The 144,179-nt window shown below is 43.2% G+C and overlaps 1 protein-coding gene across 1 annotated transcript; it reads right to left on the minus strand.

Annotated features, from left to right (window-relative positions):
* Nucleotides 1-13,604: 13,604 nt before the first annotated feature.
* On the minus strand, nt 13,605-81,218 carry LOC118081899 (polypeptide N-acetylgalactosaminyltransferase 2). The gene is made up of 16 exons (XM_035108474.3): nt 80,956-81,218; nt 51,907-52,000; nt 42,680-42,833; nt 40,336-40,434; nt 40,152-40,219; nt 39,260-39,325; nt 36,128-36,249; nt 33,379-33,466; nt 30,830-30,917; nt 28,096-28,199; nt 26,605-26,731; nt 25,319-25,411; nt 23,751-23,834; nt 21,133-21,259; nt 18,067-18,186; nt 13,605-16,529 (listed from the first exon to the last, which is right to left on the minus strand). Exons 1-16 carry the CDS (start codon nt 81,064-81,066, stop codon nt 16,374-16,376), a joined length of 1,701 nt encoding a protein of 566 aa, XP_034964365.1. The 5' UTR covers nt 81,067-81,218; the 3' UTR covers nt 13,605-16,373.
* Between the last annotated feature and the right edge of the window lie 62,961 nt (nt 81,219-144,179).

Consider the following 144,179-nt stretch of genomic DNA (forward strand, 5'->3'; position numbering starts at 1 on the left):
GAGATGAGTGTTGTATCCCATAGTCCAGGCATGTCACACTTGCGAACCTCCATATGTTTTGGACTACAATTCCCATCTTCCCCAACCACTGGTCCTGCTAGCTAGGGATCATGGGAGTTGTAGGCCAAAACATCTGGAGGGCCGCAAGTTTGACATGCCTGCCATAGTCGAATTTGGGTGGACTTAACAATCCAACTCATCTGTCTCCTGAGAAATCTCTATGTGGGACAAGAAGCTACAGTTAGAACTGGATATGGAACAACTGATTGGTTCAAAATTGGGAAAGGAGTACGACAAGGATGTATATTGTCTCCCTGCTTATTTAACTTATATGCAGAATTCATCATGCGAAAGGCTGGACTAGATGAATCCCAAGCCGGAATTAAGATTGCCGGAAGAAATATCAACAACCTCAGATATGCAGATGACACAACCTTGATGGCAGAAAGTGAAGAGGAATTAAAGAACCTTTTAATGAGGGTGAAAGAGAGCGCAAAATATGGTCTGAAGCTCAACATCAAAAAAACCAAGATCATGGCCACTGGTCCCATCACCTCCTGGCAAATAGAAGGGGAAGAAATGGAGGCAGTGAGAGATTTTACTTTCTTGGGCTCCTTGATCACTGCAGATGGTGACAGCAGTCACGAAATTAAAAGACGCCTGCTTCTTGGGAGAAAAGCAATGACAAACCTAGACAGCATCTTAAAAAACAGAGACATCACCTTGCCGACAAAGGTTCGTATAGTTAAAGCCATGGTTTTCCCAGTAGTCATGTATGGAAGTGAGAGCTGGACCATAAAGAAGGCTGATCACCGAAGAATTGATGCTTTTGAATTATGGTGCTGGAGGAGACTCTTGAGAGTCCCATGGACTGCTAGAAGATCAAACCTATCCATTCTTAAGGAAATCAGCCCTGAGTGCTCCCTGGAAGGACAGATCGTGAAGCTGAGGCTCCAATACTTTGGCCACCTCATGAGAAGAGAAGAATCCTTGGAAAAGACCCTGATGTTGGGAAAGATTGAGGGCACTAGGAGAAGGGGACGACAGAGGACAAGATGGTTGGACAGTGTTCTCGAAGCTACGAACATGAGTTTGACCAAACTGCGGGAGGCAGTGCAAGACAGGAGTGCCTGGCGTGCTATGGTCCGTGGGGTCACGAAGAGTCGGACACGACTAAACGACTAAACAACAACAACAAACAATCCAACTAGACTTACCCTACTACTGGGATAGTGGAATGTGCAATCCAGATAAATATAAGGCCTTGCAAGGGAAGAAACAAGGAACACACAAATTTTACATACCCTTCAGACAGGTATGAAGGCTCTCCATGTGTGGAGAAGGAGAAGGTCTGCAGTTCGCTCCTAGTTCCTTAAACCCTTAAGAAAAGCTGTGTCAGCACAGATTCTTTTTTCTAGCACAGGGAGAAGGGAGCCAGCAGTAATGGCAGTCCAGGAGTCCAAATTCCAGAAGTATTTTTTTGCCAGTTTAACTGGAGGATCAATTTTAATCCAGGCTTCCTCAACCTTGGCCCTCCAGATGTTTTAAGACTACAATTCCCATCATCCCTGACCACTGGTCCTGCTAGCTAGGGGTCATGGGAGTTGTAGGCCAAAAACATCCGGAGGGCCAAGGTTGAGGAAGCCTGTTTTAATCTATTGTTAAGAGTTTGCTAATTGTCCTAATTCATCAATTAGAGGCTTGCAAGCTGGTACTTTCAGCGTAATCCTAACAATATCGATGGTAGCCAATTTATGACCTAATTTCCTGAAAGGGAACACACACTTGCATTTGAGGCAATAACACAGAGGTGGGGGCCCTGTGGGCCTCCAGAAGGTATCGGGCTACAACTACCACACCTGACCATTGAGCATGCTGGTTGGGGTTGATGGGAGTACATCACCATGTGAAGGGTCACGGGTTTCCCAACACCTGCAATTATTTTTCAATGCATATAATGCTCCTTTCCCTCCAACACTGCAACTTTTTTTCCCACAACAGCCATTTCACACAAACAACTCCCCATGTGAAAATGAAGTGGCAGAGGATGTGAGTTTATCATGCCAAGAATAAGCATACTGAAGAGCCATAATAAGCCCATTCCATATTTACGAGGAAAGAAAGACCAAGAATAACACTGCGTGTTTTCATGAGCAGGAGTTCGTTCTGCAAGTCCCTGAATTAAAATGGTACAACTCTATATACACCATAGCTGAGAGCAACTACTCAGAACTAGTAATCAGCAAACTCATCTAGCCTAAATTCACAATTGGATCAACTTAACTTCAAAAGCTCCTTGCAAGTAATCAGTTCACATAGATATATGGCAAAAGAGATGTTATTCATCCAGCAGCCCTCTGGATGGAGAGTAAGAGGTGAATAATAGGATACAGCCCCCAACAGCTTATCCCAAATAGAATGTAGCCTTGACAAGAGAAAAAAGAAAAGGGAAAAATATTTTCCATTGCTGTCTTACCATCATATTTTTTTTCATTTTTCATTTAGAACTTAGGCAAATTCTAAACCAAGAAATGGGGAACCACAGCTTCATCACTACTCGGAACAGTTTAAACTGAAACCAAATATGTACACATTGGTTACATATTTAGATACGCTACTAGACAGCTGGGAGAATGCACAGAGCTAAAAGGAATGAAGATTCGGCGCCCAGAAACGCAATAAATTATCATGGCTTCTAAACAGTGTGATATTTGAAGCCAGAGAATATCATCTACTTACCATTCATTCTGGGATCAAACCCTGCTTAATTATAGAAGACCACCATTTTCAACTCTGGAGTGCAAGCTAGGCTTTAGAGATTGAATTGTAAATTCAAACAGCATACATCTGTTGCATAGCACATAATATGTAGACGCATGACCAGATCCCATATTAAGGCAGACATTCAGCAAAACATACCTCTGTTGCCTACCACATCCTTAGGTTCGCATCATTGCACCTTTTAAAAGCATGAACACCGCCCTATAACACAACAACTACCAGAAAACATAGTGTCAAGATAGGGAGAGAGGGAGAAACATCCTGTAGTTTGGGCAGGCTCTCCTGCTGAATACAAAAAAGCAGCCTAGAAGCAAAATATGTAGGGCTTGAATATACATGAACTATATCCATGTCAATAACAAGAAACACACTCCTTTTGACCATATTAGACTATCTCCTACAGTGGTACAGTGGTACCTCTGGATACAAATTTAATTCGTTCTGGGGGTCCGTTCTTACCCCGAAACATTCACATCCAGAAGCGCCCATTCTGCACTTGCAGCGGTAGTCCGCTTCTGCACAGGCGGCAAAAACCTTTCCATTACTTCCAGATTTGCCACGTGCATAGCCCAAAGCATTTGTATTGAGGTGTTTGTAGCTAGAGGTACCACTGTACACCAAAGCCATTTGTTTTAAAGTGGTTTATGAAGGATATATTTTCCTAAAGTAAAGCAGTTAGGTCATGCTTTTAAAAAAGCAGTGGGAAATCATCTCACTCAATTTTTACTAACTTAAGTGGTAACCTATACTGCTATTATTTTTCACTATTAGCACACATTATAGGACTTCAATCCCTGCATGAATCTACCGGTATTACAGCTGATCAGCAGTACATAAGTACAGGCACACTGTCATGCATCTTACGACTGAAGAATAATGGACCTTGTTTCCTGGTGCCAAATTTGGACCAAGAATCTCTGTTTTTTTAAGGAGATACAAGATATGAAGAGAACTTTGCTAGTTCAGCAGCAACAATCAGTGTCAGTGATCTACAGCGACCTTGGCTATGAAGGTACACATTCTTCCAGGTTTAAAAATGTAGGGCATATGTAGCTATCAACTTTTGATATGTGCCAACCTCCTGCTTTTATAATTTGTTTGTGGATCTAATAACTGTTTGTAACACTTTGTTGTTGTTATTCTGTGACTAACTTGGCTTTCACAGACTTCTGGCACGGAGGCTAAAAAGCATTGTGTAAGTCCATTATTTGTCATTGATACAAACCCAAATTTCAGTTAAGCTCCTCATCAATAAAGAAAAGGTAATGAACCCGTCAACTGTGCCAGCTAATTCTCTAGCTGTACTGCTTAGACCTACATTTAGCAACATTCTTTAAAAGGCTCTAGCTTGTCAACCACACAAGCAGCTGGCACCGATGGACAATGCACTTGCCATATCAGGTGCTTAGCAGAATCTCGTCTGACCTGGCAGTTAATGAGACCTCTCCTAGCTTCTTCCTGTGCTTCCTCCAGGTATGGACTGCCAGTTCCGGTGCTCATTTCAGCCGTGATTCATGATGAGGCCGCAGCGTTTCAGCATTTTGTAGTTTGATGACGCCTCCCAGTCACAGAGTTCAAGAAAGTGCTTTTTTAAAATTAAAAAACTGCACTAATGAACTACTTACTGCAACACATGGAAACGCAGGAGCCCTTTCTTGCCCCATAAAATGTGGAATAGAGAAAAGAAGTTAAGATTAAGAACTGAAGGTAAAGGGACCCCCTGCCCATTAGGTCCAGTCACAGATGACTCTGGGGTTGCGGCGCTCATCTCGCTCTATAGGCCGAGGGAGCCGGCATTTGTCCGCAGACAGCTTCCGGGTCATGTGGCCAGCATGACTAAGTCGCTTCTGGCGAAGTAGAGCAGCGCACGGAAACACCGTTTACCTTCCCACCAGAGCGGTACCTATTTATCTACTTGCACTTTGACGTGCTTTCGAACTGCTAGGTTGGCAGGAGCAGGGACCGAGCAACAGGAGATACACCCTTGAATATTGTGTGCATCTGGTCTATATGACCAAGTGTCCACAATCGAGCTTACAGCTTGTTAGTAGTTGTTTTCACCAATTCTCTTATGAGATCTGGTGGCATTGCTGATGTTTATGACCATTCCTTTTTGCATACAAAGTTACATTCCATGCCCAAGATCCTAGTGAATCTTAGGGCACCATATTTGACAATTCTAGCACTATTTCTTCACTGCCTTCTGCTACCAATGGAGGTGTCTCTCAGCATTGCATATCTAACATGAAAGTCTAATAAGATGAAAGGGTTGAGCCTGTTGAGCAGCTGGCTGCCTATTCTCTGCAGTAATTCATATTTACTTCTCACGAGCTTCCAAAGCTGTGTGAGATCTCCATGCACTAGAAAGTTATGGTTCTGAATACTATGCTCAGAATAGACAAAATGCTTCTTGTTCTTTTGCCTGGTAGTGATTTTCAGTGTTGCGCACTGCAATGGGACAAAATGTAGGCTTTCCAAATAGAAAACTAGCAGCAAGGAAAATGGAAGGTGACTGGGCTAAGCAATCATCGCCTGCAGGAGCTACTAAGGGCCACAGGCTAATGAAATGATTGGAAATGAGGACATTAACAAAACTCTACAGAAATGTTCTTATAGGTGAGGTTCAAATAGGAATGGGGTGAAAGTCAGTTCACTTTGCATTTTAATGCATGCCTACCTTAATTCACACTCATTGAAATAATACATGATTAAAATGAAGCTATCCTTTAAAATTCACACTTCTCCAAAATTTGTGATGTTGTGGTCCAACCAGGAAACAAACAAAAAATCCAAAATACACAGAGTATAAAAATGCACATTAGTGAAAATAACATTAAAAATGCCTTACAGATGGGGAAATTGTGTTGCAAAAAATGTGTGTCTTGGGCAAGATTGCATATATGAAGCATACATTAGGAGATATGCACACTACAGGCTCGTTTTGTGACATACAGTATATATATGGAAACTGATGCAGACATGCGCTGAACTGAATTCAAGACTAGAAAAATAAGAAAATGAGATAAAAGCAAAACTGACCAACTTGTCCCTTCCTAGATGCCAACCTCCAGAGGAAGATCTGTAGCCCAACAGCTCTGCAGCTAAACCTGCTCAATAGATACCTTTCAAAGTTAAATGGTGAGCTTTAATATTGATGCTCAGCAGTGCTTTTCTTTTAGAAAAAAAGGTGTCAGTACTCACTATGAAGTTGTTACAGTGCTTTTCTTTTAGGAAAAAAAAGGTGCAGCTATCACATACCCTTGAGTACCCCCAGAAAAAAAGCACTGCTGCTCAGTGAGGTTCATAACAGAGATATTAGAAGTAACACCTTATCATTGCGTCGTAACAAACTATTACCTTGTTTCTCCAAAAATAAGACACTGTCTTATATTTATTTTTCCTCAAAAAAAACGCACTATGGCTTATTTTCAGGGGATGTCTTATTTTTTCCCCTCCTCCTCCTCCTGCTGCGGCTGGCATTGCTGCTGTGCCTATCACTATACCTTCTTTTCGGGGTATGGTTTATATTCCTTGAATGCTTGAAAATCCTGCTACGGCTTATTTTATGGCTACGTCCTATTTTCGGAGAAACAGGGTAGTATGTATAGATTTGAAAGACCTCCTTAGTCTTCCTTCCATTCTGTTGTCTTCTCATACTCTCTGTGAAAGAGCCTTCTCAGATATAAAGCAAAGTAACACCCTGTAATAATTACAGGTAGGTAGCCGTAGTCGAAACAAAATAAAAAAAATTCTTTCCAGGAGCACCTTAGAGACCAACTAAGTTTGTCATTGGTATGAGCTTTCGTGTGCATCTGAGGAAGTTGCATCTGAGGGTGTATCTGAAGAAGTGTGCATGCACACGAAAGATCATACCAATGACAAACTTAGTTGGTCTCTAAGGTGCTACTGGAAGGAATTTTTATAGTTTGTTTCGACCCTGTAATAAGTTTAAGAGACAAGAGCAGAGGGAAAAAGAGGAGTTCCGATCCACTGTTCGAAGAGAGTAGCAAAGCCAGCAATATCCCAGATATTAATGTAGGCTTTACTGTGGATTTTGAAAGATGTGACAGACCTTCCTAAGGCTTACAGTGTAATCCTATTACACATTAACTCAGAAGAAAACCTCACTGATCACAGCCTCACACAGTGTCTTCCTCAACTTTTCCAGATTTGGGTCTTGGGATGAACCTCAAAAGTGTTGATGAGCTGGTACCCCATGATGTTGCAACAGACCTTTTTCTTTTGGCCACAAGGCTAATAATCCATAGCCACACTGCAGTTCACTGCCTTTAGAAAATAAATTCAACCTGACTAGGAGATATGAGCTCGCCAGAGAATTTGCGGTGGGTCTTGAGCATTAAAATCCACCATCGCGGCCCATGTACAAATACCCTGAGGCAACGGCAGCTTTCGCCAAGTAAGGAAGCAACACCCATCCTCTTCAAAAGCACTTACTATATGCATACGTCTGCCTTTGAAGTAAGTTTTCTTAGATTTTTAAACTAAACAGTCAATTCCTATGCACCCTGATTTCAAGCAGTTCAATTTTGTGTTATTAAATGCCATTTCTTTTTAAAACAATTTCCGTACCAAAATTCCTCGTTAACGTGTGTGTCAGGAGCCTTGATTTTTTTTAAAAGCACCATTGGTTCCTTAGAAGCCATTTTCAACTTACTCTCCTGCAAGTGCTTAGGCCAGGAGGTACCAGTTCAACCCAAGTTACACCCGTGCAAGTATGAAAATGCAAATCATTTTCGAGCGTTGAACTTTGGCCATTTAGTTATGTAGGCATGTGTGTAAATCTCATCCAAATCAAGACAGGGTATATTGATGGCAATCACTGTGACAGGGCAACCTATTGTGGCAAAGATATCAGAGGTATCCCATCAGCCACCATGCTTTTTTACTGTATGCTGCATTTTTCTTTTTGGTAAATTCTATTGTGCTTAATGGGATCTTGGTAGGCTTTTTAAACTGCACATGGCATAAACAGCTCTCTGGAGCCCTGTTCAAGTATACCTACATATCACTAAGAAGTAGAACTGTATTAGATGTGGTGTGTATAAAAATGTCACTCCCTTCAACTATTCACCTGTTTCCAGAAATAGATATTTGCCAATCACGTGTAATAATTTAATCAGGAAACCAGCCCTATTTCTTGATAACCTGTTATTATATTGGGGCAGGATGTTTGCTAGATGAAGACAAGAGCTATCTAGGCAAAGATGATGGGAGATGGCAAAAATCCTTCTGAGCAGAAGACAAGATGGGAACAGCACAAATTGGGTAGCAGCACGAGATGTTTGTATCCCAAGCAAGGAAGGGGCAATGCTGCAGATAAGTTTGAGGCAGCACTCAGAGGGGTCTCCAGAGGGCAGAAATGCTAGTGAGCCTGTCTTCCCCACCTCGGATCAGAACTTTTGGTGCCATTTATGGAGAACCCCAAAGGACAGAGCTTTGGGAAGTGTGGCTGGAGCATCTACTTGACATGCAGAGGATTCCAAATTCAGTCCCTGGCATCTCCAGTAAGGGCTGGGCTGGGAGCAACTCCTGCCTGAAACCCAGGGAAGCTGCTGCCAGTCAGTGTAGACAGTACTGAGCAAAATGGACCAAATGAACGGTCCGACTCAGTATAAGGCAGCCTCCCATGTTCCCAGTTTTGTAGCAAAGTTTTACGAATTAATCCGCATCAAGGTGTACAATTAGCAGAGACTCCACACTTCGCCGCAAGCATGGAATGCTGCTGCTCGTGCAATTGGTACAAGGGGAAGATGCAAACAGTTGGACATTCAACTCAGATTGTTCCCACTATACACTTTACAGCTTGTTTTGTTTCCTGGGCTCTGATTCTGTAGCCACTTTGACAATCTGACCTGGAGAGAGGTTTATTTATGAAATCTGTATACTGGAGAGCAAAAGTGAAACTGACCGAAAAATTTATTTGTTTGTTTCTGGCCAAACTAAACCAACTTAGCAGTTATGGTATGATGGCTGATATATGTGGGACGAGGTGGTTTCAAAGGAACCAGAAGTGCTGAGAAATCTGAAAGGAAGAGTGAAGTTTTAGTGGCTTCCTTCACCAATTTCAATTGTTCTGGTTTAGGAATGGCTCAGCTTCTGGTTATTAAGTTCTCTTTTCCCCACAAAAACAAACAAACAAACCCTACAAGTGGTTTTTAATACAACCAGCCTTTGCAATTTCCCCTTTGGTGCACTAGAAAGTTATGGTTGAGATAGCACCAGTCAAGGCACACAAAAAAGATCTTGGGATTTGTTGTCACTTAAACAGGCAAAGGCAACACAGAGGAAATCATGTTCTGGAAGGAAGCCCTATGAGCTAAATTTTTTTTTGAAAAAAACTTTTAGTTCTTTCCACCTTTGCAACTTACATTCCATCAAATGAAATGACTGTACAGAACACTATTGTAGTGCTGTTGTTGTGAAAAGTGCATTCAACTACCCTTGTATTATCAGGCTATGCTCACAACACGACAATGATAGCAGTTCAGTTGCAAGCTTCCATTTTCTTCCCCAAAAAATGTTCTGTTAAACAATGTCAATGATAGATTTAAATGTGCGGTGCTGTTTTGTTTACCATTTGGTTTGAAACTTTTAAGATCAATTTTATACATATCTCTCTCTATCTCTCTATCTGTATTTGTTCAGGAAATGCATGTGTGGGGACCCTAAGCGAACGTTCCCATCAGTATTCCTGGCTCCTTGGTTCATGTGAGGACCTAACTTTTGTGACTATGGTTTTTGTTCTACACAAAGGCACGCTTGCAATAAAATTTTTACAAGTTTTCTACACCATAAGCTAAATTCTGAGTTCCAAAATGTGAAGTGTGGTAACAAAACAACTGAATGGATTTATAGTATCACTCTGATATCTTGTCATGTGATTTCCCCCTTCCCAATGCAAAGTTTGTTTACAATCAACAACTTTGAAATACAGTCAAATATAGATTACATCTTCTCTCGTCTCATTTTTGCTGGAGGGAAGGGTGGAGGACATGATTAAACATCTGAAGCAGGGGAGGGGGAACCTCTGGTCCTTCAGATGTTATGGGACTCCAATTCCCAGCATCCCTGACCATTGGCTATGCTGAATGGGGCTGATAGGAGTTGGTCTATAAACATCTGGAAAGCCACAGGTTCCCCATCCCCAATCTAACGAATCCCATCAGCCACAAAGAACCGACCTGTTCAAAGCTCAAATTTGATACCTGACAGTTTGGATAAACAACTGGTATGTTTCTTGTTACTTGGCCGTATTTGATTTATCCGATGGGGCTCAGTATTTTGACAGTATGTGATATTTTCCAGGCAATGGTATCTGATCTTTGAGAGCTATTATTGGAAAAACTGGTAGGATTTGAAAATTGTCAGCTTATGGCATTTGATACCTATCAACAAACAATTTCCAAGCAGTCAGAAGCACTCAAATATATAACTCAAATTTTGAAGTCAAACATTTTGAAATTATCTTAATTTCATTATCTTAATTTCAAATGCCCAGAATTTGGCTTAAGCAGATGCACTGCTTTTTCATAAATTCCATTCTCACCAGTAGCATGCTGGATTTTTAGTTACTGTTGTACCTCGGAAGTCGAACACCTTGAGACTCAAACATTTTGGCTCCTGAACGCCGCAAACCTGGAAGTGAGTGTTCCGGTTTGCAAATGTTTTTTGGAACCTGAACGTCCAACGCAGCTTCCGATTGGCTGCAGGAGCATCCTGCAGCCAATCAGAAGCTGTGCCTTGATTTTTGAACGTTTTGGAAGTCAAATGGACTTCCGGAACGGATTCCATTTGACTTCCGAGGTACCACTGTATTTCTATTTTTTAAAAGCATACCAAGTGGGGTATGTAGACATGATTTGCTAGCCACAAGATGCAGCAGGCTCAAGTGGAGCCGGAACTAGGAACTGGTTGCTCACGCTGCTGTGCTGGGAAGCCAAATTACAATTCTTGATTCATGCTGTCCAGCTAAAAATATCTGAACACATGGCTGAAGATATCATGTGTCCCTGTCATTGGCAAAGGCACCAGCAATAACCACACATTAGATCTGACAATTCGGCACGGGAGATTTCACTGGAAGAAAGGCATAGGACACACACAACCAATTAGGCAAGCATTATGTGCAATGATTGCAGAAACACTGGAATGCATCCAACTGTGGCTTTACGTTAGTGCCAGGCACTTCCATTTGCACAATGCAGTGGTAATTGGCAAAAACTGTTTATCTCATCTTATGCACAGAAGCCACTCTTGGGCACAATCCAGTCTGTTTCTGTAACTCAATGAATTCTATCTCATCCACAATGGCTATAATTATTAGAGCTCATATCTGTTAAGTCACATGTTGTGACATTGGGAATGTAACAGTTTCAGCAGTGTAATAATAGTTTTTGCATTGATACACCACCTTTCCACCAAGGCCCCCAAGGTTTGCAGTACTTACATGCAGGAACATGGTTGCTTTCCTTCTTAAGAAAGGACAGGGAGCACGTGGACCTCCTGATATTGTTGGACTCCCAATTTCTATCAACCGCAGTCAGCTACAGGATGACGAAGGCTGTGCATCTAGGGTTACAGGTTACCCACTCCTACTCTGAGAGTAGTGCTGCGTGGTCCAATTTCTAAAAAGGTCGGCGTTTTTCTGCCTCGTTAGGAAATCTTTAGAACTGGATGGGTGCAGGATTTTGATTTTACCTTATCACAGCAAGGTGACCGCGGACAAGGTGTGTTATTTCTTTCTGGTAAACATTTCACCAGCCCTGTGCAGCCTCCCTGGCTGTCCACACCATCTGAGGGAAGAGTGGCTTCGTGGTCTCTTCCCCAGGGCTTTAATGGGCACCTGGGCAGGCTGCAGTCCATTTGTAGAATGAAAAGCAAGGGCACTCACAGGTAAGTGCAACAACAACAAAAACCCTCTGCACCCGACCCATTAGAATTGGAGGAAAAATATATCTTGGTAAGTTTTGAATGGAATTTATTTTCTCAATAACTGGCGAAGGGTTTTCATTAAAGCCCCAAACAATTATCCCCCATGCCACCCTACAGGATAATAAAGCTCTCTAGATTGTAATCTACACTGGAGGGTTTCCCAATCCTCTGAAGCAGATTTGGGCGATGCAGGAGAGAAGAGGGGGGAAGTCCACCAATGCAAGGACACCATTGACTACAATTGTGCCTAGCATTTTGATTCCCTGCTTGGGCAAGGGAGAGTAAATTATGGTTCTCAACAGCAAGCATCGATTGTGAAGGGCATACATGTGGCAGAGTTATAGGTAGGGAGGTGAGAACAGGTGAGAACACTGGAAATCTACTACCTGGCAGGCCAACTATTGCTCTGCAATCCCTTCACTTTTCCAGATACTTGGTTCTGGATATTGACCCCACCTCCAGGAAATAGCAACAGGCTATTCTAACATTTGATACAAATAGCGTCTCAGCTGTGGCTTGATGGGAAAGTTAAGGGGAGCCCAAGTTGTCCTGAGCAAAGAAAGGCAAACTTACACAACTTGAAATCTGTTTCAAAGTTGTGATGAACTTCAGCAGGTGTTACAGATAGTAATATAGTATTACATTAGTAGAAATGGCAAGGAATTGGAGGAGGTGGAAATAGAATGTTTCTGGTAAGGAACGTAGCTTCCTCTTCAATCTACATTAGATGCAACCATACTGTCTAGTGGCCACGGTGGAAGCCTTCTACCTTCAGCAACTCATGAAACAAATTCATGAAATCAAATCCAAAGCACCATGAACCAATTCAAAGCATCCTTGGTGTTTTTCAAATCCATGACAAATCTCTTTGGAAACGAAGAGAGATTCAGAAGCGGTTTCAGATACAGCGTGAATGTTTGCTGTTCAAAGTAAAATCAAAAGACCCAATCAAACGGATGCACCTCCCTGATTGGAAATGCCTCAAGCATTCTTTGGATCTGCAAAATTGGTTTACAAAAACACAGGCCTGGTTTGCCTATTAAACTATAGCTTATATGAAAAACTTAGGATTCGTGTGAATGAGCAGCATGCTGGTGCAAAAGTCCCTGCAGTGTGCCTCCCCCACCTTTCTTCACCGCATGGAAGAAACAAACCAGGAGCTGGCTTTTTAAAAATGTGCAGACTAGTGCTTGTAGTTTATTACTTGTGTAACAAAACACAAATGTACCGCCATGGCTTGTTAGGAGAGAAGCCACCCACAAGGTCCACATGTAATGGCAATCCAGCCTCTTTTGGTTCACTCCATTCAGGAAAGGAAGCAGCGCGGAGGAATGCTGCACACGTTCACTTTAAAACCATAGTTGAATTTAATTTATGGTTAAAAGCAATGTCCGAACTAAGTCACCGTTAAGAACGCTGGCTAGCCAAGGAGATCAAGTGGTCTGAAGTTCATGTATTCTGGGGCCAGTTCCTGACTTACCTTCCAAGTTCCGGACTGCAGAATCCGGGACCGGCAGCCATTTGACACCGGAAGTTGCGTCAATGTAACTTCCGGTGTCGCTTTGCCCTTCTATGGGCACCAAAAATGGCCGCCGCCAACACCGGAAGTCACGTCTATGCACTTCCGGACATGCGTAGATGCGACTTTTGAAACTGGCGGCGGCCATTTTTTGTGCCCATAGAAGGGCAAATCGGAAAGAAAAAAAATGGCCGCCGGCAGGAGAAAATAACGGAGAAAAACGGGAGACGAAGTGATACGGGGGAACCACTGGGAAAAGGTAAGTAAAAAAGGGGTTTTCCCGGGGAAAACGGGAGAGTTGGCAGCTATGGTTCCTGAGTGTACACAAAAACAGAATGGCAGCAAACCTTGCTATCTTATCTATAAAGTATTTATTTCCTTAAGTTAAACAAACAGGTTTTTTTTCAAGGATGGTTTCCATCTATAAAATGAACAAAGTACAAGCTCTGTACAGCAGATTTTAAAGAACCAACTGAAACGACAGTTTCCAAATGACATCTGATTTGCAAAAGAAAATTGACATGTACCCCCATCATTTTTGCTTTGAAGACACTCAGATAAGGTTAGCACAGATAGCATTGCAATGTTTCCAGGTCTCCTAGTGATTTATTATAAAAGGAAGCGGGGTAGGGGTGGGGGAGAGATGTTGGCTATTTCTGATACCTAAGGTCAGTATCTGCCACTGGCTGCAACGGCACACCCTCCGTTCATGTCAAAGGTTTTCACACAGTGCCCCTTAGTACACCCCACTGACAGAGGATCTGTGCAGCAGCAGTCGTTGGTGCATAGCACCAGAAATCCATAGACTTTAAAAAAAGCATGAAGTCACAGTAAATAACTTTGGCACACTGTGTCATGTAAACATAGCTAACACCACATTACCCTATTTCCATTCTCATCCATCACCCACAATTTGCGGTCTCAGCATGGAGATACTGTCTGCGTAGGATCTCTAGAATTTTAAGAACATATTCTCATTTTATAATACATAGACGACATTAGAGTTTCTGGAGCGGGGAGATATTATTAATAAAACTTACTAGCAACTGTGGTTAGGTTAACAGTCAAGGCAGAAAACTTCTATTATTTTAGAAAACAGCAGCTGGTTTGCCTGCTAGCTTTTAAATCACAAAAAAGGTTAATATTTTAGCTCCCCTTCATTAAGATGTTTTCCCAAAAGCACTCGATTATAACCAGTTGGCTGTATAGTTGTGAGTTGAATGCATATTCCCTCAAATATTAAAATATCACCATCTTCATCTTCACTAATATTTTTCATGTCAAGTGTTGGGTGGCTGAAAATAAAGCGAATCTTGAAAAACTCAAGTCCAAAGTTTCTCTCTTTTTGTTGCCAAGGTCGTATGTATATAGGATATACATGGGAAGTTGCAGTGTGGCAGAAGGAAATTTGGTCTGGAAGAGGATTATATGCACAAATCCACATTCAAGGAAAAAGCAATGTGGATTCAAACCATGTAGAATTCATATGACACCTCCGAATACTACCTGCAGAGATCACAAGCATGTCATATAACAGTTCATCAGCCTGTTTTAAACCGGTACGGCAAATGTCAAAGCCTTTGTGTCAATGGAAGCATTTTGTGGCAAATACTGCAGCTATAAGGGAAAATACAGTTCATGGAACACTCTTCAGACCTATGTAGCTGGAAGAGAACACTGTCAAAACATGATTGCATAATAATTTGTCTTTGTCCTTTGTAATCACCAGAGGGCACCGTTAAAATCTTACATAAGCTGTGTTTTTAAGAAAGGGGGAGGGGGAATTTACAGGCAAAGATGTCAGCATTACCTTGATATAAAAACAGCAGTTGGATTGAAATGGCTCTTTCCAATGTACTCAGATTATTTTCCTCCAGCCAAGTTTGAAACACCAGGTTTTTTTTTTTAAAAAAAAACAGGACACAGGTGTAAAGAAAAAGCCCAGACCATGACAACCCCTGCCCCCCCAAAAGCAGAGGCGTAACAGCTGAAATGTTGATATTCAGTAGGTAGCTGCCCATGCTTCCACGAGAAGGCTATTGTGATCTTGTGCTGTCAGAGAACTTTTTAAAAGAAGCATGTATTGATAAGAACACAACCTGAAGACTAAACCCTCCCAGCTGCATTATTTAAAGAAGGCCAAACTAATCTTTTTAAGTAGCCCAAAATTGCCCAATACAAATACCAAGTTTATAGGTATCCAGAGCGCATGGCATGAATTCCCCAACCGGAGGTGACAATGCTGGTGAGATGAAGCATGCGAGCTCCTTTCTGCCACTTGATCACCCTCCTCTGCAGAGGTCCGGCATTTCCCAGGAGGAGGAAGCGCAAAAAATAAAATAAAAAAATAGGCACACTCCACAAAGCAGAAACATCCAGTGTTTGCATGAACACAACTCAGCAGCACAAACCTGCATCTTCACAAAGTTTTGTTCTTCTACCAACTGTCCAGTCCACTTCCCAGAAAAGTGTTAAATTGCTTTTCTTTGTTCTGTTTGTTTTTGGGATAAATTACAGGATGGTGAAAAATTGATAGAAAGTTGAAAATTTTGACAATATATATTTTATATATATATATTTATATATAAACATATATAATGTTTATATTTAAGAGTTCTGTCATAGAAAAGTCCATGGTGAAATATACCAAGTACACATGGCAAAAAACCTTCAAAATGCTTTGATTTCTGGAAACCATGAACACTGATTTCTATGTAAAATGGAGACTGCCAATGATCTTCTCCAAACATTTTGCTTCCCTCCCCATCAGTCCCTCCCTCCCTCCCTCTCTCCCACCCTCCCCCTCTTCTGTGTGTTGAAATCAGTTTCCTACTACTGTACATCTGTTTTTTCCTAGGAATCTTATTCATCTGCTGTGGAAGGATTTAGCTTGATGCTGGAAAGGAACTGGTGAGCCTTTGCGGTGGAAGGGAGCGAGTCGTGCAGCAGCTACGTTGGACCAGGCAATGGCACGGTCCCCAGTTCGCTTGCTTCCCTTTTGTTCACTTGTCGCCTACTTTCAGACAAAGATGGAATACTGAGGTATATAAAGTATCAGTAATGCAATCAAAATGTTGCCCAAGGTTTCGGAAACGGGAACAGTCCTCCTGAGCAAGCCCTACTACTGCTGCAGGTTCAGCGTGAACTTCCACTGCTGCGATAGCGAGGGATTGCAGACTTCAACCGTCAGACCACCGTTTTTGGCATTTCGGCTGTCTAAGCAGAGGTTACTGCCCACATGCCTCAGTTTTGCGTTGCTTTCAATCTGTTCCCATTTCTAGAAGAAGAAGAAGAAGAAGAAGAAGAAGAAGAAGAAGAAGAAGAAGAAGAAGAAGAAGAAGAAGAAGAAGAAGAAGAAGAAGAAGAAGAAGAAGATTTAAATGTTATTGCACTTAGATAAATGTTGATTTTAAAGCCCAGTATTTTCTAGGGTTATTTTGTCTACCATCTATTTTCCATACAGCAAATAATTTTAAGTCCTTAAAGTCATTACTGTTAAATTTACTTTGCAAACCCACTGTGGCTGTAAATTTTCCTTTAGTATTGTTCACATAAACTTCCCAAATGGAAGCTGAAAGCCCCTGGAATACTAGAGTGGGAGATTAAATGCTGGGAGGTGAATGAAACCTAAGTGGCGGTGGTGGCGCCCGCGCTGTGGAACGCCCTCCCATCAGATGTCGGAGAGAAAAACAGCTACCAGATTTTTAGAAGACATCTGAAGGCAGCCCTGTTTAGGGAGGCTTTTAATGTTTAATAGATTATTTTATTTCATTTTCTGTTGGAAGCCGCCCAGATGGGCGGGGTATAAATAATAAATTATTATTATTATTATTATTATTATTATTATTATTATTATTATTATTATATAAGGATTTATTTATTTCTACTGCTTGTGGAATGCTCTCCCCAGGGAGGCTTACCTGGCACCTTCATTATATATCATTCCTCTTCAACCAGGCCTTTGGCTGAATAACATCCTATCTCCACCCCCATCATTCAGCCCAGACACCAAGTTCCAGTGCAGAGGGCCTTCGGGCGGTTCCCTCATTGCGAGAAGTGAGGTTACAGGGAACCAGACAGAGGGCCTTCTCGGTAGTGGCACCCACCCTGTGGAACGCCCTCCCATCAGATGTCAAGGAAATAAACAACTATCCGACTTTTAGAAGACATCTGAAGGCAGCCCTGTTTAGGGAAGTTTTTAATATTTAATGCTGTACTGTTTTTAACAATCGATTGGGAGCTGCCCAGAGTGGCTGGGGAAACTCGGCCAGATGGGCAGGGTATAAATAAATTGTTGTTGCTGTTGTTGTTCTTATTATTATTAAATGTGTTTGTGAGAGTGGGTGATGGGGTTATTGTTTTGGTTTTAATATGTTTTTATTGTTTTATGTTGTATTTATATGCTGTGAACTTCCCTGAGATCAAAGTATGAAGGGCAGTATACTACTACTGTTGTTCTTTAGTAGTTTAGTTGTGTCTGACTCTTCGTGACCCCATGGACCAGAGCATGCCAGGCACTCCTGTCTTCCACTGCCTCCTGCAGTTTGGTCAAACTCATGTTAGTATACTACTACTAGTACTACTACTACTAATAATAATACAATGAGTCTCACAGCAGCCAACCCAATGGGCAAAGTGATTCAGTGACACAAACCCTAACACTGCTCTACTGCCAGAAATCCATGTATAATATCCTATGGAAAGGTAGGAGGCAGAACAAGGCACAGGGAAGAGTAATAAATAACTACAAGGGCGCACATGGTATTGGTGTGCTCTCAGCCCTATTTGCACATGGCTGTATTCTGTGTACTGACCTGTCTACCATCATTTTCTCTACAGCCCTGAAGTTTAATGAGTGAGCCAGGAGCTCGGTCTACAACAGTAAGGCACAAATCCATATGTTTCACTGACTTGTCCTTTGTTAAGGCCCATTCCTGCAACAGAAAGGAAATGACATATAGTTATATCCATGCAGAATGCTTGCAAAACATTTCATTTACTTGTTACAAAATTCTTCTAATACAAGAAAAGGCTCTTACAAAGACAGAAGTGTCTGTTCTGAAATGCAAATTGTGGTATTCCCCACCACCACCACCACCACCACCTAGGGAGAAACATTTGAGAACTCTGCCCCAATGATTTTAGATGGTGCTTTGGAATCCAATATTAATCCTGGAATTGTGAATCTGTAAGTTACCAGAAGCGGCTTTGTCATGCTGGCCACATGACCTGGAATCTGTACGCCAGCTCCCTTGGCCAATAATACGTGATGAGCGCCGCAACCCCAGAATCGGTCATGACTGGACCTAATGGTCAGGGGTCCATTTACCTTTACCTTTAAGTGCAATACAGCTTTAAGATGAACTGGAGACAGTTGTCCTATACTGCCCTCTGCTGGCGGCACAGCACACCATCATACAACTGGATCCTACCTTCTGGGAATATCTAAATGTATTGAATGAATTTTAAGGTTTTGCTTCACCCCTAAGAAAGTAAGAAGCAGGAAAGACTCATAGACAACGTTTGAACTGCCAGTGACATTTTACACCCCTCTCTCTTATAAAACATGCATTTCAGCACATAAGGTAAAGGTCCCCTGGACAGTTAAGTCAAGTCAAAGACGACTATAGGGTTGCAGCGCTCATCTTGATTTTCAGGCTGAGAGAGCCGGCGTTTGTCCACAGACAGCTTTCTGGGTCATGTGGCCAGCAGGACTAAACCGCTTCTGGTGCAACGGAACACTGTGACGGAAACCAGAGCGCACGGAAATGGTGTTTACCGTCCCGCCGCAGTGGTACCTATTTATTTACTTGCAGTGGCATGCTTTCAAAGTGCTAGGTTGGCAGGAGCTGGGACAGAGCAACGGGAGCTCACTCCATTGCAGGGATTTGAACCGCCAACCTTCCGATCGGCAAGCCCAAGAGGCTCAGTGGTTTAGACCACAACGCCACCCGCGTCCCTTTCAGCACGTACACCAGGCCATTGCTGATGAGTATCGGCCACATAGGTAATGCCTATTGAGGGTCTTGTTCCATCTTGAACTTGGCTTGAAGTGCAATTTCCCATCATTGGAGATGATCAAGATCTACGCCTCTGCTAACTACACTTTAAGCACCGGGCTCTTCCATAGGAATATTTCAAATGCAGAACTGCAGCAGCACCATGTCATTTTCAATAAAGAAACATGCAGCTTACTTCTGGGAAGTGGCAGCAAATGAAATCTGATTGTACTACGAGTCAGATTAGGACAAAGGCACCACCAAGCAATTGACATGACTAATGGGGTTTTGCAAAGAAGCCATTTGGTAACAGTGTTTTAAAATGATTAATGCGCAAGCCAGCCCCTGAATTAAAAATACTGAAAAACTATGTGAAGCATGAGATACTAAAGGGTATTACAAGCATATCTTTTCCAAGTAGAAGGTTGTACGTTTAACAAACAATTATTCTTGGTTTTCATTCCGCCAGCTTAATTTTATTTCCCACATGATCTGACACGTCTAAGTGGAGACTCGTTCCTCAACTATTAAGGCAGCTTAAAGTATTTCCAAAATGTAGCAACACTCATAGCGAATGGGGAGGGAGACAGTGTGGAAAAAGATTGAGGCAAAACAAATGTAGAAAAAAGACTGTGGAAGAAAACAGCAGGCTAGGGTGGAGGGAAAGGAGGGCTAGAGAGAAGAAGAGAATGAGGGCTTCCAAGTTGCAGACAGCATGGGTAGCCAAGAGGAGAATGGAACAAGGAGGAGACATTTAATGAATGGCTGCAGTTAGAAAAAGATAAAATTTACAAGCTTAAGGAGAAGTAAGGGCCAGGAGCTAAAGGAAAGCGTTCTGCTTTGACAAAAAGGCAGGAGTGATCTGAATTGTGGGAACAAAAAAAGTGGGAGTTGGCTACTTTCCTTAAGTTCCACTACTCCTGCCTTTGACCACAAGATGGAGCTATTCCCAAACAATGACCTTCACAAGCCAAGGGAGAAAAGGCAACTGAAGTTGCAACACTAAGTTGCAAGATGAGAACAATTTCACTGTAACTCTGCTTCAGGAAAAGATGCCCACAGGTACTTAATGCATCCACTGCTTGAGGTCTGTTCTGTACTATTTTGTCTGGATTCAGTTTAGAGCACACTCCACTTCCCATTCAGCCCATGGAATTTGTGCTCCTGTATCCATGCCATATATTTTATTTCTTTTCACTCGGCCAAACAATCCCCCCATGCACTCCATGGGATATGGAAATAAATACGTAAGTTTATTGACATCACCTCTGCACATCATCTCAATGTGAAGCAAAAAGGCATGAATTTTGAAAATGTCAGCTTTGTGTTCTCTCGTTTAAGGCCCCATTTCATCGGTAGCTGTTTAATGATGTTTAACCCTGAGGTTCAAGAGCTGTTAATGGAAATCCGTGTTCTAAAAGTAAGAATGTCTCTCTCATACGCATATACACTCAACCAATTCATTCACCCACCTTATCCTCAACATGAAAAAAAAATGCTTGCAGGCAAAGTCTCAGAGGGATGAAGTAATACTTCAAATGTCTATATGTTAAGTTTCTGTATCTGCACAAACAATGAGAAGTTAAGTCTATTTACAGCCCGCAAAAGTTAAATTATCCAGTATCCTTTCGTTTGTCATGTCATATCCCCTTAACACAAGCGGAAATCCACAAAGCCATATTTGGCAAATGCCAGAAAGAAAAGTGACCAAAACACAATTTAACAAAATAGGCAGGTCTGAAAGACTTAAAAGAGTAATATAGTAATAAACCTACTTTCTTTGGGGTGATAAAGAATATAACATGTGATTTTCCCATCAGTCATGTTTCTGACATGTAGTGAATTTAATTTATTGCCACTTATGAACCTGTGATTACTAACCTGGTTTCCCCCGGCATTATGACATTCATAAACACCAACAACGCCATCTGCAAAATGGCCTAAAGTGTCAAGGCAATTGGTTCCTTGCTGCAAGGCCCCAAAAGCTATATCTTGGTGATCAGGTACCCTGAAAAGAAAAACACCACAAAATAGTTTAGAATTCCAAACATCCTTCAATATTAAAAACCACTCTATGTTTGAGTAAAATTCAGAGGCAACACAATGCAATTCTTTTCTAGAGCTTTCCTGTTGGTAGCTCTCTCAGCCGCCCCCAAAACTGCATTTTAAATTCCCCTGGATTTGAAGATAAATGACTCAACAGCAGCCAACTGCACCACAGGAAGTTTTCCAATAAGCAGTTCTTCTAACAACATTTATGGGGGTACAGCAGAGAGTAGAAAAATACTCAATGTGCTGTGCATCTCTCTGCCTTGTAACCTTGAATATAGGCATTCAAATTATTCTTTCAAATCCCACTTTCTCCCCATAACATACCCGATGAAGCAGCTAAAATAAACTGAACTGCATCCAGAATGACAATTGACAAGAGATGAGAAATTACTTCACACTGATCTGGTTTAAAGTACTGTCACGGCAGAAACTCCCAATGTGCCATAACTAAACATGAATTAGTTATTCCTCAATGTTTTTTCGCCCCGTCCAGTTAAATTCACATTTATATGTACAACAGGAAAAACATGGATTCTATCTACTTTAGTAATTATGAGTATGAAATAAGGAGTTGATCCCTCTCCCAGATTATTCCCCTAGAAGTGACCACACATAGAAGAAGAAAAATTATCCATGTGACTTTTATATAGTATGGGAAATACATGGCTTGAACCAGAAACTTTGTGGTTGGGACCCAGCCTAGTAAGCCATCTGGGTCTGTATATTCCGATCTTCAGCTGCTTTTTAGGTGCAGATGGGAATAGGGACATGAAATGTTAGCTTTTGTGATTGGCAAGCAGCAGCTGGCCTCTGAAGCAGCCTCCTAGTCCAGCCTAGGCTAAATGGCAGAAAGGCAACTTTGCTTCCTGTCCCAGCCAACAGTATAGGACACCACTTTGAACTCCTTAGATCAGGCATAGGCAAACTTGGCCCTCCAGATGTTCTGAGTCTACAATTCCCGTCATCGCTGACCACTGGTCCTGCTAGCTAGGGAGTTGTAGGCCAAAAACATCTGGAGGGCAGAGTTTGCCTATGCCTGCCTTAGATGAAAGGAAGGAAGGAATTAAATAAATAAATAAACATGTATATGCTACCGTGTTTCTCACATTTTAAGTCATGTCTTATATTTATTTTTACTCCAAAAAAACCCGCCATGGCTTATTTTCAGGGGATGTCTTATTTTTTTTTCTTAAGCTTTTTAATTTTTTAAGCTTTCAGAGTTTAGCTGGGTCGGGCTCGGTGCGGCGCGCGCTGCTTCCCTTGCCGGCTCCCGCTGGATCGGGGCTCTCCCTCTCTGAGATAACTACGAGCCCTTCTCCTCCTCACCCCCCAGTCGTGACACGGCCGCCGCGCGGGCTTCCTTACCCGGGTTGCAGTGCAGCGGCGAGGGCGGAGTGGCGACGGGCGACGAGGGGGCCGGGGAAGGCTGAAGCAAAGGCGGCGGCGGAGGCAGCGGCGGGTCTTTGGGGCCGCCAGCGCCCGGCGAAGGTGCAGCGGAAGGCGGCAGCATGAGGTAGCGATGCGGAGGGGGTAGGCAGCGCACGCAGAACGAGTGGAGGCACGGCAGCAGCTTGGGCCGCCGGCTCTGGATGTTCTGGCCGCACACCCCGCAAATGTCCAACAGGTTGAGCCGCGACTCTCCGTCGGCCCGGTCTGCGGGGCCTTGCTGGCTTTCAGCCTCGTTTTCCCCACCCATGGCGACAGGACCGGCCGCGGTGGGCCCTGCTCCTGCCATAGGCTCGTCCATTGTTCGGCGGCGGCGGCCATTTCAGGCGCGAAACGCCTCTCACCCAATGGCCGCTTCTGCTCTCACCCTCCCCCCGGCCTGCTCACAAGCGGAGCCCCGCCCCTTCACAACCGCTGGGAGCAAGCGACGTCGGTTGCTCGTCGGTGTGATTGGCAGGCTGTTCTGGGCTTGGTCGAATTCGGGGTGGAGGATTCATTCAAGAAAGAGCCGGCAAAGACAGCTGCGTGCGCTGTGCCGAGCCCCGACTCAGCGGGAGCCGGCAAGGACAGTAGTACGCACCGCGCAGAGTCCCGACTGAGCGGGACCCGGGAGAAACAGCAGCGCTCGGCGAGGCGCACGCTGCAAAACCGCCATGCAGACCTGCTCCCACCACTGCTCCCACTCAGCATGTCTTATTTTGGGGGGATGCCTTATATTTTATTGCCTCCAGAAAATCGTGCCATGTCTTATTTTATAGGGACATCTTAAAATGTGAGAAACACGGTACGTGTTGTGTTTTTAGTTTATCATGGATTTACAAAAGCAGCAAACCTATTCCTAGCAACACTGTCACACTTGATGTACAAGCTGCATTTTGAAGGTATTAAAACAGATGGACAAAAGTCACAAAATAAAAGTTTAATGAGGAAAGGATAGTCCCCCCCCCCCAATTTGCTGAAAGGCAACAGCAAACATCACTTGTATAAAATAGATCACTCACCTTAGCTCAGGGTACACATTTTCAAGATACCACTTGAATGGTTTGCAGTTAAGTCTCCTTCTCAACTCCATTCGGCTTTGAATACTATTGAGAGAAACAGTGTTTATCAGCTACCGTATATTAAATGAACTGTTGGTTCCTAACTCAAGGGTAGTTCTGTGTCGCTGGAGAAAGAGCATCACTCAGGGTGCCACCTTGTGGTCAAAGGCAGAAAAGAGAACTTGAGGGAAAGCTCCCAGAGTCCTAGCCAAGCTCCAACAGGTTGCTCAGACAAGACACAGAAACAGACACTTCCCTAACCATAACTAAATGGGAAAAGCTTGTTAAGCTGGATAAACTATGGTGATTAATTGGAGCAGCCCAAAACAGGGCTAGACCTGATGCCCCTCATCCAGCAACACAGAACTACCTTTCAGGCATGAACCAATGCTTCTTTCTCTTGCTGCTGGAGAAGAGCTTCAGTGAGGAACATGTTAAATAGAAAGTATGAGGTTTGTTCTTCCACCCGAGATCCCTCAACTCCACTCCCCCGGATCATATTCAGGGTTAACGAAGGGATCCAGTGAGCCCAGTGCTGGTGCTAGAGGAGGGTGTTGCAATAATGGATAAATGTTAGCTGTCCCTTGCGGACTGTCAAAAGGGTTAAGGGAGCCTGGAGCAAGTTCAGTCTGATGTGGGGGGGGGGGCTGAATGTGGATGGGAGACCCTTTTGTTGTGGAGCTGCAACTGTCTGTTCTGTGAAGGTTTTGCTGCAGGCAAGTCAGAAAGGATAGCAGTAAGGTGACCCCTTAGCTCCACATACATATCTGCCAACAAAGCTTCCTTTATTTGTTGTGAGAATGTCAGTGGTCAGCTGAAAGATAGGAGCCTGAGAAACAGTTGGTAGAGTGCTTCCAACAGGGATTTTATTGGGCTCAGAAGGCTGAATAGAGGGATGCAGGGGAGGAGGGAGGAGTTAAAAACCAACAACACAAAACCATAAATTGCCCGTCCTCAGAGGACCAGGGAGAATGCAAAACCTCTAAAAGGGAATGCTGCGAGTTGTCACACGGTATCCTCAAGCCCTCACTCTTGATAAGGAAAGGGGCAGTCACTAGTCTCAGTCATGATCACCGAGTGCTGCTAGGAGGCATTCCTAGATAATGAGAGCAATTGGCTTCACATCCATTTGCTGCTTCCCCTACAGAAGCCTCGATGGCTTTCCGGTTTTGTGTTGCTCTGCAGATTACCAGTTGGTTGGTGCCACCTGAGGCCGCAATTTCTGGCTAGCCAACTACCCCTTGAGCAGCAAGGAGGGGCCTGAGAAGCCAGGAAGCAAAGTTCCCTTAAGGGAGAGAGCTAGGTACAGAAAATTCTGGATTCTGGGAACTTCCCTCAAATCTTTCTTATCTCTGACCATAAGGTGGGACTGAAACCTTCACTGATGCCCTTCTCTGGAGACATGTGAAACTGTATTTCTATAGCCAATGATACTTTAAGCATTAACTTTATAGTATTTTAAATCCAGGCCACCTCCGAAAGGCAATCTCAAAAGGCATTAACAAGAGGAGAGGAGTAATTACACTTACTTGCCATAAGGTACATTTCTGGCTGAAGGCACTGCTGCATAATAGAAGTTTTTGTATTCATCCATCCAGACTTCTGCTGCTCTACGTGTATTTCTGGAAATATACCATAATAATGTTATATTATTTTTGCTCTTATTACTGTGGCAGGGTCCTCATTCCCTTGCTATCTGAGTACTGCAGATCCTTGAACATGAAAGATGCTGCAGGAACCAAATAATAGACAAGTTTCATTCTTTCCCTCCTTTAGGTCATGATCTTGCTCATAAAAATGAGGATCTTCCTTCTCCATTGACCAAGCGTTTGTAGAAAAACTGATTTCCGTGCCATTGTCAGTAAGATACATTTTGAGGTTAACATGTTCACAACTAGCACGGCATGTTCCTTTCCAATTTGTCTTTTTATTGCTCCCAGTAATATTGTTTGAGGATTCATTTTGATTTCATGTCCTACTGTACTTCCGATACACTTAGCATCTGATCAGTGCTGGCTAACCCAAGGACCTTGATACCAAACATGGGCATATGCGTACTCTTCCTCTTTTATACTAACAACTCTAACATATTCGGGTACATTTTGATTCCCAACTTTTTCTCGTTGTCATAGAAACAGGCTGAAATCCAAACATCTTTATTAATTCAATATGCATTGATTGATGCTCAATGGAATTTATTCAAAACCTTCTATTTTATCTTCACCTGCAATACAATAAATATTATTGGTGGAAGTACTTACACAAATATTTGGCAATATACTTTCATTTTTCTGCTGCCTTTCCTAACCATGAACATTGTAGCTAGGCCTAACAAGTCATGTTCAGCTTTGCTTTCTCTACACTGGCCTGAAATTACAGTAAATTTGAAAAGATTTGCTGTATCAGTGAGATCAACCCCTAAACCTTCTAACAACAATTAGGACTTGTCACACTTTCAATGGTTGGTTTGATCATCAATATTGGCAATATCGGAATTCCCTAAATTGATTTTGTTTCCCAGCACTTTTCTATAATATGGTTACTTTCTTCAACAACCTTATCGACCGATGTCATTGGTCTTTGAAGGAGAAAAACTATACCACCAGTGTAGCGCAGAATTGTTGCCCCATACCAGGGAATGTTTGCTAATGGTTAACGCATTTAGTTATTCTGACAGTAGTTTAAGGTGTATTAAGAGACTTTTTTTTAAAGCCTCAATAGCATCTTACTCTTTGATAAAGAGCTCTGCCAGCTAATTATAAGCTAATCATCTTTGGTTTCATTGGTTTACTTAAAGCAATCTCTTGACCGTTACCTTGCAAAAACAGTACCACTTCCTCCTGGGAAGGTATAAGGGTGTTGTTTTCGGAACACGTGGCCAACTCTGCTGCATGGGATTATTTCTAGGCTCCCTCCGCACTGCCAAACACGGAATGAAATCTCTGTCATTGGGAAACAAGCAATAGATAATAAAAAAGAAGAAGACAAGAATGCAGAAATAGTTAGTTCTCTGTTCCTCCAAACATTCCCACTGATACTGCAATGGGAGAGGGGCTGTGCATGCACACAAATGCGCAGGAATATCTGAATCAACATTTCCCATTTATTTTCTTCCTTTTGGTCTTTAATATGGATTTGTAGGCTATGGAAGCAGTGTGATTGCCTAGTCCTCTGAGGTTATTATCCCATGTTGCGTCAGTAATTTGTGCACACTGAAGCAACTTCACACTAGAAGAGCAAGTTTGAATGATAAGAAACACATCAATGTCATGGGGGTGGGACACATTTCTGCAAGAATCAAGCTTGTCTCTCCCACGTGGTTTCTATATTCTTATATACTGCAACAATGTAGATGGCAACCACTTCCCTCAGAATCAGTAAGAACAAAATTGCTACTTTTGTTCCAGTTCTTTCTACCCTCTGCTATTTTTATGTGCCCCTCATGTCAACACTTATGGCACACCTGCTACTTCACCTCTCAAATTCCCATTTTGGATCAGGTTAATGTACTCCCTTTCTTTCCTAAATACAGCAAACAGGACAAGCTTATGTCATCAGTACAAATTATTTAGAATGCTCACCCAGAGAAAGAAGTACTCTTTGTACTTACAATTAGGTAATTAAAAATGTTTAAATTCCAACATTCAATAGGCTACACCATGACTATGTGAACATTCGTATTTCTTGACTCTTACATTAACACCTTGAAATAAGGACCAATAACTAAAGTGCTAGCATGGGAGGGGGGGGGAATCAATATTTGATGGTGTAAGAGAGATATAAAATCACAATCCATCTTCGGCTAAGGTGCCAAGTGTCTACTAGGAATGATAATCAAAATTAATTAGCTCATCCCTCAAGTAACTACTTTACAATAGATTCCTTAAAGTATTCACAAGAAAATGAAACCCATGAACTGTGCTGTGTGTGCCCTACTTTAAGTTTTTAAAAGTGTGGAACGTTTTTAAAACCCTGCTAAATGACACACTTTTGCTACATTTTAATTAACACAGAATGGTGTTTTCAAATTATGCATGACTTGTTTAAAGACTAAAATCTCTTAAGTTTTTTTTCTGCTTCTCCCTTGTACAAAGAAGTCCCCTCAGCTTTTATTTTTCAACATAAAGCTCTAATTTTAGAATGCAGCCCTGTTGTGGCTGAATTTTTGCCAATAATCCACTTAAAGTATTAGCTGTCATTTTAACCCACTCCAGACAGTGAATTCAAGGCCATGAACTCACAAAAATTAGGTTACAGTATAATTTGCTTTTCTTCAAGAGAGAATTCTATGCAGAAAGATTCTTACCTAGATTTTCTCCACCCCATACATCCATCATCATATCATATTTTCCCAGCTCTTCAAAATAAAATTTGTCCATCACAAAGAGTCCGCCAGCTATCATTGGTGTTCTAAAGAAACAGGAGGGATAAAAGAGGGAAACTGAACATTGCATACTGGCACAGGATAATCGGATACGAAGACTCTTCAACAAAGCATTTTCTGTTCATACCTTAAATAGGCCATTTTGCTCAGTTCTAGCTATCTGCACATGCTACTGCTCTAAAACACGTTATCACATAACTAATGTGGTTAAGACTGATTCCTGGTTGACCATTTCTCAGATTTCTTGGAAGTAGATGTGGCTATTCCTAGAAATTGAAAAATGATATCTGCAAGCTTGTTCTGAAACTGACTGTAAATAGTCAGAAACTAGGATTCCTAGTTCAGATTATACAAGAAGCTGAAATTCAAACTGAAAATGAATTCTGCTACAGTCTTCCTTTGGACTGTGCACAGTGGGGGAGAAGCGTGCAAGTCCAAGGCTTGTTAAGGCTCCTTCCTGCTCCTGTATATTATCATAAATTAGTATGATGTGCCCTAGAGCAAGTTATAGCTTGAGATATGTGAAAATATAATTCTTTGCCCTCTGAAGTTCTTTAAGTATTTTACAAACCAACATACAAATCTATCCCATTTATCGATTTAAATTCAGGATAACGCGTATTCTGCTCAAAGCATTCTTTGCCTTAGATATGAGTTATGTACATTTGGTTATTCTGCTTCTTGTGTTCATGGGGAGGGATAAGAACTTCTGTGGCACAGAGATCCCACACCTCTGACCACTGGAATTGTAAGAGATCCCCTGCCAACTTTTAAGCATATCAATCATTCTGAAGGAAAAGAAATTTACATTAATTTAAAGTGACAGCAGATATCCCGTGAAACAGAGTTGTATGCAGAGAACAAATTTAGGACCTGCATGGAACACACACAGTGCAACAGTTCAAAACAGGGGTGGCTAACCGTTTCTTGGCCCAAGGATTCACCCTTGGCCAGCCCTCTGAAGGGTACATTCCATGGTGTGGCCAAAGTGGGTGTGGACAGCCTCTTGCTCTCTCGCACAATCCACACACCAACTCATGCAAACCACACACCCCAGAAGCTGCTCTCATTTCCCATGTAAAGTTCAGACTGCTGCCATTTTATTTCTGGTGGTGGGTGGGTGTGGGGCACTCAACCACACCAAGCTAAAAATGAATCCTGTTTTTGAAACTGAAAACAAAAACAAAACTAGCCAGTATCAGGCACATATTGAGATGGGAGGGGAGTCAAGCTGGGGAAACACCTTGCCTGGGGGTGGGGGTGGGAAAATCAAAGCAGCAATTACATGGACTGCACTTTGCATGCTCAACCTTTCCTTTTTTGGATTATTTTTTCCTTGATCCCAAGGAAATGCAAAGTGCAGCTGGGACCAGTCTCAGCAGCCTGGCTCCACCCTCATTCCAAACTTGCATCTTCTCTCCCTCCCTGCAGGCAGTGGGTGTGGAATGCAAGGGAAGGGGGAAGCTCCTCCTTAGAAGGCCAAGGGATGATGCGTTGAGTGGGTTACGTTTTGTTTGCTTCAGAGTGCTGCTCCCTTCTGGGAAGGGGCTGACAAAGGAAGCGGAAAGGAAGGGAAGGATGCACCACCTGCAATCCATCACAAGATCATAGCAAATCTCTGTTTTTGAGCTATATCAGAACCATATCTGCTCATCCTTCCCAGCAAGGGACTTCAGCTACTCTAGGGAAGAGAGATATGTCTTCATTCATTAGGCATTGGCACAAAGGATGCTAAGCATTGCAGAAGCTCCCTTAAAGAGGAAGGAGCTCTTAATAAAGGAAGTGGCAGCTGCCTCTTGCAGTGACTGTACAAAGGAAATTCAGCCCTGCCAAACAACAAAACACAAACAGCCAAACACCCATGGAACACAGTTTCAGAAGAAGAAGAAGAAGAAGAAGAAGAAGAAGAAGAAGAAGAAGAAGAAGAAGAAGAAGAAGAAGAAGAAGAAGAAGAAGAAGAAGAAGAAGAAGAAGAAGAAGAAGAAGAAGCTGCAAAAATTGAAGGGGTCCCCAAAGACCCACCAGAAACCCTTCTAGGAGGCCAGAGATTGCCCACTGGTTAGCCATCTTTGGTTTAGAAGTTAATAGTTTAAAAGTTCGATAGTAATAAGAATCAAACTGTGTACACAATAATAATTTGTATGCTCACTTTATGCTATTTGGGTAGAGCAGCAACTTATGAATTAAATTAGTAAGCTATCCGTTTTGTGAGACCACTACTGTTTAAGGAGTCTTGTATTAACTCATTTTCTACGTGGCTTTCTTGGTATGTTGTGCACAACAGAAAATCACTAAGGTTCATAAAACAGTTTTCAATTTCTCCTTCCTTGCGGGCAGTTCAACCTCACCTTAAATGTAAGGTTATACCTTTTATGTTTTCCAATGGTAAGTCTCAGATGACTCAATATCACTACCACAGCAAAGTTCTGGTATTTAATACACAGTTAGCAATATTTGACTTCAAGTACCAGCCTGCCATATTTCAAGTCGAGACTTTAATTTGCAAGAGTTTCCTCCTGCGTTTAGAGTTTGTGATGTGCAAAATAATTCAAGAGCAGTCTGCCAAGCATAACCTGGGGAGATGGTAACTCAAAGTTGCACTTACTAAGAACCACAACATTGTTTTGTGAGGGGAAGGGTGGTGGCAGGAACATACTTTATGGGAGCAACTGGGTTTCCTTGCCGTGCTCTTCTTTGCTCAGGTGTCATGTAATCCCACTTGAATACCAAATTCCAATCAAAGCCTAAAAGGCAGTGCGGAGGTGGGGAGGGAAAAGAGAAAGTTACAATAGTGCAGATCGGATATTACAACATTTTCTTTCTTTTAGCTTTTGGACCCATGGTTTGAAGGAGCCGTGTTTAAAACAGACCAAAGTTTTGCTTCAAACTATGGTTTCTCATTTGCATGTAATGACAAGCAAGGGTTCTAAAGTTAAATTAAACAGTGTGGAAGTCTTGCTGTGCACGAGAATGAAAGAACAGGAAGAATGCATGTGATTTCCAGCTCATTCACAAACATGGAACCACGTGTGATTTGTAAACCGCGCTAAGGGCTTACAACGAATGCATCTTTTGGGATTGTTTGTTTCCTCTCTGCTGATGCAGAGAGGAAAGTGTTTTGAATTAATCAGGGACTGTGTTGTTTTGCTGCAACAAAGGACAATGAGCAAGCCAAGAACAAATAATGGCTACAAACTGAGGTAACAATTCCAGGTTAAGATGTAGTGTTATACAGAGGTCCTGGCTTGTCTGTTCCTCCCTGTGTGCACTTAAGAGGGCCAAAGTGACCAAGATCAGAGCCCATTACTCGGATCCACTGGCTGGGCTAGGGGAAATAAGAATGAAATTAAGGCTGCTTTCCCCTGTGCATTTCTTCACTTACTAACGCTAAATTAGGACAATAGTTGTGAGACGTAAATTATTCCGACTGCTCTGCAAAAACAGTCAGAAATAGCTTGCAACCATAACTACTGGAGTTATGGTTAGTAGCTTGCAAATAGCTTGCAACTACTAACCAAAACTCCAGTGCCACATGTGCAGAGACCAGCTGCTAGCTGTTACAGAAATTCTGCTGACATGGAGCTTACAGACAAGCTTCTACTAACGAAGAATCAGTGATTACAGTGTAGGACTAGGATTGTGAAGACCCAAGCTGAAATCCCCAGACTGACCTTGGGCCAGCCACACACTCTCAACCTAGCCTACTGCAAAGGGTTGTTGTGAAGTTAATAGGGAGGGGAAGAACCATGTTCTTCAACTTGTTCTCCTGGGTGGAAAAGCACAATTTAAATGTAATACAGGAGAGACAGATATTCTTGTTACCCCAGATGGTTGCAACAAGGAATATTCTGCATGTGCCACAAGTGCGATTTATAATCCTTTTGTAATTGCTGGATATCTGACCCTTAAAAAGTTAGACAATTATGCATTTCCAAATTTTCCTTTGATGAAGAATTATTTTATTTTCCCCAGAAGGAAAGCGGCATACTTTTGGAATATGTATTTCCCAGGTCATACCTAAACACCGTCCAGAAGCATTTAAATAATTCTTCTGTAATTTGAGGCTTTGTACAAGAAGCCATTTTATTTCCCTAAGGCTAAGGGACTCTGCTTATCTTGCTAGACTATACACAAGGGGACTGGAAATTGGTTAGAAGTGTCAGAATAATTCACTGAATTTCAGTCGAAAATGAAGTCCAATGGTAAAATGTGCATAATAGGCTAATTAGTTTGATAGCAGAAGCAAAATGAGACTCAACTGTTTCTTCTACATATGTATACATGCACCGTTCCTTATTCATATGCCCTCCTCTGCTTAGCAAATCTGTAGGCTATCAGAAGCAATATACCAATTAAGATACAAGCTCAACTTACTTGCATTGTACTGTACTGAGATCCTTCATCTGAAAAGCATTTTGCATACTAATTTTACACAGCACGAATTGTAGTGTTGTGATCACTAGAATGCTTTTTCAAATAGCGATACATTAGGGGGCACAGAATGCTCTTAATCCAAATAGTAGAATAAATCCAACTGCTTCCCAGCTATTACTGAGCCAGAAGTGGTATGCACGAGAACAGGCATTAGGGGGCTCTTCTGGAGCACGAATGAAAAACAGAGCGCAAGATATCTTGAAGGGCTGGTAGGATTAAGGAAAGTAATCTGACATGAACGCATCAGCCCAATTTGATCAGACAAGTTCCACCGTAAGATAACTGTTTCAGGTTTACAGAAGCCCTCTTACAGAAGCATGGGGATATACTGAACAGTCTGCTTGTTCTTCTTGTTTATTCAACTAACAGAGAGAAAGTAATAGCAAAAGAACTACTGTAGGCATCGTATATTCTGTTTCTATGCATGCTATTCTGGCATATATGGACTTAAATTTGAGGTAGAAACATACCACTTTATATCCCCATCTGTTTTCATGGCTTAAGTACAGCCTTACATTTTTGTGAAGTCATTATAAAGATCTGCCGTTTCTATCAGATTTTTCAATTCAGAAAGTAGCATTGCATTTTTTAAAAAAATAAAAAACCTAACTTTAAAGGTATTCATTCAAAACTATGCCATAGAAGACCTGATTCAACAAGAACACCACAACTCTTTTTACGATTTCAGCCATGTGTTATGTGTTGAGATGCTTTGATGTGTTCACATTTAGGGGTACTGGGAAGTTCCTATATTCCAGAGAAGGTACATACCTCCTTTTAAATCAGCCGATGCTCCAACATACTGGAAGTTGTCCATATTAATCACATCAATTATAGGAGACACAACTCGGGTCTTGTCCTAAAATAAATTATTTGGAGGGGGGGTGGAATCAGTATAAAATATTAGAGATTGAAGGTCATTAAAACTTTTTGAAATGGATGGAAATTGTCACAAAATCCATACAAAGGCAATCTACTTTTCTGATTATCCCTCCCTTGAAATGTATTTGCTAGAAAATATTTCGCTATAATTAAGTTTTCCTTATGTCCTCAAGCCCCCATTGTTCATTCTATACTTCATTTATGTGAAAAATAGACCTGGATACTGAAGGCACTATTCACATGGCAAGCAACAGTAATTTGTGCAGGCCTGGCCCTGCAATAGTTTCAAAGCTGAACTCTATAGCACCTGCCATCAAAGTCATAAATTTATTGGTATCCTATCTTTCCTATAAGAATTGTTTAACCTCTAATGCATCTGTTGGAGGGAGATTAGGCAGATGAGTTGATCAAGAACCCTCAAGTGAGCCTTGGATCTGAGCAGGGATTTGAACATGATTTCCCCCCACATGCAAGGCCAATAATCCAGCTGGTAGGAGGATCACGAGGATCTGGGGAAGGGTGAGGGCAACACAGTGGGATGGCACCAAATAAAATGGGTCAGGAGACAAGGAAAGGAACAGTCCAACCTGTTTGGGTGTGTTCAGGAAAGTGGTGGGGGGCTAATTATGGAACCCTACAGCTATTTATCAATAAAATGAGTGCCAGGGAGGTTAGAAGGCAACCAAGAGGAACCCCCAGGTAGCTGTGGGGCATAGGGAGACCTGTGAGAAAGAGTGGGGGCTTATTCCCCTGTGTCTAGGCTGTGCATGATCGCCAAGCAGGCAAGAAAAAGCAAGGAAGTGCTAAAGATCCTGTGTACGACTCACACAACTATTCACTTCTGCCTCTATCTTCTCTGCCCTCCATTACTTGCTTTGATTCCTATGACCTGCCTCTTTCTTCTTTGCTCCATGGCCCCCTTCCCTCTGCTTCCATTGAGTCCTTGTCCCTTTTCCTTACTTGCCTCTCTAACCTATCTCTTTCTGCATTTTTCAGCTTGGTCTTCAGTTCTCCCCCTTCGCTTGCTCCCCCAAGAACCAGTAGAGCCAAGAACTAGCACAGTTATAAGTCTTAATGGTAAAAATGCAGGTCTTGAGGCAAGCGAGCAGCTTCACCCACCAGCTCCCTCACCTTCGTGTTTATCTCTGTTCATCCTCCTCTCCTGCTCTCTTTGTGATAGCACACATGTGCACTTTTTCTTTCCTGTTTTTTATAAAGATGTTTTGTACTTGTGCATACCTCGGGGCTCCACCCTCCCAGAGTCTCCCAATACCCCCCTCTTGAGTATGGTAGTGCTGTTTTGGCTACATAAGCAATGTCCCTTGAAGACTGAAAATAGTTGTAATGAGTATTACAACAAGATTATGCTTACTCTATTGTACTGTCTATCATACACTCTGCTTTTTCCCCCAAGGGGTTTAATTATTATTAAAAAGTGTGGCATGTACTGTAACAACTTCCTGGTGAGTACAGGCACCTATTTCTCTAGAAAAAAAGCACAGCCGATGCTACTATAAAAGTACAGTGGTACCTCGGTTTTCGAACGTCTCCATTGATGAACATTTCGGAACTCGAACACTGTAAAGCTGGAAGTAAATGCTTTGGTTTTTGAACTCACCTCGGAAGTCTAACAGGAAACGCGGCTTCCGTATTGAGTTTTCCATATTGAGATTTCCATTTTGAGGCTTCCATTTTGAGTTTTCGGTTTTCGAATGTTCGGAACTCGAACATTGGAACGGATTACATTGGAACATTGGAACGGATTACGTTCGGAAAACTGAGGTACCACCGTATAATGTTTGCCGGTATCATTGCCAGTTATTAAGTAAACCATTTCCAAACTGTCGGTAACAATAGCTGATTATAATATTAAAATTTCCTGAAGTTCAAAATAACACCAAACAGAAGTGACAAAACTTGCCTGCTGTTAAAATAATCAGCTTTACAATAATGCGTAACACAAAGGAATTTGACTAGATTTTATTGGAAAGAACCTCCAAACCCTTGTTCACTGGTTGCCTATTCTGCAATTTTCCAAGTCTTATGGTATGCTTCTTGATATGGGTTAAGCGTGTATCCCAAGTGTAACTATGCTATAGTAATATGGCACTGTGATACGACCACTGTTTTCAAACACTTTTCTAAAACCTAACAGAATTGAGGTCAAATCAATTGTTGGCTGACATGTCAACTATTGTTAGGGTTAATTGTGTGTCCTACTAAACTAAGAACTAGCCTCAGGAATTCTTTATTTAAAATCAATGATTATTTACAAACAATTCTGCTCTAATCATGTGTGGGGCAAAATGTACAAATCTTCCTGCCTGAAATACTACTTTTTCAAATTTTGTTTCATTCATTTATTTGGTTCATTTACAGACCACCCTTCATTGAGTTAGGATTGCACGGTCGTTCACAACACAGTAAAAAAAAAAACCCGCTATCCATGGATGAAATCAGGAGTTCACAACTCTTTGTATCAAATTGGCATGTTAGTTAGTACACTGGGAATTATTTTGGAAGAGCAGTTTGAAATGAGATGCAGATTGAAAACAGCCACTACAAATGATTTTAAGCACCACAGAATTCAAACAAAACAGTGTTTATGGATCAATAGTCTATGCTCCTCATAACAAACCTCAGCTACTCTCTCTAGAAGAGGCTCCAGCCAGTGCTCGTTGCATTCACAATGACTATCCAAGAACGTCAGTACTTTCGCCTGTGCTGCATCTGCCCCTCGGACTCGAGAGCGCATCAAACCTGAAAATCAAGACCACATATTATCCAATTTCTTTTCTTTCTTTTTTTTGTTGCTCACTATTCCATCAGTTTAACAATTCAGTTAAAAAAAATCAGACTACTAACAAAGGCAAAACAATTGAGTTTACTTATCATCCTGCTACACTTATACCTTCTACAACATCTAGCAGTGGCTGTTGTTGGGTGACAGGACAGTGAACTAGACAGCCCATTAGACCTAATCCTAATAAACTCCTCTCGTGACTAATACAATCACACCCGGCTTCCCTATTATCACGTTACTGAGATTCACAACTGCCTGAAGCAAGAATCTGGTGCGCTTGTGGATGGACTTGCGCTAGTATTCCAAACCGGCCCAACATCCTCCCACAACCTAACCACCGCGCGTATCCAGAAGTTGCAGCGGAATGAGGGAAATCTCCCCTCTTCACATCATGGTGCCTGAAAATCTGGAGTGCCGCTGTAGCAAGTTCCTAAGCACTAAGGACATTATGAAACATAATTTTCCCAGCATCCCTGGTACCTGGGATGTTGCTGCAGCAGCTGCATTCTAAATTCCAAGCACCATGGAGGAAAAAGGGCATCTCCCTTCTTCCACGCCGTTATCATTGCTCCTGAAGTGGAACGCTGCAGTCGCAATAATAAGGGGACCATGGGGGGAAGAATATGAGAATCAGAGTGTGCTGTACTTCCAGGGATGTCAACAGGAGCACAGCATAGCCCCAACTGAGCTCTGAATTAACATAATTATTAGTTTGCTTGGGGGAAACAGCTCTGTCTGCTGAGTCCAGCTCTAAACAAACCTAAAGTGAAATGTTGCCCATCACTACTTTACTTGGAAGCACTAACACAGGCTAATGTTTATGAGGAGGAAGGGGGAAACTTTCAGCAAACACATAAGCCTTGATATCTTACAGTGTTTCCATTTTTACATTCATCCAAAGTGTGTGATAGATAGCCTTGCAAGCATCACACAGAAGTTGTGCATCGCAGTTTGAATTTTTAATTTGCTTATTTCTCTCTACAACATATTGTGCTTTGTTCATCTAATAAGCTACCCTTATAAAGACTGAAAAGACTACAAACATCCATGATGTGTAGTAATTAGGTGTAATCACACATTCTAGTGCAATCCTCATTACTTTCTACCTCTAATTCTTATGTGCTAAGCAGTCCCTCTCTGCTATAAAACTGATAATAGGAAGAACATTTTAGAATAATTTACGCTGAGATATTCACAACCTTAACCCTCTTCACGCCTCTGGGAGCAACACTACTAATGAGCTGTTCAGATCGTATAGACCACACAATTTAAACAAAACCAATGGGATGTTTTGTAAATTAACTCCCGTTTAAATCATTTTTTAATGTCTTTTGGTAGCATAAGGTCATGATAACTAAACAAGGAAGGTATCTGGGATAAATAACAGTCACATTATTAACAGATAACCACCAGTTCTCTAGGTCAAAATGATGCTCCTGTTTTAGAAATAGAGAATAGACTGCAGGAAAAAACACTGCAGTAAGAAATAAAGGAAAACTTAGAAAAGGCAAATTATATAATTTAAAATTACTTGCACATTGCATGTTCAACAAATCTCTTCAAAAACACTCTCCTGGAGGTACTACCTCTTGACCTTTTCAACTCCCTCCCCCCTTTTCGTTTCATTTGCCCAGTGGGAAACTTTTCTTCTGATCATATTCTCCTGATTTTTTTAAAAAATACTGCTCTCTCAGAGATGTTTTTTTATGATCCAATAGCAGTACTGAAAGCTGACTATCTCCTTACATTAGCAGCTATTATAATTTTTATGAGCGAACCCAACAACACAGTGCCTTAACCCACCTTCCACTACCCAGTGGTCTGAATATCTGGCCACTCTTTCTGCCTTTGAACTGTCTTATAATAGTCAATGTTGCATTTGGGCGTATACTGATCTATACATTTGTCACGATCAATATAATAATTTTACTGTTAAGATCAGTTGACTATACGTCTCTCTTTCTCTCCATATTTGCAAATATCTGTTAATAATATAGTAGTAATCAATCATCATATCCAGCTCATAATGACAGGTTATTGATTTTATTACTCTGTTTCTCAATGGCCGCAAACTAAGGTTTTGTATATTTTTGGCTAGCTTATAATAAAATGGTTACAGATCGCTTCTGCGCATCCGCGCGACACGGAACCCGGATGTAAGCACTTCTGGGTCCACGCGGCGTTCGCAAACCAATCGATCGCAAACTGCAGCAATCGTAAACCGAGTTACCACTGTAAAAAATTATTATTATTATTATTATTATTATTATTATTATTATTATTATTATTATTATTATTACAAAGCATGGTCTAGCCATCTACAGAGAACAAAGTAACATTGTCTTTGAAAGTTTCCATTCTACTGGAATGCTGCTGAAGGTTTTATTGCTGCTGGTATTACAAATTACAATTTTTTTATTTTCTGACAATACATGTTACAACACCCACAAGGCAAGATTCAATAATCATCTCCTACCATTATGGAAGAAAATACAAACATCAATTCATATATTTTTGAATGCTTAACTACTTGCACTTTACAATCTTTTGCAGAGATCTAGGAAGCCAGGGATTCTAACTGCTTGTAACTTAGTCAGTAGTTTTTCATAAAGAGCACCGACGATGCGGTTCAACTGAACAGTCAAGTCTTTCTAACTTATGGCAGTAGAGCAAAGCAATTAGACCACCAGCTTTCCACACTTGACTTCTAAAGCCTCTATATAGTCAGGAAGCTGTTGATTTAGGAAGGGCTCCAGGCCTCCAGTACTGTGAAATGAGAGCATTTATAAAGTGAGCCAGAAGACAGAATAATAAAAGACTATCAAATTAAACAGCAGCCTCTTCTGCTCTATTCAGCACATTTCATTTCTTCCACATACCATACCTGCAACATGTTTTTCCTATTAACAAAAGTAATTCTGCTTGGAATTTTTCACATTTTTCCCAGTCTCAAAACAAAATGCTCACCTTCCCGGCGATCATTTCGAAGTATCCGCACTTTCTCAATTTTACCAAGGAGCGCACCATCCTCAGCTGAGGAAAAAGGCATTATTGGTTAATCATTTGTTCATACTGGCTCAAGAAACAGATGGGGAGAGTAACAGTCAAAGACCTACAACTATCCAGGTTTTGGAGCTAAGAAATACCTGATAACTTCTTTTCTGGGGCAAACTTGCTTTACAGGACTATGAGCATGGGTAAAAAATTCAGCTGAATACTACTTGAAAGATGTTTTTAAATGTTCTGCTTTTATATTGTGTTTTTGAAAGTGTTTTTATTGTATGATTATCACCTTTTAAAGATACACTGCTGTGATATGTTGTGCGATTTACAGGTATATAAATATCTCTATAAATAAACAGATACAGTAGATGGAAACTCAGTGCAAGCAACTAGATAGATCAATTGCTTGTGGTCACAAGTCAAACTGCTGTATTAGCAGCACTAAAGTGACCTCCCTGGGGTGCAAGCCTAGGCAGTGTGTATGGAGGTCCTGGGCTGTCCAGACAATAAGACCCGCAGCCCCTCAGCCTTGTTGCTGTGGTCTAAAGGAAAGCAGAGCAACATGCTTGGCACCAGCTTGGCTGCAGGAGTTGCTGGAAGGAGGCATACAAGGTGCCATCCAGCCGCCTTAGGGACACCACTCCGGATTTGTGCCAGGGTGTTAGCCTTTTCTACACCCCCAGAGGTGCACCCCATTGTCTCTCAAGACAGATAGATGCCAACAACAAGCTATTTCATTCATGACATCATAAAGAAAGTGTTAGCTTAGGTTGCTACAGACTAGGCAGGACCCCGACAAATATGTGCCAACCACAACCAAAGAGAAATCCACTAGAGGTTCTGTATGAGTACTCACGATCATTACTGTAGTCATCTACAAGTATGATTTCCTTGATAAGATGTGATGGGCTTTTCTTGAGAACACTAAAAAAAAGAGGAATCAATGAATCTCATTTAATAAAATTTCAGTTCATGTTATCAGCATATATCACCACATTAGAGCAGTTCCTTGAAGATGAAAAAATTATTCTCAGAAATACCTGACAACTGTTCGAAGCAAAGCCGATCGTGCCTCATTGTGAAAGGTGATTACCACACTGGTAGCTGGCAAGTCTATTCGCCACTGCTTCCGTTGACACCTTTACAGAAATACAAAGCATTTCAAGCATTTAGACCTCTTTTCTTTAGCAGCGCCACCTAAGCAGAGATGCTTACTGAAAGATTCACAGCAGGCATCCATATTATATCTTGTAGGAGAGGAGCAATGGCAGAAAAGTCTGATAAGCAATTGCTGCTGTAGAAAATACAGTGGTACCTCGGGTTACAGTCACCTCGGGCTAGACACTTCAGGTTACAGACTCCACTAACCCGGATGTAGTACCTCGGGTTAAGAACTTTACCTCAGGATGAGAACAGAAATCATGCACTGGCGGCGCAGCGGCAGCAGGAGGCCCTATTAGCTAAAGTGGTACCTCAGGTTAAGACAAGTTCCGGGTTAAGAATGGACCTCTGGAACGAATTAAGTTCTTAACCCGAGGTACCCTGTAAACTGCAATTCTGTACGCTAAAATGAGCTCAGAAACAGTGTTAAAGATTGGGATTTGAAAGATTTGGTTTATGCGGGGGGGGGGGAGAGAGAGATCAACTGGTGAGAGTTCTGGGGCTGTTCTGTATGGGCATGACTAGATGACCCTCAGGGTCCCTTCCAACTCTACAATTCTATGTTTCTATGTGTGTGGTATTCTGAGTGCTGCTGACATTTGAGTACATGGCACGGAGTACCAATTGTCATATAGGCCTCTGTAGAAATGTTATCCTTATGTTGCAAGACTTGTGTTTTTGAAGCGTTCCCTTGCATAGTTGCAAGGTCTACTTCTGTTCCTAGGCACAATGTAGAGGATACCAACTTTTGTAACCACTCAAAACTCCCACATCATCTCTGCCCACTTCTTCTTCTTCTTCTTCTTCTTCTTCTTCTTCTTCTTCTTCTTCTTCTTCTTCTTCTTCTTCTTCTTCTTCTTCTTCTTCTTCTTCTTCTTCTTCTTCTTCTTCTTCTTCTTCTTCTTCTTCTTTATATGCTGCCCATCTGACTGGGTTGCCCCAGCCACTCTGAGTGGCTTCTAGCAAACTTCAGTGAAACATCACACAAAAAAAGCATCCCTATACAGGGCTGCCTTCAGCTGTCTTCCAAAAGTCAGATAGTTGTTTATTTTCTTGACATCTGCTGGGAAGGCATTCCACAAGGTGGGTACCATTACCAAGATCCATGCTGCACCAAGATTTATCATTTCTGTGCGAGGTGGCATTTTGGCAAGGCAGACTCTTATTAGATTGAAGACCTTTGAAAGCGGACGCTCATCCTATATGGCTCAGACAGTCCTCAACAGTGGATAAGTCAAGCTGAGAGTCATCTGCACAACGGTATCCCATTAAAACTAGTTGTCAAACTGAAAAAGTATAATAATCACAAAATGCTTGTAGCTTAAGAGCAGTGTGGTGCACAAGTTATGTTTAAATCAATTCTTACCAATGATAGCAGAAAATTGTGTCTAAAGCAATTCATTTGATCAGCTTTAATAGTCCAAGCTGAATATAGGCCTTCTAAAGTGAATCAAATCCTCAAAATATTTAAAGGGTCCATATAAAATTAAGCTGCTTAAAAGTCTCGCTGGCAATATGACTGAAAAGCCTTGTTAATCCTTTGTTTATTCCACTCCAGAATTAATCGGGGCAGGTAGCCTTCATGAATTTCTAGGCCTCTTTTAAACACATGACACAGGAAGGAAAGAATATATAAATGTTTTTTCTCCATGCATAGCAGGGCAGGTACTTTTATCTTCAGTCTATTTTATACATTCCAGTAGACCCTCAAGTATTTTAAAGCTTCTGTCTGAATAGAGGCCAATCCTTACATTATATTATGAAAAGCTTGAACACTGAAATATCACATTTAGAACTAGAGGCGGCCACATTTCCACTGGCTTCATCCTTTGTAAATATCTGAAAGACTACAATTTTAGTGAGGGGGCTATAAGAAACCATTAACTTGGAAATAAGGGGCTGACTTTGTTTTGCCAACTTGTAAGGGAGTTTACCTTGGATATTAAGCCACATGACAAATAGGCAGAGCTTTGGAAGACAAACTGATGCCATGCAAAATAAATAAATAAATAAATAAACAAGGTAGCAACACTGAACCTAGTTAATCAATGATCCCACCAAAAGAGCCAAGCCTTAGTTGGCTTAGTTGAGGTAGAAAACAAGTGTCTATATGATTTCAGATGGCCTCCTATGAATGAATGTGTTCCACTTTAAAAAGGTTAATGGTGGGCGGAGGCAAAGTTACTTAAAGGAAGCCAATATATACAGCAAATTGGTACTTACTGATCATGTCTAGTATCTGGTACACTTCTGTCCATGCGCAGCTTATCACTTTCCACTTGATTAAACTTATTACGGGCATACGGGTCTTGGCCAGCTTTGACCATGGTGACTCCAACATAAGCTTCCTGGTCAAAATCTTGCCACCTAACTTTCCCTAAGAAAAGGAAATCCTGGTGTTAACAGATTCAAACACAAAATGCTGGTTTTGTAAAGACAATACATTTAACAGAGAAGCACAGTAAAAATTTCTAAATACTCAGAAATGCGGGTTACATCTTTCCTTCAAACTCAACAGGTCCCCCCCCCCTCCAGTCACACACTGGCCATATTTGGATTATCAAATTTTGGTTAAACGAGCCAAGATATGCAAACGTTTCAGGCACATATATGCAGCCACTTGCTTGCCCCTTTGTTCACTCACTCTTGCACAAGCCACCCCAAAAGCCCCAGTTAACCACAGCTTCCTATTTTATCCAAAGTAAGAACTTAGTGGCTTCCAAAGAAGTCAGAATATGAAACATAATTTAAGTTGGCTTCCGTACACTGGCATGTTCGGATATAACAGAAAGTTGGGTTAACTGCAGCATTCCGGCTTGTTTCTTTATTCATTCACATGAAAGGAAAAACAAAATGGCTGCATATGGGTGCCTGAAGCTCATGCAGATCCTGGCTTTGAGACTCCAAACATGGCTAAAGAGTCTTCCATGCCAGCCCTATCAATAGCATTTTCTTACAAGGTTCTGCAAGTACCATGCACTTTGTTGTAGAATAACAACTGTGCACCAGCTGCTCAGATTTAAAACCTAATGCAGAACTTGTGAAAAACTTAAAAGCGGGACAAAACTACATGTTGCATTAAATGCATTAAGGAAGTTAAAATGACAAAAAAATTAAACTAACTCAGCTGGGGCTGGCCCTGCCATTAGGCATAGTGAGGGGACTGTCTTAGACAGCAGATGCAGAGTGTTGTAAGACAGGCCTGTATGTACCCACATGTCTAGCTCTATACAGTGGAACCTCTATTTACGGACGTAATCAGTTCCGGAAGTCCGTCCGTAGGTCGATCCGGGTCGCTGGTAGAAGTGCCATTGTGCGGAGGCGCATTTGGCGGTAGCGTGCTCTTGCACACGTGGAGATGGCGGCGGCAGCTGCTTCTGCGCGTGCACAAACAGCAGAAGCCACTTCTGCACGTATCACAGCAAACCCGGTATTCCGGGTTTGCAGCGGTCGCAATTTGGATCAGGCCCAAGTAGAGGCGGTCGTAAGTAGAGGTTCCACTGTACTCCCTTAAGCTAGCCTGCTGCCCTCAGGTGTAGTGGACACTGCTGTGTCCCCAGTTAAGATTCAGTGGTCTGTCTAATCTGCTTCTGTGCATGAAATGCACTTTTATGGAATGTACTTTTATATCAGTAAACCACCTTGTGATCCTCAGACGAAGAGCTGTATTGAAATAAATTTAAATAAAAAGAATGGAAAGCGCCATCTGGTCATTCTCTCAGGCAGCAAGCATTTTGGTCTGGTTCTGAACTGCAACACAGCCTAATCGGGACGGTGACAGACCAAGAGGAAGAGGTTTAAGGGTTTGCTCCTGCTTGATGCAAGTCACATTCCCCAAGCTGCAGTGACAAACAGCAGTTCAAGAGGGAGACTGTGAGCCTGGTGTGTTCATGTATGCATTCGTGGGGGTTATGTTTTCCCTAATACTGTGACAGCTGTAATTCCTCTCCTCCCTCAGCAGTGGCCATTCATGCTTGAAAACCCAGTCGCTTTAAATGCAATTAGGCTTTTAACATAATGTGTATTTTGGACCTTAAAAGGGTTCTTTACCCCGGCGACTCTGCTTACTTTTCTTTCTTGCTTTGGTGATCACTCATAGCCAAGTAAGATTGTTTTCCATGAACACGGTCTTAACAGTGAGTCCGTAAGTGACTGTGGAGGCTATTGACTTGTCCACAAACCACTGGAGATGAAGTAATATGATTTAAATCCAGCTAAGCCAGGTGACCCTGATGGGACTAAATCTGCTTAGATCCAACAACTCTAGCCTTACAAGTTAATGAACTGAATGTGAGTAGGTGCAGCAAAGCATCATAAACCACTGATAAACCTACATATGATCTCTCCCTCCCCACCCGTCTCTCTCTGCAATGCATTATCATAAAAAATGCATACGCATAAATGATATGAAGCACAAGTAAGGGTAAACTGTCTCCATTTCAGTTTGGCTCAGATACACCTGGTCAACAGATACACATGAACTACTGAATTTAACAGGATCTATTGGGGTTCAAGTCACCTAAGTTACACATAGCACTTAAAGATGCTTCAAATGCATACGGTGTTAAAAGAGGCTTGTGTTGCGATCCCTTTGAACTCTGAAAGATTTCTAGATCTTGCGTTAACTCCACTATTCTAACATTCCAGAAGAATAAGAAATGTGCTAAGGCTTAAGCCACTTTGCAGCTATTCCTTATTTCAGCATTTGTACCCTGCTTTTCCTTCCAAAAAGGAAGCTCAAATAAGCAGCGCCTGATTAAGGGCGAGTCCTACACCAGAGAGGCTGGCAGAATGTTCCTGTTCAGCCCAAAGTGAATTGTGGCTATGACTGAATAATACTGAGTCTCCTGATGCCCGGAGGCAAAGCTGGCAAAGCAATGCATCAATCATGGTACAATGCAAAACAGGGTGTGTGTGTGTGTGTGTGTGTGTGTGTGTGTGTGTGGAGTGGGGAATGAAATGGAAGTTCCAGTATTACACCACAGTAGTTCTCTGTTAACAGTTATGCAATCGAATCCAGCACTTGCATTCAGACTTGGCATGCGCCTGATAAGATTACAGGAAGAATCCATCCTAAAATAGGTTGTATCATATGACAAGGCAAAAGAGGCTTAATTTCTCATTAAATACCAGTTTAAATAGAAGTTAGCATGGGACCTCAAACCACCAACAGGTCCAGAATTGGGGGGAGTTGTGGCCTTCACTTTTTTATGGAGACATTAAATATTAGTAACATTTCATTATTATTATATTAATAATATTTCTGAAAGATAAGAGTGCAAGAACATAAGGGGAGCCCTGTTGGATCAGGCTAGTGGCCCATCTGTTCTCACAGGGGCCAGCCAGATGCCTGTGGAAATCACACAAGCGGGACCTGGGGGCAACTGTTACTTGTAAAGCCTGTGTGCGCTCTGAAGTGCATCCACTGATGAATTCCATAATCAAAAAAAATGTATCAGTATTCCACAAAACGTAGCATTAGCTTCATGCATAATTCAGTTTACAAGTTATAGCACGCATCATGATAGACCTGCTTTAAGGAAGCTCTGCTGTCAATGAAACATTTAAGAACTTAACTTTAAATATGCAATCCTTACAATTGTTAATAGCAACGAAGCTATTTATAACATGAACTAGGTAATGTGCCGTTTTATTACACAATCAGTGAGACCAGTATTTGTTTTCTACTCCTCCATTGCACTTTTTTTAAGAGGTTACAGCAATGCAGATAAACACGATAGAATAAATTTGAAATACTCTGCTTAACGGTGACATTTCTTCAATATAAGCACACTGCAAAACACACAAACTCAATCTCAAGAAATATGTTTGACTTCCAGAGCACATCTTCTGAGTGCAAAATGACATTTGCATTTCAAAGTAAAATTTGATTTAGGGAGCATTTATCCTTTTGCCACCTCAGAGCAAATTACTTAGCAGCACCTCTATCAAGCAAGTTTTGTTTTAAATGTCTTTCTTGGACTTTTGGGCCAGGAATCTGGATCCTTCATGGAACCCAATGCCATTGTAACCCTAAAAACACTCCTTTATTTTATTTTGGAGGCCATTAGGGGGTTGTTTTGTTAAGCTGAAAACATTAGCAGGCAAGAAGTGGCCTGAAAAACAGATAGGCCATTTACTTGAAATACTTTTAAAAATATACAATACTGTACATACTTGACATCGACTTGCATACCAATTTGTACATTTAAAGACATTTAGTTTATATGCAACACACTGCAATAAACTCTCTCATCAATGTTAACATAGCAACATGAACTATTGTTTCACCTTGGATTTGGAGTCCTTCCACAACTGCTATGGATGTGAACTCAGCAAGAATGAGAATGTAACTACAGTTCTTATACAAGAGGGAGCTACATTCAGTCACAGTGCTTCAGGCACAAAGCATCTAGTTAACTGTGCCTAAGGAGACTCAAAGCCTTGATTCATCCCTGAATTCAGGTTGACAGATTCAAAAAGAATTTGGGTCAGTTTTTGCTGGTTGCTGTTTATGTCAGCAAGGTGACACTATAAACACTGGAGAGAAAAGGAAGCATATTTGCTTATTTTGGAGAGTATACTGCTGGAGGGACCTGGTAAGAGATAACGAAGTGTTTCAGAAACCTACATTAACTCTGGGTTGCATTCAAATGTGTCCTTCCCCCTGGATGAGAGAGTATTTGATCCAGTGGAGACTTCCATAACTAGATGGGGTACAATCTTTGCTGGTTCTCCAAATCAGCTCTTTGCCCCCAAAATTTGCTTCGGAGTCAGAAGACCAATAGGTAGCAATGTGGGAAGGGGTGCAGGAGAAAGGGGGAATCTGCAGAAGTCACATCTTCCCCCTTTCTACTCAGCTCAAGCCTCTGCTAGGTCAAACTAGTGTTGTATCAGCAGAAGAACATTGCTGGATGCAAGTCTACCTTCACCTCATTGCTAATGTCATACTTTGCTCCCATCTAGTCCTTTCCCAACATTTCAGAACATGGATCAGGCAGCCTGTCTCATATTAGACATCATCAGAAAACAGATTCAGAAGTGACAGGCCACCAATAAGGTACTCAGTGCAAAGCAGTACTGATAACATTCTTCGGTAATAGGATAGGATGTAAATGGAGGAGCCAGTACTGGGAAAGTAGCCAAAGAGGAAATCTTAGTTATAAAGGGTGCTTAGATTTATTCAACCTTTGTTAGTCTCAACTTTAGTTTTATTAATATTTATCATGGCTAAAATTAAAAGATTAAAGCATATTAATTACTACTTTATTAAAAAGGTCAACTGCAAGCCTTTCATTACAAAGTGCATGGTCATAAAATTTTGGTACACTTTTAAAATGATAGTAGCATTTGCAGGCTGGGACACATTAATTCACAAACTGCATATAAATCTTTCTTTAAGTTGAGTGTCAAAAGGGAAGCTCAGGTTTTTACGTCCTGCATAAGCCGGCACTACTAAATTCAGTGAGCTATAATCCTCATACTTTATTAACAGCAGTGAGGTCATCAAGTTTAGCAGGATTCAGAAAATTCTGTTTAGAATTTCAAAACACAGAACATCTGTTTACCTTTTAAAACTTAATGGCTTGCAAAAGCCCATATTCTTTTCCTACTGGTTTGTGATCTTAAAAGATGAACCTAGCACACATAACTATCAATAGACTAAAGCCATTCCGACTGGACATTCCAGTTCAGTCACAGAGGGGACAAAGGGGCACAATAATGCTTATTGCTTCAATGCCCGGGGTCAGATTTATAGGCCAAAGTGAACATAGGAAGAGAGATGAAGGACGCTCCAAGAAACTATCACCAGGTTAGTAGTAGGCATGAGTGTTTTCTATCAAAGGCTCTGCCAGAGAGATTATTTGCAGCTAACAGAAGTGCTGCCCAAGTGTCATTCTAACAACTTGATAGCCTACAGTAGGATCTGGTGGACATGCAGTTATCATTCTTATGCATGCCCATTCAACAGGGTTACTAGTCAGATAACACAGGTGTCACTTTAAACCCTTGGTAGAAGAGTAATGGGTTGGATGAAGTGATAATGAACAAAGCTCTGCTCAGGATATGGGCCTTCCCTGCCTCCATCTCATTGCAGTCCCAGTACTCTCTGACAAAGCCATTGCTAAGAGTCACAAAATGTGGGGCTATGGCAAGAAGGGGTAATTGGGATACAAGATAGAAATGCCTTCCGCTTGCCTAGGGAGCAGTCTGGATCCAAACCTATATGTTAAAGTGGATTAATAAGCTAGAAATAGTGCAGCAATTAATATAAAACTGCCAGGAAATAATGTGCTAAGCAGACAGCACTTTGTACTTTAGTGTGCACTGACTAGGAAAAAACAATATCAAAATATGGCCTGCTTATCTAGAATAAAAATTTCTCGGAAGAGGAACATCCAGATACATTTTCTAAGAAATTCTCTTTGTGAGGTCCCCCTAAACTATAAGTGAAATATCACCCCCCAAACCTTTTTTTGTTTTTGCTGCCCATGAATAACATGGAGAATTTCAGGCACAACTGTGGGTTTAGTTTTAATACTAATTCTAATTTATTTAAAAGGGAGCAATAAGCTGGGCTTCTATTCCTTCTGGTCTTCCTTTTTAAATCCATAGCTCAAACTGCTGGTGAAGGAAACAATACAGTCCCCCACTCATGGCCGTAGGCAGGGGGGCAGGAGGGGGCAATTGCCCCCCCTAGAAGCAGGGCCACTGGCCAGCCTGCCCCGCTGCCCGCCCGGTGCCGTCTCCCTTCTCCCTGGCTGGCTGTGGAGCGGGCGGAGGGAAAGCCAGGCAACCGCTTTGCGCGGCTCTGGGACTTTCCCTCCACCTGCCCCGGCGATTGCAGAAGGGGAGGGGGGATCGGAGCAGCCCGATTTCGGGCTGATCCTGGCTCCCCCTCGCCCCTGCCGATCGCAGAGGGGGAGAAGGGAGTCGGAGCAGCCCGATTTCGGGCTGATCCTGGCTCCCCCTCGCGCCTGCCGATCGCGATAGGGGAGGAGGGAGTCGGAGCAGCCCGAAATCGGGCTGATCCTGGCTCCCCCTCGCGCCTGCCGATCGCGATGGGGGAGGAGGGAGTCGGAGCAGCCCGAAATCGGGCTGATCCTGGCTCCCCCTCGCGCCTGCCGATCGCGATGGGGGGGAGGGAGTCGGAGCAGCCCGAAATCGGGCTGATCCTTGCTCCCCCTCGCGCCTGCCGATCGCGATGGGGGAGGAGGGAAAGCTGGCAAGGGAAAAGGGAGCTTTCCTTGCCCCGCTGTGGCCCCTCCCCTGCCCCGTGGCCCCGCCCCTTTCCCCCTGATTTTCATCCTGGCTACGCCCCTGCCCCCACTCCTCTCACTCACACACAGTCAAAATAAAGAAACGAACCTTGAATCTGATACACCATACTATTGTGCACTATTATTGTTTTAGTGTGTACAGTACATGTTTCACTTTCTGTGCTTTAGTACCCTAAAGCTCTGCACTGACAGTTTCTCGCAGCTATTCCAGAACAGCCCAGAAGCCAAATATGTGACTAGTGACACATTTCATTTGGCAGTGATGAGAATCATAGTCTAGTCAACCACATGTCCAGAAGCTTCCTAGCATTTGCTTATGCTGAAGATTCAGTTACGAGTTGCTCATTCTCTAAAACATGGTATAAAAACACAGTCATCTTGATGTTTTAAGTGTGACCTTTTAGCAAACACTGCCACTTGGGGCCTCTCCCCACAATTGCAATGACCGGGGACTTTACATATTAATGACACTGAGATTTTCAGGGGCAAAGCTTTCACTGGGGGGAAAAACCAGTTATAGTGCTACCTCGACTTCCGAATGCCTCGACTTCTGAAGGTTTCGACTAACGAAGTCGTCAAACCCAGAAGTATTTTCGCCTCACACACGTTCTGCGCATGTGCAAAGCGCAAAATCGTGCATGCGCAAAATGGACGCTTCGACATCTGAAGGTTTCGACTTACGAAGAGCGCCGCGGAACGGATCGCCTTCGTAAGTCGAGGTACCACTGTATAACCATTTTCACATACAGTCGTACCTTGGTTTTTTAACAGCTTAGTTCTTGAACGTTTTGGCTCCTGAATGCCGCAAACCCGGAAGGAATTGTTTTGGTTTGTGAACTATTTTTGGAAGCCGAACGTCCGACGGTGCTTCCGATTGCCTGCAGGAGCTTCCTGAAGCCAATCAGAAGCCACACTTTGGTTTCTGAGTGTTCTGGAACAGATTCCATTTGACTTCCAAGGTACGACTGTGTATAATTTGTATATCTCTGGGTTGGTTGCCTATAAATACAGCTTGTTTGGGAAGGTGACAAGGAAGCACAGGGCAGTAGTTACTCTTTATCAGGACAGGGCCTACAGAGTTATACAATATCCTCTGCACACCATGTAGCAGGGCATCATTGGTGGGCCAACCAGAAAAGGAACAATTTTCCTTTGGGGATGCCACTTCTCTTGAGTTTTAATTTGTTGATCTGCTCCTTTCTTTTTAAAAACCTGTGCTCTTATATATTATTGTTATTGTTATTATATTTATAAAATTTGTATACCGCCCTATACCTGTAGGTCTCAGGGCGGTTCACTGTGGAATGGTAAAGGATACTTATTATCTGCCTTTTGCGATAATAAAGAGGGAGAATGGAAGTTTTTCCGCATTCCAGAGTGAGAACCGACTGTTGCGGATCTGGCTGCCCTGGCTGGGAAACAGGTGAGGAGCGGGATGTTGTATGCCTTATATGATTTTTTTCTCTCTCCAGGATCTAGTTATAACAAGAAGTTGGTGAATATTTTGTCTGAGGTTACCTAAACTTCTCAATCTGGTTTCGGCTCGAGGGTGAAATCCTCTTGGGGATACCTGCTCCCCACATCGAGAAGTGGGAGAGGAGAGCATGCACCCTTGGTGAAAGATGGCAGAGAGATGTTTCATGACTTTTGGGGGGGGTTGATGCAGAGTTGCTTCGTTCATGTTTTTGCAATTTATACTGTTCTGATTAATTTAAAGTATCTTTATTGTTTTGATTCATTATTGTTCTAGAGCTGGGATAGCTCAGTAGAGCATGAGACTCTTAATCTTACTCTGTCTTTACCATATATCTTTTCTGTGTATATATATAATAAGAAGTGAGGTTTTTATTTGTTAATGTTTTATTGTTGCTGTGCTTAGTTGCTGCAAAAGCAGCAAACATTAAATCAAAATGTAAAAAAACAAAATCAAATCCTATACATGCCTGCCGTAGCGTTCATGATGCTGACTCCCAAGTAAATGGATACAGGATTGCAGTCTGACAGGTTCTAACATTATATTGTTCAGTTGTATTTATGACGACTTATCAAAACCTTAAAACACACCTCTCCCCTTCATACATATACTAAGCATATTTGCTATTCCTGCTATTAGAAGCTAATTTTCATAACTGGTCCATACTTTAAAATAAAGAAATACTGTTCAAATACCTGGAGGTAGGGTCTCGATGTTTTGCAATTTTTCGTTCCCATTACTACTGCGTTGTTCTTTGTTGTTTAATGCATTAACGTTATTTGGGTCATCCTGAGAAGACAAAAAACAGATTTGTCATTAAATTCACACTTGACAAAGTTTGTCAAGGAGAGAAATAACTACTTCCTGGAATCAATAAAATTTTAATTCAAACTAAAGTGACAGCCTCAATTAGCAAGAGGAATTATTGAGAAATGGAGCATATATTCAGTCATTTCAGACATCCACTATATGTAGAACAAGCAAACAGTACAAGATCTATTGCCAAGGCTACCACAAAAATCCTGATGACAACAAAAACCATTTACTAGAAAACTATGTAGCTTTACAGCTAACACACTGTGGCTGGCCCAAAATTATTAAATATCCGATATTCAGGAATGTGCATGACATGCAATGTGTTAAAATATATGCTGGGTAATCAGACCACTTTATCAGAACCAAACACCACCACAACTGGGAACTGTCACATATCTACACCAAGTTATTTTCCCCACCTGTCTAGATTTTACTAAGCTCTGTTGTGGTATTCTACTCCACGTGGGAGTTATTCGACAATGCATTAACTTTCCAAACATCTGTTTCTAATTCTGTATACTATGAAAACTAGAAAGTACCCTGTGAGTCACTTCTCCCTCCAAGCAATGATGAAATAAACAGCTTCAAATTCTGATGCAGGGCATGTAACATGAGCTTGTTTTCTGTGACATAGTTGTTTGATTTGCCATAGAAGGAATTAGACTAGCTTACAATTTTATAATGTTAACAGCCAAATTCATTTCTGCGTTCTCACAGAACCAAGCACGAGGTCCTCACCAACAGAAAGTACATGGCAGTCACAGTAATCTATAAATTTCCCCCTTCTAATCACAGGTATATACAGGTCAGGTCAGGGAGCCGGGTACACTTGTCCTAGGCCTTGGAGGGCATTCCCCCCCCATCCCCTTACGTGCACTGCTCTACAATAAAGACAATATATGATGCTAAATTTCGTAAATCTTGTGTTTTGAAAACCAGTTCTACCCCACTGTATTTTCAATGAGTTAACAGCAACTGGAAGAACTACCAACAAAAACCAGAAATAAGTACACATGTTTAATAAGTACCTATTTAATAAATAAATAAATTATTATTATTATTATTATTATTATTATTATTATTATTATTATTTATTATTTATACCCCGCCCATCTGGCTGGGTTTCCCCAGCCACTCTGGGCGGCTTCCAACAGAAAAATAAAACACAGTGATCTATTAAACATTAAAAGCCTCCCTAAACAGGGCTGCCTTCAGGTGTCTTCTAAAAGTCTGGTAGTTGTTTTTCTCTTTGACATCTGATGGGAGGGCGTTCCACAGGGCGGGCACCACTACCGAGAAGGCCCTCTGTCTAGTTCCCTGCAACTTGGCTTCTCGCAATGAGGGAACCGCCAGAAGGCCCTCAGAGCCTGGACCTCAGTGTCCGGGCAGAACGATGGAGGTGGAGACGCTCCTTCAGCTCCTTTATGAACTTCCTGGTCCTTATTCTACATCTTGCATGTGAATTTTTCTTTAGAGTCATGATTTTGTGTTTTGGCCTACTATTTCCCAATAATTGAGTTTAACTGTGGTGGCCGTTGAGACATTAAAGTTTGTGAAATATGAGACTATGTAAACAAAAGCAAAAAGAGAGAGATGAAGAAACAGGAATATACTTTGTCATTCTGATGGCTCTGTATTGGGGTGTTAGTTTATATCATTTTAGGCATTACTGTACTGCATTTGGTATACACCTTTAAATTGTTGCATAAAAAGGCAACCTATCTGAAACAGAGGGACCACAAGTTTACTCTTCCCAAATTAAAAATGTTTGTAGTTTCTTTTAAAGGTTAGATTGTATTACATTCGCAACACAGCAAGCTGTCCAAGTCAGACTTTAAATTCAGCATTCTAGGCTGAATGACAGCAACTCTCCAGGGTTTCAGACAGGTGCAACCTGGCAAAGGCAGGAATTGAACCAGCAATGTTCTGTGTGCAAATCGTGTGTTTCATCACTAAGCTACAGCCCTTCTTCAATTGGGGGTGAAGGTAGCGAGAGAAACAGAACCATGTTTTCACTATAATCCTAGCCCTGAACATCTGCATTCCTGGAAGTAGGGAGAAAATGATGGGACATAATATTGGTGGAGGAGATGGCAGATAACTGCATAACAAAACAGGCTCCGTTTACGGTGCCATAATCCATAATGAAACGTAATTCTTACTAAACTCAATGGGACTTGGCAATACAATTGTGACAGGTTAATGCCAACATAGCTTATTTCCTAAATTTAGTTAATTTACAATCCACTTTTAGGCAGAAACAACCTCTCACAAGGCAACTTACAGCACTATAAATTTCAAGGAATATTGCTTAGGATGGAGTGAATACACAGCCCCTGCTTTGATTTGCTCGTGCTGTATTTTCCTCTATTGTATTTCCCATGAAACATCTGAATGGAGAAAATAGCCAAGCAGAGGACTACACAATCACCTCTACTAGCTGGATATATCTTCACAGAAGTTACAAAGCCAGGGACACCAAGTGGAAAAATCAGAATTTCCAATGGTAATAAAGAACAGGGCACGCACACGCACGCACACACACCACGGGGGCTTTGCCCTTTGAGATATATGACGGTTACTGCCCAAAAATCACGCACAACTGAAATTTTAAAGGAGACCATGGCAGCAGCCATTTCTCACGAACAGGCTTTAGTAAAGTAAGCACAGAAGCCAATTTCTACAGACTCACGCCTGAAGCAAATATATAAAGGAAGTTATAAGTATTTAGATTAACTGACCAAGACAGCATGACGCACAAGCTTCACAGATGAGAATAATCCCCGTCCTGCAATGTTTTAAAGCAATACATTTACGTCAGCCCATGTAAAAAATGGCAGATAAAGCTAGGCAAACACTATTAGAAGACTATTCAAATGTTCAGCATTGGGGACTCAACTAATGATGCAGGAAGGTTTCTTCCGCTATGCATCGACTAAGCACTTTTTGTTTCAAGAAACAATACAGTTTGGTATGTTGTCCGTTGTAACACAGTGGATTTAAAAGCAGCAAATCTATCATTTTCATGGTACCTTAGCTTTTTATTCTGATTTCTGATATTCACTACAGTACAAAAAGATGAAGTTAACACGACATGTAGCATTCTACATAGACAACTTTCTAAAATATGTCTAGATATCCTGACCAGATTGGGCTGAAGCAGACTTCAGGCCAGACTGACGTGTTCTGAATTGATTTGTGCAGATCTGTAGCTCAAAACAGCCTCTCAGAAAGCCTGCAGTGTGTCTGAAATGTTGCAATTATGAATTACAACACCATATAAGGAGAATGCCTGGGTAAGTAGAGGGCAGGGAGGAGTCAGGGGGAGGCTAGAATGATTGCAGCCCCAGCCAGCCCAGAACTCTCCAATCACAGTGCTTGGAAGCTTCTGTTGATGTTGGGGCTAGTTAGGTAATTCCTGCCTGTGGTCCACAAGTGGGCATTTATGCAGCCCCTCGTACTTCCTGAAATTGCCTATCAGAGCTCCTTCCATTTGTTTCCTCCTTGTTTTTCATGGATTTTAAAAGTCTAGATGCTTGCTCACCCGGGTTCCTAAAATCTGATGGTTTTTTAATCTAAATTTAGGATATTCAAACCTAGGAAGAGGAAACAGCTTCTTATAATATATTTTATTATATAAAAATTCAGAGTAGTAATTCAATGCCGTGGAGTGAGGGGACAAAAATCAAAACAGAAAAAAGTATCCTTTGGGACAGTAAATCTTCCCAGCTGATAAGAGCAGTAACCTTATAAAACTAACTCATCAAAATAAAGGGAAAAGATGATTCAGATATATTCCAAACAGCCAACAGCCTGCTTAAGAATCTCAAGCAGGGATATAATTTGGAAAACATGGGAACATTTAAAAACCCTGTCAATGACTGCAAAATACATCTTCACTTAACTATAGTCATTGTTGACCCACCATTATGTTTAGGTAGTTTAATGCAGCAAAGTTTTCAACTGAAGGTTAAAAAATTCACACTCTATAATTGTTTGTATCTAAAATGAGAGTCAGTCTATATCTGTGGAATTATACACAGACAGCTGGATGAATGCTAGGTTTGCCGAGATGAATTTCTCCAGACTGTGTGGAATGTCAATTATACTTTAAGACTGGCTTCTATAAAATAATATATTCCAAGCCATTGCCATTATTCTGAATAATGCCTACTACTTTGGTTTTACAAAAAGATTCCCAAAGGATTATTAAAATGGACACTGCATAAATTTGGAGGCATTGGACAGAATGTCATTTGCACAAGGAAAATAAAGTTTGTGTGTGGATGGTTTAATAAAATCCAAGAACACAATTTAAGATCTAGTGAATGGATTTAATACAATTTAGAATGCTGAATACAGTCACTAGCATGTTCTCCATCCCAAGATGTAGTAAAAGGCAGAGAAAGGCAAGGTTGAGTTGCAGCTTTTGGGAGGAGTGTCCCTCTGTGATACTTTAGGAAACTCGAAAACTAACTCTGCCCAGAAAGCACATATCTAAGAGAGAACTAAGTTAATTTAAGAAAGAAAACACATACCAAAACCTATGAACTGATCCAAGTAAGTTAATAAAAAAACAGGTGTGAAACACAAATAACTTTTCTATTCTAGTAAAGTTCCATAAAAGACGAGAGATACAATGCTCAAAAATGAAGAACAGAATTGCCAGTGGGTCAATTTCACAGTTCCTATGAATGGGGCTCCATTTACAATTTACAATTGCCCCACTTTCATTGTCCCCATCCCCCCAAATCGCCTCTGAAGGGTTGGAGGGTCCACACTGGGAGATGGCACAGATGGGAAGGAGAAATAGTGACAATCACTACTCCTCTCCCTCTGAGATTGGCAGCCCCTGTGAATCACTAGCACTTCTGCAAATAGAAGTGCCACTCTGGATCTAAACCACTGTTTAAACCAGATTAACAGGCCATTTCTGGAAAATTCAAAATGCATTGTGTAACAGTATGACAGATACTGGGAACAGCCTGGGATGTGTTGGAAGAGAAGATGCTTGCAATTTCTTAAGAGAAGCCATATAACAGCCAAATTTTCTACATATCCTGAAATAGCCATCTGTGTGTTTTTATGTCCACTTTACATTTTTAAATATGTGCAATTTCTTTGCATTTCAGTGGTGCAATATTTAACACATTTGCTTCAAGAACAAAGTCATACTAATAGAGTTTTAACTATGGTAGGTTTAGAAGGCTGCAATGTGTATTTGTGTACCACTTTTCCCTTACAAGACCCCCAGACATTTAAATCAGATTCAGATAGCAATTTGCAGTTTAGTAAGCTAGGTGGGCCACCGAATAAAAGAAGGGTTTGCAGTACAACCTGTCAATGTAAGCAAAACTTGACATAGTGCTGTGTTTCACTGAAAGGAAGATACAAGATAGAATTTCTACATCTCGCTTCCTCAACCTGGTGCCCTCCAGAAGTTTTGCTCTGCAACCCTCATCAGCCCCCGCCAGCAGAGGGGGGAATGAAATGGATTATCTTGAAAGACAACACGGTTGGATGGCGCCTAACAGGAGCACTCCTTGCTCATGCTAGATTTTGTTGCAGATCCCACTTGTAATGTTTGTAAAAGCAAAAATCAGGTTAAGCTTCAAGAGTGGCTAGGGGAGTTTATTACATCATATTGCTGATATTTCAAGCTTGCTAGTACTGAACCCAAGTTGCAACCATTATTGCCAAGCCAACCTGTGCAGCACTAATGTGAGCAAAGCACTTCACAATCGATATTAACTGGGGAAAGTTAGCTACTGGCATTTTCTGAATGTCGATACAGAAGTACCAGAACAGTATAGCGACTGCAATCCAAAGGCATCCATAATGTGCATGCATAATGCTATGTGTGCTTACTGGTGCCTTTCCACCTTCCCATCCAGTCCTCCACATGCCCCTGAAATGCAACTCCTCCTGGGAGTTGGGAAACCCTCTTAAGCTACATCTAACAGGAGAGGGATCATTTGGTTCCTTTTGTATGTAGAAAAGCATTTTCAACTGGCACACAGAGCACTTTGGGTCCTGGAAAATACTTTTCTATTATGTCATGAAAATATTATTATAGGACTATAAGAAGCCATGAACAGAATTGCCCTCACAGAAAGGGTAGTCTGAGCACATGCTAATAGAGGCTGGGGCGGGGGTCATTTTTCCTGTAGGCCCCAGAGAGCTGCTAGGTTCTCCAGAAATGGGCAAAACACCTCCTCTCCTTCCATAAATGAGACCCTCTGCCAAATACGGTAACAAAAAAAGCTCTTCTGTTCACATTCAGTGTCTGAAAGGGCACCTATAGGATTGCAGCTGCTTGGCAGTTTCTGATTCTATTGCCTCTGGAGTGCAGGCATGAGCAAAGTGGTTTTTTGAAAATCACTGCCCCGAGAGAAACTGAGACACATTACACATAAAAAGCCGCTGCCATGTTTGCTTCAGCAATAGCAGTGAATACCTTTCAGCTACTTTTCACTAGTTAAACTCTCTCACATTTGAGAGCTGACTCAGTCCTGGCTCAAGCAGTTTCCATCTGCTAAATGTGCTTTGATTCTTAATTAACACCAATATATTCAGAACTAAACACTGCTTAGAAAGCTGAAAATAACAGTCTTCGTACATAAATAAGCAAAATAAACTTCTGAAAACTGAAGCCTGGCAATAGCTATCAAGCAGGAGCCTGTCTTGTGTGGTATTGGCCACCTGAGATGACTTTCTGAAACCACAGATTAACAAGAAAGGGCAAGGATCTCTCATCCATGGAGGTAGGAACCTTGCAGGTAGCCAGTGGCTCACAAAACAAGAACTTGCTTCCTCCTTACAGTGCTCTGGCTAATGAGGTTACTTGAACTACAGTACAAACAATCCTCAACTCTATCTAGTTCCATTAACATCTATTTAATTAAATACTTAAATATATTATACCATGCATATCAGATTATTAGATGTTACCTGCTTCTATAAATTATAATTTTTAACAAATTCAAATGAATAACTATTATTTGTTTTGAATTAATTAAACATTACCCATGCAAACATTTGCCTCTTAGAAGAGACTGTCACTCCTACTTTCCCCATGGGAAAGGGACACACACCAAGGAAGTCTAGTAATCTACCTTGAAAGCCTTGCTGCAAAAGGCAAAAACCTGATCCTATGCATGTTGACTTAAAAGTAAGTCCCACCAAGTTCAAATAAGCCCAAGAATACCGGTTCTATGTATCCAAACAAACTTCTGTTTGCAACACAAACACTTTCATGCAATCTTACTGTAACATGGTGGTTTGATGACACAACCATGCCAAATCAAGAAAATCTTAGGACTAGTTTTGAAAAAAGTAAGTTCAGACAGATAAAAGACAGGCATTAGTTTGCAAAGCCCTAGTATATTGGAATGAATTATCATATACAGGATTATAGAAGGATTATTTATAAAAAATCCTTCCCATTTTCTCTTATAGGAAAAAAAATCATTTCCCCAATATAAAAATACATAATTATAGAGCTGAAAAAACTCAGCTACCATCAGCCCACTGAACTGACAAGCCCATAGGATATTGCAATCTCACCCATATGACATTTGTTTAGCATTGCTCAGATTTCAGTAGTCATTTGAAGCAGTCATACCTGTAAATATGGAACTATGACAGCAGCATGAGCTGAATTCTTGAGCTTCTGAGTATGTATTCCTAGATCAATACACCAAGATGAACCCAAGGATGCATATATGGTATTTAGAAGAATTGACAACATAATGATCAATAATGCAAAAAAGAATAACTGTGTTAAAGACAAAAGGCATGACTGCATTGATGTTATTAGAGAACATAGTAAGCCAGCCTAGACCTTGGAGGAGTATTAATTTTTTCAAGGCATGCCGAAGGTGACACACATTTGTCAAGAGAAATATTTCCTACTACAACTAGGTGTTTCACAGGCAGAGGAAACCTTAGTTAAAAACTGCCAGAATGACAGTAGCAGAAGCAACTCAAGTCTACAAGTGACTGAGCAACTTTAAAGGTCATGTAGCAAAAAGCAAGCTGAAGCAAGTTACAAACTGAAGTCCTAAAGTTAACTGAGAGATATGTTAACAGTACTGTACTGTACAGTATAAATAATATTTGTTTCGGGAAGACGTCAGTGTATCATTCTTAAAGAAAATCACATAGAAGGTACTTTGTTTCCAGCAAACAGACACCAAAGCACAGGTCATTTAATGATTCACACGCTATCAAGAACATTATATAATGATGAATTTCTATTGGGAAACACTAACATCTGCAGCAAAACACTGCATCCTTTCCTGAACAGGCACAAGACCAAGCGCAAATCCCCGTCACCAAATAAATCCAAGTGCAGATCAATTAACCGCTGCAGGAGCATAACAAAAGGTTTATTTCCGACTACATGGATTTTTAACTTTCAACAGTTCCTTCCTCTGCAAAGGGAAACTTTTGACTTATCAAAGCATAACTTAGAGGTAGACTCAACTTTCTTCCCTTTTAGGTTTAAATCAGTAGGGAAGGCTATTTTTTTCTACTGAGCATTAAGAGGAACAGTTCTTTCACTCCCTACTGCTTATTTTTTTTAAGCCTGCAGTTTGTTAGTTCTGCTTGCTGCTGTGTCTTTATGCTGTGTTTTTGTTATGGTTTTGGTGGGTGGAAATTCTTCATCTTTATCTGTGAGGTACCTTGTATATATAAGTTTTGGGTAGAAATGCAAGATATGTTATTAAGCAAATATAAATATAATAAAATACTGTAACACCTTGAACATGCAACAGTAGAGTTGTCAAATACAAGTCCTTGTTATCAAAAACAAGAGAGTACATTTTAGTTTTTATCATAAAAAATAATTGCCTTAGAACAGCACTAAGCATTGTGTTATGACTACAAATGTGTCTGCTTTAAAATGGTTTCTAATTGAGTTTCCTCAGTGGTTTATTCTATTATGCTAAACAACTAAATTCCTGAAAAATCAGTAACTAAATAACTGTTTTTTCACAGGATTTAGGTTTGTTTTGATAGAAACCAAGGCAGGTCCAGGAGTCTGCTGACATACACAACCCACTAAGGGAACAATGAAGTTCATCAGAGATGGCATATAAAAAAAAACCTTAATTTGAAAACCATACCAAAGTATTAACAAGCACCGAACATTCAAGTCAAGGTAACAAAATGAGTTGTGCCACAGACTAGACTATAATACTTTACAGTACAATCCTATGTGCACTTACCTGAGATTAAGTCCCACTGAACTAAACTGGACCTGCTTCGGAGAGAACCATCACAGAATTGTGTTGTATGTCCTTTTTTTCTTTCACTTCTATTCCCCTCAGCTATCCCTGCTCCTCCCAACACACACAACTGGCAAAATCCAACTGTTGGGGCAGGAGTAGTTTCTCCAGTCCTTTCCACTATTGCAACCCACAAAATTCATCTTGTTTATAAGGTGTTCTGCCTTCCTCTGTGGTGTGCAACTTGACTCACTTGCATCAGCCAGTTGCAAATTCATTCTATATACATCGTGTAGAATGGATCCATTTTCTTTGTGACATTTGGTTGCTTAGGCTTGTGTGATCTGATCTTTGAGGGTAAATGTCTGCTACATGAAAATAATGTTGAAAGGGAGAGGGACTGACTAGATCAGGGTGGTCCAGCCTTTCACACCAAGTGGGTCGCAAGAGTACTTCAACATGGAACCTGCACACTGCCTTACTGTGCAGGGTCGGGAAGTGAATCAAAAATTTGACACCCCTGCCAGCCCTCACAATGACTTTCCAAAGCCAGCTAAGCAAGGTGCCCACTGTTATGGTCTTCAGCAATACCCTGTTTCTTAATGCCATCATTATATGAAGTAACCATTGAAGAAGTATCTCAAAACACAAATAGTTTTGAGATTCTGAAGGTTTAAAGGTGATTCCTTTTTGTTTCAGTCACAGACTGATCTGGCTATAGTCCAGAAGCAGAAGCAGATTGCTGACAAGGCAGTTCCGTTGAGAACAATTTTTAATAGCAAAAGTATGGGTTATGCATACTCAATGAAGGCACCTGAACTCACTTACATTCTCAACCTTTTGTAGTTCATTAGCCCTTTTACTTAAAAACATACAAGCAAAGAGGTTTCCTAGACCTAGCAGAGGGTAGGTAGGCAAGTTCCTCAAGCAAAGCCTCTCTAAAAGAGTTTGAAGGCTGGCAATCCTTGCTGAAAGGAAACTAAAGAGCAATGAATCCCTCCTGGGATAAAAGAACACCTTTTTGTCAACTTGGGAAAGCAAGTTGCCTGGATCCAACAACCTCCACTGAAGCATGTACAAACAATGTAAACAACAGCAAACATGTTAAATTACAGGGGAGGAACATGGAATACATTATGTCTCTTGTATATAAACTGATATACAAAGATTTAGGTACCCTGCTTCTCCAAGATGAAAAATCCTTATTATGATCATTAAAAATCCTTATTAATTCTGTGTCTCATCCCACTATGGGCTATAATCAACCAAGTCATACTCAGAGTAGACCGGACAAACGCAGTGGGTGGTATCCAAATAAACAGATCCACTAGCCCAGATATTTCCACTAGTACAACAGAACTTTTCCCTCTCATCTCCCCACATGCCCCATCTACATCTGTTCTGGGGGTTCCTGCAACTCTATGGAATAGATTTGGGGAGGCCACAGGGGTGCACAGGAAGAGGACAGGGAGAAGTTCTCCCTCTAAATGGACATAAGGTAGCAAAGTCTATTTCAATGCAGTAGCTGGCTGCAACTAAGCTCATTGTTCTCCCCCTGCCCTGCTGAGGTTTTGAAACAGATTCTGTATGAAATGAGGAGATAATTTTTTATTCAAAGGGTGGAAACTTATTCTCTGCAAAAACAAGATTATTTCCAGGTTTAATTTTCACCCCCACCCCCACAAGTGGTAGTCCCTTTAATGGCACTACACTAAGTAAAACACATGCATCCTATATTCATAGCTGCCATGTTTTCCCTTTTCTCGCGAGGAAGCCTATTCAGCATAATTGAATTTCCCTTTTAAAAAAAGGATAACTTGGCAGCTATGCCTATATTCCACATTGCTTCAACAGCAAAAAGTTAACAGCTGGGAGGGAATAGGAACCTTCTGTTGCAAATTAATTCCTTTAGCATGCAACTGTGATTCTGCCCCCCCCCTCCCCCAGTTGTTCCTAGTTTGCTTTTACTTTACCTTTTCTCTCCAGAGTCCATAAATATTTGTGTCAAAGTTATTAAGCCATTAAATAAACAATCCAGTCATCATAAAATAAGTTTGACAGCATGGGTGGCATTTGGAAAAGATGTGCTAGATTGTGCTTCAGAGTATTTCATTTCTTCAGCATATGAACAGGTGCTACCCCGAAAACCATTCAAACAGCTGTTAGACAGGCTTTTTTATTATTCAAGACAAAAAGAAACATGCAGTTCTCCAACCATATTCTTAACTACTGGTTTAATTATACCTTTCAATAATAAATTTGAAAAGAGAAAAATGGCAAGTTTTTGATCACATTTGGATTATTGTATTTTGGCTTAATAACCCGAGATACAAATGAGACTTGCACCTACACATGCAGCCAGTGACTTCCCTTCTCCCTTCACAGTATGAATTCAATGCAGAAGTAACCGGTTAACCACAGTTTTCTATTCCATCCAAACTGAGGAATTGTTTAACTAGCTGCTGGGAAAACAAGGCTTTCATTCATTCCATGGCTAATTAAGCCGAGATACAATTCTCCAAACAAGTTATCTGAGTATTCTTTCAAAATAGAAGTATCCTAAACAATGAAGACCTGAAACAGTAAAGTCCTAAGAATTGTTTTTGAGAAATGTTAAAAATTTTACCTGCCTTGAGTCAGTGTTGTCAAACCTTTTAAAAATGCCACACAAAATCCAAAGGCTGGAATAGACTTTGAATTAGCACCTGACACCTGCTCTCTGCCTAGATGTTTGGCAGGTAGGACCAGAAGCAAGTGATATCCTTATGGACTGCTTTTCTGGCCTGAGAATATTCCTTTATGGTAGTTCTGCTGCTTTCTGAAAAATACATTCCAGAAGTGGCAGCGTACGACTATAGTTCCACTCTGGGCTTCCTTTGTGTCTCCCATGCTTTTATCATCAAAATAAAACCACTGGGAAAGGTCATCAAGGGGTAATATATCATCACTATATATTAATGATACCCAGCTGTCTTGCTTTTTCCATTAAAAACTACATTTTTTGACTCCACGGAAGTTGGCAACTATAGTAAGGAGCTTTGCAATGGGGGGGGGGGGATGACATGAAAGGAAAGGTTACATGCTACTCTCCCCCCTGTGGACCTGATCCAGACTGTGGTAATAGACAGCTCCTTTTTGATCAAATCACACTTTTCAATCAAGGAACTCCCATGCCACATCCAGTTTGACTTTCAAACCAAAAAGGGATCGCACATGAAGTCCTCCAACCTAAGGTTATGAACTTGCAACTCTGAAATGATAATTCTCAGCAAAGAATTAATTCGTACAAATGGTGTTATTCTGTATTAGGCTATAAGGTTTAACAGCAGGAGCATTCCATTTACTAGAAACAAATCACAGTATGAAAGAACTGAACCAGAGTGGTTGAAACGTTGAACTTGGATGAGGGAAGCCAAGGTTCAGGCTGCCACTTGCTCGCTGCATGGCCTTGGGCAAGTCAGAATGAGGTTACGGTGTGACCCTGGGCAAGTCACAGGATGGCTAACCTCCCCAGGCAATTTCTTCTGTCTCTGCAAGAACACACCAATTTTAGCGGCTACAACAAAAAGAAAAAGTCACCCAGCTTTAAATACAACCCCGCTCTTAATTATTTATTTAGGTTATAAATTGTAACTAATTAATATTGTATTTTTATACTACTGATGTTCACCCTGTGAACATTTTTATACTACTGATGTTCACCCAAGACTCCTTGGAGGAAAGACAGGATATTCAGGGCAGAGAAGTGGAGGTTGGAAAGATATGAGGCCAACTCTCTATTGCAAAAAATAATAACAACAGGAAGTCCTTCTCATCCCACAACAGCTAGAAGCAAACATTGCACTTGCACTGTTTGATTCTATGGAAGAATAATCCCAACAGCAGTGAGCAGCACATGCACTAGTCTACTAGGGCAAAGGTTGTACCCAATTTTCTACCCACCTTCCATCTCCTGTGATCACTCTGAGGCCACCTAGGCACTGACGTGATCAGCTGGGGGAAGGATTCAGCTTCATCTCAGACTCTCCCCACCTCCTGTCCAATTCTGCCTCCTCCAACTTCTGTAATCTCCTTTCAATGAGATGATTGTGTAAAAGAGGCTTGGGCCTGGAACATGCCTTCTCCATTCAATTTGATAGTCCTTTGCCCTTGCAATTCTTTTTCCCCCAAAAGGGAAAAAAATTACGGATTCCCACATTAGTTTTAGACCAGCCATGTACAACACTTCAATCGCAAGCCCATGAGCAGCTCGAGGGCGTGGGGAGATGGAGGGAGGCGTGAGGGAGCTGAGGAGAGGTCTGTGTGATGCTGCTAGAAGAGGGGAGGCGGGCTTAGCATGACTTTCCCAATGGGAAAGGGGGTGGCCGAGCTGGGGAGAGGTCTGCATGATGCTGCTGGAAGAGGGGAGGCAGGTTTAGCTTGGCTTTCCCGATGGGGATCAGGAACAGCTGTGTGGCCCCCTATGACAGAGGGGAAGGAGGGAGGGCAGGCACTATCGGGATCCACATCAGCTGTGAGGCTCCCTTTGCGGGGGGGGGGAGACTCGGAAGGGAAAGAGTTAACAGAGAGAGGGGGAGAGGGAGAGAAGCTGGCTCCTCAGATCTGTGCAAACTAATATAAAAATATAATTTGACTTCTCTCACTTGTTTAGTTACTTCTCCATCCAGTAACTATTTGGATCTGCCATAATGATATCCAAACATAACTACTGTACCTGTGAAGTAAAGATTTACTTACTTACTTACTAAACTTAAATGACTTCGGAGGGTTGTAGATCACTGCCAGTTTTTGATATTTGTTGGCAGATTGCAGGCAACTCAAGGTTGGACGTGCCTGGTTTTAGACTACCGTATGTACCAAACTCGATAAAGGCTCTGGTGAAACTACTGCTGAGATTTCCAAAAGCAGCTGCAGAGTTCTCTACTAAAATACAAAATCTTCTTGCCAACCTAGAAGTAAAAGGGTTTCTCTAAAAGAAACTGGGGTTGCTTCCCCGCCCCCCCCCCCCGTAAACCTGTCAATGGATTACTGTTGAGCATTAACGGCTCTGCACATGTTTGCTCGTTCTACTAACTAGGAGATGAGGATTGGGAAGACGCAGACTACACATAATTTAATGCTACAGCCTTTGCTCTATCATTCAACCTCCAAACGACTGGAGAACGGCTAGGATTTGATGAAACCCCAGGTGATAATGCAGCTCATTAAAATGAAAGCCTACCATTAATCTTCTCAAGTCCTTTTCATCCCAACTTATCAAAATTGTTCCCAGCGCACAAGGCTACCTCTTTCTTCTTCTTGGATGCCCCATAGAGCACTTGGCCTTTTGCCTTTGCTTTTCTTCAATGCTTTTCGACAGTCAAAGGAAAGTAACACAAATAATGAAATAGGGAATACCAAAAAAAATTTAAAAAGGAAATGACAGGGCACCTCACTAAGTATTATAAAGAAGTTCATTATTTTGACTTGCTCCCTACTTTTGTTACCCTTCACTGAATGTTCTGCACAGGCATCGCTCAGTCTCATGCAAGGCCCAATACTGTGGCTGTCAATTTGTCTCAAGACCCCAGTGACTAAGCAAGCTGAGCCAAGAGATCTGGTCTCCCTGGGCAACTACAACACCCTACCTAACAGCACAAGATTCATGGGTTGCAACAGGGACTGGCTGGCAATTTCCTCTGGTGAAAGATCTGTCATCAGGGCTGAGCACGGCCTGCACTTTCCCAACTTCACCCACCCACAAGAAGTGCCATGCCCAGCTGAAGTGGGATAGGGCTGGGCAAAGTGCCTGCCAGCCCTGTCCCATCTCAGCTGGGCATGGCAATTATTGTGGGCATGCGGAGTTAGGAAAGTAGGCCATGTGTGGCCCTGACAGATCATTCACCTGCTTTGCAGTTCTGACACACTTTTGCTACTCATTGCATCTGCATCTTCAACCCTCAGGTGGGTAACTAAATGCTTGATATCACATGAGCAAACTTGGCTAGCCAGTTCCCTTCTTAGCCTTGCATTTACTGACTTCTACTATTGTCAGCTGATGAATGGTGAGATCCAAAACCCCCAAGGGTTTTGCTTTACATCTCTAACTTCTATCTGTCATATAATGAGCCCCAAAAGCTATTTTTGTTTTGTTTTCTGACTTTTTAAATTGGCTGTTTTTATTTATTTTTAAAGGATTTTATTGGTTTACAAAGGTAGTAAGTACAATGTCTCATATTTTTTCCCATGTATCATTTTTACACATTAATCTTGATTGTTGAAAAGCAACTGTGTGGGGCTGAAATTGAGATCACAAATTGCAGTCTCTTGGGAGTTTCTCATTAAACACACACCCCTTTGGTTGTATATGACTAAAGGTGCTGTTAGCAGCTGGGAAGGGGAAGGAGGACCAAACTGGGACTCCACATGTCTTCTTTTCCTTCAAAATTTCCTAAACTGTTGCTTAGATTGCTGTAACCCTCCCTATGATCTTCTGATGAAAGGCAGGTAATGAATCTTCTACTACTACTATTTATTGTGATATTAAAAGTGAAATTATTTAACACTTCATTGAAAAGTGCTACTGAGTTCATAACAGGGTTTTTTGTTGTTATATATTTTTCAATTAACAGAGCCTAAAATTAGAACACATCATGGGGGGAGACTGTACTTGGAAAAGGTTGGGAACCGCTACTCTTAACTAATAGTAATGGCTAGTTCAAAACCAGCAAACATCAAGCTGATTTCTAATGCTGGTTTAATTAACCATGGTTAAGGTGAGCCACAATACTGGGCATGAACAATATGACATGCTGTGGTTAACTAAAAGCATAAGTGAATATTTCTAATTGGAGCTCTCAAATGAAACCAATTTCAGTCAAAAGCACAGCAACTTGCATTTGGAGCCATATTTAAAAAGCACCTAATGCAAGTTGTGGCTGCAAAAAGCCACGGCAAGTTTGCTATAAGGCTCCCAACTGTTCCTTTGCAGCTGCAGGCTTACCTGTACCATACCCAACATGTATGAGGTCAGGTGGCTGATAAACAGGGATGGCTTGCCCAAAACAGTATAACTGGGCAAACTGAGAAGCCTCTTGTGCTTGCTGATTGTAAGGTCGGGAGTTTGAATCCATGCAATGAAGTGAGCTCCTGTTGCTTTGTCCCAGGTCCTGCCAACCTAGCAGCTCAAAAGCATACCAGTGCAAGTAGATAAATAGGTACTGCTGCAGCAGGAATGTAAACAGGGTATCCATGCGCTCTGGCTTCTGTCACTGTGTCCCATTGTGCCAGAAGCGGTTTAGTCATGCTGGCCATATGACCCGGAAAGCTGTCTGTGGACAAACGCTGGCTCCCTTGGCCTGAAAGCAGAGATGAGTGTTGTATCCCATAGTCCAGGCATGTCAAACTTGCGAACCTCCATATGTTTTGGACTACAATTCCCATCTTCCCCAACCACTGGTCCTGCTAGCTAGGGATCATGGGAGTTGTAGGCCAAAACATCTGGAGGGCCGCAAGTTTGACATGCCTGCCATAGTCGAATTTGGGTGGACTTAACAATCCAACTCATCTGTCTCCTGAGAAATCTCTATGTGGGACAAGAAGCTACAGTTAGAACTGGATATGGAACAACTGATTGGTTCAAAATTGGGAAAGGAGTACGACAAGGATGTATATTGTCTCCCTGCTTATTTAACTTATATGCAGAATTCATCATGCGAAAGGCTGGACTAGATGAATCCCAAGCCGGAATTAAGATTGCCGGAAGAAATATCAACAACCTCAGATATGCAGATGACACAACCTTGATGGCAGAAAGTGAAGAGGAATTAAAGAACCTTTTAATGAGGGTGAAAGAGAGCGCAAAATATGGTCTGAAGCTCAACATCAAAAAAACCAAGATCATGGCCACTGGTCCCATCACCTCCTGGCAAATAGAAGGGGAAGAAATGGAGGCAGTGAGAGATTTTACTTTCTTGGGCTCCTTGATCACTGCAGATGGTGACAGCAGTCACGAAATTAAAAGACGCCTGCTTCTTGGGAGAAAAGCAATGACAAACCTAGACAGCATCTTAAAAAACAGAGACATCACCTTGCCGACAAAGGTTCGTATAGTTAAAGCCATGGTTTTCCCAGTAGTCATGTATGGAAGTGAGAGCTGGACCATAAAGAAGGCTGATCACCGAAGAATTGATGCTTTTGAATTATGGTGCTGGAGGAGACTCTTGAGAGTCCCATGGACTGCTAGAAGATCAAACCTATCCATTCTTAAGGAAATCAGCCCTGAGTGCTCCCTGGAAGGACAGATCGTGAAGCTGAGGCTCCAATACTTTGGCCACCTCATGAGAAGAGAAGAATCCTTGGAAAAGACCCTGATGTTGGGAAAGATTGAGGGCACTAGGAGAAGGGGACGACAGAGGACAAGATGGTTGGACAGTGTTCTCGAAGCTACGAACATGAGTTTGACCAAACTGCGGGAGGCAGTGCAAGACAGGAGTGCCTGGCGTGCTATGGTCCGTGGGGTCACGAAGAGTCGGACACGACTAAACGACTAAACAACAACAACAAACAATCCAACTAGACTTACCCTACTACTGGGATAGTGGAATGTGCAATCCAGATAAATATAAGGCCTTGCAAGGGAAGAAACAAGGAACACACAAATTTTACATACCCTTCAGACAGGTATGAAGGCTCTCCATGTGTGGAGAAGGAGAAGGTCTGCAGTTCGCTCCTAGTTCCTTAAACCCTTAAGAAAAGCTGTGTCAGCACAGATTCTTTTTTCTAGCACAGGGAGAAGGGAGCCAGCAGTAATGGCAGTCCAGGAGTCCAAATTCCAGAAGTATTTTTTTGCCAGTTTAACTGGAGGATCAATTTTAATCCAGGCTTCCTCAACCTTGGCCCTCCAGATGTTTTAAGACTACAATTCCCATCATCCCTGACCACTGGTCCTGCTAGCTAGGGGTCATGGGAGTTGTAGGCCAAAAACATCCGGAGGGCCAAGGTTGAGGAAGCCTGTTTTAATCTATTGTTAAGAGTTTGCTAATTGTCCTAATTCATCAATTAGAGGCTTGCAAGCTGGTACTTTCAGCGTAATCCTAACAATATCGATGGTAGCCAATTTATGACCTAATTTCCTGAAAGGGAACACACACTTGCATTTGAGGCAATAACACAGAGGTGGGGGCCCTGTGGGCCTCCAGAAGGTATCGGGCTACAACTACCACACCTGACCATTGAGCATGCTGGTTGGGGTTGATGGGAGTACATCACCATGTGAAGGGTCACGGGTTTCCCAACACCTGCAATTATTTTTCAATGCATATAATGCTCCTTTCCCTCCAACACTGCAACTTTTTTTCCCACAACAGCCATTTCACACAAACAACTCCCCATGTGAAAATGAAGTGGCAGAGGATGTGAGTTTATCATGCCAAGAATAAGCATACTGAAGAGCCATAATAAGCCCATTCCATATTTACGAGGAAAGAAAGACCAAGAATAACACTGCGTGTTTTCATGAGCAGGAGTTCGTTCTGCAAGTCCCTGAATTAAAATGGTACAACTCTATATACACCATAGCTGAGAGCAACTACTCAGAACTAGTAATCAGCAAACTCATCTAGCCTAAATTCACAATTGGATCAACTTAACTTCAAAAGCTCCTTGCAAGTAATCAGTTCACATAGATATATGGCAAAAGAGATGTTATTCATCCAGCAGCCCTCTGGATGGAGAGTAAGAGGTGAATAATAGGATACAGCCCCCAACAGCTTATCCCAAATAGAATGTAGCCTTGACAAGAGAAAAAAGAAAAGGGAAAAATATTTTCCATTGCTGTCTTACCATCATATTTTTTTTCATTTTTCATTTAGAACTTAGGCAAATTCTAAACCAAGAAATGGGGAACCACAGCTTCATCACTACTCGGAACAGTTTAAACTGAAACCAAATATGTACACATTGGTTACATATTTAGATACGCTACTAGACAGCTGGGAGAATGCACAGAGCTAAAAGGAATGAAGATTCGGCGCCCAGAAACGCAATAAATTATCATGGCTTCTAAACAGTGTGATATTTGAAGCCAGAGAATATCATCTACTTACCATTCATTCTGGGATCAAACCCTGCTTAATTATAGAAGACCACCATTTTCAACTCTGGAGTGCAAGCTAGGCTTTAGAGATTGAATTGTAAATTCAAACAGCATACATCTGTTGCATAGCACATAATATGTAGACGCATGACCAGATCCCATATTAAGGCAGACATTCAGCAAAACATACCTCTGTTGCCTACCACATCCTTAGGTTCGCATCATTGCACCTTTTAAAAGCATGAACACCGCCCTATAACACAACAACTACCAGAAAACATAGTGTCAAGATAGGGAGAGAGGGAGAAACATCCTGTAGTTTGGGCAGGCTCTCCTGCTGAATACAAAAAAGCAGCCTAGAAGCAAAATATGTAGGGCTTGAATATACATGAACTATATCCATGTCAATAACAAGAAACACACTCCTTTTGACCATATTAGACTATCTCCTACAGTGGTACAGTGGTACCTCTGGATACAAATTTAATTCGTTCTGGGGGTCCGTTCTTACCCCGAAACATTCACATCCAGAAGCGCCCATTCTGCACTTGCAGCGGTAGTCCGCTTCTGCACAGGCGGCAAAAACCTTTCCATTACTTCCAGATTTGCCACGTGCATAGCCCAAAGCATTTGTATTGAGGTGTTTGTAGCTAGAGGTACCACTGTACACCAAAGCCATTTGTTTTAAAGTGGTTTATGAAGGATATATTTTCCTAAAGTAAAGCAGTTAGGTCATGCTTTTAAAAAAGCAGTGGGAAATCATCTCACTCAATTTTTACTAACTTAAGTGGTAACCTATACTGCTATTATTTTTCACTATTAGCACACATTATAGGACTTCAATCCCTGCATGAATCTACCGGTATTACAGCTGATCAGCAGTACATAAGTACAGGCACACTGTCATGCATCTTACGACTGAAGAATAATGGACCTTGTTTCCTGGTGCCAAATTTGGACCAAGAATCTCTGTTTTTTTAAGGAGATACAAGATATGAAGAGAACTTTGCTAGTTCAGCAGCAACAATCAGTGTCAGTGATCTACAGCGACCTTGGCTATGAAGGTACACATTCTTCCAGGTTTAAAAATGTAGGGCATATGTAGCTATCAACTTTTGATATGTGCCAACCTCCTGCTTTTATAATTTGTTTGTGGATCTAATAACTGTTTGTAACACTTTGTTGTTGTTATTCTGTGACTAACTTGGCTTTCACAGACTTCTGGCACGGAGGCTAAAAAGCATTGTGTAAGTCCATTATTTGTCATTGATACAAATCCAAATTTCAGTTAAGCTCCTCATCAATAAAGAAAAGGTAATGAACCCGTCAACTGTGCCAGCTAATTCTCTAGCTGTACTGCTTAGACCTACATTTAGCAACATTCTTTAAAAGGCTCTAGCTTGTCAACCACACAAGCAGCTGGCACCGATGGACAATGCACTTGCCATATCAAAGAAGCCTATGCAAGTGAAAACTCTTTATTTTTGCCCATTGTTTTGCTCATTATTTTTGCCTGCAGCCTACACAACCAAAAGTACTTCCAACATAACCAAGCTTACTATGAACAGCCAACAGAATCCTGTTCTTTATATGCACATATTTACTGTACCATAAAGATATCACAACTTCCTGTCCTGCTGCAGTGAGTGTCAAGTATCTATCTGAAGACTGCCAGTATGACCGACAGGAGATTTGAGTTTGACTCTCATGATCTGACCGTATAAATCTCAACTACATTTGCATGATTCTCATGGGGAAGCAGTATGTATTAATTACCTCCACCAGGGGACTTCCATCACTGAATGACAGACTGCACTGTGGAAAGAAGGCATGATTTCCTGTCTCCTGTGGAGTAGAATTCAACATTGTGCCAACATGATCATTCCATCAGCACATGAATTTTGCTTGCTAAATGAAATGATATCCCCTCTACTCCCCCGACACATTCTGGGAGTTTTCCTGACCCTCCAGAGCAGATCTGGGGACATAGGGGAACACATCAGGGAAGGAGAGGAAGGAAAACCTTGTCACACTACCAAGAGTCCTTGCACTGACTTCAGTGCAAGGTTTAGTTGAATCCAGCCCAATGCTTTTAGATGCAGGCAATGAGGCTGTACCCTCTCTGCAGGAACCACAACTGGCTAATGGGATTAGCCAATCATTTTGCCATAGAGGTGGCAAATGCATCTTGACATCTGATAATAAGGTAGGACATAGGCAGACAGATTTGTTTAAATGGCAGATTTGTTTAAATGGCAGGAGTTGGATCATGCTCGGTCTCTGCTCCTGCCAACCTAGCAATTCGGAAGCACGTCAAAATGCAAGTAGATAAATAGGTACCGCTACAGCGGGAAGGTAAACGGCGTCTCCGAGCACTGCTCTGGTTAGCCAGAAGCGGCTTTGTCATGCTGGCCACATGAACCACAAGCTGTACGCCGGCTCCCTTGGCCAATAACACGAGATGAGCACGCAACTCCAGAGTCGGTTACGACTGGACCTAATGGTCAGGGGTCCCTTTACCTTTACCTATTTCTGACAAGAATACAAGCTGTTTTAATATATCATATTGAAGAAAAGCTGCTATTAAGATAACATGCTAAACATTAAACACAGTTCTAATTTCTCACAGCAGGTTATTTATTGTATTTTTTACAATTATTTTGTCATTCAGCTGTCACCCAGAGAGAACATCAAAAGAAAGCCAGATGTTTTACTAATGGAAGTGAAGAAAACATTTAGCAATTAAAGCTATAAAAAGTAGCGTTTAACTACTTCACTATGAACATAGCACTAAACAGCTGGTTAAGCCTAGAAAAAGCAGTTGTCAATTTGTGAAAACCATACTTTAAAAACTGTATCTCAGTAGGATTTTTCATAACAAAGTGAATTACCCAGTGCCTAAATTTTTGTTTGAGGTCATGAAGAATTTTCAGCACAACCAGAACAGTGTTTTAGTAATTAAGCAATCAATGATACAGCATGCTAAAGAACATCTATTGCCAATATTCCCCTGATATTATGAGTACTGATTGATAGTCCTTCTTCAAAAGCCACACAATATATACCGCAGCCACCTCCTTTTCTGGCAGTGCAAATCTTGACACAACTCTGCCATTTGCATGATTCTCAAGCTTTTTACCATATGTGGCAAGTTTAACCCTAATCTGATGAACTCCCTAAAGCAAGTTACGCAGCAGTGGTTTCATGAACAGTCATGCAGATGGAAGCTGCCATTATGTGGTTAAGCACTTTCAGCTAAATCAAACTAACCTGGTTTACCAATAGTAGTATGGTTTTCATCTTCCACAAAAGGACTGTGGCAGACAGACAGCAGGCATGAAATGTAAACTTGCTTATTTTATGCAATCTGCAAGATAGGTTGGAAGAGGAGGAAAGGACAGAGAATGAAGAAAGAACTGAGTGGAGGGGGTCCTCTTCCCATTCCTTTGAACCTCCTGGGAAACTCAACAAACCAGTTGTATCTGAAACTGGGTGTGGTGAAGGCAGCTGAATGGGACACAGCTGTGGGTAGCCTGAGGAAATGCTTATCCACCTTGAGCCTGCCCGTAAAATGCAAATCTAGAGTGAGAGACTAGGGTGAAGACCACTGTTTCCAGGAACTGTTCTCATTGTGAGACCTTCATGGGTGAGGTGAGAATATGTTGGACCAGTGAGTTGGACCCAGAGACTAAGAGGGAGGGTGTGTCAGAAGGAAAATAAATAAACGATATAGAAATCAAATAATCAATCTCAATAGAAAGGACAGATCTTGTAGGATAACCAGTCTCGTATAACAACATGCTTAAGTCTAATTAATGCATGATGGGGTTAATGCCACAAAGTAAGTTGTCCTGCCAGGCTTAACCTACGTCACTTCCCATAACCAGGTGCAGTAGTAAGATGTAGTTAGGACACCAGACAAATACAAAACATGACAGAGCTAGTTTTGATTTGCATATTCAGTGTAAAGAAAAATGTATTACTAAAAAATCACTTATGAATGACTTTCAAGTTGCTAGCACACCTTTTAAAGCAGCTTAAGCTAAAATTTATTTTTAACAATTCAAGTTACATATGGCTTTAAAAAAAGAGGAAGAAGGGAATCCTTCAACAGCTTCTGCAGATGACTGGAAAACTGCTAGGACCGCCTCATTCAATAAGCCACTGTTCACCTGCCTGGCAAACATCCATATACAGTGGTACCTCTACTTACAAATTTAATGCATTCCGAACGCACATTCGTAGGTCAAAAAAAATTGTAAGTCGAATCCCATAGGAATGCATTGGGAGAAAAAATTCGTAAGTCTATCTAAAAACCCTATCTAAGCCCTATCTAAAAATTTGTAAGTAGAAAAAATCCTATCTAAACAGCATCCAAGATGGCGGACAGAGCTCCATTTGTAAGTAAAAACATTCGTAAGTCGAGTCATTCGTAAGTAGAGGTACCACTGTATATGAGAGGGACTTAAGTCACCAGCATGCAGCAGTAATGGCAAGTTATTCATCTTCAGTTAATTAAGTAATATTTTACACTTACACACACACACAGCTACCGTACTATAATTTGCAACTTGTCAATTTCACTATTTTTAGCATCACATTTAGTGAGAGCTGTCTATTCAGTAGGGGGGACTTGACTTCCATTTTTTGGGATTCTCAGTTAGAATTCAGGAGTACATTGTGGTATTTATTATTCCATGTCCTTCAAAAGAAAAATATATCTAGTATACATGGGCGTACCCAGCGTGGGGCAGGGGGCAGCTGCCCCCCTAGAAGCAGGGCTGGCGCAGCCGTGGGCGAGAGTGGCCCTGCCGGCGGGGCTGGTGGGCAGAGGCGGGGAGCACAGCCCGGCAGAGCGTGAGTTCAGCGTTCCCGCCCACCGCGCCATGCCCTCCCTCCAGCTCCCCGTCGCACCCTCCGGCAAGGCCAAGCGTGGCGGGGAACCAGAGAGCACGACGGGAAGCTGGAGAGAGGGCACGGCGCGGTGGGCGGGAACGCCGAACTCATGCTCTGCCGGGCTGTGCTCCGCCTCTGCCCACCAGCCCCGCCAGCAGCGCCACTCTCACCCACAGCTGTGCGCTCCGTCGGGGTCCTGGCCATAGTGCACCGGGGACAGCCCGGCGGGCCAGAGCGAGCACCTTGGCTGCGTGCTGTCGGCGGACCCCTGGCACCGCCGACTGCAAAAAGCTTCGCGGTGCCTAGGTGAGACCGGAGTCAGTTTCACCTGGGCTCCGTAGCCCCGCCCATGTTCCCCCCTAGTTTTGATCCTTTGTACACCCCTGCTAGTATACCATCAATATGCTAAAGTATTTATTTCCAATATATTTATAACCAACCTTTCATCAAAGAAGCTCAAGGGAGCATACCTCATCCCCCCCCGCTCCATTTTATCCTAATAGCCCTGGGTTCTAATCTCACCTCTATCTCATGAACTCACAAGGTGCTTTTAGGCAAGCCACTCTCCCTCAACCTTAGGCTCACACCTGGGTGAAATAGTACCAATTTACATTACAGAGTTGTAGTGTAAGGCACATGTTAAGCACACTGAACATTGTAAGCACTATACAAAAAAGCACTATCGTCGTTAAACTGCTAGTGAGCCAATCTAGAAGAGTTTTCTCAAAGCTCTGCTAATCTTGTCTCCAGAACTCTGCAAGTCCTGTGTTCCACTGGGACCACATAACATTTGGAACAAGGCACTGACAGATTAATGGATATTGAAAGCCATTTGAAACCTGTTTTTTAACTTAAGATTCAAAAGATGAGACTTATAGAAGAGCTGGAAATCTCTTGCCCAAAGCAGGAAAATATTTTAACCTTCCATACAGTAATGTTGTGGAATGACTACAGTACTCTGTCTGCCTACCACAAATCCCTTAAGCAAAAGTTAAGGCACAATTTTTCCTACAGCCACAAAATATTTCATACTGGACAAGATTTCACAGCTATGGAAATGAGTTCGGTAGAGGCACCAACAGATGTTGATAATCAAGGTGTAATGTTTATTTATTTATAGGATACCAGTACCTAACGACTATACCAATCTTTTTTATTTTGTATAAAATGTAAGGTAGTACGGTAGTATAAATAAGTGAAATTTATCACCCAATGCATTTCCATAAGCATAAGCTGATATTAATATATACTCAATATACACAATCACAGTCTGCATCACAGGGTTGAAATTAAAAGAGAATGGAAGCACATTGCCCTCATTGGAAAAATGTTACCGTATATGCCTGGACATCTCAATAAGAATTCAGTTAGCTCTGCATAATACTCAAGGGTGGGAGGAGCACTCTTCAATTTGCAAGTCTATGTGACACTCCTTCATCAAGATTAGCTTGGTGAATAAGTGAGTCAGTGTGAGATTAAAGGTTAGAGTGCTACTACTACCATAGGAACCAGGAAGCCAGTGGTTTGATAGATCTTGTGACCTGGCCTTGAAGGTCACTATGTAACCTAAGGATTATTCCTACCCCATAGCCGCCCTAACCTACCATACAAGGTTGTTGTGAAGATAATAGAAGATGGGGGAGGCCCATACACATCTCCATTAGCACAGAAATAAAGAATAATAAATATAATAAATATATTACCATTTCAATGTTGTACTACAAACTAAAGCCCTATATAGGCTCACCACCACCCCACTTCTTTCTCTCTCCTATAGCTTGTACCTCCTCTACTAGTCCTTCTGGCTACCAATGGACCAGTTTCCATAGAATACTTATATATACAGACAGGCAGACATACGAACGAAAGCAGTGACCAGAAGTGAGATAACACCAAGGATAAGTGACAGAACAGGGGAGCGCGCCCAAAAACTGGCTGAACTTAGTAACTGAATGAAGTATCACTTGAGTACCATGTAAACTAAATAATCAAGATTTCAATATAGTCAATCTGATATATTAAAGTTGTAATTATTTGCTTTGTAAGTAATTAAAGTGAATTTCCCGATTTCCCCAGCAGTAGGATTTCTATTCATAAAGCACGCACACCACTTCAAGTTTTATTTCAAAGTCTGACATCCCCTGTTAATGAGCCTTTTACAACAATTTCAAAAGCTATTACGTTTACACACCTCTTCCTCTGCTTACAATTACTAGGCCATTCTAAAGGTTGGAATTAAATGTTATGCTTCACTGAGAGAAAATAGAATCCTAAATCACCAATCCGTGTATAATTGTTCATTTCCCCCACTTGTGGTCACAGACCTTCAGCTCAACTGGGCCATTACTTCAGACTTTCTCCACTTTAGATCCATGTTAAGTTTGTAGCTCATTTTTGTAATTCTAACCTTTTACATTTCACATTCCTTAGCTCCTAAAATGACAGGTTTTATTCTCAACTTTGAGCACACTAATCATAACACCCAAAATGACAACTATGCTAATGAAAGCTTTCATGGACATAGGGCAACAATTCATTTGTTTACTCCTTTGGACCAGCACTTTGAAGCACTAATGTGGTCACTGGTTCTGAAAGAGTGACAATATCACAATCAATGCCGATTTTTGGCACACATGACTAACTGGCTTGGTTGGAGAATCAAGTTAAAATAGTACTAGCAAGAATTTATTGTGCTTCTATGATCAGTTTATTACTTCCTGAATTCATATTGTGACAATTTACAACATAATATTTCTGGCAACATACTATATTGTGTTTCCAATACTTAATCCTCGTACTTCTATTTGGCAAAGCAAGAAAATAAGAAAACTTTCAAATCATCTTGAAGTCAGTTCTTGGTACTGTATCCCTTTTATATACCAGCAACTCGCAATATATGAAAGGAATCCCTGGATTTCAAAATATTGCATTTTTTATTTATTTAAAGCAAGATAATTCCATTATAAAGACAGACTGTCAAACCACTGAACTTAACTCCAATATAAAAAATTTCCAGGACTGAGAAAAAACCTCTAATTTTCGGGCAGTGGTGGCTACTTGTAGCTCTTTAGATGTCACTAAACTACAAGACCCAACAGCCCCAGCCGGTATGATAAATGGTTTAGCAACACTGAGACTCTGGACAAGAGTTAGTACCACTGCTCTATGGCTCCAATTCACATATTGCCTGAAATATTTCCTGCTCAATGAACTATCATGATAGGCCACCTGAAAGATTAAAACAGCTTAGTGAAGCAACTGTTTCAGCACTGCACATATTCAGCACTACCCAAATATTCACAGAATTATTTCAAGAGGACAAAGCCAAAGAACAGGCACTGTACTGGAAAAGAGACCTGCTCTTTACATTCCAGAAATCTGAAGATCAACCCACTGGACCCAATTATAGCTAAAGAACACATCACTAAACAAATACAGTGGAAAGTGGTCAATTGTTTGGAAAAATCACATTCACTAATTTCACTTCTAGCTTCAGCAGTATTTATACCCTCAATACTGGGCAGGGGGTGGAGGTGAGATACAGTACTTCACATAGACAAGAGGGGCAATGAAAGTATTTCCAAGGTCGGAGCCTATGCAGAAGAGAGAATCGTCACGCCATAAACAAGCAATTCATCCAGAGAAGTGTCAATCCGTAGCAATTCTTACCAGCTTCCCCCCTTTCCCCCTAACAACGCTCCCTCCCATGCCAATTCCCCCACAAACTGCGACGTGGCTCGCTTCAGTTGGCTGCGAAGCGACTCGTGCAATGACGAGTTGGAAACCAGGCTTAAGTCCACAAAGAAACCATCTGCTTAATTTCTTTTATTTTCTTTTTCTATATTTTTTTTTACAGAGAAAAACGGGGAGAGTCAGGCGCGCTTCTGTGTTCCTCTCCGAAGAGAGCCAGCAAGGGGGGGGAGGGGGGAGGCAGGCGATCCCTCGCGCTTGGAGGGCGAACTCCTTCCACTCCTCCCTAGGCAGAGAGCGAGAGAGAGAAGGGGAGGCAGCAGCAGCCTAACCTCGTGTCGATTCCTGGATGGGGTGGAGACGGAAAGCGGAAGAGGGAGACGCTGGAGGGGAAACCCCCCACTCCACCCCCACAGCCAGAGTCTCGCCTCCCTCCCCCTCCCCACGTCGCAGGCGGCTTTCCCTCCCCTGCAAGACAAGGAAGCAGTGCCCTCTCCCTCACCGACCGAAGGAAAAGCCCCATCGACCCCCGAAATAGAGAAGGGGGAAGCGGGCAACTGGGGGGGAGCGCCATATTTTACGGCGCTGCTTTCTGCCGCCCAAACCCCATTTCGAAGGGACTCCTCGTCCCGTGGGGAAAAGGAGGGCGGTAGGAGAAAGGAGCTCGCCTCCTCTTTCGCCCATCGGGGAGGCGAGAAGAGACGCGGGGGCAGCCGAGGGAGGGGACGGGGGGCTCCTTCCCGCTCAGCTTCGGAGCGGGAGACGTGAGGAGGAGGAGAAGGAAGCCGGTCCTCGAAGCTAGGCGCGTGGGGCGGGGAAGAGGCGGCGCCGCGCGGTTCTGCGGGCGACGGGACGGGCAGGGCGGCTGGCTGAGGTGAGCCGCGGGGAGAGAGGAAAGGCAGGGAGCGGGACGCCGCCGTCACGGGGAGGCGGCGGGACCGGCATTGTTCCGCCACCGGAGGAAGCCGGTCAGGGAGCCGCGACGTCGCCTGGCCGGTGTGGGCGCCTGCCTGCCTGGCGCTCTCCTTGCTCACCTTCCTGCCGCCTCCGGCGAGCGCGGCGCTACCGCCCGAGTACATGTAGTAGGCGATGCCCAGCACCCAGAGGAAAGCGAAGCAGAGCATCAGCCGAGACCGGCGCCGCATTCTCCCGCCCGCCCAATGCTGCAGCAGCGGCACCAGCCGCCGCCAGGCCAGCAGGAAACGGGCAGCAGGCGCCGCCGCCGCTACCTCCGCTGCCGCCGCCGCTGCTGCCGCGCAGGGTCAGGGGGCAGAGGGCGACGGCCCACCCCCTGGCCAATCGCGAGCCGGCCTGCCCCGCGAGGGGCGGGGCCAGGCGCGTCGCCATGGTTGCAGCACGCTAAGCCTCCTGGGGTCCCTCCCACCGAGGCGGGGGGGGGGCGCCTCGCGCGGCCTAAGCGCGTAGTGGGAGGGGTCCTCATCCGGCGAGACGGACATGAGATCTGTGCCGGCGGCGAGGAGTCGGAGCGGAGGATCAGCAGCGGATCTCTCCTGCCGCTGCTTCTTTTCGCCCAGCTCCTCCTGCAAACGCGGAGCTCAAGTCAGGCAGGCGGAGGCGCCCGGTGCGGCTCCTCCTCGGAAGGGCTGCGGGATCTCGGGAGACCCCCGACGGCTGTGCGGGTCACCTCGGTGGGCAGATCAGAGCAAAATCACGACCTGCCCTTCCAGCAGAGATTTCCAGAGCAGCAACGGGAAATGGCGCGCAGAGCAACCCAATGCATGGTTTAAGTTCAGTGGGGGCTTACTCCGGAGCCACTCGCTCTTGTGCGCTTACTTGGGTGTAAGCGGCATCGGGCTCACTTGCAAGGAAACGTGCCTAGGATTGCACCGTGGATCGTGTTGGGGGGAGAGGGTGCAAACAGCCTCCTTAAGCCGCTCTCGACCTGCGCAGAGCTGACTTGTGCCTATGTAACTGCACGGGGGTATGGGGCTCTTTGTGCAAGCTGCCTGACATTTGGCATATCCGAATAACGGAATGCCTGAAACTTAAATACTCTTTGCATTAAATATGCCACTCTTACAAGCTGGGGGGGGGAGCAACAGGCTCTCCGATTATAAATAAGAGTTAATGGGGAGAATGAAACAAATACAGTTCAGGTGAATGGAAATTGAAACAAATTCATTGCAATTGAATGGGAAAAAAACAGTTGGAACTTCTTAAATTAAAACAAATGGGAAACTATACTCTGTTAGATGTGTGTATGTGCTGCCCAGAGTGGCTGGGGAGGCCCAGCCAGATGGGTGTGGTATAAGTAATAAATTACTATTATTATTATCATCATCATCATCTTCCCAGGAGATCTTCTTCTATAGATAAAACCCAGGTCTTTATATGCTATGACTGTGCCTTTCCACAAACTTACATATGGCTAACGACAAAGGGGGTTGGCCTGGGCTAAATCTCTGGGCGTCTATAAGGGCCCGTTTACAATCTGTCTGTGGCTATGTGACCAGGGGTTGCTTTCTTGAGCATGAAAGATAGGTTCTTATTTCTTTATTTATCCTGAAAGACCATAAGCTTTTGGTCCTGTCTCTCCTTGAGATTTTCCATTTCAAATGGTTAATAGAACAACTTGGAACTAATAATGTGAATTTGAGTTTGCATACCTCCCTATCAAGGTCTTGTTAGTCCTTGGCCTCAGGCTTACAATCTGTTTCTTTTTTTAGTGATTTGTAAGCAGTCCTGGGAACCTGTTTTGACTGAAGAACAGGATATACTGCAGGCATCCCCAAACTTCGGCCCTCCAGATGTTTTGGACTACAATTCCCATCATCCCTGACCACTGGTCCTGTTAGCTAGGGATCATGGGAGTTGTAGGCCAAAACATCTGGAGGGCCGCAGTTTGGGGATGCCTGATATACTGTATACAGTGCTATTTTTCTAGAAAATGAGGTGCCAGAACTCAAAATAATGAACGCCTCCCTTGTTTTCTTGTAATGGCAATAATGGTGTCCACCAGCCCTGGGGATATATACAGTATATATATCCAGGGCTTTTTTACAGCCAGAACTCAGTTCCGGCACCTCTCAGGTGGACACCATCATATATATATATATATATATATATATATATATATATATATATATATATATATACACACATACACACACACACACACACACACACACACACACACTACCCTCTATGACCATGTATCTATCATTGAAAGATATGACATCTGAAATATATGAGAATTTAGCTCAGTAACACCCAAGTTTCTTAAAATGCTCACTTCCAAGAGACAAAGGGTGGGAAAGCATTAGAAGAAATGCTAGCCCTTCATTGTCTTTACTCAGAAGGGGGTGAGAGAACTTGTCCCTGTTGCTGAGGCAACTGGCCTTTGCTATGCTGAACTTGTTGGCTATTAAATCACCTGGGCAGTGCAACAATTGGGGGAACTCGGCTCAGTTGCTTAGGCAAAACGGGGAAATCCAAACAATTCAATGCACTGCACTGCACTGGCTCATTCTGGTTACATTCCTTTTTAATGCCTGCATGTGTGAATTGGAATAAGACATGAATAGGCAACAGTACTAGGTAACAGGAACAATCCTGAAGGCAACAGGCTAGTTTTGCAGGTATTGAGCAGCCTAGCTTTGGAAGCCCAGGTAGAACAGTGGGGCCAGCTTATGCCTCTTCCCCCTGCCCCCAACACACTGGTTTTGTCCCACAGTTGGAGGCCGCAATGCTTCAGAATACAGCTGCTGGAGACCACAGGAGAGGAGAGGCGTCTTGTGCTCAGATTCTGCTTGTGGGATAAGGGGGAGATGAGGCAGAGAGGGAGGGTCCCATACACCTTGGCTCTGCACCTCCTTGAATCAGAACCTACACCCCCCCTGTTTTTTATATGACGGGGCACTTTTTGGCTTAGATGTAGGGATCTGCCACAGCTGCTTTCATGCCCCCTGTTAGTTTGGCTCTTGCCTAACAGAAAATGGACTTTGGAGAGGAGTGATCCATTTTATCTGGTTAGCGATCCTGGATTTTTATGTTTTCATAACAATAGGCCATGCCTTGGAGTGATGCCTCTGAAAGGCAAAGCATGGCCTGAATAGTAAATCAAGTTGTTGTTCTTTCTTTTTTCAGTCACTTAATGTTTTTTAACACACTGTTCTTCGTGAGAGTGGGAAAGCATCCCTGGGCCAATTGGAGCATTGGAGCTTATCACTCCAATAGGTCTCTTAACACAAGATGTTAATAAAAATAAATAAAACATTTTCCGCCTGACTGGAATTTTGGTGAGATCACAGCACTCATTGCTGGATTGCTGCAGTGTTTCTTTCCTTTTTTTCTCTCCCGCCACCCCCACCCACTTTTTACGGTGTTTTTTTCTTGGCTCAGTAGCCTGCCTGCTTGTCGTGTTCTTTAGCTGACAATAACAAAAAGTGGAGGAGCGGTACGGAAATGAAACAGATCGGGCAGTGGATAAATTGGAATCTAAAAATCCTGGGCAAATAAAGGGGTTTTCCCCAGCATCAAAATGCCAGCTCAAGTTGTGACACAGCATTAAGGGCCACAACAAACTCACTGCAATCACCTGGGGGACCTCATTGACCAGAAGCACAACTCCTCAAGGGAACTGCCTCTCAGCAGAAAACAGGCAGGCAGCGTCCCTGCTGAGTTTCAGTCACCTGCTTAAAACTGTTTTATTTCAGGAAGGCTTTGCACTACAGATAGTGTTCTCAGATCTATGATATTTAATTTATGTTTAAATTTTGCATATTTTTATTTTGTAAGTTTGTATATTTTTATTTTGTAAGTTGCTTTGGGATGCTAAAAGCAGGTTATACATTTTAAAAATAAATATAATAATAATAATGTATTATTTATACCCCGCCCATCTGGCCGGGTTCCCCCAGCCACTCTGGGCGGCTTGCAACAAAACATCAAAATACAGAAATCCATCAAACATTAAAAGCTTCCCTAAACAGGGCTGCCTTAAGATGCCTTCTAAAGGTCTGGTAATTGTTGTTCTCTTTGACCTCTGGTTGGAGGGCATTCCACAGGGTGGGTGCCACTACCGAGAAGGCCCTCTGCCTTGTTCCCTGTAACTTGGCTTCTCGTAGTGAGGGAACCGCCAGAAGGCCCTCGGTACTGGACCTCAGTGTCTGGGCAGAACGATGGGGGAGGAGACGCTCCTCCAGGTATACTGGACCGAGCCCGTTTAGGGCTTTAAAGGTCAGCACCAACACTTTGAATTGTGCTTGGAAACGTACTGGGAGCCAATGTAGGTCTTTCAAATAAGGTCATCAAATAAAGGTTCAACTGATTCTCCACCCTCCCCTGGGCCCCAGCCCTACTCAATTCTGCTTCTTTCTGACACACACATAGAGGCAGCTCAAACCTATGGTTCTTGCATTAGAGTTTGTGCCCACAGTCTTTTATATTGTAAACCGCCCAGTGAACCTTGGATGAAGGGTGGTATAGTAATATAATAATAATAATAATAATAATAATAATAATAATAATAATAATAATAATAATACCAACAACCAGAAGTCTCTGTTTATTACAACACATGCTCCCCAGTTGGGGAGGGGACAGATTGCGGGGTGGAAGTTTATTTTTAACACTAAAGGGAGCAGGTGGGAAATGAGAGTAAAACCCTCCCCTGACAGACCCACCTCACCCCCAAGCTCTGCTGCTTTAAGATTCTTTTCTACAACCAGTTCACCCCTGGTATCTAAGCCATGCTGGTGAAGAAAGACTCAAAGCACTGGATTACTGGTAAGGTGTGAAAGAGAGGGCAGCTTTTGTTTCCATTCCTTAAAAGTGAACCCCTACTTAATAACTGGGGTTATTAATAAAAAAACTTTCACCCGTGTCTGGTTTGCTCTTAATAGTCCTAGTAAAAACAATTGCCCTATTGTGGTTTATCTATATGACCTGTATCACTTTCTCAGCATACCTTCAGTGCCCCAGGGGAATCACACACCGGGCTGAGCAACAACCATCCTTTTCATGCTAGCGAGCTCGAGATAATCAGTTGTTCAGATCCTGTCTTCGTTCCTGAAACCTGAGTAGAGATATGGTTTAAATGCTGGAAACACTTGATAGCAATCTACACTTACCCCTTGAAGCTTGGCATTAGGTTGTTCCAAAGTCATCCATTGACCCTTTAAGAACACATCAACAAAGCAAAACACTCACTTAATGCAATAACAAAAAAAAAAACCTACCCTCATTTTAGGTGCGAACAACTTCCATCCTTTTTCTTAACATTCATCTAGATCAGGCATCCCCAAACTGCGACCCTCCAGATGTTTTGGCCTACAACTCCCATGATCCCTAGCTAACAGTACCAGTGTGTCCAAATGTTATTGAACTCCAAGCCACATCTGCTCCTGCCAGCATTTTCAATGATGAGAGTTGAGAGTTGTAGTTGAACAGCATCAGGAGGGCAACCCCCAGTGTAATCCACCGGGAAAATAATTCCTGTTGTTGCTTTTTGTTCTATTGCTCTGCAGGTGTTCTTTTTTAATGTCTGGACACATTTTTCACTTTGATGTTTGTGGGGAAAATGAGTCCCCTTTCTGTCAGTTTGTCTTCAGTTTGCATTATATCAGGCAGAATTAAGTGCTATCTAAAAATTGTTACCTTGACAGGCCCGTAGGCTCCTCTGCTTTTATAACAGCAGCATGAATTTCCCACCAAGGAGTCTCAACTTGACCTCTGCCAAAAGTCTTAAAGCCCTTGTCGTCTTCGAAGAGTTTGAGATGTAGCCTTGAAAATGGATGGAATGTAATAGCAAGGTCAGCATAAATGGGTCAGGCACAGAAGCCCCATACACTGTCTTGTCGCTGGACCATTGATACAGTCATTTTATCCACACAACCCCGAAAATGCACACACACAGATTCAGCGGATGTGATACCAAGACCTCAGAAATTTCTAAATTACATAGCCTGGGATTCCAGATTACTCAAGCAACATGGAATGCTGAAATGACACATACTACCTCATATCCAAGCTACCCAGCCTCTCTTGTCTGTGTCCAAATAGAAGTGGGTAGAACTGTTCACAGGATCCAGTGAAGATATAACAGTAAGCCCTGTGTGTAAACCAGGGATGGGAAACCAATGACCTTCCACATGTTGTTAGATGCCAGTTCCCACCATGGCCAGGGCTTTTTCCGGCACCTCTCAGGTGGGTGCTGTTGTCATTATTAGAGAACAAGGGAGGTGTTCATTGTGAGTTCAACATCTGTTGCATTGTGCAACAACATCTGGAGGACCTAGATGTAAATTAAAAATTCCAATTGCCGATGCCACCTGGAGTGTTCATGGGAAGGCAAGGCTTACATAAAAAACGAAAACAAGAGAGCAGTTTGGTTCTCATCCATCCCCAGTGCAGGACCCGTATTGCAAAGAAGATGTGTGAAGGTTCTGAATACAATTGAGCGTTGTCTGTATCACTCTGCAGATACTTTTGGTTTGAAATGCACAGGAATGCTTCCATTTTACAAGTCTGGAAATACAGATGTTACATCTCGATGCTTGAGTTATGCAATTCCTTGGGCGGCGGAGACAGCAGAATCACAGATAAACAACTGCTGCTCCCAAGGGGCCCTTGGAAAGTACTGACCCTAATGCTTCACTAAAAGCACTCGAAAATGTGTGTGTTTTGGAGGTAGGGTTGATAGGAAACTACTTAGACTTAATTTGACAAAATCATCCACTGAAAGAGCAGGGGCGGGAGGGCATAAAAAATCCAAATGGAAAATATACCTTATTTCAGTTTGGTAGAACAGCAGCTCCCAGATAATTCCAATGTGTATATGTTTGTTCCAGAGTTGATGGCAATTACATGAAATAAACAACTCCAAAAATGGCAAACACTTTAAAACAGTAATACTTACATAGAATAAGAGGCAATCTGTGGGACGCGGGTGGCGCTGTGGGTTAAACCACAGAGCCTAGGGCTTAACGATCAGAAGGTCGGCAGCTGGAATCCCCGCGGCAGGGTGAGCTCCCGTTGCTCGGTCCCAGCTCCTGCCAACCTAGCAGTTCAAAAGTACGTCAAAGTGCAAGTAGATAAATAGGTACCGCTACAGCGGGAAGGTTCGCCAGAAGCGGCTTTGTCATGCTGGCCACATGACCTGGAAGCTGTACGACGGCTCCCTTGGCCAATATTGCGAGATGAGCGCCGCAACCCCAGAGTCGGTCATGACTGGACCTAATGGTTACATTTACCTTTATCAGAAGAGAAAAGAAAGAGGATTTGGGGTTCTGAAGTTCTACTATGAAGCCAGTCAATTTTGTGAATGGCTGTGCTCTCACTGAAATCTCAGATTACTTTTATTCATTAGAAATGCAGAATAGTTAGCAATAAGGGTGGTAGGTTGTGATTCCATATTTGCCTGGTGCTCTGAGAAAAGTGCTCATCTGGAAGTGCACATCTGTGTTGGTGAAACTCAGCGTCACCTTGTTTTATTGCTTCTTGGGCTTCGCATTTATCCAGAGAATGAGCCCACAAAAGTATTCACATTTGTGGTTAAACATACGTTAAAAAGGATTACGTTATGTTGGCTTGTAGACATGGGGTAGCATTCGTGTGTGGGGCTAGAGGCAAAAGTGGAAAGAGCAACAACTATGAATTTCACCTTTCTATACAGTACTAGCTGGCCCAGCCACGCATTGCTGTGGCTCATCCCTGTGACTGCCCCCACCCTGTTCCGACCCATGACCTATTCTGCCCCCTCCTCTCCCCACCCCCAGCTCATCCCTGTGATTGGCCCCACCCTGTCCCGGTCCCTCGGGCCAGTCTGCAAAGCTGAGATGCTGTGGAGAGGGAAGGTTTCCTAGGTGTAGTACCAGTGTAGCCACCACTAGAGGGCGCTGTTTAGCAAACTCTCCTGTGCCTCCATCATCCCTGGCTGACTGAGTTTTGTGTTCCAGAACAGTGGGTTTTACCTGCTTTACCTGCCATAGGTGTGACATCTATCTACGCAGCCTTTATGGTCACTCGCATATTCGCTTGGGATGTTGTGTCCAAATTTGAATGCAATCAGTCAATCGGTTTCGGAGAAAAGTGGAGACTAACCGACATGCCCAGTTTACATGTATAGATATAGATATAGATTTAGATATTCTTCCACATCCGTCTCTCTTGTCTTTCATCCCAGCAAGGAAGAAGCGTGATCAGAGATCAAGGACACATTCCAGCCCAGCAAAACCACTGAAGAAGAATGCAGAGGTGGCAAGAGGGAGGTACCAGATATCCATATTCACTGGATCCTGCCTTCCATCAAGAGTCTAGCAGTGATAGCTGACATCCAAGCCAGCTGACAATCCAAGACATGCCCATAGCAGCCTAGTTACCATATATCATACAATCACATCTCCCCCCCCCCCAGGGCTCCAATCTACCACCTCCAACATTCATGCCATGTCAGGTTCTCCCAGCCACTAATCAGCCAGCTCCCATTGTCCCAGTTACCTGCCAGCAGTCTGGAGAAGGTGAAGCCAGAGAGACAGGTGAGTAAACAGGAAATCCAGTGACCTGGGAAGCAGATCAACAAGTAAGAGCTGTCTGAAAGCAAGCGGTTCCTGATCCAAGGACTGAGGGCAGATAACTGGTTTTCAGCATTGTGATATTAGCACCAGCTAAACATCACAATATATTGATATATCACAATGTCTGGAATAAGGATGGAACTATGCAGAGGCAAACGGAGAATAAGGGGGTCTGGCTCCAGGTCCATGGTTTGAGACTCTCTGGGCCTTAAGATAGCACAATCTTTCCTCATAGCCTCCTCCTTGTGCCTTCAGAGTAGTAGTAGTAGTAGTAATAATAGTAGTAGTAGTAGTAGTAATAATAATAATAATAATAATATTTTATCATTTATACCCTGCCCATCTGGCCAGGTCCCCACCACCACTCTGGGCGGCTTCCAACACACATTAAAATACATTAAAATATCACAGATTAAAAACTTCCCTAAACAGGGCTGCCTTTAGGTGTTTTCTAAATGTCAGGTAGTTGTTTATCTCTCTGACCTCTGATGGGAGGGCGTACCACAGGGTGCCACTACTGAGAAGGCCCTCTGCCTGGTTCCCTGTAGCTTTGCTTCTCGCAGTGAGGAAACCGCCAGAAGGCCCTCGGCGCTGGATCTCAGTGTTCGGGCTGAACAATGGGGGTGGAGACACTCCTTCAGGTATACAGGACCGAGGCCGTTTAGGGCTTTAAAGGTCAGCACCAACACTTTGAATTGTGCTCGGAAACGTACTGGGAGCCAATGTAGATCTCTCAGGACCGGTGTTATGTGGTCCCAGCAGCTGCTCCCAGTCATCAGTCTGGCTGCTGCATTCTGGATTAATTGCAATTTCCGGGTCACCTTCAAGGGTAGCCCCATGTAGAGTGCATTGCAGTAGTCCAAGTGGGAGATAACCAGAGCATGCACCACTCTGGTGAGACAGTCAGTGGGCAGGTAGGGACTCAGCCTGCGTACCAGATGGAGCTGATAAACAGCTGCCTTGGACACAGAGTTGACCTGTGCCTCCATGGACAGCTGTGAGTCCAAAATGACTCCCAGGCTGTGCACCTGGTCCCTCAAGGGCACATTTATCCCATTCAGGACCAGGGAGTCCCCCACCCACCCGCCCGCCCCCTGTCCCTCAGAAACAGTACTTCAGTCTTGTCAGGATTCAACCTCAACCACCTCCAGACACTCACACAGGACATTCACCGCCCTCACTGGTTCTGATTTCAAAGAGAGGTAGAGCTGGGTGTCTTCCGCATACTGATGGAGGAGGCTTTCCTGTGTATTCCATCATTAAGAACGTAAGAAGAACTCTGTTGCAGGATCAGGCCCACCTAGTCCAGCAATGTGTTCTCACAGCAGCCAGCCAGATGCCTATGGGAAGCACAGAAGCAGGACCTTAGCTAGAGTTGAAATGATGTGGGAGCTCCCTTGATCAGCAGACATGCAGTTATTCTGAAGCCGCTTGGCCTGTAAACTTCCTTTTCGGAGAAAGAAAGCTGAATATGACACAATTTTAATAAACCAATGTTCCGCTTTGGAGAGCCAGATTCCATTTTCCTGAGCATGACTGCTGAGATGCATATTTCTAGTGTTCCCTCTGCAATAAGTGACTCAGTTACTATTGGCTGCTAATCAAGATTAGTTTTGTCATTGCAGAAGTGGACTGTGTCTTAGTCAATGGAGGCAAAAGGGCATGCTTCTCAGATGTGCTCCACTTATGTGTCAATAGTTCAACCCTTGCAAATATGTTTAGCCCAATCTGTGCCTTGAACGCTGCATATTTATCGGCATCTGTTTTGTGCAGCTTCATATGCATGTCATTTCCAACCACAACCCTTTGCACTTATACAAAGGAGGACGACAGTCACATTCACCCACCACATACCATTCAGCTCCGTGGGTGGCCTTGGATCAAAACCACTCTTTCTTAGCTTGAATGTTACATATCCAAGTGTGGTTGTGAGTTATCAGTTGCTAGGCACACTGGGGACAGTTTATTTGTCCATATAACTTATTCTTCCCATATTAAAACCCTCCTCCCATTTTTAAACCAGATTTAGTATTTTTGCTGGGGGTTTCTCTTGTTGCAGTTTCCATGCAAATGGTAAATCCGGATTAACTGGGGAAATGATATGGGATAGCATTTTATTTATTATGTATATATTTCTAAAAATATTTGTATACTGTTGTGTCATTAAAAAAAAATATCAAACAGCCAGCAGCAATAAAAACATAAATGTACAATAAAAACTATAAGCAAGTTAAAAGCAGATATAAATTAACTATTGTGGTATTATTAATTCTCTGCAGAGGCCCGGTAGAATATAAAAGTTTTCAGCAGGCATTTAAAAGTTGACACAGAAGGGGCCCGCTGAATTTCTACTGGCAGGGTATTCCATAGGACTGGGGTGATGACACTAGAGACCCAATTTCTTCCAGACCCTCCAAGTGTCCCTTTGAGAGTGTTGAGCCAAGCATGCAATTCCCATGTCTCTCTAGTTTGGGCAAAGGTAGGGGTGGATGCTGTGGACTCCCATCAGCCCTAACCATCATGGCCAATCATAGAACCATAGAATTGTAGAGCTGGAATTGTAGAGCTGGAAGGACCACAAGGGTCATCTAGTCCAGGCATCCCCAAACTTCGGCCCTCCAGATGTTTTGGACTACAATTCCCATCTTCCCTGACCACTGGTCCTGTTAGCTAGGGATCATGGGAGTTGTAGGCCAAAACATCTGGAGGGCTGCAGTTTGGGGATGCCTGATCTAGTCCAACCTCCTGCAATGCAGGATATATATTTTTGCCCAACGTGGGGCTCAAACCCATGACCCCGAGATTAACAATCTCATGCTCTACCAACTGAGCTATCCATGGTGGTTCATGGTTGGGCATGATGGAAGCTGTAGTCCACAATATCTGCAGGGCACCTTGTTGGCCTCCCCTGGAAAAGGCCATTTCTTCCCAAAACACAGAAATGTCCTTGGCCCTTAACTGCATGAGAAAACAGTGATTATATCATAACACGTGGCATTTAAGGCCTTAGGAAAATAGTCCGAGGCAAGGGTGGATGAAATGAAATCATAAATTATCCCAGGAGGTGGCATTACACAGGCCTATAAAGGAGAGCAGTAATGCTCTAGGAATTGTGACTGTGCCATAAACATTTCTGAATTTGCCATTGTAATTTCCAGCCCTCCATCTCGAGTACCTGCCAAGGTTGTCTACTGTGCATCATTTATTAGCAGGATGGAACTGGAGGAGCACTGGTCATATCAGAACAACAAAGCGCAACTGGAGTGCAGATGAAGCAAAGGCTTCTCTCTGCCTGCCTTTGGCTGTATATATCTCTCCAACCGTATTTTCTTTATTACCGTGAGTCCCAGCCCAGCAGTTACAGTTCATGGGCTGTGCTGCACACCTGGGCTGCCACAGTCACTTCAATGGCCTACTGATGTGCTGCCCTGGGGGGGGGGGGGCTTAAACCAAACTTGATCCTCAATTAAAACCAAGTCGAACTTTAATTCTTACTATTCTTCCGCATCCCCTCCCCAGAGCAAAACCTGAAGTTCTATTGGAAAATCTCGGTAGACCCTGGACCAGAACTGACAATGGGAGGTGGGGGAATGCAGTGGGGAGTCACCCAGAAAGAAGTAGGGTTTTGGTTTAGAACAGCCCTCGAGAAGTTGTTGGACTATTGCTGTGGACGTAAACCTTCCATTTCAAGCATATTTATTTTTTTGACAATATTTATATACCACTTGATTGTATTTTTTTTGGACAATATAAAGCAAAACATTGACAATGGTTGATTAAAAAAACAGTTTTTAAATGTATTAAAAATGTTCAAAAGGTGATCACAATTAACCGTATTTTTAAAAGATGAAAACCCATCAACATCTATGTGTCTGGGTGGGCTTAAAGCCCATACTTCTTCCAATTAATCCTGGGAACTGATGTGTACCCCTCACAGAGCCATAATTCCCAGCACCCTTAGCAAACAATAGTTCCCAGCATTATTTTGGGGAAGTCACGTGCTTTAAATGTTTTACCTGAATGCTGCAGGTTAGCTGCCCCAGGTTTTGAATAAGAGTTTGGCTTTAAACAGTGATGTTTTCAATGGTCCTAACCTGAATGAATCACAGGGATAGTCCTTCTCTTCATATGTACTTCAAGGGTAAAATGACAAAACAGGTGAAGGGAGCAACATTACAGTAACAGGCTCCACCCCTGCCATGTTTGATCATTTCACCCTAGATCACAGACTCTCTAAGTGTCCCTATTTTCCAGGGACGTTCCTGATTTAAAGAAGCCGCCCCGGTTTCTGATTTGATCCCACTTTTCCTTAGGATGTCCCTATTTTCATTGGAGAAATGTTGGAAGGTATGGAGTTATCAAACCTCCAAGCTATCTGAAGGCAATCCTGTATAGGGAAGGGGTTTTTTTAATGCTTAATGTGTTATTATGTTTTTATGTGTGTTGGAAGCTGCCCAGAGTGGCTGGGGCAACCCAGTAAGATGTGTGGGGTATGAATAGCAAAGTTATCATTATGGAATGGGGTGTCCCTATTTTCATCAGAGAAATGTTGGAGGGTATGAGATCAGGGCTTGAGAGTCTGTGGGCTTCTAGATATTTGCAGTTAAACTCCAATTCCCATCAGCCCCTGCCAGCATGGCTGGTGCTCAGGGATGATGGGAAATGACTTCCAGCAACATTTAGGGGGGCACAGGTCCCTCACCCCTACCCTAGCGGAACTTACGAAATCATTAATGTAAGCCTTATGACTGGGTGGTTTTGGTTTCTTTTAAAGACGTTTTGGGTTTGTTGTTGCATCTGTCATCTTAGAACACATGAAGTCAGAGCATTTGCCCATCCAGTACTGTCTACCATTGACTACCAACTTCTCAGGAACAGATCTTTCTCATCCCCTGTTCACCATCATTAAGCAAGAATGCCAGGGAATGAACCAAGGACCTTTAGCAGGCAAATGCATGCACTGGGAACCAGGAAAAAAGGGCAGACAGACCTGTTCCTTCAAACATAAAGATTAGAATCCACTGTAGATTTTAAATACTACTTAAAACACATTTACTGTATTTCATTCTTGCTGCATAGTAGTTACCAGTCATGCCTGAAATTTTAGTAGGTAGACCGCTATAACTTGCTTCACTACATTTTTTTCATTTTTTTCAAAAAAAGAATTGGTAAATCAGCACTCTCGTGTCAATCACATTTTAAAGTTTTCCCATATGAACTAGAATGGAACAGGTTTCAGAGGTGTACTGAACTGCCTGTCGGACTTTTATTAGCTTGAACCCAAACCAGCCTGGAAGGACACAAAATATGATCTGGAACTGGCTGTTTTGTTTTGTTTTTAATGAATAACCTAATTTCCTTGTCAAGTCCTCCATCGTTAGACATTTTGAGTCTCTGAAAGGATCTCTGTAGTTTGATGTTGCTATTATTACCGCTCCCGGATGCAACACTTCCTCTGCTAATTATATCAAATAATGTTTACCTAGAAAGAGCTGGTTATTATCTCAGGAACTCTCCGAGCAATTACTGTAATCATCCACACAGAAGTTCAGTGGAAGGTCAAATTTATCCCGATAATTTAGAGGCAGCTCTAAAAGATCTCTCTCTCTCTCTCTCTCTCTCTTGATTCTTGGGATTTTTTTGGGAGGAGAGGTCACAATCCTGGTATGGTCTGACAGATAGCCAACATGATGCCCTCCAAATATTACTGAACTACAAACAGAAGCAGACTGCCAGATGGAGTGCAGTCACTATGCTACTTTCCTGGCAGGTGGAGTATAGTTGCTTACCAGGAGGGGGACGGCCGAGGCAGCAGGGAGGTCAGCATGGTGCAAATGCATCCAACACTCCTGCTGGTGTGTTTGCACCATGCCAACCTCCCCTTGCTCTCCCTCACAGGAAGGAATAGTGACCCACCTGCCGGAAAGCTAGCAAAGAGGTTCTGCCCTACCTGGCAAGCCACTTTTGACTAGAACTCCCATAATCCCTGGTCATTGGTAATGCTGGCAGGGCTGTTGGAAGTTGGAGGTCCAACGACATCTTCAGGGCACCATGTTGGCTACCCTAGTGGCAAGAAATGAAATGCTGTTGAAACCAATCAGATTGGTGCCATTGGCAGCAGAAGACTAGGAACAAACTAGCCCATTGGCTAAGGGGTATAACTGAGGATGTGCAGGCCCAGCAAAGAGGATCATTGGAGCAAAATATATTACATTCCTCTCCTGCCCATCATTTGTGCAGGGATAGAGGGCATTCTTCCTTTGCTTTCAGCTTCCTGCTTGTTTGTCAACACAAAGACAAACCTCTCCATTTTTCCTGTCACCCCTCCCAAACTTTTTAGACATTCACAGCCATGTTTTACCATAAAACGGCTGGCGGCTTGGTGAAAAAAAAGGCCCTGATTTCTTCAAACCTCAAATTGGCTTTAACTATAGGTTCTGTTTCCCTAAAACACGTTCCTCAGCGGAACTGAATGTTCAGGAGGACGGGTAATGGAATACAGAGGTTCACCAGCTTTCACTCTCTCATTGCTTGGTAATGACCAAAAATTGTTGCTGTCTGACAGGAACCGGTGTTTGGCAGTCTATTCAGGATTGCTCATCCAGAGAAAAATAGTGTTGTGTGTGACACTATTCATCCTATTAGCATGTTGTCATTTCATTGTAGATATGTCAAAGCCTCTTTTGGCTGCTTCACACTTGCAAAAAAAAGATAAGAATTGCACATCTTGAAATATAAGACACACCGTCGTGGTCTGAATATTGGCTGCACTTTTTCTTCAGATCTGGCTTACATAAAAGCTAAATGTGGCCTGTAATCACACTCTTTTAGGTAGAGAAGCTGTGGTTTAATAGGAAATCTCATGAACCATGTGGAAGGTTTGTAGTTTTTGTAAAAGCATCACCTGCCCCGCTCAACAGGTGGCACTGTTTGCCCAGGGAGTCAGTGGCAGAATTGGGTACTATGGCACCCTGTGCAAGGCCAACATTTGGCGCCCCCTACACGGGTGGCGCTGTGGGTTAAACCACAGAGCCTAGGGCTTGCCGATCAGAAGGTTGGCGGTTCGAATCCCTGCGACGGGATGAGCTCCCGTTGCTCGGTCCCTGCTCCTGTTCAAAAGCACGTCAAAGTGCAAGTAGAAAAATAGCTACCACTACAGCGGGAAGGTAAACGGCGTTTCCGTGTGCTGCTCTGGTTCGCCAGAAGCGTCTTTGTCATGCTGGCTACATGACCTGGAAGTTGTACGCCGGCTCCCTCGGTCAACAACGTGAGATGAGCGCTGCAACCCCAGAGTCGGTGACGACTGGACCTAATGGTCAGGGGTCCCTTTACCTTTACCTTTACCTTTACCCCTGTCCTCATGCTGCCTTCCCAAAGGCAGGTAAGGAGGGGGCTGGCTTTGGGAAGGAGGTGAGAGCCTCTAGCAGGGTCCTAGAGCTGGGAAAGTGCTAACTAGGCTTTGGGAAGGAGGTAGGAGGACTTTAGGACCTTGTCAGAGCCCTCACATTTCTTTCCCAAATCCCAGTACCTTGCTTACCGGGCTTTGAGACAGTGCCCCTTGACTCAGCACCCAGTGCATACACACCTCTCGCAGAGCCCTAAATTCGTCCCTGTGGTGAGTTAGCCATTGTGAGATGAGTCTAGAGGAGGCACATGTGTTGTTTAGATTCTACTGGATAGTGAAAATTCTAAGTCTTCTGCACAGAGACCATGCCTCCTGTTTTGTATAGCTCCTAGCACCAAAAAAATGACAAACAGTAGTGGTACCCTAAGGACCTTTTCTAAATCCAAAAGGGGTCAGGTAAATGCTTTTTATAAATATATAGTGGTTGTAGTTCAGTATCTGCAGCGCCCTGGTAAACTTTTTTTTTAGAGGGGGGTATTTTGCAAAGCTATTTCAGAGTTCACCCTAGTTCATAAATTATCAATATTTTTTTTAAAACCCACACATTTTGGCAGAGGAGCCTGCTACTGTGCAGCAAAGGACTGTTAACTTTATGGCACTTGTTTAGTAATGGATTGCTGCTTGCTTTTGAACCAACACGTTTGAGAAAGGCACATTATCCAAAAGCTCATTATCTCTCATGCCACATTTCGAGCTTAGGCACTTTCTTGATACGCCAGGGTTGAGGTCCCATTTTTATAGGAGGTTTTGATGCTCCAGGAAGCAAAACAGCCCAGACAAGGTTTGGGAATTATAGCTAATCAGGATAGCTATTTCATCCAGGCAACTAAGGTGGATGCCAATGATTCCATTACGGAAACCACAATTTACAAGAGTTTATGTGACACAGCTATTCCGGTGGTTTCCAAGTGGAAACCTGCTTTGCAAGATCTGGAGAGAAAAGGCAGCGTAAGGTTACATCTGGATTGCCTTTATTTTTGAGTAACATTTGCCTTGCTCATACTTGCACCCCTGGAGGTGTATATGACACCGATTGCAGTTATTGTACTCCATGGCAATAACTGCGGAAGCAGGCCCTTAGGAGTTCAGCCAATGGGAGGTGACACCTGCCAAGAAGTAGCTGGAGGAGCCCAGTCAGTCTGTTCACACTTCTAATACTCTGGTCAAAATGAAGACATGAATGTGCACCAGCAGTTCCATCATGCTTCTTGCTAGGAATCCCAACAGCTGAACCTCAGGAGAACCTTGGCAGCATTCATGGTTGCAAATAAAAGTTTAAAACAGAGTAGGGAGAAGGCTACTGCACTCGTGTCTTGCTTGTTGGCTTCACATAGGGATATGGTTGGCCATGGAGAGAGAATAGAATGCTGAACTAGGTGGGTCTTTGGCCTGATCCTACAGGGTTCTCCTTTCATGGTCTCAATGTACACAAGGCCAACATTTTACTGAAGCTAAAGAGGCCTGGGATTGGTCAGTGCCTGGGTGGGTAATCTCCTGAGAGACCCCTGTCTGAAACTCCAGACAGCTGCTGTCAGTCACTGTAGAGAATACTGAGCAGGACAGACTAATGGTCCGACTCAATAAAAGGCAGCTTTCTCTGTTCCCAATCACTGCACTAGCTAATTATTACCCTTCGTCGGCAACCAACGTCATAGGCACTGGCCAATAAATTCCCTCTGCAGTAGGCATTTTCTCCCGTTCTATCTTACCCACTTTGAAAACTTGCAGAACTAGTTTTCTATGGCTTGCTGTGGGTTAGAAAAGGGTCTATTACTTGTACTGAAAATGTCAAGGGCACTTTCAAATCAACCTCTGTCCTTGAAATGGAACTTATTCCTCCCCCCACCCCCTTACTTCCTAACTATCTTGAGCTCTATACTGTTCTTAATTTAGCTGTATGCTCTTGGCTGTTAAAAAAAATCAAATATGGCAAGTTCAGTTCCACCAGTTCTGTTTTCTCTCTGCTATCTCTTGGGCTCTAGCTCTAGCCGAATCTGTGCTGGCACAGGGATTGGATTGTAGGGCTCGGAGGAGGGTGGCCATGCCAATCATAGTGATCTCTTAAAAGGGATGCCAAAGAAGCCCTCCTGTGGCCAGCAAGAGTGGCATTAAACTCAGTGAGTTGTCATTGCTGGCAGTAGTTTGGATTGTTAATTAAAATATCAGCATTGAGTAAAAGGTGATCCAGTATGCAACCTACAAATGAAGCCTATCTGGATTTAGTAAAAGAAAAAAGTCATTTGGAGGCTTGTGGAGTCTTGTAACAGGTAAAAGAGCTTCTATATGTTGCTGACAAAACAATGCCTGAAAAGAGCATTTGCAACAATAACTTGCATTCTGGTGTTGTTGACTGTGTAGATTTGATTATCGATAAAAACTGCCTTCTGGCCCCAAAGCCACTTTTCATTCCTTTACAGTATAGTACTTTAAACATTTTGCCTTGTGTTGGCTATAACTAGCCAACTCAACCAGTGCAGAATGAAAGACAGGGCCATGAAATGCAGTGGGAAGACCTCAATGGAAGTGTTGGCTGGGCTGGTCACCCAGAAGACAGCAATGAGTGTGGTCATCTAAAACCAAATAGAGACGGCCACCCAACAAACTAATCAGCAGCAGAAAAATTGTGAGCTTTCTTCTGGCCTCCAGTAGCAGGGGAAGTGACATCATTGACTAATTTCATAGGCTCTCAGAAAAGCCCCATTCATACATTACCAGAGCATCATGGACATATAAAAGGATGTCATATTGAAGAGGGTGAAAGGTTGTTTCCTGCTGCTCCAGAGAAGCGGACACGGAGCAATGGATTCAAACTACAAGAAAGAAGATTCCACCTAAACATTAGGAAGAACTTCCTGACAGTAAGAGCTGTTCGGCAGTGGAATTTGCTGCCAAGGAGTGTGGTGGAGTCTCCTTCTTTGGAGGTCTTTAAGCAGAGGCTTGACAGGCATATGTCAAGAATGCTTTGATGGTGTTTCCTGCTTGGCAGGGGGTTGGACTGGATGGCCCTTGCAGTCTCTTCCAACTCTATGATTCTATGATCATGGGAGCCGCTTCCCTATAATTCAGCCTCATGTTGTTTGGATAACGTCTATAAGAAGGAACTACATGAATTCACCAAATGATGTGGGTCTTTCTCACACCGTCATCACTTAGCTCCTCAGGAAGAGCCTCTGGCAAATCCTGACTGATCATTAAATCAATACGTTGTGTACACACCATACATTTAAAGTACATTTCTTCCCCCAAAGTATCCTGAGAACTGCAGTTTCTCCTTCGTGGAGTGACAATTCCCAGCATCCTTAACAAACTACAGTTCCCAGGATTCTTTGGGAGAGGTCATGTGCTTTAAAGGTATGGTGTGTCTCCCAAGATATTTCTTTGCGTGCAGTCTGGTGATCTGCTGATGACATCTTGCCTGTCTTGGAGATTTATCATTTGACTGATAACATGTGGTACTCCTGTGAATGCAAAAATCTTCCAGAATTTTCACATTTCCAGAGGCCTAGAATAGTTTATTTACTTGGTTAGAATCCCCTATTTGTGGCCATTAACAATAACTCTCCCTTTCTCAGTGACGGACAGAGCACCCATTTTAAGAGGGATTGCTGCTTCTGGACATTCCTTCCCATTTTATTTCAACTGATCGGGTTTTTCAGGGTTATAAATTCTTGCATGACCTGTTTGACTGGAAGGAATGGTGGGTCAAAAGAAATACATGTGTAACCTTCTTGGAAGCAAAAGCTCACTAAAACCATTTTCAGTAGTCCAGAGGAGGAGGGGGAAACAGGCTGGTTGCTTAAAAGCAGTTTTAGGCTTTCAGGGGTTGAATTGCAGGTAAAAATTCAATAGTGTGAGCCAATAGGATAGAGTGAATGAACTTGAAGTGGGGATACCTGATTTCAATTCTCCACTTAGATTTGAAAGTTACTGGTAGTGCAACTTTATGCATTGTCTGCTAAGAAGAAAGTCCCACTGAGTTCAATGGAAATTTACTCCCAGGTAAATGTGTACAGGAAGCTGGGCCACAGTCTAGCCACAAAGAGTTAAACAGGAGAGATCCCCTCCTTACACCATCATGCACCTGTTGAATTCCTGCTTGCCATGCAACTGATGGGCAAAGACTTTGCTTGGTAAAAAGCTGTCAGCCCTTCTGAGAACATAGATTTTAAGGCATTTTTGGACAGCACAGAACCAGCTATATCTCAGTACCACCATGCTGGCTATTTGGACATAACCTTTAATAATGAGCATCTGACAGGCTGTGTAGCTTCCTGATTTCTCCCGACTTGCCAAGTTTAGAATACCAGCACAGCTGCATCAGCACACAGGGCCGTCTTAAGCCCATCCAGCACCCTGGCGCTAGGTCCCTCCAGCGCCCCTCCGAGGACTCCGCGCTGCGCCTCCTTCTCGTTTCCCCAGCGCTGGGTTCCGCTCAGCCAAGCTGCACCACCAGTGCGCGCACCGCGGGGCCAGCAAGAGCTGCTTGGGCGCTGTGCGCACGCTGGTGGCAAAGCTCGACTGAGCGGAACCCAGCGCTGGGGAAACGAGAAGGAGGCGCAGCGCGGAGTTCTCGGAGAAGGAGCGCAGTCCTGGCCAGATCGCCGGAACCCTGCGCTCACTTGGCGCCCTTCCAGCGCCCTCCAGCGCCCGGCGCCGTGGTTCTCCGCGCCACTAGCCTCTATGGCTAGGACGGGCTTGTCAGCACAAGTGCCTCTGAGGGATGGTTGCAGCTCTCTGGGTAGGTAGAGAAGGGAGGCTCTGGAGTCTGTTTTCTCGGCATGATTAAACACAGCTACAACTGACTCATACACAACGGATCTGACAATTATATTTGTCAATGTAAATGAACAAAGAAAGCCCAGGGAACTTTGTTTACTTGCTTTACTAATTTGTGCATGTCAGGCTTTGAAATGAGAGCACGGGGGAGGAATTGTCTCTCTCGTCTAGATATTGCTAATTGCTGCATGTCTCTGTGTATGTGTGTGTGGTGCCAGGAGGGACAGTAAAATTACAGGTTACTTCAAAACAAGGCCTATCCCACATTTTCAAGTGCATTTCCCCACAACTTTCCTTACTGCAAATAATAATAATAATAATAATAATAATAATAATAATAATAATAATATATTTATTTATACCCCGCCCATCTGGCTGGGTTTCCCCAGCCACTCTGGGTGGCTTACAACAGAATATTAAAATACAATAATCTATTAAACATTAAAAGCTTCCCTAAACAGGGCCGCCTTCAGATGTCTTCTAAAAGTCTGGTAGTTGTTGTTCTCTTTGACATCTGATGGGAGGGCATTCCACAGGGTGGGCGGCCACTACTGAGAAGGCCCTCTGCCTGGTTCCCTGTAACTTGGCTTCTCACAGCGAGGGAACCTCCAGAAGGCCCTCAGTACTGGACCTCAGTGTCCGGGCAGAACGATGGGGATGGAGACGCTCCTTCAGGTATACTGGACCGAGTATCGAGCAAAAAGCCCAATGCTTTGGGGAAGTGTTTTCGTTGTACAAGACCTCCCCATTAACAACTGTACAACCGGAATATACCAGTATGTGACTGAATCCATCCCCCAAAATAGCCGCAGCCTGGAAGCACCCTTATTTTCATGTTCATATCTCCATGTATCAGTTGCAGAAACTGGCTGGGTGGCCTTTTCTCTCAAGCCACCCTATTATTCCACAGGGTAAATTAGCTAAGAACTGTGAAGCACTTTGAACACCAGCTGGAGGAAACTGTTTTTGTAAAAATGAATGGGACAGTTTTGCTGGATCAGATATTCTGGGCTGTTCTGTCCAGTGGATAGGGGTGCAACTCTAGAGCAGGCATGGCTAGTGTGTGGCTCTCCAGATGTGGTCAGCCATGCTAGCTGAGGCTCATGGGAATTAGTCCAGCAGCACCTGAAGAGCCAAGGGTTAGCCACCCCTGCTTTAGAGTCAATATTTCGTGCAAGGGCTCAGCCTTGGTAGCTGAAAAAACAAGCAGGTGCCTCTGGCCATGTGCAGAGTATACGGTAATTCAGCCATGGTACTATTGCTCCTCAAGAACAATCCTTCAAGTGAGGGTAGTTTCTCTCCCACCATTTACCCGACCAGTTTGCCCCCAGAACATGGGGCGGGAGAGAAATACCCACACTTGCAGCTAGGGTTGGTGAAGACATGTGAATCAGTTTCCGGTCAAAACTCTGTCAAATTTTCACATTTCAAAACAATATGAGAACCAAAACGCAATCACCCTTCAAAGTTTGCACTTATCCGAACTTTGCAATGCAGTTCTCCACCCAACATATATTTACATCAATTAGGGGAAAGTGTGAATAAAAATGAATATATTGGTGAAATCAACAGACAAAAATGCTTTACGTTGGGGAAACCACTTGCCAAAATATTGTCCATTAGTCAAACGGCATGCAAAATGTATTTATGAAGAGAAATTCATCCTAAGGTGCTGGTGATGAATTTTCATGAGGCTGTTTGTTTGATTGTTTTTAAATTGCAGAGTGCTGCAGAAATGTGGAGAACTGAATTGAAGGCTGAAAAAATGAGAAACGGAGAGAACTGAAATTGACAGAGCCTTCCATCCCCGCCTTGGAGGATTGGCTGCTCTGCTACTATGGCGCATTTCCTCTCCTAGGCACACTACCAGGGTGGAAAGCAGAGGAGATTGCAGCTGCTTGGCACCCCATCACTATGTTTCCCAGCTGTCTGGCCCAGCTCCAGTTAGATATGATAAATAAGGCTGCGATTGTAGCAGTTGCAGCAGCTTTTGGGCAGGGTGGAAAGACTAGAAGGCTGCAGTAGTGGGAGCGAACACTTTCCGAACAGCTCCCCTCCCATCAAAAGGTGCGCTTTCTCCTTATGTCCAAGACAATGGCGGATGTCCCACACAGCATGACGTAAGTCAAAGCAAACAAGATGAATTTTAACAAGGAGAAATGTAAGGTACTACACTTGGGCAAAAAAAAGGAAAGGCACAAATACAGGATGGGTGACACCTGGCTTGAGAGCAGTACATGTGAAAAGGACCTAGGAGTCTTGGTAGACCACAAACTTAACATGAGTCAGCAGTGTGATGCAGCAGCTAAAAAAGCCAATGCAATTCTGGGCTGCATCAATAGGAGTATAGCATCTAGATCAAGGGAAGTAATAGTACCACTGTATTCTGCTCTGGTCACCTGGAGTACTGTGTCCAGTTCTGGGCACCAAAGTTCAAGAAGGATACTGACAAGCTGGAACATGTCCAGAAGAGGGCAACCAAAATGGTCAAAGGCCTGGAAACGATGCCTTATGAGGAACGGCTTAGGGAGCTGGGTATGTTTAGCCTGGAGAAGAGAAGGTTAAGGGGTGATATGATAGCCATGTTCAAATATATGAAAGGATGTCATATGGAGGAGGGAGAAAGATTGTTTTCTGCTGCTCCAGAGAAGCGGACACGGAGCAATGGATTCAAACTTCAAGAAAGAAGATTCCACCTAAACATTAGGAAGAACTTCCTGACAGTAAGAGCTGTTCGGCAGTGGAATTTGCTACCAAGGAGTGTGGTGGAGTCTCCTTCTTTGGAGGTCTTTAAGCAGAGGCTTGACAGCCATATGTCAAGAATGCTTTGATGGTGTTTCCTGCTTGGCAGGGGGTTGGACTGGATGGCCCTTGTGGTCTCTTCCAACTCTATGATTCTATTCTATGATTCTAAGTCATAACAGGCAGCGTCAGGTTACTATCAGGCAGGGATAGCCAACACGGTACCCTCCTAATGTTGCTTGGACTGCAACCCCCATCAACCCCCTCCCTGCATGGCCAGCAGTGAGGGATGATGGGAGCTGTAGTCTAATGGCATCTGAAGAGCACTAGATTGGCTAACCCTTTTACAGGGCATTAATTTCAATGTAGTTTACTGCAGGCCAGTTTCTTGACACTCTGCAACTACTCTTCCAGGCGCATGTACAAAAAACAAAAAACTGTCCAAATTTAGCTTCCTGTCCAATCATACTTTATCGCATTCAGGGAGCCTGTTTTACACAGCAAATTTGAAGCCGTTCCGGCTCTGAAGGTTAGACAGATTACAGGTTACAATCCATAAAGCTCGGTTTTTGGATCCATTCCAAGTGAAGTCATCCTCAACCAATCCCAGATTAAATCAACAATCAAGTTAATGAGTGTAGCAAAGGGAAGATTTAGGGATGGGCCTGTTTTCTGCTCCATCGCCATTGCCACCGTACACACACACACACAGCTCTGCTCTCTTGTGCTGTGCTTCAGGCTACTTGCGATCTCATGTGTGTTTATATCTCTAGCAAGTTCCACGTGCATTTATATCTTTGGCAACCTCGGAAGTTCTAAGTAGCTATTACAATATAAAAGAGCCATTAGGTGAGATCAGGAGTAACCAACCATTTTAGGTCTTTGGCAACATTTTGACTTGTGACTGAACGTTGTGAGGATCACACGCTCTGGTTACTTCGCCCATCTCCCTTGAACCATGTCCCACAAAACAAAGAAACAGAGAAAGAGAAAGCATACACAAAGTTTGCTTTCTCCCTCAAGGAACATTGGATACAGCAGAGTTAATCTGAGCCTTGGGAAGCACATAGAGCTGAAGGAGGAAGTGAGAAATTGTTGTTTAGTTGTTTAGTCGTGTCCGACTCTTCGTGACCCCATGGACCATAGCACGCCAGGCACTCCTGTCTTCCACTGCCTCCCGCAGTTTGGTCAAACTCATGTTCGTAGCTTTGAGAACACTGTCCAACCATCTCGTCCTCTGTCGTCCCCTTCTCCTTGTGCCCTCCATCTTTCCCAACATCAGGGTCTTTTCCAGGGAGTCTTCTCTTCTCATGAGGTGGCCAAAGTATTGGAGCCTCAGCTTCAGGATCTGTCCTTCCAGTGAGCACTCAGGGCTGATTTCCTGAAGAATGGATAGGTTTGATCTTCTTGCAGTCCATGGGACTCTCAAGAGTCTCCACCAGCACCATAATAGAAATAGCAGTTCTTATTTGCATCTATGTAAAAGAATACAGCAAGCTGTCTTATAACGAGACAGACCATTTGGTCCATCTTTCTTAGCATTGTCTACTGTTTCAGACAGGAATCTTTCACAGCCCTGTCCAGAGATGCCAAGGGTTGCATTTTGGACTTTCAGCATGCAAAGTATGTTGTTGTGGCCAGTGGCTAACCCAAGAAAATTATAATGAACTGAAAGAAAATTATTTGGTCTCTCTCTCTCTCTCTCTCTCTCTCTCTCTCTCTCTCTCTCTCTCTCTCTCTCTCTCTCTCTCTCTCTCTGTGTGTGTGTGTGTGAGTGTGTGTGTGTGTGTTAATATTCTGGTAGTTTTCCATTTCTGGTTTTCTTTTCATAGCCCCCTCCTCCTCTTGTTGAATTCTCATTGAAATAGCATTTGCTTGGTATTGCAGTGAATGAAAAAGCTTAGTTTCTGGGTTGTTGGTTAAAGGGGGAAGGAAGATAGGCTTCTTGCAGAATTCCTAATTGGTGAATTCTAAAAGGGCCCTGGAATCCCAAAATGTGTGCCTTGTAGCAGCTTCTATAGGTTGAAATATTTTGTGTGTGTGTGTGTAATTCATGCCATTCCACTAGCAATATATTGTGAAGCAGAACTGGAGCTTTGCTTTCCACATATAACAAGAAAGAGAGATACAGTAATTCCAGAGAGTAGATTGCAGCTCCTGCTGCTGCCTGGTGTCTGAGATTCATTCTTCCCACACACTACCTTGCTTGGCTTCCTGGAGCCATTCAAGTAACAGATGCTGCCTCTGGAGCAGGAGGTGGCAGCTCTCCTCCAACTCTATTCTGTGGGCTATTTTCATATTAACTTCTGCCTGGCTGGGAAAGACATTACTCTCAGCTGCAACTGCTCTCTCCATGGATTCCACTGAACTTCGACCTAGGGAAGGGGGAGCCACAGAAATCTTCTGCTGCAAGTCAATTGGTTTGCCCTTACTCTTTGTTGTTTTTCGTGGTACAGACTCGCACAACTCCCCTCTGCAAGTGATAACTTGTGCTATATAGATAAATAACTATACAACGTTTAGAAGACATCTGAAGGCAGCCCTTCAGAAAGGGAAATGTTTAATGTTTTATTATGCTTTTTTGATTTGATGGAAGCTGCCCGGATTGGCTGGGGCAACGCAGTCAGATAGGCAGGGTACAGATAATAAAATTGTTGTTGTTGTTGTTGTTGTTTTTGGCTTTTGCCATTCCAAAACTACAATATTAAGGGTTCGATCTCCATGAAGGTCATCACCCTTTAGGCTTGAAAAGAATAAGCTAAACTGCTTTTTTCAAGCATGATTGTTGAGGGTGGTAGTAAAAATCTTTAAGTGTGTGAGAGTGTGTGTGTGTGTGTGAGAGAGAGAGAGAGAGAGAGAATGGGGATAGGGGTTTGGGAGGAACGACTGAATGGATGTCTCTGTGTGAGAATGGATGTGCACGTGTGTCTCTATAATGAAATGAAAGCATGAATGGGTGTGTGTTGTGTGAGCATTTTGTATGAGAATGGATATGTGAAGGTTATATTCTGTTTGCTATATAGCAGGGGTGGTGGAAAACCTTTATTCAGTCAGATAGCCGCATTCCCTTTTGAGCAAACACCTGGGGAGCAGGGTCAGAGGCAAAAGTGAGCAGAGCAACAAATGAAAATTTGTACAGGAGGCTACTTTCTGCTTTCTACACACACACCTATCTATCCTCTATTCAGGCAGGCAAAACATATTATGAGAGTTCTAGAGCACATTTTGACTGAGCAAAAACGCTCAAGTGTGCAAAAGCAGGATCTGAGAGGAATGTGGCTGGGGATGGATTGTGGCCTAGAGAGAGTCCCAAAGACAGAACTGGAGGGCCTCCTTCCTTGGAGGTTTTTAAGCAGAGGCTGGATGGACATCCCCCATAGATGCTTTAGCTGATATTCCTGCATTGCAGGGGGGCTGGACTAGATGACCCTCAGGAACCCTTCCAACTCTACAATTCTATGATATAATCAGCAGCGGAGCAAGCCAATCGGGCGCCTGGGGCGGCGCACCTGGGGGCGGGGCCAGCCGTGCATGGGGGCACAATGGGGCCCCTGAGGAGTCTGCCTACCTCCTCCCACTCAGCCGCCCTACAGCTGAGGGGGAGGCAACCAGCGGACTATTTGGGGCAGTGCGGAGCCTGCAGGCACTCAAGCCACTGCATCACTCCCAGGAGAGACGTGTGGCTCGGGCGTGTTGCGGGCCCCACGGTGAGTGCCGCAAACCATTTTGTCACCCCATTCAGTGGGGACGCCCAGGGTGGGCCGCATCTACTGCATCCCCCTTGCTACACCCCTGGATATAATGCAATGGATGTGCCGTTTTCTGTTTCCAGCCACAAATCAACAGACATGCCCTTGGTCTGTGAGCCTCATTCAGGTGGTCCCTGGACCACAATTTGGAAACCCCTGCTCTGGACCATGAATGCTTGCAAATGTGCAGGTCTTTAGGGTATCCCAGACAACATTACCATGAGCCCCCTTCACTGATTATAGTCAATAGTGTTGGCATGCCTTCAAAAATTGCAATCAGGGTGCATACGACACTGGTGCTGTTCAGAAGAATATGAGAGTCTGCTGGATCAGGCCAGTGGCCCATCTAGTCCAGCATCCTGTTTGTTTGCTGCCTGTGAGAAACCCATAAGCAAGACCCCAGCACAAGAGCACTCTCCCCTCCTGCTGCTTTCAGCAACTGGCAGGGGCGTAGCGAGGCGCCGCAACACCCGGGGCGGCAAATTGACATGCACCCGGGGGGCGTCGCCGCTACGTAATGACGCATGCGTCGTTACGTGGCGGGGTATCGCCACCCCCCCGCGCCTCCAAAGCCATGCGCCTCCAGCTACAAACTCCAGGTAGAAAGCCCGCTCAGCATCCCATTGCGAATGCGTGTTACATAGTGGGGTATCGCTGCTCCCCCGGCGACTCCAATCCGTGCGGTGCGGCAGGCGGGTGCCACTTGGCGCGGACCTTTTTACCAGGAGGCTGGAGGCTCGGCTTGGGAGTCGCGGGCGCCCCCAGAGTGGAACCGCCCCCATCGCCCCCCATTGTGACGCCCCTGGCAACTGGTATTCAGAAGAATTACTGCCCCTGAACATAGAGGCAGGGCATAACCATCATGGCCAGTAGCCATTGAAAGTCTTATCCTCCATGCATTTGTCTAATCCTCTTTTAAAGCCACCCCAGTTGTTGGCCAGCACTGCCTCACTTGCACCTGTGCTGTTGGAGTTTGAGACAGAAGCAGCTTAGTGTAGGAGAGTGGATAAATAAGGTACTATGCTATCCTTTTGCATCAGCAAAGAGACACTTGCAAGCTTTTAACAAGTGCAGAGGAAGCTTCCCTTAATGATGACTCACAGAACCAGCGACAATATGCAACTGAGTGACCTTCCAAGATATCTGGAGCAGAACTGTAAATTTAGCATTGGAAAGTGCCTTAAGAAGAACAAGATGACCACACATCCATATTACACAGCTATATATAGTTGTTTAATCTTTTGTGCAGTCTTCACGGTCTGACGTTCCCAGCGTCAGAGGCCAGGCTAGGCTCCCTCTCTCCCTTCATCCGCTGTAACGTTCAGACGGAGCTCTCCTGCTGCTGGAAAATTTATTTCCATGCAATAATTAACTCACCAACAGAGATAACTGAATCACATGCTTTCCTTAAGTATTCATAAAGCAAAACCTCTAGGCGAGCCTGGAAAAGTTATTCCAACTGGCCCTGCTTTTCAGAGCTAGAATGACAACTGCAGCTGACTGGCACCAATCCCATATTCTCTGCGCTCAATCATCCCTTTTGCCAGAATGGATTGCCTTTGTATTAGGGAACAAATGGCCAGAAAAGTAAAGGAAACTCAAACATCTGAAATGTGTTTACCAATTACTGGATAAGACGGCTTGAACACACTGAAATTCCTAATGCATTTGAACTGATGGCGGGTGAGTGTGTCTGTGTGTGTGGTTGGCAGGAGAGCATTTAGGCAGAGAAAAAGCTGTTGAAAAGTCTAGTAGGAGATTTTGGAGATGGGCACAAGTTTCTGGCACTGGTTTCCTACACGCCTGGGTCAGACGACTGTAAAATCTATCCTGGCCATTCATCCGTTACAATGCACATTACATCTGGCCACACAGTGAAATGGTTGTCTGATCCGGCTGCACAATGATTGCAATGGTGCAATGAGATGACCACTTCACAGCTGCCAAGACTCTGCACAGACTTCCCGTCCCTCGAGGTTTCGGCTTAGTTCACCAGTTGAGAAACATCTCTTCCCAGCTCCTTTTGTTCCTTGGTGTCCTAAATAAGTGAGAACGATAGGGGTTTGATTCACACAGCACTGGCTGGCTCCGCTGCACAGACTGATGCTGCGCTGTTTGTGGTCGCCCAACAGAAAGGGCCCCTGACAAGCAGCAATCACATAGGAACGTCAAGAGTTTCCTGCGATATTAGAGCCCAGGTTTATTGAGTGAATCCAGCCTGCTCTGCTCCCTACACCGGCCAGAGAATGGAGTTAGTTCCCTGTACAGTGTATACGACTGCCTGCAGTTTAATTAAATATTTACCCCACCTTTCTTCCCAAACAACCAAGTAGTAAAACCACACCATTTAAAATAAAATAAATCCACATTTAAAATGTTTTTAAACGTTAGGAACTTCTCAAAATTTTAAAGAGCCTTATAGCAGGGAAAGAGAGCTGAAAATAATTCCAATATATTTCACATCGGGTGACCAGTGTGCCCCACTGGTTCCAGATAGTACATGGGCAGACAATTCTCAAAAGCCCAGGACAACAAATTTCCATGGCCCTCTAGCAGCTATGGTGGCTCATTTTTCAGAAGCAATGTAATAATAATAATAATAATAATAATAATAATAATAATAATAATAATAATATATTTATACCCCGCCCATCTGGCTGGGCTTCCCCTGCCACTCTGGGTGGCTTCCAACAAACATTAAAATACATCAAATATCACAGATCAAAAACTTCCCTAAACAGGGTTGCCTTTAGGTATTTTCTAAATATCAGGTAGTTGTTTATCTCTCTGACCTCTGATGGGAGGGTGTTCCACAGGGCGGGTGCCACTACCGAGAAGGCCCTCTGCCTGGTTCCCTGTAGCTTTGCTTCTCAGAGTGAGGGAACCACCAGAAGGCCCTCGGCACTGGACCTCAATGTCCGGGCAGAACGATGGGGGTGGAGACGCTCCTTCAGGTATACTGGACCGAGGCCATTTAGGGCTTTAAAAATCAGCACCAACACTTTGAATTGTGCTCGGAAACGTACTGGGAGCCAATGTAGGTCTTTCAAGACCGGTTTTATGTGGTCTCGGCGGCCGCTCCCAGTCACCAGTCTAGCTGCCTCATTCTGGATTAGTTGTAGTTTCCGGGTCACCTTCAAAGGTAGCCCCATGGACTACAGAATTGACCTGCGCCTCCATGGACAGCTGTGAGTCCAAAATGACTCCCAGGTTGCGCACCTGGTCCTTAAGGGGCACAGTTACCCCATTCAGGACCAGGGAGTCCTCCACACCTGCCCGCCTCCTGTCCCCCACAAACAGTACTTCTGTCTTGTCAGGATTCAATCTCAATCTGTTAGCCGCCATCCATCCTCCAACCGCCTCTAGGCACTCACACAGGACATTCACCGCCTTAATTTAGTGTTAAGTCTAGAAGTGTATACTTGATTCTGACCAAACCAAGCCTCCTGATGTCTATTTTGCTCTGTAAGAGTTATGTAGTCTATTAAGCCAGCCCCTCCCCTGCCCTAGCTGCAGGGGCTGGAGGGGAAAACCCATCCCTCGAGGGGTGGCAGTGGTGGGGCTCCCTTCCCCTGGAAGTGGCCGGTCTGCCTGAAGCTGCACCCGCCTCCTAGTAAGGAGCAATATCTGCGAAGGGCAATAAAGCAAAGGGCAATGAAATGAGGTCTTCCTGTATAGCATTTGACTTTCAAGACAAACAAAGCAGCATTTATGGCCAGGAAGCGTTCGTTTCCCCCTCCTTGTCACATCCAACTCCCCCTTGAAAGCCAATCTAATAATTCTAGTGGAACACTGCTAATTTCTAAGGTGACATTTATATATAAATCTAATGGCAGGGGTAATGCTTCAAAGGCATATGCCATCTCTGCCATGCATTACAGGGCTGCCATTCATAAGCCCCACAAATAAGAATGCTGCCACCAGAGCTCTAAACCCAATTTCCCTCCATTGCCAACCCAATCTTAATTGCCCCATTACTTTGTCAATAAATCATGTCCAAACTAAGAAATGTTCTTGTCATATTGCGGTTTCCCCTATCAAGCCGGAAAACATATTTATGTGGCATGTGCCTAAAATCACGTGCTAACCGTAGAATTAAATATGAATCAACCTTTGCAGTTTGATTATTTATTAAGTACTTAAAAGTGTACTAGGTGCTGAGCTCCTGCGTTCTAAAGAAGTGATGGGAAATCTGGTCCTCCAGGTGTTGATAAGGCTACAATCTTCATCATCCTTGACCATTCGCCACCCTGAGCAGGGATGATGGGAACTGATGTCCTAGAAACATTAGGAAAGCCACAGGTTCTCCATCCCGAATCTTGAGTGAAGGGAAGGATGTGGAAAGAGAAGATGCTCAATATTCAGTGACTCACACAGTGCCTCAGAATATATTGGGCACTTTACAAAGATAGAAGATACAGGCGCACAAGGAAAAGGAAGGTATAGAAGGAAGCTGGACCAGAGGCAGTGGCCTGAGGTGTTTCAGGAGGAGCTGTGGAACAAGTCAGAACCAAGGAGCAAGTCTGATCCAAAGGAGTAGCCAAGAGGCACCATCTAGGAGCCAGCCAGAAATCAATACTGAAGGGCAACACAGAGTACTGTAACGCAACAGAACTCAGGATAATCTTGTTGCTCAACGGGAACAGGAGGTTCTCTTATACTCACTGATATGCAGGTGGATCAGAGGGTTCTTCACTGGGCAGAGGGTTCTTCACTGAAAAGACTAGCACCTGCAGTTCAGTGGTTCACCACAGGGGACAGATCACAGGAAATCCCAAAAACAGGAAATCATATGGGTAACTCCTGAGCCCTACATTCTATTGGAAGATGATGGTGACAGAAAGAGTCAGATGGGAAAAGGATGCCCCTGTCAGCCTCCTTTGAGGAACGCCTGCTGCTCCATAAGACAGTTTTGCATAATGCATTAGATAAGGCTTCATCAGATGCCAGCAAATAGATTTCCTTCTTTATAAAAAAAAGTATAATTGAAGAAAGAGATGGAATGTGCAGAGCAAAAATTTGCTGATCTATGGATTATCCTGAGGATTTAGAACCTGTGCCATTATTAATTACCTCTTAATATCAAAATCAGCTTCTAAGCAGCTTACATTTATAGAAACCAATTACCCACGCATTGAAATATAAACTTCCATAATTAAAGTACTGTACACTATAAAAATGTACAATAAAACAATATCATTAGAACAATGCAGTGATTAAAACAAGAGACTCGGGTTGAAATATAAGTGAATGTCTTTGCAGACAGGTATTAAGGAGATGAATCAAAGACAACAACCCTTAGTTTTGTACAACACTTGAGGGTGTTTTATGATTAAATGACCTGTAAATCTTTTCAAATAAATAATAACTAAAATAAACATTTATTTGATGGTCTTGTGCTAATGAGTCACAATTTCCATTTTTCTCTTTGATATCAAGTTGCTAATGGGAATCATACTTGATAAATCTGTTTGGAACATTTAGTATTGTATCTGCTCCAAAAATAGCCTTTACAAAATTAAGGTTTCAGACCATTCCTTCAGCCCCCATAAATAGAAAATACTCTAAAATTCAGTCAGATCAATGTTTTTTGTTTTGTTTTTGTGGCTGTGGGAAATGGAAGATATTGTACAATATATTTCATACTCTACTTCGTGTAATACTCTGGTGGCCAGGCTTTTGCAAGCTATCCTTGATAGCTGCTCCAGATTGAGGGACATAAATATGATTTGTCTTTTGCTATTTGAAATGGATAAATACTTAACCAATGAGTTACCCTCGTTTGCATCAGCAGCTTATAAGATTCAATATAAATGAGTGAAATCCAGTTAAACTATACGAAGAGCAGAGCCATTTAAATCAATGGACCGAAGTTACTTAGGTCTACTCTAAGTATGATTAACGTTAGCTATTATTATTATTTATTAAATTTCTATACTGCCCTTCATCTAAGGATCACAGGGCAGTTTACAATACAAAAACACAAAAATACATAACAAAGTAACAAACAAAACAATACCCCCCATTTAAAAGACCATAGATTGTTTAATTAGCCAAAGGCCATAGTTGTTAGCTACATGGGGCTACCCAGTTCTTGGTACTATTGGACATATATATGACGGATTTTGGTTCTGAACAACCAAATGGTTGGGGGCATAGGCTGGGAGGGGGCATTCCTGTTAAATGGGACTTCGAAGTTGAAGGAACACACATTGAAGATTGTGGATTTAAGAAGGTTGTTGTTGGATGAGGAGATAGGCAAGAGACATGCCCACCACTGGTGGTTAGCCAGAGCTTATGCGCCGACAGAGAGCCCACTGGTGCAGCCAGCCCACCCCTTCCTTCATTCTGTCCCTCTTACCTGAGAGGGTATGTCTGGAGACATCCCATGATCATGGGCTTACCCAGCGAGGGGCGGGGGGGGCAGCTGCAAAAAAAATTAAATGGTTATAAAGTGATGAAACGAAACAAAATTAGGTAGGGCAGTGTTTTCCAACCTTTTATTTAACTCTGTGCCGCCCTATATTGACTATAGGAAGGAGGAAATTAATCTCCCTCCCGCCGCCCCATGGGAGGGGAGAAGCCTTCAGACCCCCAATTCTCCTCTCCCGCGGCCCGAAGTGGTACAGTCCAGGCAAGGCTCTGCCTGCCCCCGGATTACAAGGGCGCGCGCACTTCCAGGAGAGCTGCGAGGCGGCTCAAAGGCGAAAGGTTACCTTGGCTGCTGCTTGCGAGTAATTCCGGACCACGAAGCCCAGCGTCCGCCGCGCAGCCATGGCGAAGGACGGGCGAAGGAGGCAGGGGAGGCGGAGCAACCTCGATGCGGCTTAAGGGGGGGCCGGCGGCGGATCTGGAGCGCGCCTCCCTAGGGGGCCTCCCTAGACTCTAAAACCACCCTCCAGTCGTTTGCACTGAGCTTTGGGAAAGAGGAGGAGAAATATAGCTTTCCGGCGGGTCAGTGCTTATTATTGGCGGCCGCCAGGCACGTGACAATGTAAATCGCCCTTCTCGTCACCGCACGTCGCGGCACACCAGCCAGCGTCTCGCGGCACACTAATGTGCCGCGGAACAGCGGTTGAGAAACGCTGAGGTAGGGTGATGGCGAATAATCAGTTGTTTACCACACTGAAATGGTGTAAAAACCGAGAAGTATCTAGAGCCACCTAGCGACTGGTAGAGGAATCTATGTCAGCCAGCCATTGGGATTCAAGGGAGGGAGAGGTCTCTAGCGGGCTCTAGCAGAGAGAAGAGGGAATCTTCTAGAGGGGTCTAATGAGTTCCGCGTCACTAAACTGAGCCGCCCACCGCTAAACTGAGCCGCCCACCGCTAAACTGAGCCACCCGATATTAGTTTACCTTCTTATTTACATTTAGAAGACATCAAGGCTGCCTAAATGGATATAAGAAACTGGTTCCAAAAAGGTAAGTTAAGTAATTTCTGTAGAAAATTAAATTTTAAAGGGTAAAGACCTGGCTCATAAGTACAATGGGAGAGGACAGTCTGACTGGGTTGTGTTTGATGAGCGTCCATCGGAAATTCTTCAAGGAAAATCAGGACTGGATTGAAACGAAAGTTTTGAACAAGTTTTCGTCAAACCCAAGAAAAATTATATTAGTATAAGACATGTAACTAGAATAAAAAAATTTTTAAAATCAAGCAAATAATTGTAATAACTACCATAATAATATATGGTATTATATATAATTTTCTTAAAATTTTGGTTTAATTCGCCTTTTCCATGCTGAAATGTCACAACCTGAACGACTATGGCTTGCCCCCCCCCCCTAGTTTTGATCCTGGGTATGCCCCTGCCCATGATCCTTTCTCTGCCACTTGCTCATTTGAGGTCCCCCTCTCTTGCACAAGTTGGAGTTCATCGAAGACCTCCTACCCCTTCCTCCTAACTTGGCCTCACACTTTTGGGGCCAGCTCTACCATTCAGCATGACTTACAACCTCCTCCAAGAGGTTATATTGAAAGAGGACGGGTGGCTGCTGAAGAAGTTTGGTGGGGAGGTGACCTGAAAGGAGGAAGAGCTGGACACTTCCACTGTTACTCCTCTTCCTCACACATAGAAGGGAAGAATCAGGAGGGTGCTCCAACCAGATCAGCTCTGTGGGAGCCACTGCCAAGGCCTTGAATGTGTGTGAGGGTGGGGAGACCTTAACCATGGAGGGAGGGCAGCTACTGTACACCTCTTGCCTAGACAGGTCACCTTGGAGAAGAGAGAACAGATTAGGAAGTAGAGGAGCTTCAAAGGTTAATAGAAGAGAAAGTTGGAACCAAAAACGAAATGGTAGAGAAAGCCCATGAAAGGCCCAGATCAAAGCAGATGTGCAGACAATCTGAGCCCAGACCAAAGGGGCTTGAAAGAGAAAGTGAGCAGACCGAGTACAAGCGCAGTCAGCCTCTTTGCATAAGAAATAAAGATGAGAGGATCAAAGGCATGTTTATGCTTTCTTATTAAAGGGCAAAGCACATGGTGATGTGGGATTAGTGGGGGGGGGGAGGACTAACCAAAAAATGATGGGATATTTATATTGAAAAAGGATACTGGTCTCTGTTTTTGGTACCAAGCATATTATAACCATTGCAGGGGTGGGGGGGGGAGGATGGCACTTTCTCATCTGGGGAGTTTAAAATGCATGGTTAAAACACCTCTTGTTTTGATCTTATCTTCACTGCACACACCTATCTAATTTTCCCTCTTTGATTGCTAGGTGGCTTCTGTAAGGTAACCACTATTTGTAACTGCCAGGGCTTAAGTCATGTCTTATCTCAGCCCTACAATGTGTAGGTTTCACCCTAAAGCCTTGGAATGCACAGGTTGGGTCAGATGTTACTCCCTCAGCCTGGTTCATGCTTTCAAACGTGTTTCTCCTCAGGCAAAAAGCTGCCCAGTATCGCTCAGCCTCCTGCCTAGAAAGAGCCTGGGCTGCCCCTATCATGAGATTGAAATAGCTGCCTCAGGTGGCAGATTATGAGAGGTGGAAAGGGGACCCAGCCGTGTGCATGGGCCATGCAACATGTCCTTAGACTAGTCTTCTGCCCTCAGGTGCTGTAGAGGATGCTGAAGTAAGATTCAGCTGTGAATCTGGTCAGCTTATGTATATGGAAATGGGGAGGTGGCCATCTTGTCTTTTGATTCAGGCAGCAAAATGTCTTGGGACAGCCCTGAGGAAAACTTTGAGGGAGTCGGTATGAGACACCTCAGAGCCAGCCTGATTTGCACCATCAAAAAGGACCCAGTGATCTCTCAACCTCTCCAATTCATGCACTCAAAGCTCTCCTCAGTGAGGGAGCGGTAGGGATGGAAGAAATTCAAGAAAGGAATAGATAGATTCGCCACTCCTTAACTAGAAACTGATGCAGCAACAGGTATGTGTCTTGCATGGCATGCAAAATCTAGAAGTTTCTACACACCCCTATCTCCTTCTAGGCCCAGTAAGTGGCCCCATCACCATTCAAGGACATGGTCCAGCCAGGCAAAAGCATTTGAGGATTGGGGGACAAAGAGTCAGTTAAGAGAGTGACCTGGAGAGAATCCCAAGAGTCAAAATGAGAGGTCAGGCAGCTCAGGCAGTCACCTGGGTCAGCAATTTCTAAGAGATACCAACGAATCACTGTGTGGTCCAAGAACTGTGTGACCCAGAATGTTTTCAACGGTCACAGAGGCTGCTGGCACAGGACTCTCTCCGATACCTTAGTGCAGCTGCAGGAAGCAGTAAATGCCTGACAGCAGTCCTGCATTTTATTATTTCAGTTTTGACTGGAATGGGGGGAAACGTACAATGCTACTTGCACCATATCACTTGTGCTATACAGTATGGCTGCTTTTATTTAACTGAATATGAACACAAATTGTAGCACACAGTAGAACTTTTGTGATTTGTTCTTTTAAAATCAGCAATTATTTGTGGCACACTTTTGCAAGTTTGTCCAGTGCACAGTGGCGCTCTCCTATTCATTTTCTCCTCCATTTTGAACAGATTCCACCTGCCGTTTCGATGGCCGGTACACGAAGCTTTCAAATGTCAGCTGCCCTTCTCTCCTCGCATTTAGCAATTTACGTATCAGTCAATTGGATTTAATGTTCTGCCAGCTGGCCTTTAAAAAATCCAAGATGCAGCTCATGAGATCAGGTATCCACCTGACAGCCTGGAAGCGCTTTCAGGGAAGCGCTGTCATTTTGTTGACTCTTGCGGGTAAAAAGCCAAACAGCGAAAAACTGTTTAAAAGCAGAGCAGAAACGTGAATCCCCAAATGGTAAGAAATGAACTGATGACATTTTGAAAGAAGCTGAAAAGCAAACAGCAAATGCTTTCCGAAAGGCAGGAGAAAGCTCTGGCGGTACTGCTGCAACTTGTGGATGTGATGCACAGATTAGGAACATTCCGGCATCCTGCTGATGGCTTGGCCATTAACAATTTATTTTATTTTTATTTAGCAAAAGTTACAAACTGCTTGATTTTAGTAAAACCTCACAGTTTACAAGAAATATTGAAGTAGTTTAAAAATGGTTAAAAGAAAGAAAAATTAAAATACATGTCTGGACAAAAATGTGCTTTGTTTGTTTGTTTGTTTGTTTATACTTTTCAAGTTTATACATTTCACTAATTTTCTACATTTCATTAATTTTACAATCATTTTGACTTTTCAAAACTTGACTTCCTTCCCCTTATTTCTGGGGTTCCTTAAATTTATTTTTAATATCTTCTGTATATCCAAATTAACCAAATCTGCTGATTTATTCATCCTCTTTAAATATATACTCTTATGAAATTGCAGGTTATTGCAATAATCCTGCCAGTGTTTTTATCTGTTTACAATTTATCTGTAAATATTCAATAAACCATTTCCATTCTTTTATAAAAAGTTTGTCTTGATTTCTTATCCTTCTGGTAAGTTTTGCCATTTCTACATATTCCATAAGTTTTTGCATCCATTCTTCCTTTGCTGGGACTTCTTTCTAAAAATGCAAAAATGTGTTAAGCAGGCACCAAAAAAAGTACAGTGAAAGTGATTGACTGACGTCAATAGGCAGGGAGTTCCAAAGTGTCAGTGCTGCCACACTAAAAGACTGATTTCTTTTAAGTGTGCAACGAGTATTATTTGGTACCTGTAACAGGGCCAGTTCCACAGATTGAAGTGTTTTGGATCGGCACATATGGAGTAAGCCTGCAGGGGTCCCCAAACTAAGGCCCGGGGGCCGGAAGAGGCCCAATTGCCTTCTAAATCCGGCCCACGGACGGTCTGGGAATCAGCATGTTTTTACATGAGTAGAATGTGTCCTTTTATTTAAAATGCATCTCTGGGTTATTTGTGGGGCATAGGAATTCCTTCATATTTTTTTTCAAAATATAGTCCGGCCCCCTGCTGAAAAAGTTTGCTGACCCCTGGAGTAAGGTAATCCTGCAAATAAACTGGTCCCAAAGCCAGTGTTCCTAATGCGTATTTGAGGGACACTAGCAGTCAGTTCGAAAGCATGTCAAAGTGCAAGTAGATAAATAGGTACCACTCTGGCGGGAAGATAAACAGTGCTTCCGTGTGCTGCTCTGGTTCGCCAGAAGTGGCTTTGTCATGCTGGCCACACCCACCAAATTTGTATAATATTTTTATTAATTTTTACAAAAACAAAAATCTTACATTAAAAAAGAAGAAGCATATAGCAAAACATTTAAAACACCTATATACACCATCAGTATTAAATCCACATTACGGGATTACTTGAATCCCCCAACTTCCGTCCCTCCCCTCCCCTGGTTCCTTTGTATTATTTTCTACCATGTTACTAGGGTGGCACTGTGGTCTAAACCACTACCGGTAAGCCTAGGGCTTGCCGATCGGAAGGTTGGCGGTTTAAATCCCTGTGACGGGGTGAGCTCCCGTTGTTCGGTCCCAGCTCCTGCCCACCTAGCAGTTCGAAAGCATGTCAAAGTGCAAGTAGATAAATAGGTACCGCTCTGGCGGGAAGGTAAACGGCGTTTCCGTGTGCTGCTCTGGTTCGCCAGAAGTGGCTTTGTCATGCTGGCCACATGACCTGGAAGCTGTACGCTGGCTCCCTCGGCCAATAACGCGAGATGAGCGCGCAACCCCAGAGTCGGTCACGACTGGACCTAATGGTCAGGGGTCCATTTACCTTTACCTAGCAGTCTGGTAGGAGAGGTGGGGGCTACCAATCATGGTAGTTTTATGGTATCTCCAGGATTTGGGAAAGGGTGGTAGCTCAGTGGCAGAGCATCTGCTTTGCATGCAGAAGGTCCCACGTTCGATCCTCAGCATCTCCAGGTAAAGCCAGGAGAGACTCATCTGAAATATTGGACAGCTGCTGCCAGACAGTAGGCAATAGAGAGCCAGAAGGGCCAAGGGTCAGTATGAGGTAGCTTCCACTTGCTGGGTGACACGTGGGAAGGATGCTATGGCACTCCTGTCCTTCTTGTGGGTTTCCTTTGGGCATCTGGTTTGCCACTGGGCAGAAACAGGCTGCCAGCCCAGACGGGGCTCTTCTCATGGCCCTATTTTAAGAGGTGGTCTTGAACGTAGTTGGTGAGGGGACAAGAAAGAGAATCTAGTTGGCTTTTGGAAGTAGTTGTCAACAAGCTGCCTTGCAAAGCTGCAAAGGCTTGTGCGTTCACTTTGACCAATGCAACTTTTGTCATTTTTGAATTTACTGACATGTTCTTGTATTTGTATATAAGCTGCAAATAAGTCAACACTAGCGATCTAGCTGAGGTTCCTGCATTGTAGAACTACGGCCTTCTCGGGAGTGGCACCCGCCCTGTGGAACGCCCTCCCACCAGATGTCAAAGAGAAAAACAACTACCAGACTTTTAGAAGACATCTGAAGGCAGCCCTGTTTAGGGAAGCTTTTAATGTTTAATAAATTATTGTATTTTAATATTCTGTTGGAGGCAGCCCAGAGTGGCTGGGGAAACCCAGCCAGATGGGCGGGATATAAATATGTTGTTGTTGTTGTTGTTGACTCTCAGGGTCCCTTCGAACTCTGCAATTCTATGATTTGAATCATTCAATCCACTTTCTGTCTGTTCAATGTCAGTGGTGCCAACTTAAATAAAATATTGGGGGGGGGGTCCCTAGGCAGTGCTTTTTTCTGAAACAATGTTTAGGGGTACTCTCATTTTGCCTCAAGAAAAATCACCATTTTATTGTTCAAATAGAGAAAAATACCCAGCCAATACAGTAAATGGACAAAAGTACAAAGATTCACAAAATGTTTAGGGGTATGTGTACCCCTGTCTACCCCCAGGAAAAAAGGACTGGTCCTAGGTACAATGCAAAAGATTACATACTCAGTAAACAAAAGAGATTGTGCAAGGATCTCCACTTGCGGAGCAGTACATCTTCAGGGAGAGGAGAGGATGGGAAAGTTTTGCTGCACAGAAATCCTGATGGAACGAGCAGGTTGGATATTGCCCGCAGTTGTTATTCCATGAATTACTGGATCACATTTTAGAGAAAGCCTTCTTCAATAAAAAACGTCTTCAACGGCTGCTATGGAGCTTGGCTCCACTATATTTGATAGGGCCCGGAGTTCACTGCAAGAGAATTGCTTGGGAGATTTTTCAACCATCTGCGTTCCGTCCAGAACTGGTGACATTTTAATTAGTGATTTGCATGAAGAAATGGAAAGCTCTGCTGTCCAATCTGCAGCTGATACAGGTTTGCCAGAGAGGGAAAACATTTCCATTCTCAGGATGGTATGACAAAAGCCAGGCTATACATAGCGAACCCACGGGAATATTTCAAGATTAATGTCAGAAAATAAAACTGAAGGCCAGAAGGACTTGTCTAGACATTTTTTTAAAATCTTCCCAATATATGTGTGCAGGGGGGCGGGAAGGGAGACTGAAGTGACAAGACATTTAAAATACTTTTCCGCCCCACCCCGGGGACAGGGGCTGATGACTTCATTGATCTTCCTATCATTGATCAGCACATACTTATGTAAAACCATGGCACCCACTCAAATGCAATTTTGCTTTAGCCATCACTGGTGTTCGTTTCCAGCCAAACAGAGGTGCTTTTAAAAGTTTTTTTAAGCTTCTGTGCCAAACATTTTACACACACACACACACACACACACACACACACACACACACACACACCCCACCGGTGTATATATATAATGCACAGGAGATGTAAAAAGCTAGATTAAAGCAATAGAATTATACTTATATATGGCTAGATATGGCATGGAATGAGACTACAAAATGTAGTGTGCTTCTTGGGGAGTGCCATACCTATATTCCTCACGGCTCAAATATTTTTTGGGATTCTCTCATCACACTACCTTGGGTAGCAGCTGAGGCGGATGTGACCAGAAGGGTGTTGAGTGTGTTAACATTTGGTGAGTGTACAGTCTGTGTGCCCCTGTACAGAATAACTGAGCTGTACAAATCGACATGTGTACACTCTTTCACACAAACACGTGTACATGCATAGAGGCAGCTTTTACCTCTGCTCAGGGTCACGTGTTAACAAGCCCTGTATGAACGCAACTTGGTGTGAGAATGTGATCCTAGAAGAAGAAATTCAGGTGCTTTTTTTTTTTACAGGAAATCACAAGAAACAACTGGCAAAAGGAGGTGTTACCCAGCAGAAGTGGCAGGTTGCCCCCAAGACTGAGAGGGCCTGTGTGTGTGACGTCATGACATTGAGAGGGCCTGGCCCCCTTCCAACAAATACCAAGGGGGTCAAAGGCACATGCCTGTTACCCACCGTGGTTGCTCCATTTTTGGCTTAGCCATTCCTAGTCCCCTCCAGACTTTCACTAGTTTGTGAGTGGGATTCAGTCACCTCACTGCAGAGGTTTGACAGCAACTATCCGTGCCTTCTTCCAAACATCTTTTGAAAACTATTATTTTTAGGCAGGCCTTTGCAATATGTTTTTGTTCTTTTTTAACCAACCAGTACCTACAGATTTTAAAAATTCAGCTTTATAGATGTTTATAGATTGCTTTTCTAGTACAGTCAAACCTCGGTTGTCGAATGTAATCCGTTCCGGAAGCCTGTTCAGCTTCCGATATGTTCGACAACCGAGGCGCGGCTTCCGATTGGTTGCAGAAGCTTCCTGCACTCAAACAGAAGCCGCGTTGGAATTCCGGCTCCCAAAAAATGTTCGATAACTGGAGCGTTTACTTCCGGTTTTCGGCATTCAGGAACCGAAACGTTCCAAAATGGAGGCATTCGGGAGCCAAGGTTTGACTGTATTTTATCTTGTAAGCCACCTTGATAGATTTTATGAAAGCATGAATCATATATATATATATATATGTATGTAAAAATTGTGAAAGTGCGTGTTCCACTTTTCTCCGTAACCGCTTGACCGATCGTCCTGAAATTTTGACACAATGAGCCAGGCCACTCCCCAAACGAGGTTGGGGACAAAAATCCCTCAAATCACACACCTGGGCAGGTATAGACCTGGTTTTCCACCAAGTCAAACAGTGCCCTCAAGTGGCATTATACCCTCCTCCACCCCTCCCTTCCTGTGAAATCTAAGCCACACCCACAAACCAAATGACATAATCAACCAAGCAACTGAAGCCACCAAGGCGGTCATTATCAGACCCCTAGGCCTTTGTTTTATGTAGGCCCCTGCCAGGCCCCCACTAGGCCCCGGGGGGGGGGTATAACCCACAGCAACGCACTTGGGGGCACAGCAAGGGGTTTTTACTTTACAATTTAGCACCACTACCCCCCCCAAAAAAATCCCCCACCAAATAACCACAAGACAAAATTAAATACCATCCTTCAAAACGTCATGAGATACACAGAAGGCTCAGACAAAAGTGCATGCTGGGAAATAGAACCTAGAAGCTGAAGGTTCCTTTTCGAAGGGTGGGGGCCAAGGTATGGAGATACAGGAGGGAGAGGCAAACACTCCCCAGGGACAACAGAGGAAATGGTATCCTACCTAAACACAGGGATGAGCCGGGGTGGAGGGAGGAGGGGCAGGATACGTCATGGATTGGGACAGGGTGGGGGGGATCACAGGAAAGAACCACAGCAATGCATGGCCGGGTCAGCTAGTATTCAAATAAATAAATAACTACTAGAAAAATTAGGTTTGCACCTAAAGCTTGTTTCAAACAAATCAGGATGGACACTTAATAAGCAAATCATCTCAAGACACCATGACCACTGTGCTATCACATAGACAGATGTCACAGCTGCACTGCTTGGAGATGCTAATGATTAAGCGATATATAAATGCCCTCAATCAATGAATGAATAAATGTTGTTTGTCACAAAGAGAAGCATCCATGAGGAAATAGCAATAGTACTCTATATTCCCCTTAGTAAGCGTGTTCAAGGGAGGGGTGTGATATGGACATAAAGTGTTTACACAGCCTGGATCCAAAAACGGAGTTGAAAAACTAAGTGTGGGTTAAAAAAGGGACACCCTACAATGTGTTCAGTCAACAATGTCCCTTCAACACAGCTCTCAAAATGTTGCTTGCTGCTATGTGCTTTGAAGCCAAAGACACAGATATATTCTGAAGGAGAAAAGAAACACAGATCACCAGAACATACAGTTATCGCTAAGAGAATTAAGGGGAAAAATTAACAGGTGCTCTGAATTGTAAAGAAAGCACCTCCCTCTTCTCTATCCCTGAGCCAACAACACACAGCAGCACAGCATACAGATACCAGAAAGGCTGCGCTCATGATCAGCTTCCTAGTTTTGATTTAGCTCTTCCTGGCAGCCCACATTCAACCCTCTCCTTTCCCTCCAGGAGAAAGGAGGTCTCTATGCAGCTTTTATCTCCCAGGCTGACCTCCTTTCAGATTACCTCTTGCATTTGTTTTACTGGAGCCGATTCCAGTCACAGATTGCCCAATCAATTTCCCTTTTATTGAACTGTATTTCACAGTTTTATGTTTGGGCTTTCAGTCATGGGAGAAGAATCAAGGTGCACAGAGAAAGAGGAGGGGAGCGAGGGAGGATTGCCAGATTACAGGAGGCTTTTTTTTGGGGGGGGTGTTGTGTAGTTGCTATGCCAAAAATGGGCAACTGAAAAAAGAAAGGCGGGAACCAGAAAAAATGTATTTTGTGACACATGATTACTTAATGTTGAGAAGCTGCTGGAAGTCATGATCCTCCACTGTAACGGGGAGGGTTTACAGAGAACAGCCCCCCCCCTCATCTGAAGCAGTTCGTCTCCCAGCAGTCATGAGAGCGAAGGGTCTGAGGGAGGGAGTCAGGAAACGGAAAGAGAGTGCCAGGGCTCTGGCAACATCCAAGAGCCCCCGCTCCATCAGCAGGGAGAGAGGGAGGGGGAAAGAGAGGACAGGAATCAGTCAGACCAGAGACCTCCCCCCCCACGCCAGAATTGAGGAGGGGGAGGAAAGGGAGGCGCTTCTCAGTTCCGAGGCTTTTATGTTGGTCCAGAACGCGGAGGGGGGCAGTGCAGGAATCTGACTCGAGCAAGTAGACATGAAACCAGCAGTTCGTTACACTGTAAATAATGTGCACTAATAAAAGCTTCTGAAAGACAAACATATCATAGCTGCCAAGTTTTCCCTTTTCTCGCGAGGAAGCCTATTCAGCATAAGGGAAAATCCCTTAAAAAAAGGGATAACTTGGCAGCTATGAAACATGTGGAAGATCGTTACTCAAGAGTAGTCACAACAACCCTGACATCCACCTTTTCTCCAGTTCATCATATCAGGTTCATTCATGCCCGTCCTTGGGATTTAAAATTTAGTTGGCTTCTTTAAAAGAAAAAAGGGTGTGGGGTGGGAAGCCACATATAAAAACAGTTAGTCACTGTCCTGGAGTCCTAGATGTTGAGAATACCTTAAAGAGATCTTCATCTCTCACTCTAGACTTGCTTTTTATGGGCAGGCCTAAGTTAGATGGTACTTCCTGTGTCCCACCTGAGTGCCATCTCCACACCCAGTTTCAGGTACAGCAGGTTTGTTGAGTTTCCCAGGAGGTCCAGAGGATGGTGAAAGGGACCCCTTGCACTCACAGCTCTTTCTTCACCCTCTGTCCTCCCCTCCTTCTCAACATAAATTTGTGATAGCAGTCTTCAGACTTTTACAACCTCTGTAATTTTTCAAAAGGGGTTCAATCATTTTCAACAATATCCTCTTGAATGCTTTTACTTTAACGACGTTTCCACTGAAGATGATGAAACCAAAAGAGCTCCTGTTTCCAATTTCACAGCTAATAGACACATAGACAGAAATCAACCATTGCAAATGATATTCAAAAAACCTTAAGACCTTGGGCCAAATCCACAATTTGGTATTTCCAAATTAGTAGGAAAGTGTTATTCTATCTAAGGGATTGCAACCATGAAATTCTTGGAGATAAATGTTCCCTGATTGTAATCCAACCATTATGGTAAAACCTGGTTTTGGCAGGGGGTATGTTTCATTATCTCTATATATTTTTATTTCCATGCTACATTTTACAGTGGGATTTTTTCTTGTTCTTTTTTTACAGTGGGATCTTAATGATACAGTTTATAGCAGGCATCCCCAAACTGCGGCCCTCCAGATGTTTTGGCCTACAACTCCCATGATCCCTAGCTATCAGAACCAGTGGTCAGGGATGATGGGAATTGTAGTCCAAAACATCTGGAGGGCCAAAGTTTGGGGATGCCTGGTTTATAGGCTGCAGGTCCATCTAGCCACTGTGCTACTACTTTAACTGTGTACTTAGTTTGCTTTCATGCCCTATGAACCTCTGAGGAGTAGAGAAAGGAGAAAGAAAATGCTAGACCAGATGGACCTTTTGTCCTTTGACCTGATTCAGCAGGCCGGTTATTAGATTCTCATAGTTGTGTACAATATATGTTGTGTGAACCTGAAACAAGTGTTTCTTATTATCGTGGTGAGTCCAAAATGTTGGAGGAGTTATTAGAAACTACAAAGAAAAAATAAATGTATCATGCAGGAACATAAAACAAGGGACAAGCAAATGAAGTAGTTCCCATACCTGCCATTTAATCTACAAATAATAATAGTGGCAGTGAATCCTTTTCGTATCAGAATTTGCTAACTATAGGCCAGTTTCTAGTCTCTCCTTAGCAAAGGTGATGGAACAGGCCATAGGGAGGCAGCTCCAGATTGTTTTGAATGAAACTGATTTTCTGGATTCCTTTCATTCTGGCTTCCACACACATTTTTTTTTTGTTTGCCCTGGGGGGGGGGCAGGGGAGAGTTCCATTGGTATAAGGTCAATTTCTATTCTGTAGGAAGTTTCCAAACAGTTTTGAGGCATTATGGTTAGATACCTTGATGGTAGGTACATTGTGGAGTTATCTCCACACACCACACTTGCTTCAAGGATGAGGAACCCGTGGACCACCAGATGTTGCTGGTCTCCAACTCATTGTAGCCGCAGCCAGTCAGGGAAAGTGAAGTTGTAGATCAACATCTAAAAGGCCACAGCTTTCCCACCCCTGATCTACATAAAACCTCTGGGAGCAACAATCTAGGTATTGGGAGTGTTCAATATACCAAGAGCACCCAATGTACTTCCATTTAAATCAGTGATGTAGTGACTTGACTCCTGACTTATTATCGTTTGAAGTCAGTAATAGACTGGATAAACAAACAGAAACTGAATTCAGATACACAAGAGCTGACAATCCAGATGTAGCAGAATTGCTTGTGATGGTTGTCTGAGGGACCCAGAAACTGATGGATCTGCCTGAGTTAGATGGGATTACATTCACCCTGAAAGATATGGGTCACAGTTTGAGATGCTTCTGGATTTAACTTTACTTATGTCTGTTTCAGCTGGTTTCCCAGTTCTGCCCCTTTCTGGATGACACAAGTCTCGCTATAGTACTGCATGCCCTTGTCACTTTTTGACTCGACTTTTATCATCCACTGGACCCTCGAAGACACTTCGGAAACTTCAGCTGGTCCATTATGCACAAGCACAACCATCATTTGACACCATATCCAGGGAGTTTATTCTACCAATTCTGCAACAGCTTCAATGGCTTGCAGATCATTTCTGGGCCAAATTCAGAATGCTAGCTTTATAAAAATTTTTACCTTGAGAAGACATTTTCTCTAAGGTGAACCCTCCTGAGAACTCAGATCAAGTATTGCAAGCCCTGTTACCAAGCAGTGCCTTCTTAGTGGTGGCTCCCACTTCACACAATTACCTCCTAAGTGAAACCTTCCAAATGTGCCTGCTTGTCTGTTTTAGGTTTGTCTTGAATTTTTTAGTATTGTTACAGGAGTCATTATGTATTAAAATATTATTTTTGTTTGTTGTTTATTATGATAATGCTGCAGTCCACTGGGGTGAGTAATTTTTTTAATACTATTTATTAAATTTTCCACTTTAACAATCCAATCAAACCATATTAAATATTCCAAATTATGCATATTACCGTATTCAATAATCAAACAGACCAGTACAAATATTATGCCTAATTATATATTTTTTAGATATCTTCCCATGTTCTGAGGTCGGGGGGCGGGGTCTGATCATCTCATACTTCTACTGCTTTCATAATTTTCACAATAGTTCCCATAAATCATTCCAATGTAAATCCTCATTACTTTTCACAGCCTCTGAGTTTATCAAACAAGTGAGATAAAACAAAACAATATTTTCTGTGTGGAATTTACGTCCAGAGTTCCCTCGGTATGTTCACGATATCCCTTCACAAAATGATGTTTCCGCCAAGCCAGTCCAAAAATCTTCTCGCCTCAGGCAGCAGCCAAGTCAGTCTAGATAAAATCAAAGAAAGGCATCTGCCCAAGGCTTTTAAGACCAGCTGTCCTTCAAATGGTTAACCTGTCCAGAGAAGATTTTGCCATATAAAACTGGGAATGCAAATATTAAGTAAGATATTAAAAGGCACCTATCCCCCTAAGGCTCCGCATTTAATACCACAAGCTGATCTACTTCCGGTCATGGCCGCTCAGTTAACTGGAGCTGCGTCATTCCACTTCTAATTCCAGGCAAACTTCCAAAGTTTTTTGGCATCTCTCCAGTCATTCTCCAGATCAAAATTGGGAAACTCCTTATCCTCTTCCAAATACGGTATATCTGCAGCCGAATACTTTGAACTTGGTTTCCCACTTTTGAATAATTGTTATTTCCACACAGTTAATGATTATTAGAGTCATATTATATCACCAAATTTTAGAGTCCTATATAATAATATGCAAGTGTCTCTGTGTCCAGATTCCCTGTGTCCCGTTTTCCGCGCTACTGAGCATGTGCCCCAGAGACACAGGGATTGGACGCAGAGTCTGCACACACACACACACACACACACACACACTCCCCACCCCACCCCCTACCCCTCTGCCCTGCACTGGCTCAATAAGCAGTTAAAACAGAGGCCACCAGGTAGAAGGCAGGAGCAGGTAGCAAGGCCCCTAAGCAGGGCAGGCCCTCTTTCAACGTGCCCAAGGGCCTGAGGAGGAAGCCGGGACGACCAAAAAATCGAGGCCCCGGCTTCTCCTCACTAACAGGCCCGAAATTGAGGCCCAAACAGTGCAAGCAACCGGGAGACGGGGAGGCCACCGAATGCTCAGCGCCAATCGCGGGACCCTCAGAAAGCGCCGGGGCGGGCGCAAGCCCCCCGGACGGCAAAGCTCCCTCCTGGACACAGCAGGCGACTGAAAAACAGCCGTGGAGGCCAACAATAGTAGCGGGAGCCATCCCCACCCCCGAAAAACTGGGCGTACACCCCGGAGCAGCCACCCGGGCCGTCCAGGAGCCAGAATTCGGCCACTGGGCCCTGGCAGCAGCAGCGCTATTGACGGGGAAAAATTAGGAACCAAACGGCAGGCGCAAAAAGCGCACGAAAACAAGGTGGGGAGGGATCCGCACTCCAAACACAAGCTTTGGATGGGGTAAAGGAAGAAATACCCCCCCCCGCACCCCCCAGCCGAGCCCGGGCTGTAAAGGTAAAAAGGGGGGGGACTTTGGCTTGGGGTTTGGGAACGGGGGGGGGGAGAAAATTAGGGATAAATTAAGGATCAAAGGGAGGGGGGAAGGAACAATCAATTAGACAAGGAATAAAAGCCCCCCACGCACCGCTGCCACCGAAAAAGGCCGAATGTTCTAGCGCCCATTTATTAAACGGGCTGAATGGCCCTAGTCATATTATATCACCTCTCCAGTCTCACTTGCTATAAATAATCGGGCAGTTGGTTCTTCCAGAGGGGTATTTTGCCATATAACATAGCAAAATGAAATATAATAACAAAGGAGGCTCACCCCCCTTTCAGTTCCAATGTACCAAGTCTACGTAGATGTTAATCCTTCTTCTGTTCAAATACTTTTTAGCACCTCAGTGGCTGAATTAATTAGCAGTGTAGTTTCCCCCCCTTCGCTCAGATCATGTCCAAAACTTAAATCCAATTTTTCATCTTAAGAATTGGAAGCTTGCTGCTAAATGGAAGCGACTTTGGAGAGTTGCCAAGAAACAATTCCTTCTGAATTGGGCGATCTGCAGATGAGCTGCTACTCCCCAGCCCGGGGAGTGTAGGGAGGCTGATTACTCCCATCTCAGCCTCTGATTTGAGAACGTACGGCGGTGATGGAATTCAGTCACCCTTCATCGCAGCTCACCGGATGCTCCTCCTTTTTTTTTTTTTTTGTTGTTTAGTCGTTTAGTCGTGTCCGACTCTTCGTGACCCCATGGACCATAGCACGCCAGGCACTCCTGTCTTCCACTGCCTCCCGCAGTTTGGTCAAACTCATGTTCGTAGCTTTGAGAACACTGTCAAACCATCTCATCCTCTGTCATCCCCTTCTCCTTGTGCCCTCCATCTTTCCCAACATCAGGGTCTTTTCCAGGGAGTCTTCTCTTCTCATGAGGTGGCCAAAGTATTGGAGCCTCAGCTTCACGATCTGTCCTTCCAGTGAGCACTCGGGGCTGATTTCCTTAAGAATGGATAGGTTTGATCTTCTTGCAGTCCATGGGACTCTCAAGAGTCTCCTCCAGCACCATAATTCAAAAGCATCAATTCTTCGGCGATCAGCCTTCTTTATGGTCCAGCTCTCACTTCCATACATCACTACTGGGGAAACCATAGCTTTAACTATACAGACCTTTGTTGGCAAGGTGAGAAAAGCAATGGCAAACCTAGACAACCTTTTTTTTTAGCGGCTTATAAATGGGAGAAACTATCATCTGTAGCAATCCTCAAAGCAAGTATTCAGAATTCTGAAATACTGGATGAAAAATGCCTTCGAAAGGTGAATGTTAACAAAGTTCAGGTAGTGATTAATGATATCTTTGATGGATTTAGGAAAGTGTGGGTCAAAAACACTGGAATCAGACAATATTTTCTAGAATAACAATTCACTATGCAAGTGTCAGGATGGATTTTCGAAAAGTAACATACCACACAAGTGTAGTTTAGTTTTATCTAATAATGAGTAGGAGAAAGCACAACTGGACCGCGTGACCTTTTTACAAAAGTTAGAGTGACATCTCTTTCCCTTTGTGATTTAAAACACCCCAGAGTGAAAGTTTGGCTCAAACAAAGTCAAGCGTGCCTGCAATGCTTCTCTTGCTTCTGCCATTATCTACACACACACACACACACACACACACACACACACCACAGTCTTTTATCAGTACTGCAGCAGCACCTCTTCAGGGAAGCAAGCTGGAGGACTGAACCCAGCCCAGGAAAGGCAGCATTCTCTGGAGTCTGTTTCTAGGTGGTTGTGAAACGTTGCACAACACTCCGCCATGCGGCTGATTTTCCTACAAATGTCTTCTTCACACAAGTAACCTGTGGCATTCACTGCCACAAGTTGTAGTGATGGCCAACAACTGGGATGGCTTTAAAGGAGACAAATTCATGAGTTATAAGGATGCCAATAGCTACTGGCCAGGATGGCTATATTCTACCTCCACTGTCGCTCCCTATGCTTACCAGTGTAATGAACCAGGTGGGCAATAACAGAGAGGAGAGAGGCGTGTTTGATGTGATGGCTCCCATGTCTTCAGTCAGGAGACTGCTGCTTTATGCTCCGGGGCTTGAGAGTAGGAGTCTGGACTCAGGGCTTCAGACCTTGTTGGAGCAAGAGCTCTCCAAGGTCCTGTAACTCCAACCTGCCTTCGTGTGGGGGATTATACACAAGACAGGACGAGGCAGCCATGTCTTTAAGATCAGGTTTGGCCTCTAGGTCACCACCAAACAATTTGTGTGGATTTGTTGGGGGCAGAAGGTGAGGCCCCATGAAAGAACAGAACCTTCTGCCTGGCAGCATTGACAAGAATGCTGGGTGACTTCTAGGCATTCCTGCTGTGGTTTAAGGATACATGCAGTGGTTGAATACTTAAGTATATTTCTCTTTAAAGAAGAACACTGAGTATAATAGATTATTTGGCAACATTTCTGTGCGACTTAATTAGCAATGTAGAGAGAGGTGGAGCTTTGATCAGCTCACAACAGAACTTAGCAAAGGGCCACAGCAGACTGAGTGACTTATATAATCACAGCCTCTACCTCAGGCATCCCCAAACTTGGCCCTCCAGATGTTTTGAGACTACAACTCCCACCATCCCTAGCTAACACAACCAGTGGTCAGGGATGATGGGAATTGTAGTCCCAAGACATCTGGAGGGCCGAGTTTGGGGGTGCCTGCTCTACCTGATCCTCTGCTGGGTCATGGCCTGAAGCTCAGTGGCAGATTGCAGTTAGGTCTTCCTCCTCCTCCTGAGTAGATCTTTCCTCCCAGGTAGACCCCCTTCTGTCAGTTAAAAGAGCTCTCCAGCAGCCAAACTGGTGCTCTTCCTATAATTTTGGGCCTCCTGTCTGGTCCATCACCACTTTTGCTCCTGAGGCCCAGGGAGTGATGGGGGGAATTGGGAATCAAGGTGGGGCTGAGGAGGGGGGACAACAGGGCAGGAATAGGGCCCTTCTGTCTGCCTTTGGACTGTTGTAGGTTTCTTCATGTCTTCAGCGGGAGTGAGGTGCTGTTTGGGGTCCCCAAACCTCTCTCTCTGAAGAGGTCTCTCCAGGGTTTGGGTCGGTCAAGATTCCTCCTCTCAGAGTGGCAAACAGTACCATGTGTACAGGTGTCCTCTTTTCTCCTAGGCCAAATCCCCAATATGACTGCAATCCTACTGCACACTTTTTTCTCTGTTACTCGGTAGGACTTACTTCCTAATAGATACATGGAGTGCCATTGTGCAAGAGTTAACTGCTCTGTGGGGGTAAAATGCATATTTTGCATTTCCTTTTTCTGTTAAGGCTCACATCAGAGAAGACTCTGTCTTTGTTGTCTTAATCTTTCTTCTTCCGCTGCAACTTTGTTCCTGACTTTGGTATGGGAATCCAACATTTGTAAAGCAGCTACAGTATCAGAAAAAAAGCATTCCGGCCTTTATGTATGGACCCAGGGGCCCTGCATCTGTGTTTGGCATGAGGTCTCAAAAGCCTGATGTGACAGTGCAAGTCAATCACCCGCTTGTTCAGGGAGAGTTGGCGCGCCATTAACCAATTGCTCTCGTTTGCAGGAAGTTGCTTGTGCTCCAGAGTTGTGCAAACCAGAGTTGAAAGGAGTTTGTTCCACTTTGTAAGTGAAGAGTGCTTGCGGATGACAGCTGCCCACTCATGATACACTTAGTGCAATGCCCTGCTTGTGATGAGACAAGAGAGCTGCTCCAAGAAGGGTTCTTTGTGTTTGATGTAGTTAGTGGCAAAATGAGAAAGGCAGAAGTATATATTCTGAGTAGGGATAGCAAAAGGTATTGCCTGCAAGGGAGCAATTAGCAGGCAATGATCAGCTCGAACAAGCAACGGCATGAAAGATTGTCATTCCTTTGTCCCTGGAAATTCAATTAAGTTGGGAGGGGGCGGCAAAATGCTTTTCCTTCGAGGCTGATGTTTTCTGCATTACGGGTTATTTGCAGTATAGTCCTTTGCTCTGAAGACATGGGAGTCATTGCATCGTTTAGGCCTGGGTGCAGTTTTTCCCCCTACCTGGAAAGTCTCATTAATGCTTTCATTGATCCATGCCTTTGCTGGGTTCAAAATGCCACTCTGTGCCATGCTATTGCACTGATTCAGCACTTGAACTCTGGGCACAGACTGTTACCCAAGCACAACACCGAATGATACTGTCATACAGTTGTCAGTTAGAATTAGGTCAGGTAGCTCAATTCCTGACTTCTACTATTTATTTATTTAATGTTTTGGAGACAAGGAGCCCAGGGCTGTGTCTGTGTGTCTGTGTTTAGAAATTTAATGCAGGCATAAAAGCAGAACATCAGGCACTTGAAGCTTCATCGTCATTACATCACTCCGGTTTCCCATCACAAAGAGGATTCCTGTAGTTATTCCATGGCAAGACAAAGATTGCTCACCTTTGGTGTTGACTGATCATCAAAAGTAGCAGAGTGTATTTACGAAGTAACAGCGCATTCTGCCCTGTGATGTTGGAAGAACATAATGTGAAGCAATCCTAACCGAGTCCTCTTGGCCCAGAGGAAATGTATTGGTCCTATGCATCATTCTGACACCTCCTCCATGTCTGGACAAAAAGGGAGAACTCAATGTCATGAAAGAGCCCATGTGCCGCCAGAAATATCACATTTACATTTGCTTCTCTCTCTGGGAAAACTCTCAGTGTGACATGATATCATGATCGTATTGTGAAGTTTGCCTACCATTGCCAGAATCAGCCAATTCTATACTGTATTATTATTATTATTATTATTAGTAGTAGTAGTAGTAGTAGTATACCACCCTTCATTTCACAGGGTAGTTCACAACAAAAAAATACAAATACGTAATAAAACTACAGAGTAGGAACATGGAAACTCATAGTCATGCAAACAGCTTTCACTAAATGTTATGGAGGAAAGGGGAGAACAAGACCCAGTGCCCGCAACCCCTCTTCTTCCATAAGTTATAGTCCAACCCAAAGAGGGGGTGTTGCCAGTGGAAATATGTGGAAGTGGGAAACCAATAGAATTCTTAAACCCATTGTGTCATGTGGCCAAAATCAGTCTTCAGATCTGCTACATTGGAAGTGAAAGAGGCATGAGACAAAAGCAGTACAAAATAGAGGTCCAGCTCCAAGGGCCTTGTGGTGGTTCCCTCATTGCGAGAAGTGAGGTTACAGGGAACCAGACAAAGGGCCTTCTTGGTAGTGGCGTCCGCCCTGTGGAACACCCTCCCATCAGAGGTCAAGGAAATGAGCAGCTCTCTGACTTTTAGAAGAAATTAACCACACCACCAAATGGACCAGAATGTGGTCCCTTTAAATCCATATCAGCTAAAAGAAAAGAAATCTGAAACTCACAGATGGTATCTAACACCACAGAAACTGGCGCTGATATGCCAGGAACCTCACCAAAATGGTGGAGAGGCTGCAGCTCCAAAGGTACGTATCTCCACATGTGGTGGGAATGCCCCAAATCCAACCCTTCTGGACAACAACTCTACAGGAAATAAGCAAAATAACTAAACGGCTCTTAGATGTCACCCCAGACCTGGCCCTACTAAACATCTTCCAAGATAACACACACTATAAAGAGCTCATAACCCACCTACTCTCAGCAGCCAACAAACCTCACTGCAGCCAATTAAAAATACCCAACCATGGCCTGGGGCCCCAACCTCTCTCATTACCAAGGAAGATGTATGTGTGTGTATGTGTATGTATACATGTATGTATGTATGTATGTATGTATGTATATCATACATATACATATAAAATAAACGGCTAGAGAACCTACTCAGGTGACACTGGCATAAAACCCCACAAACATACTAAATATTTCCACCCCAATCCTCTGTCCCCCTTCTCTCTCCCTTTCTTCTACGGTACTTCCCCCAACTTATTCTGTATAATGTCTCGCATCAAATGTAAAAAAGGACTATATGACTTGAAAAAAACCAATGCACATTTTTTTGAACCATGAAAATATTTAATAAAAATTATTTTTTTAGAAAAACAAGTATGATTCTAGACAAAGTAAAGCTCTGAGTAAAGCTCTGGGTTCAATTTCCTGTTCACCGGTAGGCTCAGCTGGAAGTGCTTAATAACACTTTTTGTCAGTACCAGTAATTTTCGGGTATTAGGACCCAAGTATTCCATCAACAACAGCTACAGCTGTATGGAGATATAATTTCCTCCTCCTCCTCCTCCTCCTCCTCCTCCTCCTCCTCCTCCTCCTCCTCCTCCTCCTCTTCTTCTTCTTTAAAAAAAACCCTGTAGGAAAATAGTTTTGCTGAAATGCAAAGAGAGAGAGAGGGACATGCTAATGTTTCTTTGTTTTGGGGACATTCAGCACTTTGCCCCCAAGTAAAGTGTGTAGAAAACTCACAGGAATAAAGCATTTTTAATTAGATAGCACCTTGAGTAAGAAAGTGAGAATAAATAAGAGACTGGCTGGCTGAGGGAAGTTGAAGCAACTGGAAGTAATCGTTTACATTTTATAAAGGAGCAATCCAAACCCAAGATCATAGAATCATAGAGTTGGAAGAGACCACAAGGGCCATCCAGTCCAACCCCCTGCCGAGCAGGGAACACCATCAAAGCATTCTCACCAGGATCAGCAGAATTTGGAATAGACACATCTCCGGCTGAGCCAACCGAGTCTCCGTTCAGCTGGGGCTACCTCTGCTTAAGTCCCTCATCCCAATATGGCAGGAAATATGGTGACACAAGTCCTCCATCCTGGCTCACCTGGCTAAGCCAAGGCTGAGGTAAATCTCCCCACAAAAGGAGTGGGGTTCAGCAGGGCAGATGGGGACTTACCCCTATTCGCAAACCTGTTCTTCTCAGTCACAAATGACCTAGCAACTTAGTGGAAATTACACTGGCAAAAAATGTGAGCAATGTTGAGAATGTTTACTAATTATTTTATTTTTATTGTATTTATTTAACAAAAATTTACCTACCGCTTGATTGTGAACCAAACCTCTGAGTGGTTTACAAAAATGTAGAATACGACATTAGAGTTATTTATTTAAAAAACCAGCTGAAAAAAGTGCTTACAATCAACAATAGCTAGAAATAAATAACACACACACAAATCCTACATTTCTGGATAGGATTGCCCAAACAAAAATGTTTTAAGCAGGCACTGAAAAGGGTACAGTTGAGGCAGCTGTCTGAGGTCAACAGGCAGGGAATTCCAAAGTACAGGTGCTGCCAGGTAAAAAGGATGGAATTTTTTACAAGTGCGGTATTATGTGGCACCTATAAGAGGTGGAACTGTGGGCTAAACCACTGAGCCTAGGGCTTGCAGATCAGAAGATCGGCGGTTCGAATCCCTGCGACGGGGTGAGCTCCTGTTGCTTGGTCCCAGCTCCTGCCAACCTAGCAGTTCAAAAGCACATCAAAGTGCAAGCAGATAAATAGCTACCACTACAGCAGGAAGGTAAACGGCGTTTCCGTGTACTGCTCTGGTTCGCCAGAAGTGGCTTTGTCATGCTGGCCACATGACCTGGAAGCTGTGTACCAGCTCCCTCGGCCAATAATGCAAGATGAGCGCCGCAACCCCAGAGTCGGTCACGACTGAACCTATGATCAGGGGTCCCTTTACCTTTTGCTAGTTCTGCAAATCAAAGCAGTCGAGTTGGCACATTTGAGGTAAGGAGATCCTGCAAGACGTAAGTTACAATGGCATAATTTACCCCAACATAAATTATACTGGCTTCCAATCATTTGCAATGCTCTGCCCAGCACTGCAATTCATAAGGGATATTGAGAGATCAATTAATCTCTGTTAAGGTCATAGGATGAACGTGTCTATTATATAGCATAGAAAATTATTATTATTTAATAATAATAATAATAATAATAATAATAATAATAATAATAATAGCCACCCATATGGGCTTCCCCAGCCACTCTGGGTGGCTCCCAACAAAATATTTTAAACACAGTAAAACATCAACCACTAAAAACTTCCCTGAACAGAGCTGCCTTGCTGGATTTTGAAAGGGCTTACATATATCTTAATATTAGACTTTCAAATGTTTTACCTCTTGTCTTGAACAGTGACACTACAGACATTAGAGGGTGACAATGCTGATCTACCATAACACAGAAAAATGTCGCCTCCAGATTTCTGCAGATCATGTGGCTGTCAGAAGTCGAGCAGCGGGACAGGTTGCTTTTTCTTGATGAAATGGACCTCAGCTGAAAGAGAAGTGCCTAGTATTTTGCTGTTGGGTTCATGAGCATCGCTGGACTTGAAACAAAGAGAATCAAAAGCTTGCCAAAGGCCTTTCATTAGATAAGAATGAATGAATATGAATCAAAGGCATGAATGACAGGAAATCTTCCAGGCACATATCTCACCATTTGCAAGGTACACCTGCAGCTAATTTGCTATTTCCTATGTGAACATTTTTCTGAATGTGAACAGAGGAATGTGCTGCCAGGAAGAGCCTGTGCTTTCATGAGATCTGTATACAGACTCCATTACAAAGTGAGAGAAATGGCGCTCCATTCTCCACTTTCCTCTCTAGAATTCACTCTCTTCCTTTCTTTTCATTTTTCATGCTCTGAAGGTCTAACACAGCCTTTCGCAACATGGCATCTTCCAGATGTTTTGGACAACAGTGCCCATCAACCCCAGCTACTTTGATGGGTACTGGAGTTAAACCACAGCTGGAGGGCCACAGTTTCCTCATCTCTATATTACAGGTAGGATACGCAAGATTGCTGCCAACCAACTTCTCTACAGTAATGTGCAGTAGAAATCAGTTAGTGCATCCCTATGCCCCAGTCTGCTCCACCAGCTGTCACTTGTGGAGGTGGGAAAATGATGTGATTTGTTTGTTTAAACTACACATTACTTGTGATGCTGGTTCTATGGCACCCATGCGTCTCTCTATAAGCCTTGATGTTATTTGGTCCCCAGGATCAGGATTTTAGAAATGTAGTGTGGGTGCTGGCTGTCAAAATGGCAAGAAAGTGAGGAGGCTTAGCCATATTTTATGGGATCCTGTCATTCTCTCAAGGCTAACAGAATATTTGATTGATGAAAAAGTACAGAATAGTTGGCTGAAAACTACTTATTTTGGAGCTGTCCCCAAGGAAGATACTGTTCGGTTTACTGGAAGCTCTTTGTATTTATGAAGTTGTAAAACCTGTGTCTTTCTTTCCAGCTAAATTTAATACAGAAGTAGTTGTGTAATTTCCATCAGGGAGAAGGCAAGCTTTCCCCTATTGTGTAACAGGTATCTGATTTCCCTTAGGGAACAGGGTGAATCTTCCAATAAACCAATCAGATTACCGCAAAGGTGGTAAAGTTTAGTGCCAAAGTCCAAGAATTAACTGGGTGTAGAAAAACAATTGTGCTTGAACAAATAGTAACTTTCCAAGCTACATATTCGAAGTGTCACAGCTTTGATTGGGAAGTGCCCTAATGGAAGAAGGGACTAGTGAATGATAAACAATACTATGGAGAAAATGTTAAGATGTGGAACCCACTATTTCGTCTTTTTCATCCCTTAAATTATATGGATGATTTCGTAAGACGTTTTGATAAAGGGTTACTGCCACTTGAGTGCACTATGGCAAAGGGGTGGGAAAGGAAGCTATGAACAGTGCCTTCCATGAAAGATTGTATGGGTGCATACTTTAGAAGAAGGCTGAATACTAAGCTATTACAAACGTCTTATCATTCGCCAACATTGTGCTAAGCTAAGAGATGGCAGACCAGACAAGACAAGAAGCAAGTGTTGTTAATGCCTAAAGGGGCCTCATTGACACATATTCCATTAATTACTCTACACCTGTAAATGAGAACATAGCAACTAATTTTTCCTTGGAGGTAAAACCTCTCATGAAAATGTAATGTGGTCATCAGTCAAGATGCACAATGAAAATAGCAGGATGCAAACAGACACACACACACACACACACACAGAGAGAGAGAGAGAGAGAGAGAGAGAGAGAGAGAGAGAGAGAGAGAGAGAGAACACTTTAATGTTGTCTCAGCATATAGATATTTCTGTGTAATTCCTAAAAGGAATTGATTTCCTAAGGGCTGGCTTGCTAGAGAGCGACTGACTGGCCCCTACCTTTAAAAGTATCATACTTTTCAGCACAGTAATGCTAAGTTGAGGATGCTTCACAATTTTAACAGATGGGGTTTGTTTCAAGGAATGGGTGATCTTTGGCCTGGCTCATGATGGATCCATTTTCTTTGACCACGATTGATGGGAGACTAACAGCATCAAAGGTGCCAGGTTCCCCACATCTCCCCTGCATAGTAGGGGTTCAGGACAAGCCCCTCAAAGTATGGCTACTGCTCAAGCAGAGTTATTTGGGCCTGCAAATGGATGGATCTGATTCAAGCTAATTGTTTTCTGTGGCAGAATGAATTAGGACCAAGTGAGCATGGTGCGAAAGGGGGGAAGTCTGCAGCTTCTACAGTGCAGAATGCCCTTTTCCATTAAGATACTTACTTATTTAGCAATGCCCTACCCTTGGCTCTGCTTTACTGCCATCTCCCCCAGAGAAAATGTAACAGTTTATTATGCATGAACAGCTACTCGTCTAGTTTCCATGGAGCATCGCACTGAAAGGTGTTTTGTGGCGTGTTCTACACAATCCTACAGTGGCGGAGGCTGTAGACTGATACAGACACCTCCATGTATCACTAATGCATTGCACTTTTGTGTGAAGTTTAATTTTAAGTGCTTTGAAATGGGCTGAAAAGTGGGGCGTAAACAACAAAAGCTACTCAGGAAGTGCCGCCCAGTGTATGGCTTACGGCTGCAAAGAACATTAGTTGTCTTCTGACAACTTATTCACACATGAATGGTCCGCCATAATAGTTATTGTAGGCCCTATACATTTTCTGCTGCATTATCTGTTCCAAAACTATTTTGTAATTAGCTATTGCGAGAACGCCAGAGGTCCACTACAAAAGCTGTCTTGTTTCAGAAAATTTATTTAAACGTATTACCTTATTTATACAATGGGCTAAAATGTGGCTGTTGGTGGCCCCTCCCGCTTCGCATGATTGGCTGTACAGCTGCACATATGTCATGGAACATTCATAAACATTCCAACAGCTGAGGGGAAAGTACCAGGAACATGATGTTGACAGCGTTATTTCTGTGGTAAGTGAAAAGTCTGTTTGATTTCCAGAACAAGTTCATATAGAAACTAAGGATCTGTGTGCTGTGGCAGGTGAGGAAAGCAATAGTGGGGATGCTTGGCAAGGCAAAAAAAAAAAAAAAAAGGCTGAGAACTGATAGCTGCATGAGAAAGGGAAAAAGGGAAAATCCTATGAAGTACACAGGTAATTAATATCTCAAACATAGAGTAGGATGGCCAAAAGAGCTGAAGGAGTTGGCCAGGGAAAAATGGTGGGTTGAAAGATAAGTGTCTGGCACAAGGGTGGCTTTATTTTAATCTATTTCTCAAGGTTTTGACTCCGCTTTTTCTACTCATCAAGTTTTCTAAAAGCAACCTAGCCACCTAAAAACAATTTGGTGCAATGTGCAATAAATGCGAAGTACAATAACTAGCACATACTTCACACCAAGGATGGGGAACCTCAGGCTCAAGGAACAAATGTGGCCCTCCAAATCTCTGTAACTGGCCCTTGGGGCTTTTCCCACACCCCTTCCCCAGCCACACTGCCTCTTGCTCTCTCTCCAGGCCACATTGAGAGTTTTTGTCTGCCTGGATTCTGTCCTTAAACTCTGATAATGGGATGGAGAGTAGTGCGAGTGTGTGTAAAAACTAGCCCACTGTACAATACAAAGGTAAAGCTTGCCTTCATTGTTCTGCCCATTTCCCCCTCTGACCCTGCCTGCCTCTGACATGTGGCCCCTGGAACATGGTCCAGAAGGCAATGTGGTCCTTGGGCTGAAAAAAGGCTCCTGCTTTAAACAAGAAAAAGCTCAATGCAGCACTCTGAAGCTGGATCCTGTAGAGGAAGCATCTTACTAAATTATACTGAAGGGAAGACTTATTGAGGCAGCGCAGGCGGAGAGATATTTCAAAGATGTAAAACTACATTATGATTATGGAGAAAGCTAGAGAGTTCCAGAAAAACATCTACTTCTGCTTCATTGACTACGCAAAAGCCTTTGACTGTGTCGACCACAGCAAACTATGGCAAGTTCTTAAAGAAATGGGAGTGCCTGATCATCTCATCTGTCTCTTGAGAAATCTCTATGTGGGACAAGAAGCTACAGTTAGAACTGGACATGGAATAACTGATTGGTTCAAAATTGGGAAAGGAGTACAACAAGGACTGTATATTGTCTCCCTGCTTATTTAACTTATATGCAGAATTCATCATGAGAAAGGCTGGACTGGATGAATCCCAACCCGGAATTAAGATTGCTGGAAAAAATATCAACAACCTCAGATATGCTGATGACACAACCTTGATGGCAGAAAGTAAGGAGGAATTAAAGAACCCTTTAATGAGGGTGAAAGAGGAGAGCACAAAAAATGGTCTGAAGCTCAACATAAAAAAAAAACTAAGATCATGGCCACTGATCCCATCACCTCCTGGCAAATAGAAGGGGAAGAAATGGAGGCAGTGATAGATTTTACTTTCTTGGGTTCCATGATGACTGCAGATGGTGACAGCAGTCACGAAATTAAAAAATGCCTGCTTCTTGGGAGAAAAGCAATGACAAACCTAGACAGCATCTTAAAAAGCAGAGACATCACCTTGCCTACAAAGGTCCGTATAGTTAAAACTATGGTTTTCCCAGTAGTGATGTATGGAAGTGAGAGCTGGACCATAAAGAAGGCTGATCGCCGAAGAATTGATGCTTTTGAATTATGGTGCTGGAGGAGACTCTTGAGAGTCCCATGGACTGCAAGAAGATCAAACCTATCCATTCTGAAGGAAATCAGCCCTGAGTGCTCACTGGAAGGACAGATCCTGAAGCTGAGGCTCCAATACTTTGGCCACCTCATGAGAAGAGAAGACTCCCTGGAAAAGACTCTGATGTTGGGAAAGATTGAGGGCACAAGGAGAAGGGGACGACAGAGGATGAGATGGTTGGACAGTGTTCTTGAAGCCACCAACATGAGTCTGGCCAAACTGCGGGAGGCAGTGGAAGACAGGAGTGCCTGCCGTGCTCTGGTCCATCGGGTCATGAAGAGTCGGACATGACTGAATGACTAAACAAAAACAAAAACTACATTATGAAGATCGCAGACTGAGTATATCCACAAAGTATAAAGCAGATCCAAGAATCTGAACCATGTCTTGTTTTGTTTTGTTCTAACTTTGTTTGTCCTCATGAAACCTGCAATCCCATAAGAACAATGTTCTGTTGTGTTTTGGCATGATTCTCTATGTGTCCCATTTAATCATGCCGAAGTATGACTAGGAACTGTTTAGTTATGTAACTGACAAAGCCAAGCTATTTAGTATAAGAATATCAAATCAAGTTTTAGGATTGTCAGCTCCTCTGGGCTGTATGCTTCATGGAATTTCCCTGTGTTAGCAACATACATACAGGCGTTCTCCATTTCAGTGGGCAATTAAACTATAATACTTAGCAGCTACCCCATCATTTTACCTACATGCCAGGTACAGCCAGTACCTGTTGAATTTCTGCCTGTTAAAGATACGCAACAGCAATTTCAGTGCTTCTTGCATTGAAACTTTACAAACAGCCACAAATGTACCAATTCTTTGCAACAGACTGCAGTGAGTGCCAAGGGTTATTACCATAGAAGGAAAACAGTATTTGTAACTCTGATTACCTGTCAGTGGAGGAGGAAACCTTTCCCCTCGACTCATAGGAGCTAATTGGACTGTGTTGGTTCTATTTACATTATTTCTTTTAAAAATGGGAAACTGCCACCAAAAGAAGCCAAAGGTGCCATAAAATTAATTTGTCCTATATACACACCTAGAAAGAGCAGCTATACATTAGTATTAATCATGCACAGGAAAATACCCTGTAACCCAACCAGCCCGTGATGCAGAAGAGAGCAGCCTTTTTCACCTTCCCAGTGAGAGCTTTCTTTCAAAACACCAGCGAGAAAGCAATGCTCCCTATAAATGGGCATTCCCATGTGTGGCGAAATTTCTACTACTATTTCTTAAATTGA

This window comes from Zootoca vivipara, chromosome 3 (assembly GCF_965207765.1).
Source record: "Zootoca vivipara chromosome 3, rZooViv2.hap1.1, whole genome shotgun sequence".
Taxonomy (NCBI): domain Eukaryota; kingdom Metazoa; phylum Chordata; class Lepidosauria; order Squamata; family Lacertidae; genus Zootoca; species Zootoca vivipara.

What these genes read in the sequence shown, in the direction of transcription:
- LOC118081899 (XM_035108474.3), bottom strand. Translation starts at nt 81,066, where the DNA reads ATGCGGCGCCGGTCTCGGCTGATGCTCTGCTTCGCTTTCCTCTGGGTG. An exon ending in CATCGAGACCCTACCTCCAG is followed by an intron (nt 42,834 to 51,906) that starts GTATTTGAACAG and finishes TCCTTTTCTTAG; the next exon opens with GGAAAGTTAGGTGGCAAGAT. An exon ending in AGATGACTACAGTAATGATC is followed by an intron (nt 39,326 to 40,151) that starts GTGAGTACTCAT and finishes CTTTTTCCTCAG; the next exon opens with CTGAGGATGGTGCGCTCCTT.